Raw genomic sequence first — 105,483 nt, forward strand, 5'->3', positions numbered from 1 at the left:
CTTCATGAAATTGTATGACATTTCCTCATTTAGGGTCATGAACTTGTTCATAAAATTTGGACATACTGATGTGCAGTGGAATGTCTGTTCAGAGTTTGTATACAAAGATGATGTTGCGGGTCATTTTGACCCGGAGACTTTCAACACCCATTTAGAACCAGGTGTGTGTGTGTGTGCGTGAGCTTTCTCGCGCTTGTCCTCTTCTCTGTTGTAATGTCATCTCTTTGACACGCACACTACAAAATGAGCTCCAAAAGGTTTGCAACTGAAGAAGTTTTAGCACAGATTTTTGATGGTAATTAGTGATGTAGAGGAAGATGTTTCAGAGTCAGAGGATCTTTCAGAGACCGAGAACAATGCTATTGACGATCCGGATTGTGAATTTTCCTATGATGGAGAGGATTCAGGGGACTAGTCTGGTGTAGTCTCTACATTAGCTGAAAACAATGGACAGCAATCATCCTCAACATGGACAGCTAAAGATGGTAACATAAAATGGTCAACAACCACACAGACTGACTGACTGTCATCAAAATGACTCCAAGCCCCACAAGATTTTCTGCCACACTAGTTGATGATATTCAATCACCATTTCATCTCTTCATATCCCAACCAACAGATAGGATTATAGTGGACATTACCAACTTATAGGGGAGGTGTGTATTTCAAGAGAAATGGAAGCCACTGGATCAGATTGACTTGCATGCATACATTGAAATTCTAGTCCTGCTGCGTCTGCAGCATCCACCCATGCTCTGCAGCGCCACGTTACATCCCGCAACACCCTGCTGTGATGTTCATACGCACAGAGTAGTCAGGATCCGGTATTGGAGACTGCACTACTCAGTACGACACGATGTGCCCTGCTATGACATGAACTTCCATGACTACCTCGAAGTCACTGTTCCATTATCTCTAATGTGACTGTTATTTGCCACTGTTCATCACATCAACAACCGGCCCCGTCAGACACCGCCTACCAAGAGTCTGGGTCTGCCGAGGTTTCTTCCAAAAGGGAGTTTTTCCTCGCCACTGTCGCAACAGCCACTGATAATGCTTGCTCTTGGGGGAATTACTGTAATTGTTGGGGTTTTGGAATTTATAGAGTGTGGTCTAGACCTACTCTATCTGTAAAGTGTCTCGAGATAACTCTTGTTATGATTTGAAACTATAAATCAAATTGAACTGAATTAAATTGAATAGTATTAGCTGGAGTGTACAAGTCAAAGGGAGAAGCAACTGCCAGTCTGTGGAATGACGAAAGTGGAAGGCCAATCTTTCTAACAACAATGTCTTTGGAGTCAATTCATACAAAAGCTTGGGTGTTCCACAACACTAGAGCTGGTCGACGTGAAAGAGACAAACTAGCTGAGATCAGAGATGTATGGAATAAATGGGTCAAAATTTTACCTGTCTTGTACAATCCTGATCCCCATGTCACTGTAGATGAACACCTTGTTCCATTCAGGGGTGTGTCCCTTCTGACAGTACATGCCCAACAAGCCTGCCAAGTATGGCATCAAAATATGGGCATCCTAGGATGCCAAATCTAGCTATGCATGGAATATGCAAGTGTATACCGGAAATATGTTCACTAAATAATTGGTAAAAACAGTTTCGGGGGAAAAATGTTTGTGATGAGGAAAAAAAGTTTGTTTTGAGTGTATTTACACTGTACGGGTCATTTTGACCCGTAACATCATCGATGTAATTTTTTTTCAACATAATACAAGGGTTAAATAGTGCTCCAGATGACCCTTTGCTGCATGCTCTGCAGCAAGAGCCCATTGATGCAGACAATGCAACAGAGGTTCAAGTCCAAGTCAAGACAGAATCCAAATGAGAGACAAGAGTCAACAGACCTTTTTCACAGCAGACATGTTGACTTGTCATAGTAGGAAAAGCACAGCTGAAATTGATTAACTTACCTTAACGATGGCTCAGTTCCATCCAGTGTCCCAGTAAGCTGTTTCAGTGAGTCAGCATGCACAATACCAGGACCTCTCCTAAGTGGAACGCAGCCATCATTAATGGTTTGGAATACACCTGTGCTTTTTCTACTATGTCATGTCAACATGTCTGCCGTGAAAAAGGTCTATACCGAGAAGGAAAAAAAAGAATCCTGTTCAAGACCACTTACTTACCTGTTCATAATTTAAGTTATGTGAGAGACAGGATATCTTCTATTTTAAGATAATAATAATAATAATAATAATAATAATAATAATAATAATACTAACAACGTGCTTTGACAGACAAACAAGGCAACAGAGGTCAGTAAAATGACAGACAGCTAAACAGTGCGGCCAAAAAGCACAAAACAAGATAATGAGAAGACAAAATAAGCACAAACAGTATATATAAAATAGAGATCAATAGCAATAACAGATACTGATCAAAAGGAACATTACAAGGAGACAATAAAAAGGGAATAAAAGGAGAGTAAAATAAAAGCAAGTCTATAAAAATTAGTTTTGAGAAGTGATTTAAAAGAGTCCACCAAGCCTTATGTTATCTTATTAACATAATAAGATAAGTGCAGAGTACAACACAGTAGGATCAAATTAAGTCATACTATTTACTTTAAGTATAACAATTTCACTTAAGTCACATAAATCTGAATTGCAACTTTACATTTGGGATGTTGAGTCTTTTTATTCTGGTGTAGTCTCAAATTGCCAGTCCTTCCTCCACACCCCTCGGAAGAGGGTCTGGCTAGTCCGCACAGATAGGAGAAAAATGTGCTCTGGTTTATTGGCATTTCTTAGCCTCGTGAAGGAAGTTGTTTTGGTGGAATGTGTACGTTCAAAAGTTGTTTAGTCGTGCAAGAGAATACTCAGATTGGACAGACAGTCTAGCTAGCTGTCTGGATTTACCCTGCAGAGATCTGAGGAACAGTTAACCATAGTCCTCATAAATCGACCGGAGTTTAGAATGCCAACACAAAGAAAGCGGAAGGTGAGGGACATCCAGCCGAATATCAGCCGGAGCAATCCCCTAAATTAATCGTCGACGATATAGACTTATTCTGGTGTAACAAGGACATTCTGGAATGCAGATGGAAAATGTAACAGATAAAAAGCAACACAGGTGTCACTAAAAAACTGAATTACTTGTTCTGAAGAATCCATAGTACAAAGTGCTCGCTGAGATTGTGTCTGTGGCCAAAATGAAAAAGATGCCTGATGATTGAGGTATATGACGCAGCCAAGCATATATCAGGCGACCAATGTGCGACCAATGTTAATGGCCATTTCAGATGGATTTTGAATTAATACTAATAGCTTTCTGAACAAGCGCACTTCATCAATGGTTTTGTTTTGAGGGAGGAAGTTACTTTAGAAAAAAAACATATAGTGCTAGACTTGGTCGAGACCAACTACAAATTTTTGGTAAGTCCAATGGCCGAGTCCGAAATACCAACGAGTCCAATACTAGTCAGAGACAATAGAAAAACGTCTCAAGTCCGGACTCAAGTACTACAGCCCTGCTTAAATATACAAACTATGCAAGTAAGTCAGTATGGAGCAGAGCTATTATGGTCTTCTAGTGTAACAGGTAAAAGCATGTTAGCACAGCTAGATTTTAGTCTCGTTTTGAACAGTTGTTTTCGTGAAGGATTCCAAGCTTTTGCCGATGCAGAACAGACTTAGATCTTAGAGTGCAATAATGTTTGTGTGAAATCTGGGTGTTCACAAAGCTACAATTCAAACTTCCCCTCACAAAATATTTTTGCCCGACATTAGCTTGTCTATTATGTTGTTTTAAGCTCTTAAGGAATCAGATGGCACAGTAGGAAATGTAAATGCACACAGAAGATTTCTCCCTGTCTGACTTGGATTGTATTTTATTCATCGTACTTCTTATTCATATGTCATAACATATAAATGTTAGACTCCGTAGATTTTTTTGAAAAGCACTGTAGCTGAGGCGACTTTTCATTATTCTAACCCAACAAGTTTAAGGCAATAATACATTTCAAGGGCAATATTTGGAAATCACAAGATGAGGCTGGGGAGAGCAGAATTATAGTTTAATTTCTATTTTGTTCAAATGAGCCAAAAGTGTGTGAAGGTAATACATTCAATTAAATTATTACATTCAGTGCAGCAAATCTATGGCACTTGTTGTTATACAGAGAATAGTTAATAGTACTCCATTTCCATGTATTCTTTAATTTCTGTTTTGATGTGTACCAAGTAGATCTTTCTTTGGTTCCAAATTCAAAAGCACAACATTAAGCTGGGGGCACATAGGCCTGCGCTCTTCTATTTGCGCTTACCCATTGCTAATACCAGCTTGGCTCGGCTTGACTCGGCTCGGCTTGACTTGGCTGCGGTGCCCTGTCCTCCTTTTTCCATTGCAGATTTAGTACCGCCTCATGCGTGAGGCGAGTGTGGCTGGTCGTCATAGCGATGCCGCAGGAAACTGCCGTGACCTAACGCAACACACACAGAACGTCGAAGGTGTGTTGTTTTTGACTCTCAGCATGTGGCTGTTGCCACAGCCAGAAGACAAATTTTGTTTCAAAAGAAACTGGAGGCAGCAAAAAAAAAACACTGCTGGCTAACTATTTAAAAATGGCGGGTTTGTTCAGGACACCCCCGTCTATCGCTAGCAATGATGACGCAGTGATTAGTGACGATTCTCTCTGACCAATCAGTATTTTTTCAATTCAGTTCAATTTTATTTATAGTATCAAGTCATAACAAGACTTATCTCAAGACACTTTACAGATAGAGTAGGTCTAGACCACACTCTATAATTTACAAAGAATCAACAATTCCAGTAATTCCCCCAAGAGCGAGCATTAAGTCTGCAGGTTTTCATGTCACATTTTGGTATCGCCTCAGCTCGCTTGGAACCTCAATGGAGGTGATACTAAAAAAAGTACCTGTTGGCAGGTACCAGTGACTTTTTTTCATAATGGAAAACCAAAAGAGGTGAGTAGAGTCGAGGCAAGTTGAGCAGGTACTATGTAAAGGAAAAACGTCACCAGGGGAAAATTTTATTTGCACATCTTTAACAACGTATATAACTTTACACTTTTCTTGGTCTTAATAATGCAAACAATGACTAAAACATTATTTTCTTTGTAGCTGTAGAGAACATAGTCCTATTTGTCCTAAATTAATGTAAGAACTTACAAACATCAGAACTTTCATGGGGTTTCCTTTTTCTGTGCTAATGCACCTTAATGCTCGTTGCTACCACCAATAATGTTTCATTTTTTACAAAATGATACTATAACCTTAAGGCTAGATAGTTTGTGGCAGGTTGCCTCCAATCTTTGGTAGCTAGCAACCCTGAAACCACAGAGCCCTCTCAAATAGGCTAACAAATCCCAATCTATACTGGGAACAAAGCTGGAACTATGCCAAAATATATTGGCCTAACTATAGTAACCCTGCATGTCAAAGTGAGGACACAGGGGTTGTTTGATTGACTGTGCCTCCTAATTAACTGTCTGTTTGACGAACAGCTCAGCATACAAAACTGTGCTTATCCAAGCGAACCACTCCCTTCATGAGATTTCTCATCAATGTCAAGCATGTGTAAAGTAACGAGACTTCACAAACTGGTTGAATCAATTGAACTCAAATCCATCAAATTCAAAACTTGTGTAAAATCCACAATTTTTTGGACTCTGGCTTCGTTCTTTGGTTGAAAACAAACAGCACAGCATTCTACCAGTGAGAACACATCAAATACATTATAGAGTATACTGCCAGTGTTAGAATATGTTAATAAGAAATGGTTACATGTGAGAGGCCAGCTAAGTGTTGACATTTTTTTGTCCTGAATGTCATGAAACTGTCTCACCCACCTCCCATTCTCATCTGCTCAGACATCCACAGTAATTGTCCCATTTGGCTTTTCACTGCCCTCTCCTAAATGTGCCCCAAATCTGTAAATTGATTTGGAACCTTTTGGTTAGTAGCTGCTTTTTATTATCAGCCTCAGCGGTTCACACTGCAAAGAGAAGCTGGCACATTATCTAAGCAAGTACCCACTCTTAACGTCTCCCCCACCCCTCTACTGATCTGCTTATCAGCCACTGATAGCATGAGCTTGAATGGGCACCACTAATGGCAGTGCCTCCAATAATGCTCTTTTTCGAACAGTAACATTCAGGAATATGTTGCACTAAACGAAGCATGTATGCATCTGCCTTAAGGATTCAGATTTCAAATTTCATTCATTTTCCTTGATTTCATTTGTATGCTGGGCCATAAACAACAGCAATAAGTCAGTGTTGTCGGTATTGGGCCAGTGTAATAAACCTGGCCCTTTTTTTGTTGCAAAGTAGATTTAATTTGATCAGTGGGAGGCAAAAGCAGAGAATGGCAAATATCAATATGTGGATTGTCACTCTTCCTTGTGTCAGTGTGCTCGTAACTGATACTGAACCAGCAGCAAGGAATATTACTTGAACATCACAGCCCTAAATAGACCTCTCTCATTATTATGCTTATTACACTGTACAACAACATTGTTCTGTGACAGCGTGGTGATTTGGGGATCCATGATGCGTTAAATTGAAGACTAGTTAAGGAGAATGTGATTTGATCAGTTATACTTATATAATGGTTATGCACTTGTATAATATCTGAAGCTTTCTTACCTGAGATAAAATACTTTCTATTGAGGCCACAAATCTTTCTTGGGGGCTGCATACAGTACATCTGATAGAACTGTCAGTGTCTCTAATTGTAGCTGAGCAAACAAAATTATGCTGCTTCCATCTAAACACAGTACACCATATGGCAAGCATGACAGTCAACTCCAAGCCAACAGTCAGTAAGTGTTAAGTTTTAACCACATAGACAGTGTTGACTAACTGTGTTGTCAAAGATGTATTAAGTGTCCTGAAATATAACAGACAGACAGCATCATCAGTATGGGTACAGTAAATGTAAAATTCTATATTTTTCATATTGTCAATAAATTCCACGAATAGAAACCTACTTTGAATTGATCCTTACAAGTAATTTCTGTGTATGCAAATTTTGATATATTATTTATCTGTGCGATAGACCTCCATTGCTGTCCAAAAACTATTTTTATAGTCTATGTTCAAAACATTATCAATTAGCCACACTGTTGCACTGACTGACATGTTTCTACCTTATGCTGAGCAAGGACACCGTCCTGTTACCGTACATTCAAAATGTTTATTAAGCCACTGCTGAAAATAGTCCCCAATAAATAACTTTTTACTCCTGTTTGAGTAAAGTGAGTAACGAATGATTAGCTAACCATTCGTTACTCATTCATTTAACAGTAGCTACCAAGCTGTTTACCAGTAACTAATCATTAGTGCTTGAATCAGTCAATCAGTAACTAATCATTAGCTAACCATTCATTACACATTCCTCATTTGTTCCTCATTTGGTCCTAAGTAACTACCTACATTTTTGTGTACCTTATTGTAAAGTGTTACACTTATATTTTCTGGGTATGAAATAAATACTATAAATAACGTATCACAGTCTGGCTCCTATGTTAGATAGGACTCATTAGATGGGGATCAACCAGCTTATTCCCCTTCATTTGATTTACAATGGCCTATCTCTGTTTGTGGAATTACATGATAGTGCTGTCAGATATAACCAAGATAAAGTGTTGGTGCTGTGTCGGGCATATCTAGGGATTCACTCTGTGTAATTATGGCTAAATCTTGTTTCCTCATATACCCAGCCACTGGTTTTATCCCCCTGTATCTTCTCTCTCTGGGTACATACCAAAATTTGGATTGGATGAGGAACTAATGAGAGATATGAGAAAAGCTAAAACACATGAATCATTTATTCAAGTCTAGGATGACTTCACTTCCTCTGTGATCTCTGTGACTGTATTTTTCTTTTTATTGCTTGCTATTTTGAGAGCTGCTCTCTCACAGTTTCTAATTCCTGCTCGTTACCTGAATTTTGTGTATCTGCCTACTCCCTGCCTGTTATTGTTTACTGTTTTTGGACTGATAACTTGTGTATGACCTACTGCTCTTCAGTAAAGAAAAACTGTCCTTGTGTCCTGTGTCCCTCTCTGCGCATTTCCACTGGATGCGTAACGGCTGCGGACTGGCACTGCTGCGTGTCTGCTGCGTGCTCCGCCGTCCGTCAATACCCACCGCGTCCGGATGTGTTGCGGAACGCCTGCAGCCGTGACTGACAGCTGTATTCACGTAGAATAGAACCACAAAACCAACCACAGTTTGTTTCCATCCAGAGGAGTAGAGGGGAAACAACTCTGTGCTGTGTTTTCAAGGTGTAGTGCAGGTAGAGTTTAGATTCTCTGCCCGAACCCGACCCGCCACTATCCTCGGGCCGGGCTGGGCCGGATCCTTGATCAAGCATTTGTGTTTTTTTTAATCATTACTTTAGCCTAATTGGGTGGGGAGAAAGCTAGGCCTATGCCATAATCAGAACTATTATCTATTTTGGCCAAAGTAACAAATGTGTCCAAAAAGTTACACAAGTTGGACTACAGTTACAAAATGCAACATGTGTCATGCGCGGAGTCTCCTCCTCTCGCACGCATCACACCGTGACTGCGGGCTGTATTGTGGAGCTTAAGTGCAACATGGAGCTTGAGGATGTAAAGAAAAAAAAAAAAACGGGAGAATTACCTTTGAGCAAGTTTGGAGGAAAGTCGGAGGTATGGAGCCATTTTAAACAAGTCGTGGGAAGTAACAACATGTGTCGGCTTTGTTGAGTGCATTAAGTGCGGCCGCTGTTCGCCTATGACAGCAAATAAAACGGGGACGTGGATGATGAACAGACACATGAAGCAGGCTCGCCAAGGCAGAAAAGATGATAGTCAGCCTTCAACGTCCTCTTTTGTTACTTCTCCAAGCGTAGGCTCCCCCCGAGGGCGAGGCAAGCGGGCAAGCCCTCACAGAGAAATACGTTGAGTTTTTTACGTTTCTTCATTCAGATCCATTTGCGATCCGTTCCATTCTGAATAAACAAACAGCGCAGTTTACATGCTTCGCTCCTGTTGCATTATTCATTAAGATCATTTTAAACAGATTTCTGCAGTTCAAACAACTGAATTGTAGTTGAGAACGTCAGTTATGACGGCCCACGGATTAAAAAAGTTTCGGGTTGGGCTCAGGCTCATAATTCCAGTTAATGTGTCGGGCCGGGCCGGGCTCGGACACAACGTGCACGGGCTCGGGCTGGGTCGGGCTTGATTTTTTTTGGGCCCGATCTAAGCTCTAAGTGCAGGGAAATATGATCCGCCGTGAGCACGGTGTATTTTATTTTGAAAATTAACCGGATATTTATTTTGTTTCTGCCGTGTGCTGATTTGCTGCGGAGCTCTCCGTCGTCCGTCAAAAATAGAAGCTCTGCGTATCTGCTGCGGAGGGCTGCGGACTGACGGAACTGGGACGGAGTAGGGACGCAGACGTTCTGCAGTCTGTGGAAATACACAGATTGACTTTAATGGAAACCTAATGACTCCGTCGACGTTCCGGAGACGTTCCGCAGACGTTCCGCATCCAGTTTGTACTTGAACCATTACAGAAACAGCAAACAAACAGCGGTCTCCACAGTCATAGATTTGTTTTGACCCAACCATCCATCCATCCATCTCCCCCCTCTGTATACTCCATCATAATTCCTATGGCTGCTTGAGGGATTTGTCACTTGAAAATAAACATATGTCATTTTGAGGCACTTGCTTAGGACTGGGAAGACAGTTGAAATCTTGGAAGTGATGAAGCTCAAGGTCATTCTTGACTCATTCCACTTAATGGGGAGGAGTGTACTCTAAGTGCTACTTGAAATGCAAAAATTAAAGCAAAAAATGAATAGTAAAACATAGATTACATAGAAGGTCCCATAGCATGACAATTTCACTTTTTGAGATTTTTTAACATTAATATGAGTTCCCCCAGCCTGCGTATGATCCCCCAGTGGCTAGAAATGGTGATAGGTGTAAACCGAGCCCTGGGTATCCTGCTCTGCCTTTGAGAAAATGAAAGCTCAGATGGGTCAATCTGGAATCTTGCTCCTTATGAGGTCTTAAGGAGCAAGGTTACCTCCCTTTTCTCTGCTTTGCCCGTCCAGAGAATTTGGCCCACCCATGAGAGAGAGACATCATGGCTTTCAAACGAGCAAAGTGGCAGTTGGTCAAGGCCACACCCCCACCCTCCACCTTGCCCCCCCCCCCCTCCTCAATCGCTACAGACACAGAAATGGCACATACTAAGGAAAGCTCATTGTGGGACTGGCTCTAGTGGCTGTAATTCTGCACTAAGGTTGAATTTCGGGAAAGAGACTTCAGATACAGTATTAGGGGACCACCAAGGTCTATATAAAAGCATCCAAAGAGCACCACGTCATGGGACCTTTAATTTTTCCTGACTGCAGTTTCACAACTGCAGTGTGGATGTCTTGTGATGTGCACATAGGCTCTTGTGCATTTGTAAGTGCTTGTTATTGAACTGATGAGTGTGTTTTTAATATTATGCCACTGTATTGAAGAGTAACCAACCTGCAAACCCAAATCTGTAGTGACCTCACTTGGCACCAAGATCAGCCAATAAATAGATAGACCATTATCTAACTGCTGTCAGAAGTAGATACCAGGGTTTTCACAGGTTTGGGTTTGATGGTTATATATAACATTAACTCCTTGTCTGTGTATCTGGATGTCTGCATGGTTTACACTAAATCTAATTAGTATAGAGGAAATTTCACAATGTTGATAAAATATACTACAAGGTTTAAATGCCATTCCTAAATTAAAATGAGCAAAAATGCGGTGTAGACCTGCAAGAATCTAAACTTGATAAAGAATAACACACTCCTCTGCTATGTGTTCAGTTATACTGATGAACATCAAAAAGGAGCCTCACATATTAGCATTGGATTGAAAACTGCTTAGTGTCAAGATTGTTATCATGTTTAAATATTCCCAAAACTCTGAAAGTCTGGGCCTGATATGTCAGAGGTGAAAAATTGACATGCCAATCCACCACTCTGACCTCCACAACTTTACTTACTCTGCTGCATTATATCAACATCACAGCACACCCTGCACTACATAGTATGTACTGCAGGATCATCCAGTATTACCATTGTGGGGAGACTAGACTAATAATATGTGTTTTAGTTTTTACTAGCTGTTAACTTTCATTGCTTCCTGAAAAAGACAGAAGCACTGACAGGAGTGATGGAGGTTATGTGTTTACCGGCACCAAGCTGCAGCTAGAGTGACACTTTCATTAGATTAACAGGAGGTTGTCTTAAATGGAGTGTCACATCAGTATTTTGTGTGTGTGTGTGTGTGTGTGTGTGTTTGTGTGTGTGTGTGTGTGTGTGTGTGTGTGTGTGTGTGTGTGTGTGTGTGTGCGTGCGTGCATGCGTGCGTGCGTGCGTGCGTGTGTGCGTGCGTGTGTGTGTGTGCCAGGGATGAGCTGGTATCAGCAGCTGTTTATGTAATAATACTGCGAGGTAATAATTTCAACTTTCTTTTATGCGACTTTGGGCACAAAAGAAATGTTATTTCTCGCTCAGGTTATCATTTTGACAATGTAATCCTTTTTAAATTGCATTTCAAACTTGCAGCTCTTCAGTTAGTCATTAGCTCTTTGTTTCTTTGGAGTTCAGAGGCTACAAGTCCATGATTGAAAGCTCAGGTTAACAGAACACAACACAATACTATGTTTTTATCATTTTGCTCCCTAAATGCACATGAAGTATTTAAATTTTAAACACCAGTAATCCAGATCTCTCCGTTGGTGCACAGTAAGGTTTCAAAATACTAAACTCAATTAAACCAGAACCATGGAGCGTTACTCTGTCACCCCACCTTATGAAATGTCACATGTGGTTAAAACATAGTGAGTGGTGCGTTTAAAACAGCAATCATGCAGCGAAGTTCAATATTTACTTAAGAACATTAAGATGGAGGTTCTGCTTTCACATTAGCATTGGATTCAAAAGATGTTTTTCTTTGTGATATTTTAAGTGTATTTAAGCTGTGTCTAAAAACATGTCTAAATACACACAAATCAACTAATTACCACAAACTGCACGTTCCATCAGCCAAATAAATAATTAGCCAACGGGTAAACAGCCATGGTGTTCATCCATCCATAAATGTCGAGGTTTATCTACAAATGAGAGTGTCCTCACCTCTCTTACAATTTCATTTAAATTGAAGCTGGCTGGAAGCTGATTAAAATCAGAAAACCTTACAGTATGTGAGCGGCAAGATGCCTTTTCACAGGAGATGCAGTTGAAAGTCAGTCTCTTGGATGAAGCTATTAGCATACCTGCTTCCTCTCTTGCTCTGCATCATACTCCCATCTCATCTTACCAGTAATGGGCATGCAGTAAGAAATTTGTGTGTGCAGGGAGCGAATCTTTCCCTTTGTAAATTAAAGGAGACAGCCTTTCACTACACTACGCTTAAAAATGTCCATCTCTCCACATTGCACTTCAAATTTAAATGACTTTAGAAAGCGTTTATTCCTAGACTTATTTTTGCACTTTCTCATAGAGACAGCATGCAAGGCTGACAGAGTTTGACCAGATTTTAAGAAGTGCATTTTGCTCATAAAAGAACTACACGTTCACAGACTATTAATCTTGAGAGGTGTCTGGCGAGACGGTCAGAGTGTTTTCTTTTTCTGCTACACTGTTAACACCTCAGTCACTTTTGATTGAATATGTAGGAAATTGCTGCACTAGCCTCTTGAGCATTCAACAAAGAGGAAAATGCAAAGGGAATAGGAGAATATATGACCCCAACTCTTAATAGGTCCAATTTAAAATTGGAAATACTCAGCTAATGCATGACCTCTGCCATTTTGGGACTTTATTGGCTTTGATATATCAAGTGTTTGATTTGAAGGCCATTATTCCTGCTGATCTAAGTCCTCTGCTGGCATACAGCAGCGTGTTGGGAATTGTAGCATAATTTTATTTTCACTGTACACCTGCACACCTGACAGTCAATAAGCCCGGATAGACACATGACTACTGCTGATAAGCTACAACAGCTCCCCGACATCACCTATGCTACAAAAACGATTTGTGAAATAGATTTTATAATTGTCATTCTGCTATGAGCAACCCGTGACTTTGTGATGCATGCTGGTGTGCCGAAGTTGATTCTGTCAACCTTAGTATTCATGGAAACACAGAGAAAAGTCACTGTCAAGACTGCAGCTATAATTTTATGTATTCTATTGTTGTTTTATTCTTTATTTTTATTTTTTTGCTGCTTTTAAATGTCTTATCTATCCCTGTATGGTGTCCTTGAGTGCCGAGAAAGGTGCCTTTAAATAAAATGTATTATTATTATTATTATTATTATTATTATTATTATTATTATTATTATTATTATTTTGTAATAGATATTGAGGCAATTGCAAGGCAATCTCATAAACCGAATGTGTAATGACTCCATTATTTGATAGTGTGTCGCAAAGTGAATTAAGAATACGGGTTTTAGATCCTGGTAATTAATAAACAGTGTACAGAGTACACCATTGTTATGTGACAAAAATGATATTAAATGCAACTTATGTTACGACACAAGCCACATGTGTCTGTGTCACCAGTATAGACATTTTCATTATAAAATATTATATTATGATTATAAACCCTGCGCCATTCATTACACATCAGATTGCCTCGTTCAAATGCTATTTTTATTAATATATACATTATTATGAGATCTCCCACTCCCGCTGCTATATCTAACACTCATGTTAAAGTGATTCCACACTGTTAGGCCTGGGAGCTTATCCAAGCTATTAAAAGTGGGATTTAGCATGAAATGCACCATTGGTAATATTTAACTGTCATGTGTCCATAAAATTAAGAATAAAATTAAATCCCTCTGTGTTGGTCTGATGTGGCTTATCTTTGAAACTTGGTTATTATAATCCAGATGACTGAAGTTATCCTCTCTATAAGGCTTAAAATAAACTAAAAGGCAAACACATCAACTCCCTCACATCCTGGGAAAAATACACAAGGCCTTGCTTATTTTACTGACATGAGAGTGCCACCTGCTGATCTGAAGCATATCCAGCAGCCATGTGACATCTATACTATATAATGGCTCCTGTGTGTCAAAATAAAAACTCAGTCAATCTTTTAATAGGTAAACAGCAGCTTCAGCTGGTTTTAAAACAATGTATTATGCTAATGCTCACTGTTTATTTTAAAGCTCTTTAATCATCTGGGGAAGCGTAAGTGAGATATTACAGGCGAAAGGCACTGTTTGCACCAAGTGTGTGACTGCAAGTGTCTTTCATGCAGCCTGTTGATGAGGAAGGAGCTGCGGAGATGTTCCATTTTTATAAGGAAAAGTGTTACAGGAGACATGAATGTAGGGTTAGCCGCAGCCATGAATAAACTCAGAAAAACACCTGAAAAAGAAATGGCCTTTTTTTCACACACATACACTATCAAAATGTTGCTTTTCAAGAAGAAACAAAGGATTTTTCCCATTAGAGACCCAGTTGTTTCTTTTCAATGTTTATGTGTAAATACTGGACATATTTCACACAACGGGCAAAAGGAAACAAAATCTTGTTAACTTCACAAAAAAATAAACTTTCTTAATGTCTGTATCCTCCTTTTATGTGCATTTTTTTATGTGCAGCTAATTGCATACATGCAGTTGTGTGTACTGTCTATCCCTGTGCCTGCTATTGTCTACTCCTGCTGGTAATATAAAAGATACAGTCTTTTATTTTCATTGGGAGAAGAGGGCTGGTTGCTTGGCAACACAGCATTCCTATATAGTTAAACAAAACATAATAATAATAATAATAATAATAATAATAATAATAATAATAATAATAATAATAATAATAAAAACTTTTTCATCAAATTCAGTGATTTATCATAGTATTTCTTATGCATTATAAAATGTGCCGCCACATACAGAAATTGGATATACATATATTCTGTATACATACACATATACACATATATACATATATATAAGTAATGCTGCTTATTTTATATCAGCTGTCAAATTACACCTTTCACTGCAACTTGAAAAATGAGTATGGTATATTGATTTATGCTTCAAAGCAAAAATCACAATAGCTGATGAACCAGATACTCCCATTTATTAAAGTGACACTTAGCTGGGATTGTTCCTCCCGGGCTTGTATTAATGTGGGCTTTGGTTTATGATCTAATGGCTTGCCACTGAAATAGAAAAGGTCATTAATAATGTTATAGTATTTGCATTTTGCTTTGCTGTCATTTTGATATTGCCCCTCTGGTTATTCACTCTGTTGATGATACTAAGGAGCCCACCTCGGTCAATGGTTTGCTTAGTTTGCTCTAATATGATTAGAAATCATGACACAAGGGTGAAGAGCTCTCTTTTCACTGGTGATGTGTTACATTGTTTGCCATCAGTGAGTGCATTTTCTTCTACCTCCATCTGTTTCTCATGAAGCTATATTGAATGTAAGACAGAAACTTAGGTAACACTCACTTTGGGTCAAATACCAGACATAGTGTCAAACACGACTGTGCATATATCTACTGATCAGCCTAGCAACATTTTGTCGTGCAACAAAAACATTATAAAGTAATGCTGCAACACTTTAACCAATCATGAAGCCGGTAACCAATTTAGATCTGTGTAGGAGGCTGAGAGCTGGAGCGGCAGTATGTGAGGCTGGATGTGAATGGGTATATTGGTTTAGTTACTTTTTTTTGTTTCATATAAGAGTTGCAATAATTAACTTCAGTGACATTTGTACCAGCCATTTGGTTTTCTAGATTAATTACAGTACAAACATCTGAACATCTGAGAATAGCCATTTTGGACTGTCCAGCTCCTGTTCCCTTAAAGGTCAGTACTGTCAAGAGGTCAAGACGGTTTGCTATTGGTCACCAGCGCAAATTTGCGGGTTAAAGTATAAAACGAATTGTGCATATTTACTTTGCCCCTGCCATAATTTAATTAATTAATTTGGCTCTGAAATCCCACTGTTTTAATTGCTGGTGTAAAATGCCTGTATATGAAAATATCTATACTATACAGTAGTGCCCTCTGGTTGCCTGGCAACCTCACAATGATGACTCCAGGAAGTTACTGGGCCGGTCAGGAAATAACACCCCGTAAAACCCCACCATGACATTTTTACATTTTTGTATGTGCTCATATTATGCTTTTTGGCTTTGTCCCTTTCCTTTATAGTGTTATATGTCTTTTTGTGCATGTAATAGGTTTACAAAGTGAAAAAGCCCAAAGTCCACCCCAAAGGGACTTACCATCTCCAACAGAAAACACTGTTCACAAACTGCTGCAAACAGCTCTATTGTAGTCCAGCCTTTACTTCTGTGATGAACATGCTTCAATTTGTAACACACGTTATAATGCTCACCTAGCTGCTAGCGTTGCACGCCCTCATACTCTGCTTCTGACTGGATAGTAGTCCTTACCTAGCTACTGCGCATGTGCGACTCCCAACAAAGATAGAACAGAAGTGTGATGCCTCACTCTGTAGCTAAAACAGAGAGCTTAACACACAAAAGAGGAGCTGCAGCAATGTGCAGTACAACAAAAACATGGTTATTTTTTTTATTAAACCATGTAAACCTATTTTGATATAACCTCTAAATACAATTATGAACCTAAAAATTAGCATAATATGAGCACTTTACACAAATAAGATATAACGTGGTAATTAATGAGATGTGAAAGGTGCTGGCATATGCACTTTATTACCTTTGGACAGAGCCGGGCTAGCTGTTTCTTACTGTTTCCAGTCTTTGTGTTAAGCTAAGCTTACCAGCTCCTGGTGGTAGATTCATATATATGTACACAATCTTCTAAACTAACTGTATGTGAGAAGGCCAACAAGCATATTTCCCAAAATGAAAATAATTGCATCGCATTAATTTCAAATGACTTGTTTACATTATTGTACATGAGAATTTCTTGAATTCCATTTCTTGAATTGACTGTACTGGAAGTGAATGTACTGTAGCGTGAACATTCTTCAGCATCTTGTTTTGGCATGAATGGAGCAAGGCAGTTTCATGTGTAAACTGATTTAGGTGGCAGCGAGTGTTAGTGTATAACAGTGATGCAATGTAGGCTACAGGAGAGGATGCTCAGGCTCCTCTTATGCACCTAATAGCTGCCAAGTGACTTAAAGGGAGGCACTAATTCAAGGGATTCATCACATGATGGATGGGAGCTGATGTGTTAAGAGACCTAGGAGGGCCCCAGACAGCAGTCATAAATCTTGGTTCATGCATGAAACCACAAACATATTTGCATCTCTCATTTCACCACATGAAATTAGCTGTAAAATCTGACGGAACAGACCAAAGCCCATTCCACGGATCACTTGAGGAGGGACAGCCATTTTCAACCAAATTTCTGCAATCTAATTTGAGCACTGCCTTGGACTCTGAAGTGGAGCGGTGATATTGAAGCATTACTCACACGGAAATGCACAGTCACATCAGTCTGATGGTGTCTTGGGCTGCATGTACAGAAACATGATGAGTAAATTACAGATATGGATGACACATTTTTTCATTTCAGAGAGACTCAAATGTGTGCTTAATATTGATATTTGTGTGTGTGTGTGTGTGTGTGTGTGTGTGTGTGTGTGTGTGTGTGTGTGTGTGTGTGCAAATGACCCTTTGCTAAGCCCCGCCTTCCATAGTTACTGTTGCTATGCCCAAGGAGATAATTAGTCATTTTTGGCGAACAGGTGAAATGTCTGAGAGCAAGACAAAAGGGACTGCAGTATGCATTCGAGGGATATATCCACGACATAATATGCAACCCATTAGAGAATAATTTCATAAAAATTGAAGCTAAAGCCATAGGTCATGCCATAATGTGAGCTGCCTCATATGCTGGCCATTCAAATGGGAACAGCTATGTTCGTGCACAGCAGAGTAAGTGAAATTCGAAAATAATCTAATAATTATAAATCAAACAATTTATCCATAAATCTTGTGGAATAAACACAATACATTAGCCTGAAAACTTTGCAATCATAACATTTTTGAGCTTATATTTTTAGCGATTAACAAAATGCTGAAATATATTTTAAAGTATGTCAGTGAGCCTCCGTCTTGCCTTTAATCATCTTAAGGACAATTCCGGCGCAAAACGAACCTTTATAACAGATCTATACCCACTCGCTCTATCTCTAGGACATGTTTTCAGGCTAATCAAATGTGTTTGTAGCTTGAAGCTAGCGCAGACCGCTGATTAGCTTACAACGCTAGTATTTGGTGCACAGGGAAAGTAAAAACAAATCGCTATTTATACCACTAAAAAGGCTCAAATATCACCACACTTCAACGGTAGTATAATTAGGGTCTCTAAAATGTTAACCGAAGCATTGAGAACATTACTACGAAAGCAACACAACTCTTACATTTTTTTTCGATTGCTAAACGACAGTGGGCACAACTGGAGTCACATGTGCAAAACGCTAACTACAGTCTGCACAGCAGCATTTCATGTGGACCAAACTCTAGTTCGTTTTTCATTGCTTGAACACAGTTTTCAAAACTCTACACACTTATCCCATGACTTTAACCACAACGTGCACAACACTGTAGATTTACAGCACTTTGTTCAAATGCTAACACACTGCTGTCAAAACTGTTAACCACACATTCAAAACAGAATAGATTTCAGTCTAGTGTCTATCAAACACTGCTGATTGCAATTTTAGCTGAAAGCCTAAGAAGGTGTCTTATTTTAGACTAGTTAGTGAACATATACGGTATTTATACAGAGAAAGATCAAAACATATTGGTATCTTTGCTCTTTTACCTGTTTCTCTCAAACGGTACAGTGTAAAAAGGCTTTCTCTATATAAATACCATATATGTTCATTAACTAGTCTAAAATAAGCCACTCGCTTAGGCTTTCAACTAAAATTGCAATCAGCAGTGTTTGATAGGCACCAGACTGAAATCTATTCTGTTTTGAATGTGTGGTTAACAGTTTTGACAGCAGTGTGTTAGCATTTGAACAAAGTGCTGTAAATCTACAGTGTTGTGCACGTTGTGGTTAAAGTCATGGGATAAGTGTGTAGAGTTTTGAAAACTGTGTTCAAGCAATGAAAAACGAACTAGAGTTTGGTCCACATGAACTGCTGCTGTGCAGACTGTAGTTAGAGTTGTGCACATGTGACTCCAGTTGTGCCCACTGTCGTTTAGCAATTGAAAAAAAACTGTAACAGCACATAGGCTGAAAATACATACGCTGAATATTGGGCTCACATTAAGATAAATGTGCTATTTCAAATTTCACATGTTATCCCTGGCTTTTGAAGGCGTATGTAATTGACACGGTAGGTGCACATGGAAAGCAGCAGGGTAATGGGAAATAATTGTATGTCTCACTCATGTATATTTACCCTACATCTCACTATAACACTCCATGAATATTTATGTTCCTCACTTTACAGTCCTCTCATTACTGTATGCTCCACCCAACAGCTTTTTTATTCTCCTTATCCATCACTTATCTTTGTATAAGTGTTGAGTATTCTGTTAAATAGCATGTCAACAAAACACGCCCTGTTCATTTGTCTTGATTATAGGCAAACTCATAAAACACTACAGAAAATAAACACCTGGCTGGTAAACTGTTAGATAATGAATGTTACACCTGCTTTTCATTTTTCATGCTGTTGTTTAAGTCTACAGATGTTAATTACTTTGGCCTTCATCAGGATTCGCCTCACTGTAGCATGCTGCTTTGGGCATATGAGGGGCAGATTTGAGAAACTATGCAATTATGTTAGCATAACGTTTTGCAAGTACTCACTGTAGTTAACTGAGGGCATAGAGAGTGTGGTGGAATGCTATAAGCCAGATCATTGGAGATTTGTATAAATAAAATGTACTCGACCATTTATTTTTGTTTATCTTATTGCTGGTGTTCCCAAAGTTTCATTATGATTCATTATATAACTGACAGCATGAAGCGGGCTGAGAAGTGATCTGGTTTCTATATTTGGAAACGTATCCAAAATGAGTGTTATTTATTCAAAAACATCCCAGAGTGTGTTAGAGCATCTCAAGTTGTCTATGTTTGAGAAGATGAGTCACTCAAAAAATGACAAGAAAGACATAGAAAAAAGCCCACACTGGGCTACAATAAAGGGCGTCAACTCTTTAATAACCATTGCCACAGCAACCATTCTGGTACAGGACAGACCTAAAACATCAAACAGCTTTACTAGCATTAATAATTATACTAGCCTTTATGATAAGCATCAATTATTATAACCATCATATAGTGGATCAAATTAACTGCAGCACACACAACAGAGTGTTAAAAACAAAACATTTGTATTCAATAAATGAAAAATCCTCATTTACATTGCTACAGATATAATTTGACATATTTATTTGTCAATGAAGCTACATTATAAATATTTTTATATTAGGCTCCTCTCCGGGAACCATCACCTTATAGTGGTGGAGAGGTTTGTGTGTCCCTATGAACCTGAGGGCTGTGTTGTCTGAAGCTGTGTGCTCCTGGTAGGGTCTCCCAAGGCAAAGTGGTCTCAGGTGAGGGGCCAGACAAAGAATGGTTAAAAAACCCTATGAGCCAACAATGAAGAGGTGAAGTTACCCTGCCCGGAGGAAGCCCGGGGCCCCCGTCTGAAGCCAGGCCCAGATGGCGGGCTCGTCAGCGAGCGCCCGGTGGCCGGGTTTGCCATGGAGCCCGGTCGGGCACAGCCCGAAGAAGCAACGTGGCAACTCCTTCTCCATCCCATGGGCCCATCACCTGTGGGAGGAACCGCTGGGGTCGGATGCACTGCTACACGGGTGGCAGTGAAGGTCAGGGGCCTCGACGGACCAGACCCGGGCAGCAGACGCTGGCTCTGGGGACGTGGAATGTCACCTCTCTGTGGGGGAAGGAGCCGGAGCTTGTGCGGGAGGTGGAGCGCTACCGGTTAGATCTGGTGGGGCTTACCTCTACACACAGTCTCGGTTCTGGAACCATACTCATGGATAGGGGTTGAACTCTTTTCTTCTCCGGAGTTGCCCAGGGTGTGAGGCGCCGGGCGGGAGTGGGGATACTCACAAGCCCCCGGCTGAGCGCCGCTATGTTGGAGTTTACCCCGGTGGACGAGAGGGTCGCCTCCCTACGCCTGCGGGTTGTGTGGGGGGGAAAACTCTGACTGTTGTTTGTGCATATGCACCAAACAAGAGTTCGGAGTATTCGGCTTTCTTGTAGACCTTGAGTGGAGTCCTGTATGGGGCTCCAGTGGGGGACTCCATAGTTCTGCTGGGGGACTTCAACGCACACGTGGGCAATGATGGAGACACCTGGAGAGGCGTGATTGGGAGGAACGGCCTCCCTGATCTAAACCAGAGTGGTTGTTTGTTGTTGGACTTCTGTGCTAGTCATGGATTGTCTATAACGAACACCATGTTCGAACATAGGGATGCTCATAAGTGTACTTGGTACCAGAGCGCCCTAGGATCCCCTAGTCAATGATCAATTTTATAATCGTTTCATCTGATCTGAGGCTGTGTGTTTTGGACACTCGGGTGAAGAGAGGGGCGGAGCTGTCAACTGATCACCATCTGGTGGTGAGTTGGGTCAGGGGGTGGGGGAAGACTCTGGACAGAACTGGTAAGCCCAAACGGGTAGTGCGGGTAAATTGGGAACGTCTGGAGGAGGCCCCTGTCCGACAGACTTTCAACTCACACCTCCGGCGGAGCTTTTCGTGCATCCCTGTGGAAGCGGGGGCATTGAACCCGAGTGGACAATGTTCAAAGTTTCCATTGCTGAAGCCGCGGTTAGGAGCTGTGGTCTTAGGGTCTTAGGTGCCTCAAGGGGCGGTAACCCACGAACACCGTGGTGGACACCGGTGGTCAGGGAAGCTGTCCGACTGAAGAAGGAGTCTTTTCGGGATATTGTATCCCAGAGGACTCCGGAGGCAGTTGCAAGGTACCGAGGGGCCCGAAGGGCTGCAGCCTCTGCCGTGAAAGAGGCAAAGCAGCGGGTGTGGGAGAAGTTCGGAGAAGACATGGAGAAGAACTTTCGGTCGGCACCAAGGTGCTTCTGGAAAACCGTTCGCCACCTCAGGAGGGGGAAGCGGGGAACCATCCAAGCTGTGTACAGTAAGGATGGGACGATGTTGACCTCAACTGAGGAGGTAATAGGGCGGTGGAAGGAGCACTTTGAGGAACTCCTAAATCCGACTAATATGCCTTCTATGGTAGAGGCAGAGCTGGAGGATGATGGGGGATTGTCGTCAATTTCCCTGGTGGAAGTTGCTGAGGTAGTTAAACAACTCCACAGTGGCAAAGCCCCAGGGATTGATGAGATCCGTCCAGAAATGCTTAAGGCTCTGGGTGTGGAGGGGTTGTCTTGGTTGACACGCCTATTCAACATTGCGTGGAAGTCTGGGATGGTGCCTAAGGAGTGGCAGACCGGGGTGGTGGTTCCCCTTTTCAAAAAGGGGGACCAGAGGGTGTGTGCCAATTACAGGGGTATCACACTTCTCAGCCTCCCCGGTAAAGTCTACTCCAAGGTGCTGGAAAGGAGGGTTCGGTCGATAGTCGAACCTCGGGTTGAGGAGGAACAATGCGGATTCCGTCCTGGTCGTGGAACAACGGACCAGATCTTTACTCTCGCAAGGGCCCTGGAGGGCGCCTGGGAGCATGCCCAACCAGTCTACATGTGTTTTGTGGATCTGGAGAAGGCGTATGACCGGGTCCCCCGGGAGATACTGTGGGAGGTGCTGCGGGAGTATGGGGTGAGGGGGTCCCTTCTCAGGGCAATCCAATCTCTGTACAACCAAAGCGAGAGCTGTGTCCGGGTTCTCAGCAGTAAGTCGGACTCGTTTCAGGTGAGGGTTGGCCTCCACCAGGGCTGCACTTTGTCACCAATCCTGTTTGTAATATTTATGGACAGGATATTGAGGCGTAGTCGGGGTGGATAGGGGTTGCAGTTCGGTGGGCTGGGGATTTCATCGCTGCTTTTTGCAGATGATGTGGTCCTGATGGCATCATCGGCCTGTGACCTTCAGCACTCACTGGATCGGTTCGCAGCCGAGTGTGAAGCGGTTGGGATGAGGATCAGCACCTCTAAATAGGAGGCCATGGTTCTCAGCAGGAAACCGATGGAGTGCCTTCTCCAGGTAGGGAATGAGTCCTTTTGCATAGGATTTTGTCCCCAATCTGTTCCATTATATCTGCTTTAAGAAGGGCTCTTTTCATTGTTAGTATGGACAAGAAGAACAACTACAGTGACTCTTGAAATGTGAATGGGCATGCATGAGTATGCCTATTGTTTGACTTGAAAAAATGTGAACCTATGCTTTAATTACAAATTGTTTTATTCAATATCATTCATACGTGGTTCCAACTATGGAGATAGTTATACAACATAATTGAATTAGATTAGATTAGACCATAGATAGACAGTCTACGGATTATTAGACCAATACTTTTTAAGAGGATTTTTGAGCTTTCGTGCTTTTATTTTGAAGGTCCTCAGTCGATGAAAACAAGGAACTGTAGCTAGCTAAAAAAAAAAAGTGTTCCGTCATTGACGTATATAAAAGGTTCCGTCTGTTCTGGGTATTTCACTTAGCATGTAACCAACTGGAATGATTTTGTCTGACAGAGTTTTTCAGCTTTTTGTTAACGTGGGTTGTATTGTAGTAATGGCATTTACTCTGTGTGTTGTCTTTATACTTGTAGCTTCTATTCACGACTGTGGTGAGTAACCGTCTGCCAAAATGTTTGTCAGCATAATTTATCATATAAATTATAACGTTAACGTTATATTGTGTGTGTGTAGATGGCGACCTGCGCTTTGCTTCCTACTATGGAGATCACATGGTGCTGCAGAAGTCTCCAGAGAGAGCTGTGCTGTGGGGCTACGGCCCTGAAGGCGCACTGGTGACCCTCTACTTGTCAGGACCAATCAAACAGAAAATCTCACCAGTTACTGTGACAAAAGGTGAGTGTGCAACAAACGGCTTCCAGTGCACAATTTCTGTCAAGTGAGAAGTTTATGCTGACAACCACAGGCTACTAAATAGGTCAAACTGAGTGATCCTGACAGGGACAGATGGCAGAGACTGCATTTTTGAATCACAGCTTTTGTTGTGTAACCACTGTTAAGACAGTTAGGGTTTGGCATGAATAAAGTTGAAGTTACGTAATTAATTCCTCAACCACTTTTACAGATGTGTCATGATTCCTGGTTGTTCCTGTTGTTGGTGAAGACCACAGAACATGTAACCATTTTAATTCTATAATCAGGATTGCTCTCTTTATGCTGACTTGAATGTCTCAGGTGTCTAAAGGATATGCATGTTTCTTTGTGTTGTCTCTGTGTACAGCCCTGGACGTAAAATGAATGTCAAGTCGGGTACATTTTAGTCATCAAGTTGAATCACAGTCTGTACACCCTTCTGTCCTTAGACCCTCAAAAAAAGCGTCAATGGGTTACATCCTGCACTTATTCATTTGGTTACTGTCACAAAAAGGGAGGGGGTCCACACAAGGTTTTTAATTAGAAACAAACATTTATTTAATTAAAGTTAACACAAAACAAGCAATGGAGTGGGTGGATCAGCCATGTGAGCAGTGCATGGATTTGTGTCATGTGTGCTGTGGAGGTGTCGAAGGTGCAAAAGCATGTGATGCAGGGTGAATGTCAGCTGTGAGAAGGGATAGAGAGAATGCATAAGAACCACTATTTACAGCAAAGGCCCAGGTGTGCCTAATCCACGATCTTAAAATGATAAGGCCATGATCAAGTCAGACAGGTTACAGCCGTTTCCAGCAGCCTTCAGTCTAAACAGGAAGTCCCAGAAACACTCTCATCCTGTTAGGTCTGGTTTCGATTTACTAAAATATTTTCAGACCCATATATCAGCTTGTACACAGTGTCCAGTTGTGACTTTACAGACAGAGTAGCTGTTAACATGCTCTACCTGCGATCTTTTGCTGATGTTCATGAACAACAGACTGTAGATGATCCGTAATCTGAACGGATTTAGTCTTCTAAACTTCTAAACATCCCTATCAGCCACACAACATGTGTTCTGTGCATAATAAGCCTTTAAATCAGACAAATAGCAATTCAAATCCCTCCAATCAAAAGCAATAAAAAGTTTATGGTAAAATGTCATCATGTTATGTTGATTCTGAACCAATCAGCTGAGAGCCAGGCGTATCCCAGCATGCCTTGGGTCCACCTTTGGTCTTGCAGTCGGTGGAAAGCAACTGCGCTGCCTGTGTCTCAAGCCTGCAGCCACCTTTATCTCGTGAGGTTATCGTAGCCCAACTGTGCACGACGTCCGAGCAAGTCGCGATCAAGTCGGACACAAATCTATCCGATACTTGTAAAAGTATGCAAATATAAAAATAAAAACCACAAATCTATCCTGCATGCATTGGGCGGCGATCAATGGTGATCGATCCTGCGCAGTCCTGGTTCATCTCGAACGAGCCGAATGTATTTATTTTTTTAGGAATTGATGGCACTGAGATCCATTTCCGGGTCACACGCAGGTGGAGAGAGCAAACAAGGAGGCACAATAAAGAAATGAGAAGAGCCAATTGACTGTTTTTACAGGTATGTGGCGAGTCACTCTTGACCCTGTCAAAGCGGGTGGGCCCTACAATGTGACAGCAGCCATTCACAGCAGCACAGCCACTCTGACAGATGTGCTGTTTGGAGATATTTGGCTGTGCGGAGGGCAGAGCAACATGGAGTTTCCAACATCTGAGGTAGGCCTGTAAGACCTGTCTTGTCTTTCTCATGAGCCCATTTGCGGTCATATAAATGTGCTGTAGAAGCCTTTTTGTAGGGCTGAATTTAGAAACCAAACCCTTTCACTTACAGTATGTTACACACAAAATATAGGAAGTGTCAATTAAATTGGCTTTATTTCTTGTTTGGTGCAACAGAATTGCTGTAATAGTCTGAACGGTTGTACAAATACATGAGTGACATGAAGCATTCAAGAACTTTTAATTTTATATGTATTTATGCATTTACCGTATTCATATTTTATTGTTTAATGAACTTTCTTTTATTTATTCATTCTCCCAATAGATTTTCAATGCTTCAGAGGAGTTGGACCTCGCAGCGAAGTTTCCCCATGTAAGGACTTTTATGGCATCCTTGAAAATGAGTGAAACTGAGCTGATTGATTTAATTGAAGTGGAACTTCCCTGGTCTGTGCCGCCAGCAAGTAAGTCGAGGATTTATTTATTCACAGAATTGTTTAAAGATGTGTTTGCAGCTAAAGGTTTAGGTTTGCAACGGTGAACAGCAACTGAGCCAGTTCTAAATGCTGTGTAATAGAAACATGCATTATATTGTATATGTTCCTAAATCCAAGCTAGCGTTTTGTTATGGTTACAGCACAGGGGCAGTATAGTACTGTATAATGTAGTCCCATTTGATGAAATATGTTTATGTGCGTGCGTAGTACTACCTACTTGCCTTCTGCGAGTTAACGGTCCGATTAACAGGCAGGTGTATTTACAGATTTGACAAAGTTCTCTGCAGTGTGCTGGCTTTTTGGACGTTACTTGTATAAGACGCTGCAGTACCCAATAGGACTGGTGGAGTCCTGTTGGGGAGGCACACCTGTCGAAGTCTGGTCATCTTCAAGAGCACTGCAGCAGTGTGGACTAAAGCAAACTAACAAAAGGTAAAAATAAAGAGAAAAAACAATTAATTTAACCTGCCACATGCTATGTATGGTAACTGATAAAGGACGCTTATCTAATTTTACCAGTTGACACATGGTTCTCACGCAAGTGTACTTTTTCTCCTGCTCTCAATAGTTCTATGTAATGACGAAGAAAAGTCAGCTTGCGTTAATTGCACCCTTGCTACTTTTTCACATTAAATCGCTCAGTCCCAAAGATAATTCTGTCCTGTGGAATGCAATGATCCATCCGCTGCTCAACATGACCATCAAAGGTGCCATCTGGTACCAAGGTAAGACGATCTCCACAGGTATGAGATGTTCAGTACAGCCACATGTATAGCATGCATCGATAAGCCTTGTCACTTTCAGGTGAGGCTAATACAGTCTATCATCAAGAGAAGTACAGCTGTTCTTTCCCTGCTATGATTGATGACTGGAGGATGGCGTTTCACCAGGGCTCAGGGGGGCAGACTGCTCACGACTTCCCCTTTGGATTTGTCCAGGTATGTTTTATTAGTTTTTAATTTGCACAATAGAAAAAAAGTGCAGATAACAAGCAATTTGAAAATGTAACGGTCAAAATAACGCAGGTCTCAGAGTGAACTTTTTGAAAACACTTTGTAGAATTAGAAAATGTATGACCATAGAAAGTTTTTTTTCAAACATCATTTGCAGTATTGTAGATCTAATTCAGGATTTCTTTGTACTTGCAGCTGTCCACCAATGAAAAAGGCTCCACTAGTGACGCCTTTCCAAACATCCGCTGGCACCAGACAGCAGACTACGGCTTTGCCCCAAATGCCCGGATGCCGAAAACCTTCATGGCCGTGGCTTTGGATCTACCAGATGCATTCTCACCTTTTGGCACGTAAGGATTGTTTATATTTACTCATACCATATGAAATCTGCACAACACCAAGGAGCATTACAGTGTGCTTATACAGCTATTTGTTACAGTTTTTTTGGGTTGCTTAAGCACGCTTTTCAAAACAGGGCCTGTGTTTTCAAAACACTACACACAATTAGCACAACACCTTTGCACCTTTGCAAAATGAAACACTCTTGCAAAAACTATACACTAATTTATAAAAAACATATTTTGTTACCATATGAAACGCACATCTTTCATTTGACTTAATTAAGTTTTAACCAGATACACACTGCTGTTGCTAACCTAAAACACTTTTAGCAATTCTACTTCTCAGGTATTAGAGTACTGTAAATGAATTACACAGAAAAATGTACAATAAGTTCACCAAACACTACACAAGACCAATGCTGCAGACTGAGGAAAATATAATTTATTTCTCTCCATATACCCAAATCAGTCAACATGGAGAATCAACAACAAAACCTGTCTCAGTTTTCATTCTACGACAGTAGTGTGCATAACACTGTTAGCTCCACAAACAACAAACCTAAAATATTCTATCCAGTACAGGTTACAATCACAGAAAAAAAAAAAAAAAAAAGATCTGAAAAAGTACAGAAAATACTAGACATTATCTCTTCGCCTAGCTGGATCCGGCCAAGAGAATTTCATTAACATCACAGGCAATATACTCATTGGCAAGACAACGTGGGAAGAACAGTCTTGAATGTCGAATCCACACTTGCACAGCTGCAGCATAGATTTGGTCCCAGGCGTCCTCCATGGCCTGAATGAGGGGTCCCTGAGCCTGGGGCCAGAGATCGTAAACCCTTGCGTGAATATGGCCCCCCTTCCTCCTTGTCGTTCTCGACCCTCAATCATCATGTCACAGGGAGGGGTATCAAAAGTGCTGATATGGTGCATACAATGAGCAGCTGATTACTGTAACTGTAGACAGATTTTCTTTTACCTGTTTCCTTGTCAAAATGTCCTTATGACCGATGCCACTGTATATCTACTAAGATTTGGCTGACCCTTAGTCCAGTCTCCCTCAGCATCAATCCCTGGTTCACAACATGGGCCACTAGTGTGCCTCTACCTCTGGCTGGGACTCTTCCTCTTCCTCTACCTCCTTTTCCTCCTCTGTGGACTGTCACTCTCATTCTTCTTCTGCCTCCTTCCATTTTGGTTGAAGGCAGGTGAACTTACCTGCTGCATTTTATATAGTGCTTAAACCTGATTGGTGTGTCTACAATTTAGCAGTCATGTGTTTGCGTACCTGGTGGCTGTGTTTAACCAGTTGGTTCATGTGTTCATTTGAAAGCCTTTGCTTGGAAATTGCAAGGAAGTGACCTCATGTTAAATTTCTGTGTCAAATGCATACAAGTGTGTTTAGTGTTTTGCAATCACTGTGTGTAATGTTTTACAAAAAGTGTGAAGCTGACAATGTGCTTACAGTTGTGCAAATCTAGGCTAGTGTTTTGCTCCTTGAGTCTAAGGTTTTGCTAACTGTGGGAAAGTTTTAATTTAAGTGTGTAAGCAATTGTAAACTGTAATACTTATGTTTGATTAACAAATGGTGCCACATCAGGAACTGTGCAAATCCTTTGAATAGATTATATCAATAATTCTTACATAAACAATCCTTACAGAATTCCATGTAAGACTAACTTTGAATTTGATAGATGTGTTGCCAAAAGTCAGTGCTTTAACAACAACAACAACAACAGGTTTGACCTTTTGGACTATATTTCTCAAACAAATGCTGCGGCAGGGTTTTAATTGGGGCAAAGAGCTCAAATTCCACCTGTTCAAATATGTCAGCTCTGGCTTCCATTTAGTGTTAGGGTTAACACAGTACATTAATTTTCTTGGAAACTAGTCGCTTGCTAGCTTGAAGTTTGTTTTTGTTTCCCAAAGAGATCGGCGTTATGTTCCGGCGATTAACCTGGAAATGAACTGTCCTTGAGCCAGACTACAAATGATGTGACTTGCCATTGTATTTATCCAGTGATGAGTGCTGTATTGACTTTCAACCTGCATAACTGGTCTTACCAACTGGTTCATCCATGCTGTTTGTTAAAATGATGAAGTGATATTTTTTGTTTGTTTCAGGATCCATCCTCGAGACAAACAGGATGTAGCCTACAGACTGACATTGGGAGCAAGGGCAGTGGCTTATAATGAGAAGGACGTGTCCTTTCTTGGACCTTTCCCCAACAAAATCCTGGTCACTAAAACGTATGTCAATGTTACTTACGACCAGAAAGTCTCTGTCACACCATCTAAGGACACCTTTGAGGTAAGGCTGGCAGCAGTGCAGTCAGTGTGAGTTATGTCACATATTCACCTGTCTACTTCTTTACCAACACAAACACAAAATCACTATCAAATAACCATCAGATATAGTTGTTTGATTTGATCATTTCTTGAACAAACTGTTTCTTGCAAATAAACTCCAGTGATTTTACTCTTTGTTTTTTCTTTTATCAAGATCTGTTGCTCAGAGACTCACGATCCATGTGGGCCTAAATCTCGCTGGGTTCCAGCTCCCATCATACAGCAGGGTCCGACCACAGTCCAGTTATCTGCTAATTTGTGTGCACTTACTGATGAAGTAGCTGCCCTCCGATATGCATGGAGAGACTGGCCCTGTGACTTTAAAGCCTGTCCAATCTACAGCAGCAGTGGGATTTTACCTGCGCCTCCTTTTAATATCAACCGCTATCCAGCCAAAGGAAACCAGGAACTGTACGAAGACAACGTGATGAAAAAAAGTGCCTTGTTTCTTTAGCTCAAAATGAGCTGATTGGACAGATATGTAGCCAGATTTACCAGATTGTTCAATGAAGTTTAACAAGATAATTGATGACTGGAAAAGTGATGACCGTAGATTGTTACTGAGAGAGACAAATTTAGCTAATAGTTTTTACAGATATCATCATATAATGCATTTGAGATGATTGTTTGTTTTGATTTCTTCCTTGTTTTGATTGGTTTAAGAATAGACAATCATCGCCTCAAAGTGGGACAGGTCTCACAATTTGCGACACAAAAAGTACTGATTGCAAGCTTATCTTAAAGGTCCCATGACTTGGTGCTCTTTGGATGCTTTTATATAGGCCTTAGTGGTCCCCTAATACTGTACTGTTTAAGTCTTTCCCAAAATTCAGCCTTGGTGCAGAACTACAGCCACTAGAGCCAGTCCCACAATGAGCTTTCCTTAGTCTGTGCCATTTCTGTGTCTGTAGCTATTGAGGAGGAGCGAGAGGGGGGCAAGGTGGAGGGTGGGGCCTTGACCAACTGCCACTTTGCTTGTTTGAAAGCGCTCTCTCTCTCACTCTCACTCTCACTCTCATATTCATATTCATATTCATATATGGGTGGGCCAAATTCTAAGGAGCAAGGGAGGTAACCTTGCTCCTTATGACCTCATAAAAGGAGGAGATTCTTAAAGGCAGAGCAGGATACCCAAGACTCAGTTTACACCTATCGCCATTTCCAGCCACTGGGGGACCATAGGCAGGCTGGGATAACGCATATTAATGTTATAAAAAACCTCAAAGTGAAATTTTCATGCCATGGCACCTTTAACATTTATCTAACCTCCTTTTTACTAGAGTGGTCAGTTTCCCGACAGCCAAACTTGAGTGTCTCGCCAGAATAGACTAATTAAGTAACTACTTAATAAAGTAACTAAGTAATTTTTGGAAAGTTTGACCATTCTACCAGCGGGTATTGATTTCTGTTTTTAAATGGAGATTATCAGTTGTTCTTGTAAAACACTTAAGGTGTCTGAAAAGATATGCTGGTACAGCCACTGCTAACAATTGCTCGACTGACAATGAAATTGTGTTTACAACACAAATGAGGCTTTATAACGGCATAATTTGCACAAATAAATGACAAATCAATGACTAAGTTTGTGTGTTGTGTGGAAAAATGTTGACTGCAACTTTAAGTAGGGTACCAAGTGAAATATAGCATGTTTATATACATACACAAATGTAATTGTCAATACAGAGGTGTTGGGGATTTATGTTGCTATTGTCAAGTTAAGCACAAAGCTAACTCACCAGCCACATCCAGTAGATTAGCATCAACTATGCTAGGACATATCCCCAGTAAAGCTGCCTGGGACTTGCTAGAAGACGACATGCAATAAATAACATAGGCTTAACTTATGCAAGTAACTGTATGCCTCCGTTTACTGAATTATTGAACCAGGAAGGAAAAGAGTGAAACGCATTGTAGGCTTTGTAAATAAGAATGAAAGTTTGCAAGGATTGTTGGACCATGCACTTTCAGAATCAGGAGCTGAAATATTTGGTAGTGGGCTTCATGGTGGGGGAGGTCAGGTGGTGCTGATGAGAGGAGCTAGGGGACTGCAGATCCTGCCCTGCGGAAAGACAGAAGAGTCCCTGTCAATGCTCAGCAATCCTATCCGCATTAGAAAATACAAGAGATGACAAAATTAGAAGGACTGTGATATTTTTGGCATTACTGCTTGTCCTGTAAATGTAACCGGCATAACCAAAAATTAGGTAATCTACAGCCAAGGTACAAATATCTGCAATTTAGAAAACCGAAATTTAAGTAACCTGTTATGTGCTCCGTCTTGATGTTCTCATCATAGCCCTGGTGTCTCTGGTAAGCCTCAAAGTTGACTGAGGCATCGTCCTCTGATAGGCTGTGAGGAACCTGGCCATCACCAGGGCGACACACGTCAAAACGTATCCATCGGTAGCTAAATACACAGTTAAAAAAAAAAAAAAAAAAAAAAAAAAAAGACATCAAACATGAAAACTAATCTCATTCCTTTCTGATATTCTGAATGTTGAAAAAGTGCATGTTGTGTATTGAATTTACTTGCTGCATTTGCGTGCTCCAGGACAACTCTGGATGAGATTCTGGATGGTGGGGTGTGAGAAGCCAAAGAAGTCAGCTCCTGATGGCACGATGGGCACCACAGACTTGGAACTAAGAACCCGACATGTTGAAATAGTTCATAATTATATCAAAAACATTTTAAAATAAAGTTTGCTTCGCTTTCTGGAGATATTTGTCTTTGATGTATGGTGGACTTTTTCTAGATTTAACACCAATCAACCACAATCACAACTCAGGCCTTTGTTGTGAACTCTGGTACCTGACAGACGCGATGACCTTCAGTAGATTGGAGTGGCACGTCAGGGCCGAGGAGGCCACGATGGCATTCTGAGGATCTTCTTCAGGCACAATCTCAAACTGTGAAAATATTGTATTGCATGTGTCAATAACATATTTTACTATATATATATATATATTTTACTATTTCAAACTGAACCAACCAAACATGACTTATTGAATGAGGTAGTATGCTCTAAAGACAGAAAATAATGTATTTGTCCTTTTTTGTATTACATATTTTAATACAATTTTCTTTAAATACTGTTTACATCTAAAAACAAGGGTCAAAACAATGATGGACATTTGGCAAACCTGACTTCAATAACAACTCTGTGTGTGTGTGTGTGTGTGTGTGTGTGTGTGTGTGTGTACCAGTGTTGGGAGTAACGGCGTTTAAGTATAACGGCGTTACTAACGGCGTTATTTTTTCAGTAACGGAGTAATCTAATTAATTACTTTTCCCATCGTTGCAACGGCGTTATCGTTACTGAGAATGTAAAGTGGCGCGTTACTACAATTTGGTTGAATGAAGCGAGGTATCGGAGGTAGGCTTTGGCTGCACACCAGCTGCCTGGAGAGAGCAGGGGGCGGGGGGGGGGATGATGACACCGTTGCGAATGCGATGAAGATTGGCTGGGTGGGCGGTGCCCTGCTCACACTGTCTCACTCTCACTGCGCGCTCTGACTACCACTAAACAGTAAACACAAGACAACGACTATGGCGACGAGCCAGGGAAATTCAAAGGTAGCGTTCTGCACATGGAAGTACCGGCCCTACTTCTCGCTCATTGAAATTAAAGGCAAGAATGTTTATGTGACACACGCTATGCCCAGGAAAAAATACTTTATCCACGTCTGCCTCAAGCAACTCCAATCTTATGAAGTCCCTCACATCAACACATGGTAACAGGACACTTGTTGCTGCTGCTAACCTAACCCCAAGCCCAAATGCAGCTAGGATGAGCTCCAGCGAAGGAGACGGAGCCACTCCCAATGAGCCCCTCTGGTAAAACAAGCAACACTCGATTTTTTGTTTCAGTAACATCTTTGAAGTTAAAGATGTCATAGAACGTAATAGCGTTATAGAACATAAAAAATAACGTCACAGTTACTTTGCTGAGCTAATTACTTTTACAATGTGGTAACTGAGTTACTAACTCAGTTACTTTTAGGGAGAAGTAATTTGTAACTGTAACTAATTAGTTTTTTAAAGTAAGATGACCAACACTGGTGTGTACCTGTGGACCTGCTCCCATATCCTTGATTTGGCAGGTGTAGAGGCACTGCTGGTCAGGGTTTTTCATGCTGGCAAAGACTCGGGTGCTGCAGAAGCCCACCGGGTAGATGGCACACTCATCATGGAACAACATTCTGTCTGTGATTATCTGGAGAGCAGGCAAAAGTTTGCATTGGGAGTGGTTCGTGTCAGATTTCACGTGTTCGTGTCAGAAAGGTTGTTATAGACTTAATATTTAGCGCTCCAAGCCCGAGGGTGCTCGGATCAGCGCATGCAAAGCAGCGTGGATCCCAGTATTTGAAACCGCTCAGGTTTTTATTATTATAAAAAACTTTCGTCAATAAAAGTGTTACTGCAGCCTACACCGTACAAGTGATGCAAGTGAAAATTTCAGGGGTGGACTGGTCCACGTACCTCAGACACTAAAAATGACACACATCCACCAACAGATGGCGCTATAATTAAAGTTAAAGTGTTTTGGCCAGTAACTGCCATACCATACATTGCACATTCAAAATTCTTGCATCACTGCGTTCCTTGAATTTAGCTGAATCTTGTTATATAGGCCACACCCATTTCCACCTACTTTTGCGAACTCTTCCTGGGCTGTGAGTCTGATCTGCACGGTAATTTGTGTGTAGACTCGGTGAACCCTTATGACCAAAAGTTATTAAAATAATTTTGATAATACAAAAAATGTCCCAGTTATAGAGCAGCAACTTCCTGTAGGTTGCTGTCAAAACCGGAAGTCATGCCTATCTTGGCAACAACTACTCCGATTAACACGAAACTCGACATAGTTGTTCCCCATGCTCTACTGAGGCTGTGTACAAAATTTGATGTCAATCCACCGCTAGGTGGAACTATTTCACAGGACGTGTTGCATATCTTGGCAATAATTACTCCTATTAAAGCAACACTAAGTAACTCTTCCCGCTACAGTCCCCCTACAGGTTGGAAGCGGAATTGTCCATTACATTACATTATGCAAGTTTGCCAGATCGGGTAGCGGATCTGTAGTTTGAATGAACTGGACAATGTAATGTAATGGACAATTCTGCTTCCAACCTGTAGGGGGACCGAAGCAGGAAAAGTTCTCTAGTGTTGCTTTAACACGAAACTCGGCTCAGTAGCTCCACATGTTGCACTGAGTCCTTACGATCGGCCACCATGTGGTGCTGTTTCTCAAACATTTTGAGGAGGCAATAGGTGTTGCTTTTGTTGCAAAATCAGAAAATATGTGAGTAGAGCCAGACACTAGTCTATGTCCTTTGCATTCCACTTCCAGGATTACTCTGGTGCTTCAGGAAATTCCGCCAGATGCATGTATTTTCCACTTTCTTTGTGTTGGAATTTAAAATTCTGTGGATTTATGAGGACTATTGTTGACTGCTCCTCAGATCTCTGCAGGGTAAACAGAGACAGCTAGCTAGACTTTCTGTCCGATCTGAGTTTTCTCTTGCAAGACAGCAGCTCTGTGCGGAATTTAGCACCGCGCATGACGATTCTGATTGGTTTAAAGAAATGCCATTAAACCGGAGCATTTTTTACTCCCATCCCCGAATGCTATGTGGAGTAGCCAGACTCTCCGTCAGCTCGCGTTGGAGGAGGGTCTGGCAAAGCGAGACTAGCCAGACACTGACCTCTCCCAGGCTGTAGACTGTTAGACCTCCCAGTACGATGGGAAAAACGGGACGACCAGATGAGTCCAAAGGGATGGGCTGCACCAGTTTCCGAGACCCATCTGCTAGCTTTCTCTTCTTAGACATCTTCTTTGGAACTGAAGAAACATAAGAGAAGAAAATAATAAGCCAACTGTCTTGAAAGGTGATTGTAAACCATTCAAATCACATTAATGCACGCATTAACACTTGACCACAGCACTCACGTTCCTCCTTTCCATTTTCCCTGCCTCGCTCTTTCCTTTCCTTCTTGGGTTTTTTAAGAAGTCCCTCTTCTCCTGTTGACACCACTGATGCCAGGTTATGCCCCCCAGACAGGTCTAAAGCCCCTGCAGGACCTGAGCTTAATGCTGCAGGCGGCACAGGTGGGTGGGAGCTTGAGCTGGGTGTTGACAGTATGTCCCCCTCTGACAAAGACTGGTACTGCAACATTGACTTCAGTAAAAACCTGGAAATGAAAATGAAAACAAATGTGACTTAATGCTTTGCTTTTCAAAGGTGACATGATGTGAAAAATTTGAAAAAAATAGCACTTTTATGCAAAACCACACTTTTTACAATCACAACAGCACATCCACCATGTACAAGAGAAAAAAACTGGATAAAGTGAGACGAATAAGAAGGTCTTTGCTGAACACCAACAGTTTTAGAACATTATGGGAAGCATAAGCATAGCTGAAATGTGACCACTCACCTCCGCTCCTCCTTTGCTCTCAGAAACTTCTCTTCTAAGTGGGCAACTTCATCACAGAGAGCTGCATTCTCCTGTGGGTAAAACAGTAGAACAACAAGAATTAAAGAGCTGTGCATCTAAACTGGTCCTGAGAGGAATTTACTGTAAATTCTATAAAAAAAGAAAAAATGTTTAAAACGATTTAAAAATTCTAATAATATCATACCAAAAGATGCATGATGTGAGAGAAAACGTTACATTCTAGCTTTTCAAGAGTCAATATATTACTCACAAATATCATGGCGCTGGCAGCTTTGCGCAGTCTAAGGTACTTGAGTCGGTACTTTTCATTCTGCTTTTTTCGTGGACCTCTCTTCATCTTGGTCCTATGCTCTGAGGAGCTGGTGGGGGATGGGAAGGTGGGCGCCGAGGCAACTGAGCCAGAATTGGAGATGGTGTTCTGCTGCGGAGAGCCGAGGAAAGACTGGGCAGTGAAAGCCTGAAGGGCCTGCTGCCTCTCCTCATCAGTCTACGAGGAAAGAGAGAGAAGGAAGAAGATAGAGATCTGTTCATGTGCAACAGGAGTACCTGAGGCTAATGCTTGTGTGGCCTTCAGGGTGAGGGATGAAAATACAGAAAAAAATGTTAACGAAAATAACACTGATGGAAGCTTACACATAGACTGCTGTATGACAAACAATGAAATTTACTGAAAACAAAATGTGCACGAGATCTTCAAAACTAATTAAACTTAAATAAAGATATTAGTTCTACTCTCAGAGCTCCTATGGGAGGATTTACACTGAAAAACAGTTGCCAGGTGTGGGTTAGTCCAACAGAGTTGTCCAGCATGGCCCCAAGATCCTGCTGCTGACCAACATTTAACACAGGTCTGACACAGCTCACCTTTGGGGCTCAGCTTCTATGGTGTAAGCATTTGTCCTATGGTAGTTAAAGAATTATTAAGGGCTTATTAGTACTGTAGGTATAATTCAAAATTAGGAGTGACTTCTAGCCATCTCTACTTTAAAATTCTTCTCTCCTGGATCATGCAGATGAACAAACATTTCCCCTCATGTATAACGTTAACTAAGAAGATAAATAGCACATAAGATATCCTACATGACACTTGCTTATCAGATTGCCAGATAGCATTAAATCTCCACTGCAAAAGCCCTGTATGTACCCATGTTATTTCCAATATAAATACATTTTGTCTATATGATATGTGATATATGAATTATACCAGGCCGTGATTGTGTATCAAACTACAGTTCAAGTCCAAGATCTTCAACGCCTCAGTATTTCTCCATGACCAAGAGTCTGGCATAAAAGGTCAAATGCATTTTCAGTATCCCAATATATATTTGGGTTTTGTGTGAAATTGGCATTAGTGTCCCATTTAACTCACCAGCAGTGCAAAGACTCCGTTTCTGTTCTCAATCCTCTTGAATCTCCTGCTGCCTTTTTGTGTCTGAAACATAATGTGAGACTGAGGCCAATGCACGGGGGCGGAAAAGCCAAATTTGATTCCCAAAAGCTGGGGGGTCATTGTAGATGAATTCCACCATTATTAGATACAGCAGGTATGTCAAGGCTTCTGCATCTGAGCACAGAGTGTCCTTTGTTCTGATAACAGCGCAGAAATGTCTGCCCCTTTTTAAAGTTGTAAAATAAGGCCAAAAAAGCAGGATGGAAAAACATGGACAAAGAAAAATGTGAAAAAGGAAAAATTGTAACAGAAATACAGATGATGCAGGTACTGTATCAACTGACACAACTGTTAAATGGAGGTGCAAGTTATTATACTCAACAGCAGAGGTTGCTGTCAGACTGCGTCTTAAACATCCTCCTTACCTCTCGGTACATGACAGCCTCCAGACTTGATTTTGCACTGCCAAGGAGAGAACAACAGCATAAGCAGAAGCTAAATGTAGACCCAGGAACAAGTTTGCGGTCTACTCAAGAAATTAATGATTCATGGTTTGGCTTAACATGTGAGAACATGGGCAATAACATGTGTAGTAAATTGAGAGGCTTGCTGTACTTGGATTGAACAAGTCCCCTGTCGATGATTCTCTGTTTAATCTCCTTTATGTGCATAGGACGTCCAGCTTCTTCCAAGACAATCTACATGAGAGAATAGGGGACCCAAAAAAAAAAAACACTTACCAAAAAATTTCACACCAGTTGATTGTGGTAAATGTTATTAAACACCAAACTGAAATATGATGAATAAATACACATAGGCAGATACCTGTGCAGCATCGAGCCATGTGAGGTTTGGCTTCTCTGCAATTTCACTGGGTTGTTCGCTACAAGTAGAAAAAGTTTAGTTTCATCCAGTGTAACATTATTTCATTTATTGGCACATCGAAAATCATTACTTATGAAGTAATATCATTTTAGAGCACATATTCATCCATATTTTAGTAAATTATGAAACTGCACCACTGAACTTAGCATGTGGGCAACTACAAATTGCCCACCCGTGGGAGGTACTGTGTATATAATTTGAACTCAACATGCATCATAGGATTGCTAGTTATCAAATGTGAAAAAAGAAAACTAAAATGACAGTCCAGAATCGCAAAGCACTGCTAAGAAAGGGGACATTTGGTTTTAAATCATAGCATCTGATTTGTATTATGATTTAATTCCCTATGAGCACAAACCTACACGGATGGGATGCTCTTCTCCTCTCTGTAGCTATCCCACTCTGCTATCTAAATGTATTCTTGCACAGTATAAGCAGCGAGTCTACACTGGACATTTCTAAAGTATGACGCCGTAATGACAGGTTTTAAAAATCACATTCTTTTCCAACAACCTCTCCAGAGTCTCAGCGGTCCCAGATAGACTTGCAATGCTGTCCAGAGCAGGAAACAGAGAGTAGTTCCCCTGTTCATCAGCTTCCATCTCAGATTCAAAAGTGTTGAGAGAATCCATAGGAGACGGGGACCTGTAGACAGAAGGAATATTAACACACACACACACACACACACACACACACACACACACACACACACACACACACACACACACACACACACACACACACACACACACACACACACACACACAAAACCTCAATATTCTGTGATAGTATAGCTAAGAGTTGCTTGCAGCTGCCAATGCCATCATAGACAAGAGTAAATAACGGTTTGATAGAAGCAAACACACACACCTCAGTGAAACTGCAGCAAACCCACTTCTTTCAGTTCGTGCTTCGGTTTGTTTGTCCCCGTGTGTCAACCGGAACCTCCAGTCGTCTTCATCGCGTTGTTTACTTACAGAGTGGCTAAACACTAAGGTTAGTCTTTTAACAGCACCCTCTGTCGTAATAAAACTACACTATGGAGCTGTTTACAGAAAAACATATCAGTAATGTGGTTCAAAACGCGAGAAAAAAAATATGCACATAGATAGACTGACCATAGATATATCTATGAGACTGACTAAAGCCTAAAGCCAGTGGCTGACATCGGGCCTTATTCCGTGGAGCATTTCTACCGGATATCCGGTTTCGTTTGTTTTGGAGCTTTAAAAATAAAAGAACGTTACATACAGTGATAAAATACAGTCGATTTTTTGTTTGTGAATTGATGTTCAGATTAAATTATTTCAAAGTCTGTGGTTGTCTAACCTTTTTTGTGGAAAAAAAAATGTCAAGTTTTACGCTAGGTGTTGGAAAAGAAAAGACTTAAAAGTATGCCTCACACACACCGTGGAAACTTTGAGTGAGAGTGGGGCGTTTTCTGCTTTTAATCACACAAAGTTTACAAAAGTAGATGCTCTTTCTCACTGTTATCTCACTGTTGGTAGTTATTATTATTATTATTATTATTATTATTATTATTATTATTATTATTATTATTATTATTATTATTATCCATATAGGTTTTGGTGTTTTTGTAGTAGGTAGGGTCATGTGACCTCCATAGACAATACACATCAATAGTTACATGATAGGACACTGACAGGTTCTGCTCCAGGCAGCAACTGTGTGATCTAAGCTAAAGACCTATCTTTTTGATGTTGCTTTTCTTTAAATAATCTATTTTATTAACTTTAATTTCTTATACTGCACTGTAACTTTTATTCTTATACTGCACTATCAATTTTATTCTTGTCTTTTAATGTTTTTAATTTGTTTATTATTGTTTTTTAATTGTTTTCTAACTGCTCTTTAATGTTTTATGTAAAGCACTTTGAATTGCCCTGTTGCTGAAATGTGCTATATAAATAAAGCTGCCTTGCCTTGCCTTGCCTTGAAAAACTCTCTTTATGGTCAAGATAATTTCAAAACACATTTGATTTTCAGTGTTTCCTCCTTCTGGTACCTTCAATGTTTTCAAATAATATCTTCCGTCATCCTTCCTCATTGCGAAATGACCTCCAGTAGGCTATATGGTACACACCTAAATGTTTGTGTGGTTGTTTAATGCAGAGAACAAAACACAGATTACAGGGACATCTCACAGAGCATAAATATGCCACACACCTAAAACCATGGACTAAACAGTTTAAAAGTTCAAATTAATGGGTGACTGTCAGAAATGAGGACAAACAATTCAATTTAGTTGAGAGTGTCAAATCTTAACAGAAGTTATCTAAGGACACTTTACATATAGAATCTGTGAATCTATAAACTGAGCTCATTTGTTGTGTACTGAGAAATCAACATCTCCAAACAAAATTACAGTAGAATTATTGCATATTTTCATTCTGGCATGTTATCAGGCAATAAAACGGTTAGCTTTCCCTTAAAATTGATTTAAACAGTTACTTCATATCCTTCTTTTCATATTAAGACCACCAAAAATGTATGATGTATGGTTAACCCAAATTACAGAAAACCATTCACTTACCACCTGTGGTAAATATAGCCATGTAGATATGTGGATTTTATCTGCTGAGGTTTTGAGATATGGTTCTAAGATTGATGCCTCCTGCCCCGTACAGTGGAGATGTAATTTACCATGTTGTGCTCACAGAATTGTAAAATTAAATTACATCAATTTTTTTTTTTATTTTCCAGAACCAATGTTATAATCCACTGACCTACCTCTTAACAGTTTTCATTGGAACTGCTTTCTACTGAGGTGATTGCCCAAATGTTTCTTATCTGGAGCATGATGACACATTATGTCTGGAAATAGATATTGCTATAATAGGGCTGTGGATATGACATAAAATTCCATTCACTCCACTGTATTGGGTACCGTGGAAGCAGTTTACTGATAACATTGTAAAATGAATCCAAAACAATCTTCATGTCTGGATACCATAAGACAGGGCTCTTCAACAGGGGGTCCGGGGCCCCTAGGGGGTCCTCAGAGTTTTTTTCAAAAAGTCATAACATGAATCTAACATATTATATGAATCCCCACTGATGATAGGCATACTGGCCTATAGTAACGTAGCCACTAAGGCCATCCACAGACACAGTTCATCCTAAGGATTCACTGTGCCACATGTATGTTTTAACATTAAAACATGATTTATAAAATCATGCAAACAATTATTAGGCTATTTTATTAGTATTCTGTGTAAAAAAATGTTCTGTGTAAAGGCTTTAGGTTGCCCTACATGTTATTGTAGGCCCAGTTTAATATGCAACTCAATGTACACAATATTCTGTATGTAGTAGGGGGTCCCTGATGGGTCTCTCTTTAAGTTGAGGGTCCTTGGCTTAAAAAAACGTTGAAGAGACCTGCCATAAGAGGTAAGGCAGAAAATACATTTTATATTTGTATTTGTATTTTTTGTTTGTATTTTGGTGAACCAACCCCTTTAAAGCTTCCCTATTCTTGCTGATTCTGCATATGATCACTTCCTTGGTTTGTTTTGTGCCTCAACCAGGATCTTAAGACTAAAAAATCTTTAATGCATCTGTGTTCATGAAAACAGTAATGACTCAGCTCTCTTATATTGGCTCTCCTCTCATGTGGCTACATTTGCAATAAACAAGGCCTGTGGTCCTAATTCTAAAATTGCAGCATCCATGCAAAACACAGGAGTATTTCACAACATACCAGTTTAGACATGATCAAAAACAAATAATGGCCTAAATTGTTTGCTAATTGCCCAAGTGTATCCAAATATGAAGACAAGTTGGGTCCTGTTCTGGCCAAAGGGGACAGTGAACTTACAGGGAGCTCTTTATTTGCAACCCTGGGATGTGTTCAGAGCACAACTTTTCATCCCTTATTTTACAACCAAAAGTGTGCAATTTAGCATCACTGAAATTAGTAAAGATCTCTAAGAAAATACATTCACCATCAGTACATTCCTTTGCAATTTCCAGACAGAAAATTAAACAGAAACATTTTACAGCAGGTCAAAGATGATTTACATAATTGATTGAATGATAATCACTCACTGACCTTTGCCTTAGTTTGATCCTGTTATTTTCTATACGTCAACAGCCAAACAGTAGTTACACTGTCACACTTTGGAGGAGGGTCTGGGAAAGCGAGACTACTGTGTACTGTTCCCCACATCATAAAAATATATAATAGGCTACAATTATTCACATTAACAATTTTTGCATGACATGCTAACTGCAGTCACATCTTGGACATAGACACTTGAGTTGCTGTGTCTGTGAGTTCTCAGTAACAGTTGAGCCAGCCATAGTTGAGCAGTACACGCATCACTCTCTTGTATGGCAGATAGTATTCACTCTGTCTGGGGCCATCTGAGAAATATAGATATCCTGTGGGTGGAAAGATTCCGTTGATATGCAAGTATTCATAACATGTAAGTTAGTCAGTTTCCTATAGCAGATACAGAGTAATATTAGCATTTACTTGGAGTCGTGTTTCTTGGCACCTGATGAATAAAAGTCCATTATTTACTCTTCTTTTAGCTCTTTAGTTTTTGTCTTCACCAACTCCTGAGAAAAATATCTGGCTCTTTCGCTGCTAAATGCTCCAGTTTGTTCATAGCCAATCGCTAACTGTGTCTGTTTTTTTGTCTGTTTGTCTTGTTTGGTGCTGGACATAGCTTAGTTCATCAGAGCTGGAAACTCAGTTATTCGCGGTGAGAGTGAACTAAAACTGTAAAGTTGTTCTAAGTTGATCTAAAATACACTAAAACACTCCATCGAACACTCTACTAAGAAATAGTCTACCACATAGCAAAGCTAACCTAACACAACCTAAATCATCCCCTGGCAAAAGCTTCCTACCGTGTAATGGACAAACATGAGATAATGGAAACAATGTTCTCATCTAACTCTCAGCAAGAAAGCAAATAAGCGAAACAGAATTATGCAAAATTATGCAAATATTTATGCAGAATATATCCTGCATTACTGCACCAGGTCATTGTCCTCTGGTGAAAGTGTTGGAGCAATTGTAGGTGCTACATGACACAGGGCTAAACAGCCCAGCAGCAGTATACAAAAATTAGCAAGAGTCATCTTGTTGAAATGTTTAAAATGCCTTTTCCCCCTCCACTCTCCTCACCTCAGCCTTGCCAGCCTGAGGTGCGTATTGTTCTGATATAAGCTGAATAAGAATAAGCAGTGTCCCCTTGTGCATTCCAGTAAGTGTTAAGACAAGCCCCTGTTCCAGAGGGGGGAGGGAGTAAATAATGGCCCCCTGATAACACAGTGGGAGGAGATGACATGATCAATTTAACTCCACTCATGAAATATCTGTGAAGCAGTTTAATTGTCTTTTTTTCTGTCAGCTCAGTGTTTTCTTTTGATGAGATGCTTTCATGCACCTCTTAAACCGTGTCATCCCATCTTAATGATTTACCCTCTGATTGTATTTTTTGTCACATGCGCACAGTGCTGTAAACTAGGCAAGAGTTTTTGACTCCCGGCCGTCCATGTTTTATCCTCCATCAAAGTGCGTGTCTCCTCCCATCCCCTCTCCTGGCTGAAACGCATTAGCCAGCACACCCATCAAAGGGAAAGAAATCTCCATGAGCTGCAACAGAAAAGACACTACAATGAATTAGACAGGACTTAAACATGCAATAACCTGTGTTTCTATTTCTTTTGTGGCATTATTATTAAACATAATTGGTAACTCTGTTTTGACTGCTTAACCAACATAATTATTCTTCAGAAGTGATTTTCAGATATACTTCTGCGGGAGTGTGAGAAGACTATTTCAGCTTTGCCATGGTTGACTTTGATGAACCTCAGTGGTACTGCATCACACCACATCCTCAGGGCTGAACAACAGGACTTTGCCACATCCTCTCTCTTCATGCCAGCAGTGTATTTGGCAATCCTGCAGTGCCAAAGAAGGACACACACACATGAGACAGTGGGAGCGACAAGTTCCGCAGCTGTAGCTCCCGTAACATGTCATAAAAATAAAACAATCTACAAGAAAATGCCCCTTGTACAATATTACAGTAATCAGTAAAAACTAAACATCTCAGATGTATGTGATGGTGTGGTTCTTCCATTTAGGCTTTTCGGGGTAAAAGCTGAAGTTTTCCACACCGGGGCTCCCTCATGACATCCAGGGTAGTAGGGTCCAGGTGACCTATATCTCTCGGACCAAAGAAGTTTTGCATTTCTCTGATCTTCTCCTCCATGGCTGACGCAGACCGGATCCTTCTCCCCGACTCTCTGCCTCTGTTAAAGGTGGCTTTTTTTCAGATGCACATATGAAGACAAAAAAACTCTAAATTGTGTTGCCATCGGAGCAAATTTCTCAGCAATGTTATGTTTTCAATTTGGTAGTTCATTTCATGAAGGACACAGACGAGGTGAATCCTGGTAAAAGTAAGGATTATCCCTCATTTACCTTACTAACAGTCTATCAATTGCAAAGAGGGAGATATGGGATTTTGAGATAAAGAAGGGATGAGCAAAAGCTGCAATTTAGAGCCAGAAGTATGCCTCATATTTTATTTTTTCTCTGTCCATCACTTAGCGTTGAGATTTTATACAGCCTATATGTTATGTATAACAGAACAAAGCAAATGAAATACCCACAATATTACTTTTTGAAATAAAAGCACACTAACAAAACATTGCTTGTTCCAGTTTGCAATAGTTTTTCATAAAAGTTTCTAAACCAAGTCACAGTCACTATGTTTCAGGCAGTCGTCCACCCACACACCTCAGCCAGCTCCACATCCTCAGGCCTTGGCCACTGTTCCTGATCGACAGGTAGAGTCCACAAGACTGCCGCAAACATCAGAGAACCTAAAACATGTATCCACAGCCAGAACAACTCCATGTTTAAAATGCACATTTCCACCAGGCTTCACATTTTTATATATATATTTTTTTATTTAACTTTTATTTCACCAGGTTAGTCTCATAGATATATACAATCTCTTTTTTAATAGAGACCTGGCCAAGATAGCAGAACAAGTTAGTTACATATAAAAACAATTTACAATCACAAAACAAACACAGAAGAGGCAAAGACAACTCAAGTGCATTTCAATTAAATAAAAGTGCCATTAGTTAAAACATTTGCACGTGTGGATGAACTAATGTTCTATGGTTTTAACATAACCTTTAAAATCATTTAAGGAAATTAGACACTGTAGTTTGAATGTTTTCTGTAGGTCATTCCAAGTAGAAGGTGCAGCAAACATGAAAGCCTTTTTAAACAACTCTGTCCGGGCTTGAGGTACATTCAACGAGATAGTGTTCTGGGACCGTAAACCACTGTGTGTAAAAGAAAGAAATTCAGTTATGTAACATGGGAGCCTGCCTAAAATGCCTTTGTATATGAACATATAAAGGTGAGTAAGCCAGCGATTTGACAGAGAGGGCAAATTCACTGTGGAGTAAAGTGTACAGTGATGAGTGAGGGGTCTGCAATTTGAAATGAACCTTAAAGCTCCATGATACACAGCATCCAACATCTGAAGACACAGTACAACATGTTCAACAGATCACCATAATCAATAATAGAGAGAAATGTGGCATCGACTAGCCTTTTTCTGGCAGAAAAAGTAAAACAAGATTTGTTCCTAAAGAAAAAAACTAGTTTCAGTTCAAACTTTTTTACTAGGTTCTGTATATGAAGCTTAAAAGAAAGGTGATCATCAATTAAAAATCCTAAATATTTATAAGATGAAACTACCTCAATTGTTTTACCCTGATCAGTAACAATATTCAGGTCTAACTCTTTTTTCCTTGAGTTTGAAAAGACCATTACTTGGTCTTCTCAGCATTAAGCACAAGCTTTAATTGATAAAGCTGTGCTTGCACTCTGTCGAACGCAGTTTGCAAGCATTCATACACCTTCTTAATGGTAGCTGCACAACAATAAATAACAGTGTCATCTGCATAAAAATGGAGATATGGGAGTATTCTCTGGGATGTTGGGCAATCACATTTCACAAAAGCACATAATTGGAGCTGGGTCTACCGGCCGCAATTTTCTGGAGATCTTTGTGGTTAAAATCTTCCAATGAGACGTCTATATAATGTCTGAACTTTCTATCTGTTATAAGGGAAAGACATGTGTGTACTGTGTGTTTTGTCGTACTGAAACCAGAAGCCGAGAGTGTAATTTGTGACTTCTGTAGATTTTACTCAGTCATGTCAAAACCTTCAGGCATTAGTGAGGCAAACCTAAATTACATTCATGATATCTGTATATCAGTCTCGACCACAGTGACATGCAGATTTGATAAAAAAAGATTTTTACACTAAACAAACCATAAAACTGATGCTGGGAGCGTTTTACTGTGAGATACAAATAAAAAGAAAAACACACATGTATTATCAGGTTTGAACTGTAATTATTTTATTTTGAAAAAAATGAATCAATAATAAAAATTCACTCAAAATTGAAGAAGCACAGTGTTTTTCTTTTACTCGTTTTAATTTAATCAAGGTTTTCAAGTAATTTCCTTGCTACATGTTCATGGATTTACAGTATTTTAACATCCAAGCCAGGAATTAGCTTTCTCAACTCCGACAACATGTTTCTGGGTGTAGTCGTATTTGTAGACTTGTGGTCCGATAAAGAAGTAGATGAAACCTGAGATGAGAAAAAACAAACAGATGTTAAAGATGCAAATACAGTGATTCACATAAAAAAACATTCCAGACAACACAGCATATTAGAGGTTAACCTCTAATATGCTGTGTTGTCTGAAATGTTTTTGCTGTTTTTTGTTGATGATGATGATGATGATGATGAGCTTTGTGAACTTAAATATCCACTTTTGCTCACAATCGAAAGGGCAGTATATCAAATCAAGGCATTTAAAGTAGTAAAGTGGGCAAAGTCTACGGTTTAAATCATAGAAGGGAACCACATGCTCCGTAAAAAGGTCACTACACTCAGCTGATGTTTCATGTAAATTAGCATTCCTATGCTACTAATAACAATACACATTGCAAAAGCCGCCTGAAACTACAGACAGAAGTATACTACCTCCTAACTCTATACACTTTTCTTTCAGATCATCACCCTGTTTGCCTATACTGTTCAGTCTTGTATAAAGTACTTGAAAGCAATACTTGAGTATTTTTTACCAGAAAATGACTTTGGTAGAAGTTAAAGTCTCTTTTTAGAATATTGCTTGAGTAAAAGTCTTAAATTATCTGATATTTACTGTACTGAAAGCTTTAGTGCGTAACTTTTTGATATTAATAAATGTCCGTTACATTCAAGCCATTGCCAAATGAGTTGCTACAAAGCTAATTAAGACTATCAGCTCCGCACAACTCTCTATGTATTTCTCATGCCAAAGGTGTTCATCACCACTATCGTCGGGGTGGTCATCGTCTGTTTCCATGGCGGCAGAGCCTGCACCAGGTGCTTTCATGACACTATCAGTCATTATACTACCTCCTCTTCTTCTTTAGTTTTGGCCTATGTTGTTGTTTATTTGCCGCTTGGCAACAAACAGGCATTAGGTCACCAACTGGAACTTGGCAATTTAGGAGCAATGATTCACCAAACCTGCTTTTTTACAGTGTAAGAAGTTTCTTCTGATTTTATTTTGTAGTAATGAGTAACTAAGATGCTTAGGGAAATGTAGTGGAGTAAAAGTATACATTTTATTTAGGAAATGTAGTGAAGTAAAAGTTAAAGATTCCGGAAATATAAATAACAAAGTAAAGTACAGATACGTGAAAATTTTACTTAAGTACAGTATTAAAGTATTTGTACTTTGTTACATTACAACACTGATACTGTTCATGTGTATATTAGGCTTGTTGCGGAACACTTTTAGATTTGACGGAACAAACATTTCAAACATACAGTTCAGTGGGTAATAATAATTACACTGGCTTACCCTCTTTATGAACAGCTGCATTTATTGTTGTGTTGACTCCAGGAAAGTCCTCGCTGATGTACTTTGGGTAACCAAAATCCATAACCCTTCGGTTTTCATTGTAACTGAAACAGACACGATATAAACATCAGAAGTCATGACTCATGGTCATCTGTTTCCCTTTCAAAGCTGAGACAAACATTTGTCCATGACTGCTATTGGTATGGTCACATCATCAAAGTCCAAATTGAGCCCTTTGCTCTCTGTGTGAGGTCCAAATGACAAACGGAATCTTTCAGTCAGAGTCAATGTTTTTAATGTCCCTACCTACCGGTGCTTTGTGATTTGTCTCGATTATGCCACTACACTTTCATTAAATATATGCAATTTTTAAGTATTAAGTATTATATTTAGGGTAAAAAAAGTACAGTATAATTGTATTTAATTCAATCTGAATTCAATACATGAATTTCTTATGTGGCTTTTGCTAATGCATGATATTGGAGTCAAATTTTCTGTCCTCATGATGAAAACTAAAATCTACAGAGCAAAACATTTAGTATTGTTCTAACTGCAGTGCACGACTTAACTGTTCAAATAAGCTCAAACGATCAAAAGAAGCAAAGTAAAAAGTTCTTTGGGTAAGAAAATGAATGACCTTTAAGTAAGTGCAATTGCTATTATGGCTGATTCCAATTTGAGTCAAAAGTCTATAATTGCCATGATTGATCCAGTTATTGGATTCATGTTGTTCATTTGTCGCTTTACCTCCAGTAAAGGTCATGCGTAAAGAAAAGGGTGCGTCCCGTTTTCACTATGTGCACTGCCGCATCAACGTCCTGGACCCAGGCTGGAAATCCAAAGTGGCTGAGTAGTCGAGGCTTGCTCCTTACAACAGAGCCTTTCACTGTCCAGAACATGGATTCTGTTGAAACAAAGGGAAAAAAATCTGTGTTTGTCTTTTTCTTTTCTTTTTTATGTCAGAGGGCTTTCACTAATTTGGTGATTGTCAAAATGGTAACATATTTTAATCTATTATGAATGTTGAATGTTTGTGAATGTAGAGTTCTGGGATGATTAATAGTTGGATTGTGTATAGAAATTGGGATTAGATTTAATTATAAGGAGGCAGTGAGACCAAGGAACATTATGTTGCAGTTTGCAGCACTGAATTAAGATAGTTACCATGAATGATGTAAGCAGTGGATCTGCGAGGCACCCAGAAGGCCGCATCAATGCTGGTCTCAATCTTGGGCATAAAGTTGGTTATGGGACCTTCTTTGATGTCATATTGCTCATTATGTTTAATCCAGAGGTATCTTTTGGGAAAAACATTGTCGGTTAGGTCAAAACATTCATGATTATGATGAAAAGAAAAGAAATGATATATCCATCATGCAAAACCTTATACATGTATCAATTCAATTACATCGCAAGAAGAATATTACATTCAGTTTGCATTGAATGGTAAATGCTAACACTTTTACATGTTCAACCATCAGATCCTAAAATCTACTATATGAGACTCATTTAGACATACAAACGATGGATGACCTTTGACCTTTTAGCTTTTTCTGAAGAGGAAATATATCTTAATATGAATAAGTGTTTTAAATTAAAGAATAAAAGAACGAAAAATCATCAACATACCTTTCTTTAAAAAAAAAGGTGGCATCCCCAAGCATGGACACAGCATCAAAGGTCAAGTCTGAAGCACATTTGTTCTGCATGAGCAGAGGGAACAGCGACCCTGACAGCCAGGGGTTGTTCTGAGAGCTCCAGCTGAACCTCGAAAAGAAATTTGGACCTCTGACTGGACCTAACACACATAAGCACACACTTAAAGATCAGGTTCCACTTCAATAATAACAATAAAAACACTCAAATTGAACTATATTCCAACAAAGTTACTGTACTTCCATCACAATAAATTCTGTATTTTAAGTAAATAGAAATTGTTTACTGTAAAGTGCGTTGATGTTTGCTACATCTTCTATGGATAACAGGTTGGCTGAACTGGAGGATTTGTAGGTTGGGTACATCAGTGACTCTCGGTTTCTAGAGTGCTTTAGGCCCAAAGCATGGCCAAATTCATGTGCAGCTACAACAAACAGATTGAAACCTGCAATAACACAAATAATATGCATCCAAATGATAATATTTGATTTGTTGGCTTTCTATTAAATCCCTTCAGCATCATTGTGAGGTGCCAGTGTGATTTCAGTTCTGCACCTGTCCCTCCTGCTGTCCAGTATTCATCGTCATCAAAGTGCGTGTCGCCTCCAACGCCCAGCCCTGGACCAAAAGCATGAGCCAGTGTGCCTCTGGGTCCATCAAATGGATAAAAGTCACCATGTTCTTCATAATGTAATCCAGGCCAAACATGAAATAGAAACCATAGAGAACACAATTTTATTTCATGCCAGAAGAAAATTACAGGCCTCTGTTCACATCGTCTAGATGAGTCTGTTAAATTCAGCAACAGTCAGTGCATGATGACGCTGCCTTGCTTATTGCTTATGCTTGTGTGAAGCAAAAAGACCAACCCACCTTTGGTCACAAATTCCACCATGATGTCAGCGTTGCGGGTGTGTGACCTGACAAACGTCAGACTGCTGGCTCTGGCCCAAACGCTGAACGCTGACTCAACCAGAGAGTCCACAGTGTTGCGAGGCAAATCTCTGGTGTACCTGCCAATGCTGCAACATGATGAACATGATGATAAAAACAGTGTCCCCTAGAAACACATCTTATTAATATGATTAAAAATGATTGATAGCAATGTTATCCCAACTTGTGATACTTTTTAAAGAATAATAGCTAAGTTCATAGATGACATGTACTCTAAATGTGGTAATACAGCGTTTGACGATAGCTGCCTGTCTTAGTTTCTCTTTATTTTTGCATCTATTCTGTATGTAATCCAGCAGGCCCGACCCAAACAGAAATAGCAAAGAAATGGATTAGGACGTACCAGACAGTGTTACATACGTAAGTTCAAGTATATATAGTGAACTTGGCACTTGTACGAGCCCACAATAACTCTCAGAGGCAGGACTTCCAAACCCAAAAATGTGTTAACCACAATGATTTGTGACAGTTCCCTATTGCTGCCAAAGGTTTTATTGCCTGCTGCATTAAAATGTTTCCCACGTATTGGCGAGGTTTACATTTTTAGGGACAACCACACTGTTATATTTTTGACAAGTTCAGTCAGGGTCCGACATGTCTATATCTTTCATCTACAGATGTATCTTTCAGACTGCAATTCTACTCCACTTTAAAAGTAAAAAAGATTGGTAGCATCTTGATCATTAAACATCATTAAAGACCACTTAGATACCTGTAGGTGATGACATTCTTGTTCCATCGTGTCCCCTGGATGTGGCTGTACTCTTCCACATCTGGCACGCCACATCGAGGGCTCCTCATCACCTCCAGGGTGACTGAGTCCAGCATGCCTGTTGCATTGAGCCCAAAGAATATCTGCATATCTTTCACCTTGGAGGTAAAGGAGGGGCCGCTCCGCCTTATGCGCGCCATAGGGTCGTTTTGCAGATTGTAGTACCGCTGGAGGTATTCCTATAAGAAGATTTGATGCCCAAATCAGATATTATGTTGCAGTGAAGAGCCAGGGAATTAAATAATCAAATAATCAAATATCAATTAGACCATCTATAATTACAATTACAACTACAAATAAATACAATTCAAATCATTCAAAAGTGAATAAAGACTTTGCAAGCAACATTGGTAACTAATTTCCATGCAGAATGTCTTTCCCAACAATTCTTTCCACAGAAAGACAAGAATACATTTATGAAAGGAAATTAGGGAGAGAGAAAAAAAGAAGATGTAAGACAAACCGCTACAAGAACTCAGAGGGCAGTGCAGTTACTTACCTCCGCTCCCCACCCACACAAAAACAAAAGAAATAAAAAACATGATCTCAACATCCAACACACAAGTGAGAATGGATCCTTGCAATTTCTTTCCTTCAAAAGAAATACCTTCAAATTGGCATGTTTTTGGCATTGTACAAGATAATAAGTCCCATCCAGTCTAATATCATGCAGCTCATGTAATTATGCACTTACTGTGGCCAGCTTCAAGTTAACCTGTGGTTCTGTAGGAGGAGAGCTCTCTCTCTCCGGCATAAGTGTGGGCGCCATAAGACACGGACCAGGCATAAGTAAGACTAAGATACAGCATGAAAGCAGCATGACATGCATTTAACAGACTTTACGCTACCTGGATTTTAGTGGCCTAGTTTAAAAACATGGAGAATGAAGTTCTGGTTAATGAGAAAGCCTTTTAAATGGTTATTGTGACTCATACCACTTGCAAATCCAAGGGAAGCCTCAGACAGTACTATGGAATTAGGGAGGGGTTTGCAGAAAGCCAAGGACAGTAAAACGAGAAAAGAAAGAAATGACATTTGAATAGTTTTGGTCACGTGAGATGTTTGCTCCAATCATGATCTAAATGGCTAACGTATTCAATGTTTGGTTTCAATTTCAACATCTTATTCAAATCCGATGCAAATTCAGGCTAAAATTGTTTCAATAGTAATTCAAGTGATATGAATAAGTTAAAGACACAAAACATACATTGGGAGTTTTAGAGTGCAGGGTGCTGACTCACAGATACCAATCAATCCCAAACAAGTGATGAGGCAACACACAGCACAGACAAGGATTTTTTTCTGCAGTCATACCTTTAACTATGAGTATGTTTGGCATAAACATGTTGATATTTCCACCATCAAAATCAAGCAGCTCTGATATTGAGAAAAGTATTTCCTCAGTGGATCTCCTGTAGGGCAACCTCAACTAAACTCCCTCCAGACCCGACTGATGCAACACAATGAGCTGGGTGGCACTACTCAGTCCTACGCAATACTGCAAGAACTCCCGAAATAGCCCCATCAAAGTGCATTCTTTACCCGTTTTAGCAGCAAATACATGTAACCTTTCAATGAGAGAGTCCGCTGAAGGGGAGCTGAAATTGCAGGGGTGGATGTAAGGCCTTCGGAAAAAAAGAAAATGGCCGCCAGCCAGGCCGCCTATAGACTGGCAAGGGTGGTGCCGTGGTACATTCAGGGTACAATTATGGTTGATTGGTCATTGTGGAGCTTTATGGGAACAACAGCATTCCTCTGCAGGGCAACATGACTTTTCCAGAGTACACCACGCTCTTTCGCAAAAAGACTTAAGGAATTTGTGTTGCTTTGGTTTTATGGTCCGAGTACAGGCGAGGTAATGAAGTCATTTTAAGCTGGAGTGATGACTGAGAGTGTAGTTTGGAGCTGCAAGGTTACAAGCTGGGGGAGACCGCTGTGGTAATTAAAGCAGTCGAAACATCTTTCTTTTGCCCCAAACATTCCCTTTCACACTGACAAGGGGCCAGAGATGTTACACAGAAGCTGATATGTTTAATATTTGTCTTGGAAAGCATCTGTTTTGGTCTGTAATAATTAGTAGCTACTACTTTATGCAGTATTAAAGACACTGTATATCATCATAGTACATAAAGGACTAAACCCCAGAGGTATACTGTAGGCTACTTTTTGTTAGATCTCACAGGTGCTTTATTCTAACATTCTAAATGATCATGACTGTCATTCAGTATGTTCCTAATGACTTCATATCATAGTTTTAATTTGTTTTTGTTTAAATACCAATGTATTGGGGTCTGGGGGATTTCCTGTCAAAAGCACATAATGCAGTCCAGATGCAGCTTAATAGATGGAACTATTTATTGAGTAAATGTTTGTCATGGGTCCTAATTTAAAGTATCACACACTATCAACCTTTAAAGCAAAAAATAAGACTAGATAGCAAATCAAAAATGTTTTTACAGGCTCTTTTGATGATGGAGCAAATCTGACATCAAAGTTATTTGTGCTGTATTTATTAAAATTTTGCATTTCAGCATTACATTGTGGGGCATGATAAGAGGTGGCATGGGACCAGCTCCCACTCCAAAAGAGTCTCTGCTGCCCTCCTGTGGTATTCAGCACATGTAGTTTCTAAATTTTGCTGAGTGGGCCTGAACTTACACCACAGCAGTCACTGTGGTTTGAATCTTTGCAGCTGCTCTGCAATTGCAGTTGCTCAGCATTTTAATTGAGTCTAGTTTACTGTGTTTTGCGGACTTGCAATGTGCAAAGATAAAATTATAGTTTCAATAGTGTACTGTATCATTCGTGATACATCTTTGCATCATCATCTGCGTAATCAAAATCCTCTCTTTACTGTAAGCTGTAGCTGATTCATATTGTGGCTCACTGACCATGCTCTGTCATTATATTATGTTGCATTTATTTGCCAGACGGTTTTCTCCAAAGAGACTTACAATAAATTTTCCATACTTTTGCTAGCAATAATGCTATCGTGGTTATGTAATTGTGTGATACATTCAAGTGACAATGTCTGTATAATAAACTTAAATTATTTTTCCTCAGTCTGTTGCCAATGAGTGTATTGATACAGTATTATAATATGTTTATTATGGTTTTAAAGGTCTATTCTGCATATTCTGCCTCATTTGGGGATGGCAGTAGCTGGAGAGGTGCCAGTTCACCTCCTAGGCTCTGCCAAGGTGCTCTTGAGCAAGGCACCGAACCCCCAACTGCTCGGGGCGCCTGTCCATTGACAGCTGCAGCCCCCTCACTCTGACATCTCTTCATTAGTGCATGAATAGGTACTGAGCATGTGTGTATTTCAGACCTGTGTGTAATGTGTATTCTAACAACAGAGTGAAAACATTGTGGGGCAACCTCTAGCTCACCCAGTAAGAGCGTGCGCCCCATGTAGGCTGGGTCCTTTGCAGCGCCTGTGTTCGGATCCAACCTGCAGCCCTTTGTTGTGTGTCATCCCCCATCTCTCTCTCTCCCCACTTTCCTGTCTATCCACTGTCACTGTCGATTAAAGGGAAAAGCCCCAAAAAATTATCTTAAAAAAACATTGTAATTTTGCTTGCGGGAATAATAAAGTATAAATTATTACTATATTATTATTACTATTATTATTATTATTATTATTATTATTATTATTATTATTACAGGAAACATTGAGCCACATTGTACAGAGTCTTCAAGTTAACATTCTAAATTAAAGGCTAACGTGTGAGAAAACCAATTAACCAACAAATATTACCTACGTATTCAGGAGAAATGCATACAATTCTTACAATGGAGGCAGCCTTTATAGTTATGTCCAAACTTTCTGACCATAAAACAGTTGAATGTTTTAGTATAGGCTACTGCTGCTTTTTTGCCAGAGAAAAGGGCCTAGTATTAAAGCCTACCTCTGAATCAACTGAATGTGTTACTCGTTCAAGTAACCTCATTGAACTGGTTCACAAAATTAAAATTGTCAAAAGAAAAAACTAAAAATACACATACACATCCTTAAAGTGATTCTCTTGTAGGACTCTTATTGTAAAACGTCATTTGAAGCACCTACAGGCACAAAACAAACATTCAGTTAGTCAATTGCATTGCCAGACCTATCTCCACAGCGCTGTAGAGTAAGCAAAATGTAAATGCAGCTTCCGGTTGGTTCTGACTCATTTTCTAAACAAAGTTGAGGCAACTGATTCATACGTCATATGGGCAAGGACATGCTGTAAAAACTGTGTTCTCTCATATTTTCTAACACATCAAGACTGAAATACAAAATTATTAGTAGTGTTATTATATATTTTTAACTGCATTTGAAGCAGCATCGGGTGCATACCCTGCTGAAAAAAGGGTTAGGGTTAGGGTTAGGTTAGGTTTGTCCATTGGAGAACATGCATCAGCTTTCCTCTAACACAGCAGGGAAGTGGTTGATTTCATTACACCTCACGTCATCCCTGTAGGCCACAATCCTTTTGCATCTTCCATGCCAAAATATTATGACCAAGTAGAAAACACTGACATTTAAAAGGTTGATTTCACAAACATGAGGAGGGCCACCCCTGCTCAGTTGCAAAAGCAGAGGGCTAGTCCATCCCACTAATTCCAGGTATAAGTTGAAGAATGTGGAGGTTGATATATGTGTAGCTAAGAGTAGGAGAGTCCAATCCAATCCAATCCAACTTTATTTGTTAAGTGCTTTAAAACAACCAAAGTTGACCAAAGTGCTGTACAGAAGAATAAATAAGACATCATTAATACATACATCATAAATACATAACAATATAACATGAATACAAAATAATAGCTGCGCAATGAAAAACAATCAATCTAAATAATTAAAAGAAGTACAAAAAGTCAACATCTTACTAGGTGTCAAAGGCCACAGAGAAGAGATGGGTTTTAAGACAGGATTTAAAAACAGACCAAGAAGAGGCCTGTTTAACGTGCAGAAGCAAATCACTCCATAATTTAGGAGCCGCCACAGCAAAGGCACGGTCTCCTCTGAGCTTCTGGTTAGTTTTAGGCACACTCAGGAGCAGCTGATCTTCTGACCTGAGAGAGCGAGTGGGGATAAAAGGGCGTAGAAGCTCCGAGAGGTAGGGCGGGGCAAGACCATTCAGGGCTTTAAAAGCAAATAAAAGAATTTTAAAATGGATCCTAAATTGAATAGGCAACCAGTGGAGTCAGGCTAAGATGGGGGAAATGTGCTCATGTTTACGTGTGCCAGTTAAAAGACGTGCAGCAGCATTCTGTACCATCTGTAGACGGGCGATGGAGGACCCACTTACCCCCACATAAAGTGCATTACAGTAATACCACTTGTTATATAGAGGATAAACAACATGGGGTTTCCTCTGGCGCCACCATCAGGCAATATGGTTCCAAAAATTTAAAATTGAGATTTATTTTGCCTGTAAGTGGTAAATTATAATTTTAGGAAATAATTTTCAGATTTCGGTAACAGTAATATAATTCAGTGCACCATAGAGTGTGTCGTTTGTGGCTCACAGGTGTGAGTCTTCAGACCAGCCATTACAATATAGGTCATACAACACCATATTTCTCTTTTAAATACAGACAGTGGTCCACAACACAGTAGTGAATATATGTTTCCATATTTTTGTGTGCGTGTTTGTCGGTGAGTTTTAAAATAACAGCAAAAATCCCCCTAGCTGCTAACTTCCCCTGGCATGAGTCAGGAGCACTCTGTTAACCACCTTCTCAGCAATGATGTTACTCCAAAAATATACATATGTCTCCACAGGATGCGGAAGTGTTTGGACACAATGTTTGTTACGCATTACACATGATATCACTAATTGGATGAAGATGAGCATTTCACCAATGACCAATCGCCATGCCACCACCTGTTTGTAATCTGTACTTCTTAATGCAGTGGGTTTGGGTTTTCTCTGGCAAGGCAACAGCTTCATACCTACCTTGACTGCAACACTTGACGTACAGTCTCATACTTAGCAAAGCATTGTCATTACCAGACATTTTCCAAAAATATGTTGATAATTACTACAATTGTAACACATGCAGTCACATTCTTCTGTTTGACGTCTCCTTATTGTTGTCAGTGCAGCAATTTAAGTTAAGTCTACAAAAGAGCGCTTTTGTATCCAAATATGAATTGATCACACAGTAAACAATGTCGATTTTATTTAGTAGAATATAAACATTTTCAAAATGTACAATTCTAGTGGTCATTACCAGCTTTTTCTGTTAAAGTTAAGGAATTCCACTGTTGTGGCAGGGGCAAATAATTACCTTTGTTGTCTCACACAGACACTGATGTAGTAGACATAGTAATAGACAACATGTATTTACCTGCCTTGACTCCAGAGACCTGCAGGTATCTATTGTCTGGAACAATACTCTCAAGGTCTTTTATAGCCCAGAATCAGTTTGAACATCATCGCTACTGCAATGCCAAACAGAAGAATGACTTAAACTTTTCATTAACTGAATTATTGTAATATTCAAAAAAAAAAAAAAAAAATTCTGTGAGAAGCATTGTCGTTTTCTATACAATCAATTCAGAATGCTATAATTCCTCTCTTTATCTCCTTCAATCTACCTAATGAGCTGTCTTCTACCCTCCCCAGTGTTACCAGTCTAAATCTACAGCCATGCCAACTGTACTTAGGCACAGCACTGCTTTGAGCTAAATGCTTGCTGCATGCTAACACGCTCACATACTAACATTATGTTCACCATGTTCGCCATCTTAGCTGTGCATGTTAGCATGCTAACATTTGCTACTTAGCACTAGACACAAAGTAGCGCTGAGGCTGATGGAAATTAGTTTTGCAGGTATCTTGTCATAGATAACAATTTTCAACATGATGATGGCGCCAAATGAGAAGTTAGGGGTTCACCAAAGTCATTAGGATTCATCCTCTGGGCACCATGAACGCACAAACGTTCATGACAGTCCTTCTGATAGTTGAGATATTTCAGTCTGGACCAAAGTGGTGGACATTGCCATCCCTAGAGCCACTACTACGGCTAAAGATTACAAAAATTGAAATGTTCTATTTTTGATCAAATAGCTTTCTTATCTTCTATTTTGTACTTTGTGCTTCTATTTCTTTGTGTGTTGTAACAAGCGATTGTTCCGGATTTTATATTACATTGTGTTTGTTGTAGATCACTAAGGTTTCTATGCTGTGATCAAACCTATTGCAGTACATTTCCCATGAATGAGAAAACTAGGATCATTACGTATTCATTCATTCTTTGTAATTCATGCTCTGCGTAATCCCGGTGACTGTGAATCACTAAAGGGCAACATGGGAAACACCTAGAGCTCATGTCAATTATTACCAGACAAACACATGCAGAACATGCACTTTTAATTACATGCAAAACATGTGTTTGTCTCATGTTTTGTCAATATGATAGAGCTAACATTATGTTGAATGCATTTATGTAAAACATAATATATCATAAGGGACATATATATATATATATATATATATATATATATATATATATATATATATATATATATATATATATATATATATATAAATGTCATGCTTTCATCATCTATTTCTTTATTTTTACGTGTTAGTCACATATCCTAAAATGTCTTTACCTAAAATAACAAGACACAGAATGACTATCATGAGACCAGCAGCAGCATGAAAGAATTCCCAAAATTCCCTACTTTTTCATAGTAGGACATTTATTTATTTATGTATTTAAAACGTAAAGGAATTAACTACTGATATGACATCCCTATTAAGGGAAAGTCTCAGAGTATATCTACCAAAAAGGGTTATCCCTTTGAAATCTAAGGCCATGTTATGCTTGTTTTTAGAAATAATAAAAAATGCATAATTTTTGCCTCATTGACATTTTCAGAGGATCTATTGGCAAACGTCTTAAGTCACTGCAATTTGGGAAATGGGAAATGCTTGATGAAAGCCTTTTAGGTGGGTTCAAAGGAGTACACTCAAACCACAGTGACTGCAGTTTTACAGATACAAGCACATTCCTATTAAAGGAGGAAGTCAGTGGCTAGGTGCTTTTACATGAATCACTAGGGACCCTTTGAAAAAACAGTGGACCCAAAACACTATAAATACCCTTCAGAGCTTCTTGACCCCAATGACTGTTTTGGACAACACAGAGACAGCAACAATGATAGCTTTGCTGCTGCTGGCGCTGGTCGCTCACTCCTTTGCTCTGCCTCTGGCGTCTGGGGACAAAGACAACCAGCTTTTAGCAGAGGTAAGATCTGATCTCTCTAATTTGGTCTTGTATTCTGGTTTCAAGTGGCTTTTTTTGTCATAATCAAAGAAAAAAAGACTCCACACAGTCTTGAGTGGAGTAATCCATGCCTATTTGTTCATACCATTATGAATGATATTCGGCATGTGTTCTCTTTCAACAAACAGAAGTACCTCCGTCAGTTCTATGGGCTTCCAACTGGTCTCCAAGGGAGACAGAGATCATCGAGTGACTTTCAGACCAAGATCAAGGCGATGCAGAACTTCTTCAAACTCGAGGTGACAAGATCTGGAAAGTAGGCTAGTTATTGATCTTGTACTCTAAATGAGCAGCATTTGATGTCTTAATTTGGGTAGGTTTTATTCGTAGTTAAACAAATAATGATTCAAAAATGAAATTAGCATATTATTGGTGGTCCACCTTCATGTGTGTCACCTCATTGGTTGGTTGGTTGGTTTTCATGGTGCTGCTCTTGTGCAACAGGGAGTGTAGATAATATTTTGGTTTACAATAAAACTGTTATTTTTTGTGGGAAAAAAGTTGTATTGGGTTGAGGTGAGTTACCTTTATTGCCATTACAACAACCTTTGTTAGGGACTCGCCTTGTTGAGCTCATGGTGCAAGACAGAGGGGACAGCATTCAACACAGCATACACATGAAACTATATTGTATAAATACAGGTCACAGTTTTACAATGTAAGCCTTGAATAGCCTAAATATTATTAAAATAAACTAAAAACCACTAATAATTTCCAAAGAAATCCATGTGGTACAAACAAAATGTACCTTAAACAGTTTTAAAATGATACATTCTAGAGTAATTTGGCAACACATATTTTCTTTCCACCTCTCCCGCCTCTGAAGGTGACTGGGAATCTGGACGACAACACTTTGGAGGTGATGAAGCAGGCCAGATGTGGCGTCCCTGACATCGGGGAGTACAATCACTTCCCTCGTCACCTCAAATGGCAAAACAACAATGTCACATTCAGGTATGCACTAAAATGATATGACTATGACTATAAGAGAACTATGACTATGATATAACTATTCAGAAAGTGAATACCAGTATTCACAAATTGTCATTGTTGTCTATCCCATGATGTTCCAGGATAGTGAATTATACACCAGATCTGAAGAAGTCTGATGTAGACAGAGCCATCCGCAATGCGCTGAACGTTTGGTCTGATGTCACCCCTCTGATCTTTAAGAAGCTGCACAAAGGCATTGCTGACATTATGATCAGTTTTGGAGCAAAAGGTCATTCTGACATACTGTATATCCTCTGAATACAAAAATACATGATTTTCTACACTGCACTTGCTAATTGAATGTTCTAAAGAATAGACATTATATTAGTGCGCATTCTGCTCAACATGTTTAAAATTTCTCTATTCTGTAGAGCATGGAGATTACAACCCTTTTGATGGGCCTAATGGATTGCTGGCTCATGCCTACCCACCCGGCCAAGGTCTCGGAGGAGACACTCACTTTGATGAGGATGAAAATTGGACAAAAGATTCATCAGGTAAGATTTATGCACAAATGTACAACATAAGCCCCTAAACTGTATCCTATAATGACTAATGCTAAGTATCTTTTCTTTTCAGCTTACAACCTGTTTATAGTGGCGGCCCATGAGTTGGGCCACGCCCTCGGTATGTCCCACTCGTCAGACGCCGGCGCCCTGATGTACCCCGTCTACTCATACACTACAGGCTACCCACTGGCTGAGGATGACATTGAAGGCATTCAAGCTCTCTACGGTGGGGAAATACATGATCTGTGTTTGGATTCAAAGCTGATTCTAAACTCAACAATCTAAATTCAAGTCAAATCATAATTGATAGCGTGCTTTTTATAGCATTAGACTTATTTTTGCATGGAAATATGTGAACTATGTTTTGATGCCAGATGTTCGATCACAGGCCCAAACCCAAACCAAAGAAAAGTGAAGCCAAAGCCTGATGCACCAAACAAATGTGACCCCATGTTAAGTTTTGATGCTGTTACCGAGCTCAGAGGGGAAACCATCATCTTCAAAGACAGGTACAGTAGGAGATGCTAATACAGTACATACACTCTAGATCATCATGGACTAATAGACTTATAACCTATAACCACTAGCATGCGTGTAAAAAAGAGTTGATTACTCCGTGACCCAAACAATTACTCTACATTAAGATTTGCATATTGTCGCTCAATTTATTGCTATATTTTTTAAACACGACACAATCTGTTGCAGATTCTACTGGCGTCTTCATCCTCAGATGCCGGAGCCTGAGCAAACACTAATCAAGTCCACATGGCCCACCATCCCCAACAAGGTGGATGCAGCATACGAGAATCCAGAGAAGGATCTTGTCATCATATTTAGTGGTGGGTTATACATACTTATTTATTGCTATTATATTTGTTTTAATTAGATAATAGATACGATATGTAACTCTATGTTTCAACAGGGATCCGGATGTGGGCTTTGAATGGATATAACCTTGTGAATGGTTACCCAAAGTACATACACAAACTTGGTCTTCCCAAGAAAATAAGAAAAATAGATGCAGCTGTGCACATTGGAGACACTGGGAAAACTCTGCTCTTTACTGATGAGGACTATTGGAGGTATGCGGTGATGAGTATCACATGTCCAAGTTGTAGTAAAGTTTAAAGTATTTAAATCTGCACAGCACAATTTTTCTGTCATTCTTGAAACATGTAATTCTGTATTTCATCAACACTTTTTTTTACATTTATTTCGTCACCTACAGCTATGATGAAGCAGCAGGCACCATGGACAGTGGCTACCCACGATCCATTGAGGAAGATTTTCCTGGGATGGATGACGAGTTCGACGCAGCTACTTATCACTATGGTATTATGACGCTCAATTATCAAATTTTTAATATAGTTAAAGCATGCAAAATTATAATTTTTTTACCACTACACTGCTTTTCCTAAATGATATCCCACTTTGTTTTCTTTCAGGATTCTTGTATTTCTTCCATGAACACATGCAGTATGAGTACAGTTACACCTCAAGGAAGGTCATTCGCATCATGAGGACCAACTCCATTCTCAACTGCTGATGAGGTGGTCTGCAAACGACAGTGATGGCATCAAAAATATATGTTGCTGCATCATGGCACACAACACATCTCTGCAATAAACAAAATACACAAATGTTAAAAATGGAACATTGAATGAGCAGGGAAATGGAGACATGCAGGGTTGACCTGTTACAGTTAAAGTTTATTTTTTACTAGTGCTGGACACCTGTAGGTTATAAAGTATAATGTGTCAGAAATAGAATGCTGGAAAATTCCTCAGAGATACATTTCCTCAGATTATTGCTATTTATTTTACATCTTTATATTTATACTACAAGTGTCTCTATGGACAGCAAGATCCTTAGCAGGTTAAGTTTACTGTCAGTGACGGTTTAGCTGCTTTGTGAGCTCATTGTTTGACTACGTGTTTAACTAACATAGTATTTCAACAGAGGGCGCAGCAATTTAATATTTTCTTGTTGTTTTTAGATTTTTGTAAATTGTGTGAATTACAATAAAAGCAGAGAAATTAAAGCTATGTCTCTTATGTTGAACTGTTGAAGAGCTGAACGTAAAGTAATGTTTTCCTATTTAGTGACATTTTGAGGGAGTTCCAACATACAAGATTGTATGAAAAGTAATATCCTCAACACTGCATATTGAGTATGCCAAAGATAAGGTTTAACACTTGACATAGATGGGAATGTGGCTGAAAGAGCCACTTACTTAACCCACATTTCTTTTGCATTTTAGCACTGACTGGCATATGTGAATTTCCTTGTCAGTATTTTCAAAACCTTTTGAAATGGTTGAAATGTGTTAAATAAAATATAAGTAAACTAAGGCAATTAGTGTGGTCTTTGATGAGGACAAATTAAACTGTCTGTGTACCGTACAACATATTTTGCACAAATATATTTTAATCCAAACCTCATTATACTTTTTTTACAAGTCATTTGTTTGTGTGGGAAGTCAGATGGGACGCATAATCTTAAAGCAGCTGGACTCTTTTCTGTCACTCAAAGGCTGCATGGTTGCATATAATAAACTTCAGTCAGACTGAAGACTTCCTACATGGAGCCCTCATGCAAACTATCAGATAGTATATCCTTGCAGGGTGTTAGTGGCTTGAAAAAAAAATGAAAAATACATATTACAGACCAGCAATGTACTGATCACATTGAAAATTGTAGGTATGATTATATATTTAAGGTATCAATATTCAACAAACTCCTCACACAAGAGTTTCATTCATAGCTTTGCAACAAAAACATACATCAACTCAGTGAGACACTGAATGTACTAGTATGGGAATTACATACGGTAATGCCACCACCTAGTTCCTCCCTTTCAGGGAAGCTCCACTTTCTGCCTCTGTCTGGGCATTCTGTAGCACCCAGGTAACCCCCCTGTATGTCTGGCTCCTGTAAAGGATGATTTTTTTTTTTGCCTCTTTTCTTTTCTTTCTAGCATCATTTTATAATTTTGTGGGGAACTTATGGCAATATTTAATTATTTGGTGGATTTAAACGCCCCCACCACTTGCCTTGGTTACACTACCATGACATAATGGGCAATAAGTCCTCCAAACCATATGATGATATAGGTTGTTTATTCCTACCGTCTAAGTCTCACTCTGTCATGCACATGTAGTTCCCCATCTTTTCCACTAGAGAGCACTCCTATCAACAGCTCTAGTGCATAAAGGTCCTTCCATAACCAGAGTCGGGACAGTTTTGGGACGGGTTAAGTGAGATACAGAAAAAAAAAAGTAATATCCAAGATATATGCACCATTATGACAATATTCCACAGCTGAGTTGTCAGGTTTTCTCAATCCATTCCTGAGTTTGGAGAAAACAGAATTAGTGTATGCTTCATTAGGGCAACAAATGTTGGGAAAAATCTTTGGCTCTGGCCATATTAGATCTGAGCATACCTTGATTCAAACAGACTAAGCACTAATCCTATTAATAAAGGCCCATTACACACAGTATCTTCATCCTCCAGCATACTATAACCTAAAGCCAATTATCTGAACAGAAGGTTTAGAAACATGTGAGATGTTTTATGAAAATTAAGAATTTGTGTACTGTGAGCAGCCCAGTTTTGAAAAGTGCAGTATCTCTAGCTAAAGTTTCAGAAACAATGAAGCTTGAGCCAGCATTATCCACATGCCCAATCATGTGGATGTAATTACAGTGCAGTGAAGCAATCACTTCATTTGCTCATTTCCTAAGTATTGCGTGGTGTAGACTGGGTCACCGCTTCACAAATTCTATGTTCATCACCGATGTTGGCTTTGAGAGTCTATAAGATGGTTTATCTGAAAGTAATGCATCTTTTACATAAGGCTTTTTTTAAATCAAATTATAGATTATCATGTCATTTGCATTTATCTGAAATGATACTTCCCCTTCAGCTTGTCACTTAAGTGTTCATGTGTTTTGAATAGAAATTGTCATTTTGCAGTGGGCAATGCAAAACGAGGGGAGAAACACGACAAAGGAAACATTTAAACAAGAGAACTCATTGTGCTTGACAAACAGCATGGACTGAGGGAGGCTCAGTAACCAGCTGACTCCAGGCCTGTACTGAAAATGGCCCAAAATCCTCCCTTTTACTGCAACTTTACCTTGATGTTTATGATGTTTAGAGATGCATATTTGTGGCCAGGGAGAAAGCAGATCCAGTTTAGATAGAAGAAGCACTGACAGTGTAAGATTTAAAAGCTTTCACTAATGTATGTTTATTTTAGTGAGAGGATCACTTAGTCTCCTATACTTGGATGTGTTTTCACTCCTCTGGGAAAGTTAACAAGACAAACTCTTATCTCTAAATATTTACTACTGACATGCTCTCGCTCCTTGGTGGTTTGCAGAAATTGAGCAACTTTTGGTATTGACTTAACTTCGGGCATTTATAAGTGGAACTGAGAAACATCAAGAACTTAAGTCACTTTTAGCCCCATGTGGATTTAAAGGTCATGTAAGTGTCCTTTTTTCCTCACCTCATTCCAGTCATAGTTGGGCACCTCTCCCTGTTCCTGCCCCATGTCAAAAGTAATTACCCTATCCGACTCGTTCAACTAGTTCAAGATGCAGCGTTGAGGATTTGATCTGGAGCTAAATGAAAAGATCATGAACTCTGAATTTTAATATCTTTCCATTGGTTATACATTAGGAGGTGAAGTGATGCTGGGTTTACTGATGTTCAAAGTACAGCCATTCAATGCCCTGTGAGCGGTAGATTTAGATCCTGCAGCCCTATTGATCGGACAAGGTGGGTGCAGTTCACCCATCAGTGCTCCTAGACTAGAATAAGCTCTCTGAAGCTAGAAATATTCTCATCCCATTTTTATTTTCCCAAATGTTTCCTTCAATTTTATGGGGACATTTCATGTTACTTATTTATTTGGATCTGTTTAAAGGAACATGCCGACTTATTGGGAATTTAGCTTATTCACCATAACCCCCAGAGTAAGACAAGTCCATACATACCCTTCTCATCTCCGTGCGTGCTGTAACGCTGTCTGACGCTTCCAGCATTAGCTTAGCCCAGCACAGATCCTGCAGGTAACTGGTTCCAACTAGCCTACTGCTCCGAATTGTGACAAAAGGGACAAAATAACGCCAACATGTTCTTATTTACATGTTGTGATTTGTAAAGTCACAGCGTGTACAAAAAACAACGTAACATGAGACACAGCCATCTTCTAAAAGTAAACAAACTGGGAACTATATTCTCAGACAAGCTTGCTGCGAGCATATCACTCCGCCCAAGTACTATATTCTTCCGCCTGAGAATATAGTTCCCGGTTTGTTTACAGTTAGAAGACGGCTGTGTCTCATGTTACGTTGTTTTTGTACACGCGCCAGACTTCTATAAATCACAACATGTAAATAGGAACATGTTGGTGTTATTTTGTCACTTATTCAGAGCACTAGGTTGCTGGAACCATTCCATTCACCTGCATGTTCTGTGCTGGCCTGATGCCGCTGGAGCCGTCAGACAGCATTACAGCACACACAGAGATGAGAAGGGTATGTATCGACTTGTCTAACTCTGGGGGTTACGGTGAATAAGCTAAATTCCCAATAAGTCGGCGTGTTCCTTTAAGGACTATAGCACTTTAGAGTTAATACAAATGTAGAGCAAGGATAGAGACAGTTGGAAGAGGTCAATGAAAACGGCATTGGCCAAGAGGGAAAAAAAAAAGAATAATAAAAAAAAGGTGGTGTCCTTTGAGGAAACCTTCACACAGTCCAGCCCAGCAGCTCCTGATGGAAACCAGATGGAAGAGAATGACGGAGAGGGCAGCAGCCTCAGGATATATCCCTTTTCCTCCTCACACCAACAATAGGAGAAGTGTGATGCAATCCTGCTACTCCCACACTGAGCTGATTATTCCGAGGTTGAGCAAGCCTTATGGTTTAAGGGACTTATGAAATGTCAAAGAAAGCTTTTTTTATTAGTACAACTTTTATTCAAACCGATGAATTGACAAACTAACATAGATATACACATTTTACAACATGCATGTCAGGACAGGGTGTTATTGTTCAGCTTTATTTGAACAGTGCTGATGACACAAGGCAAATATTATCCTTCTGGTGGCATCTGTTTATTTTCTGTTGCCTTCTGTGTACTGTTGGCATTCTTGTCTTGTCGGCCTGTTGTTATTCTTCCTTTTCCATGAATAGAAAAGTGTTTGAAAAGCAGCCAGTGCTTTACTGAAAGGGACGCAGTCTATGTTTCTTCCTCTTACGTAGATGCCGGAATACGTAGAAAGTCGGGCTCTGCACTGTGTTGACCCATAAGTATATGCAGCTGACCAGATATGACCCAGCAGCAGATATAGCTGGGTCGTAAAAGTGACCAGTAAATCCAGAACAAGAGTTCATGTCTTTGACGTGACAGCAGACCTTGCAGCACGCTTTTATGATTAATGGCTGTAATGTTAAAATAACATGCAACATTAGATTAAAACCAATATTGGTGTTTTGGGAAGACGTTAAGTCTCTATATTGTATAAACATGAATAATGTACAATATTTTAAGTTAAGTTCTATTTTTTTTTTGCTGAACTCTATATAAAAAAGTTTGAAATAGTAGTAGTAGTAGTTGGTCAACATACTTTGTGGTTAAATATTTCTAATTTTATAGTGCAAAAGGCAAAAGCTGTTGCACTTGGTAAGGGGTCCAGCCACACTGTACAGTATATCAGTTTTAAAAATTGCAACTGAAATGCTTAAAACCTTTGTATTCACAATTGTATCAATGAGGATGTTAAATAAAACTGCTTACTAACAATACTTTAACCAGGAGCACATAGAGTGTTTCCATGTCCAACTATCATTTTGTATGACTGAGCTTCTTTTCTTTACTATGTGAAAGAAAACACAGTGGAAGCCAAGTCGTCAGTGAGAGAAACACGATCAAGGATTTGTCAAGCAAGTCATGCTTTTCTCACATACCTAATGTTACACGCCGTAGATATATAACAGATATCCTAAGACTTCCTTTTAGGAACAAGGTGCAGTTTGTGTTGTTTGTGGTGGTATGACACCAGAGCTGTATGAAGGGAAATAATGCACCACCTTCGTTTGCAACATAAACCTGTTCCATGGGCTATTAACATGTGGACACACTGTCTCTGATATTTAGGAGAGATTATTTTTAACAGTCTGGCTGAGTAAGATTCACATGGGCATTTTGATGCGTGGCCTACATCAGCCACATTTTAGAATTGCTTGATCTTGAGTGAATTTGCCACCATCTTTTGTGCAAAAATACATAATATCTAAATACAAAATAGAAATACAAAAATATCTGAACTTAAGTTAGGCTCAAGATAAAATCCATAATACTTTTGTAATGTGAATATACTAGAAAACAATTGTTCTTTCCCCTATACTTTACAAAACATGACCTCAGTTTCCAGTGAGGGAACAGATGTTGAACGCAGACTTGTGAACAGCTGATGGAACTGTTATAATATCTGTGCGAGGACCTCTGTTTGCAGACTAGAAGAATCAGCATTATACAATGTCCACTATAGAGCACTCCGGACCATGAGCTAGTCCTCCACATGCTGAGTCATGTTACAGTCTTTAAAATGGATGGGTCAGTCTAATGAGATCTTTATTCTTCCTGAAAAGTGTTACTTTTTTGCTAATATTAGGTTTTTAAGCCACATCAGCATTTTTGGAAATCAATGTTTTTTTATCTTTTTTTGATCACAACCCTAAAACAAAGCAGTGTTTGTTGTCATCCTGTTGTGATGAATAGAGAGACAAAACGTTATTTGTTTGAGTGATTCTGTTTGCATTTAGAGGTGCTGTAGGTAGGATTGTGAAGATCCAGGCTTTAGCCAAAGAATTTGAACATCGACAACTTCTCAGTCCCTCCCCCCCTTTCCGCTAAAGCCCAAAACGGTCTCCTAAGCCCCTCCCCCCACAAGGGAGAATGGATGCGTGTGCATGAGCAGTGATTGACATGCAGTTAGACACCCCTCCTGGCCCTGATTGGTGCATCTGAACAGGGAGCTGTGGATTTTTGCAAATCTCACTATTGGAGGTGGTGCAAGAGGAGCCAGATTTTATTTATTTTTAATTAACTGCTTCATGTAGTTCTACTCAAACATAGGGTCGGTTTCAGCAAATATGACAGAAAATTAGTCTTACCTACTGCACCTTTAAGGAAGCATAGGGTAAAGTCTAAAAGAAAAGTATAGCAGAACTTATTCTTTCTCTGCTTTCCTTATCATTGTGCACCCTAGGAGGGTCCCAAAACCCCTAGGTTTGTTTGGCATCGTGTTTATTACACAGACATCAAATTCAATAATGTGCATGGACCCTTGCAAATGTCGAGGATCAATTCATATGTTGCGTTTTCATTATTTAGGTCAAATTAATTGTCTAGGATTTACTAAATGCATATGAATGTCATACAGTGGTACAAACTTCAACAGATTTAGTGGCTCTTTAGAAAAGCACACACATCTTTGTGGTCTGTGACAAGTTCAGCTGATCTTTTGTTTGTCTGAAAAACAAAACCTCTGTGCTGAGCTGCAGTACGCTGACACAGTGCCTTGGTGCCTATTGTCACGGCAGCACGACAAGCCAGAGGGCATTTGGAGCATTAATACGTCAATATCACTGTTGTCAGATGAAAAATGTGCTACAACCCCTCTGGAAATCCATAAGTTAAGAAAACACTTATACGCTCTTACATTTACTCCAGAAACCTTCATGTAAAAAAAACAAAAAAGAAAAAAAAAGAAAAAGAAAAAAGAGCAGTACGGGCTTATTGTTGAAGCAAAGTGAATTAGCTGCTTGGATAGCTTGATCCTCCAGAGGATCCATCTGGGGAAGGTCAAATTACATTTGTTTGATAGTTGTTCAAGCAAGATCAGAGCACTTAGTAAAGACACCCTGGTTCTGCTTGCCTGAAATAATTATACACAGTTCAAAGCTTCCCTCTACCTTGAAGTAATTACATCTCAGAGCAGGACCACTGCAGAGAAGTGAGTGATTACCTTTGGATATCTTTCGCTCACATGTCCCACACTGCCATTATGCAAACAGCATGCATAAATTAAATCCTCTTTCCGCTATTGGTGTGCTTTGAAAAACAACACAAGAAAAGTAAGTAGCTAATGTCACTTTTTATTCAGTAAAAGTTGAGGCAAGAATCAAATCTTGTTTAAGCTTGTTCAAACTTGCACAAATGTGAGCTGCTGTTTGTTTGGTAGCGATTACACCACATGTGCAAATACTGTTTTTTTCAGATTTCAGATGACTGAAAACATGGCTCCCTCACTCAAGGCCTCTATTGACCCAGTGTCAACTTTATCCACCTGAAAAGGGTCTCTTGTTCTCCTGATTACTGCCCCTCTTCCTATGACTGTACTGTATTTATGTGATGACATTACTTCAAACAACAAGATGTCATGAGGAGATCAAACACATAGTTTCTACAGTCATTGCTCTGTGGGTGTATTTGAACACGTCTGTTGTTTTACTTTCATGAGAAATGAACGTCCTGCCAGAGTACAGTCAACAGTTAGACGAGCACATTACAACTTCATGTCATTGCAGGGGTTTTCAGTGTCTGACAAAAAACTGTCAAGAACTCTATTGATTCCAGCTCTGAGAGAAACTTGTTCATCTCCACTAGCTGTAAAAGATCATTAGAGGTACTCTTACAAATCGTCTTTCATGATGTTGTGGTGTTTTCTCCAAACAGAGCAGTAGACACACCATTGTTGTCACCTAGCTAGTCTGTAATATACTGTGCCGTTTGCATGTGAACACATTTGCACTGCATTTCCAACACACCTTTGCATGTCCCAGACTAGACAGAGAGACATTGTTAGGTGAAAACTAAGTAGACATGGAAGTAAATAGACATGTGAGCTGGTCTGATTCAGCGTAGCTTTCCGATTGAGTTCTCGTCTACTGAAATTTCATAATTCAAAACCGGCAATCTATGTTCAGACATGAAAAGCTACAATTGTTGGACCAAAGTGGGAAAGAAATCGCCCACTTTTGATCTGTAACCCGATTTATTGTGCTGTTGCATTCCCTGAATGTCTTTGCAATTTTACTGCAGTTGTTGTAGTGAGCCTTTATTTCAGCGCTACAGAATGCTGCTGGGACAGTTTTTGATGGATAGCTGGTGCCTTGGGTGTCATGCCAGCGCTTCAGGGGATGGACAACAACGCACACACATCTGGAAATGTTTTCTGCAATTGTCTGTTAAGGGCTTTCAGGCAGCCTCCAACAAACTTGCATTCAAAACACACAGAAGCATAAATAGACAACTGGATAGATTTTGGCTACTAAAGATCCTCTATATTCTTAAGCTCAATGTTCAGGATGTAACATGTACAGCTGCGGTGCAAGCTGTGAAAACCCCTTGGCTTAGTCAGCATTTGGCTTTTTCTGGTTCTTTGAGTATAAAAGATGTGTCACAGAAAGAAGGGAATAATGTGTTCTCTGTCTCACCGGACTAAACCACAGGAGATCTGTAAGCTACCATACCCTGGCATGTCTGCCCACTTTAGTGTTTTTTAAGGACCATTCAAGACCACAAGTGTGTGTCTGTGTATCCAGACACTTTTAAGTAAATAAAGCAAGAACGTTTTATACACAACATGTTGCTGAGCTGTAAAAAGTGATCTTGTACGGAGCGACACGCCCTTCTATGAGTCAGTCCCCTGCATAGAGACAAATCACACACTGCCTTGAAAAACAGCATCTCTCAAAAAAATGTTCAATACTGTGTCAACACTAATACTGTAAATACTCGCATGAGTTTGTACTCCTTCGCTGACACACCTAAGAATTGTTTTTGCCGTTTTTACGTCACACAGGACAAACAGCAGTCATCAAACGAGTGTGAGAGGAGTCAATTAATTACCCATATGATTTATATAAAGTTATATATAATTTAGTTACATACATACAAATATAAACTTCTACACCAAGACCGGGCTCATCTGAATTTCAATTAACCAACTTTAAATTCTCAAAAGCAAAACACTAAAAGGCCCAAAGCCTTCGTAACAAATGCCAGTTCAACTGATTTAGCCTGATACACTGGATCGGAAATTGACACAACTCTACTGCACAATTGCTTAAACTGACCGTGTGGGGTCACAATTTCAGCCAAATGGAGAATTGGAGAAGGTAATTTTTGATTGGCTGGCAGAAAACATTCAAAAACCCTAATGTGCAGTCTTGAGGCTGATCATCCTCTTAGGTCCACAGAAATACCACGGGAATGCCAAGGTGACTTCATTGCCTTGTATATGAAAGTTGTCATGTTTTAGTGTCTTGTTCGCCTGGACATTGATTTAACAGCAGGTCAAAATAAACCCCCGGTCAACATGGTCACGGCTTGTTTACTTGTTTGGTAATCTCAAAAACTCACAGATCATTGAGCACCATGTCAAAGGGTGAATTGACCTCATTTGCAAAAGCTGTACACCAAACTTGTGTCATTTTGAAGGTACATTTCCCAAACATAATGGCTGGTGGTCAATGACACAACAACTCAAGTAATTAAATGGTCATTTTGTGGGTGTTACAAGAGATCTTTGTCCTCAACAGTTACACACGTTACTGGTTACTGTAAGTTTCCCACCAAGACCCTGCTGAATAAAAGAATTCAGGTTTTGGGAGACACATATAACAACATGTCTGTATGGTAAAGCTACAGCCTGTAACTTAGTTTAGCATTAAGACTGGAAACCATTGTTTTTACACACATATTATAGATGCATGAATGAATGAATTAAACAAACCAGATACAAGTTAATTAGAGGTTTGGACAGAGCCAGGCTAGCTGTTTCCCTGTTTCCAGTCTTTGTGCTAAGCTTAGCTAAGCTAACCAAATTTAAGCTAAGCTAAGCTAACCAAATTTAAGCTAAGTTAAGCTAACCAAATTTCCCTTTGGGGACAATAAAGTATATCATATCATATCATATCATATCATATCATATAACCAGCTGCTGGCTGTAGCTTCACATTTAACAAACAAACATGACCATCTTCTTCTCTAACTCTCAGTTAGAAAACAAATAAGTACATTACCCAAAATGTCCAACTATCCCTTTAATAGTTTCAATAAAGCATCACATTCAAAGTCAAATAAAACATCTTAGTGGTCAACAGTTCTAAAATATTCTTCAGTGTGGATATTATGAGCAATGCACATAAGGTGTATTATACTGGATGCAATTTAGGCCATGTTTCAAGTGCATTATTTAAAAAAAAGAAACTGGAATAAGTCCAAATAGCTCTTACTATGGTCCCATTGTAGATGAAGTACATAACGTATGAATATTACTTAAAGTTTTGGTTTGATTCAGTAATGGTTCTCTACCAGTTGCGGCTTCATGTTAAGATGTAAAATAAATGTATATGTACTATGTAGAATGCTGTACATTTTGTCATAGTTTTTCTAAAAGGTACAGCATTTATGATATTTCTGTGCTCAGAGCATATGAAGGACACTTTAAACCTTTAAGACATATTCCAAAGGCTCACCTGGGAACAGAGGTAATTGGGTGAAAGGAAGACAAAAAGAAAAAGAGTTTTGCATTATCGAAGCAGATAAGGCACAGCTCTGGCATCAGGATTGTAAGGGCCAGGGTATGGTCTATCAGAACTTGGTTGTGCGATGGTTATTTGGCCATGCTGGAAATCAAAAGTGTTAATAGTGATATTCAACGTAGGTGTGGGGAGAGGGGATTTCGGGAGCCATTCAACCATCCGACAAGCACTTCTGATGGAGTAGACTGGCTCCTTAAGGAGTGGTCCATTTCTACAGTGACTGTTTCACAGCACTATGCCCTCCACATTACAGTTCAGCACCTCGTTGTGTTGGACCTGACCAAGCTGCCGGTGAAACTGACCCTGTTTCTGGCTCCTCCAGCAGTGAATGCTTTGTCCCAGTGTAATACTCTTAATACTGGGCAGGTGGGTCAGCATGTTATTTGGCAAGGACGCTACACCAGAGCCAGACAAATTCAGCTCTTGCAGGGAGTCGAGTCCGCTGAAAACCACAGGGCTCAGAGTCTTGAGCTTGGGGTTGTTTGAGAGATCCAGAACTTGCAGGTTCTGGAGGCCCTTAAAGCTGTTCGGCTCGATCTCCTGAAGCTCATGGAGGCCACTGATGGATAAATAACCCAGATCTTTCAGCTGAGCAAAAGCTCCCTCCTTGATCTGTGTGATGGGGTTACCATCCAGATTGAGGTACCTCAGAGGAAGTCCAGCCAGTCTCGGTATGCTCAACAACCGGTTTGCGGACAGATTTAAGCTTTGAATGTGTAACACTCTGCCGTTCAAAGTTGTGGAGACTAACACAAGCTTGTTATGAGACAGATCCACGCTGACAGGTTGACCATTAATTTTAGGGGCGAACACATCCATGTCGAACTCTTGGAAGCTGTTGTGGCTGAGGTCAACTTCAGCCAGAGGGAGGCTGGAGAAGCAGCTCGGGGAGAGGCTCTCCAGGTTGTTGTGGCTCAGATCCAGAGACTCCAGGTAACGCAGCTTGGACAAAGCATTGGGTGTTACCTGAAAATGTGAAGGCAGGAAAAGATGAACGGACAGAAAAATAAGAAAACATTTAAAAAATTAAGCAGTGTGAAGGGAATATTTTGTTTAGTTGAAGATAGGTTGAAATCAAAATATACAATGACATTTGATTTTTAAATATCTACGTATAAAAAACACCTCACTTCTCTGCCCTCTGAGAACTTTTAAATATTTCTAATGACTCGTCTTGCACTACAATTAGAGCTGGGCAATATATCGATATTATATCGATATTGTGATATGAGACTAGATATCGTCTTAGATTTGGGATATCCTAATATCGTAATATGGCATAAGTGTTGTCTTTTCCTGGATTTAAAGGCTGCATTACGGTAAAGTTATGTCATTTTCTGAACTTACCAGACTGTTGTAACTGTTCTATTATATTTGCTTATCAAAAATCTCATTGTGTTAATATTTTGTGAAAGCACGAATAGTCAACACTACAATATCGTGTATCGATATCGAGGTATTTGGTCAAAAATATTGTGATATTTGATTTTGTCCATATTGCCCAGCACTAACTACAATATAAACAAACGTATCCAATCAAACGTGATTTGGGGTGACAAGCCAACCTTTTACTGTATATTATCAAAGAAATTTCACTTGACCGCAATATCATAGCCCTGAGCTGCGTATGTTCAAATATGAGTTAGCAGCCTTTGTTTACATTTACAAAATTGCGCAGTTATGGTCTCATTTATTAACTTTTCATGATAAATTTATTTTATTGTTTATCTGTAAAATGCTAAAACATGAACATAACAAGTAGAGAAGACTCCTTCACCCGCAATAGCTGCTTCTTTTTTTTACCATTGTAAACATTACGACAAGGTATTACCACCTTATAAAGCTGATATTAGGAGTGTCACAATTCTCCAAATCCTCGATTCGATTACATTTTCGATTCAAAAGGTCACGGTTCGATTCTCGATTTTTTCTTTTTTCTTTAAAAAGCACTATTTTTAGACAATATTGTATGACTTTTATGCAATATACTATCTGACCTTTGTTCGCCATGTACCACAGTGACACTATATTGTCAAATTTAAAACATTTATTAACAAATAATTTAACAATAACTTATATTTATAACCTGCCATCTAGTTTCTCTTTTGTAACTGCAGTCTTCTTCACAGAAGATGACATTCAAGTTCACAACAAAATAAACAAAAAACAATAAAACAGCCACGTCCATAGTCTTCTCTGAACAATTAAGTGTCTTTACAAACTATTTCCGAACAGGTGAACATACCACACAGATTAACGGCCATGTTAGTCGTGCTGCCAGTGGAAGAATATGGTACACGGACATAGTAGAGCTTGCAAACTGTGGCTTTTTTGTCGACAACGCAAATGTTGTCAATATTAAGTCACAATCTGACACCTTTAGCTGATATGGCAACCTATAACACATCCAGCAGTACAGAAACAACATTATCGTTAATTTTGAGTTAACAAATGTAACAAACTCTGTTTTGGTCTCCACCAACTCCTGAGAAAAACACCTGGTTTTAGGTGCTAAGTCCTCCACTATGGAGGTGCTAGCTGTGTCTGTTTGCCATTTGGTGCTGGTTAATTATATTCAGTTGGGTTTTACACTTTCTTTTCCCTGAAAACAGCCAATGTTACACTTTTGATTAGCCAACATTAGCCACAAGTTGTGACCAAATATGTAACACTGTAGCACCAAAACCCCATGTGAATGTGTTGAATTATGGATGGACATATTGTATTGTTTATACATTTTAATTTGTATGAATAAGAATGTGTAACTTTTTTTCATTCAAAAGGTTACATGACCTTATTATAGACCAAAAGGTCTACACTTGAGCTCCTCTAACGACTGACCTTTGTTATAAGGTTGCTGCTGAGGTCCAAGCTTACGAGCGTGGTGTAGCCCGGACCAGCTAACATGGTGTCACTGAGCGGGCCCATGGCGTTGGAGGACAGGTCTAGGTGGGCGGTGTCCAGTGGGATGGGGATGGGCATGGTAGTGGCGGGTCCCAACCCTCGGCAGTCCACCCTGGTCAGGCTGAAGCTGTCAAACAGGCCAAAGCTTTCCACCTCACAGCGACAACCATTGTGGCAGTTCTTGACAGCGTTGGACTGGACTGAGGTCAGCAGCGACAGGCCAAGCCACAGAAGGAGTGCCATTATGCTCTGGAAAAGAGTAAAAACTAATATTGACATTTGAAACACTTTTAACATGCAACTCCTATTGAGGTCAGAAAGGTTTTCTATTCAAAGTGTTCCATTCAACAATGATTAAATCAGCCTTGAAGCGATCACTGTCTGAGAAAAATGCACAACCTCAATCACCAGATTAGATCAGTACATCTTTTCCAAACTCCTTCACAGAATACCTTGTTTGCGGTTTTAGAAATTAGAGAAGCTGTCCCTGCTCAAATGACATCTTCAAGGTATTTGTTAAGTTTTGTGAAAAGACTTTAAGCTTTTATTTGGCGCAACTTGAGTAGCCCCAATTTCCCTCCCTCTTGGCTTCCCAACGGATGTGACCTAATTTCTTTGATCAAAGAGTTTATTTGCACTTTCTTAGTTTACTCACTAGAATGAGTATGCATGGTTGTAAAATGAATGGCTGTAAATCAAGGCCCTTAAAATATCTCTGACCTATCTTAAAATAAGGAAAAATGAGCACTGAGGGCATCCTCTGAGCCTCAGAGCATTAAGAGAAAAAAAAAAAAAAAAAAAAACTTCTCATTCTGATACTTATACTGCCATATAGTCTTATACTGTAATCACACTATAGATAATTATAAGATTAATTTAAAAACATCAGAAGTGAGTAAAATGCACATATATAATAGGTGCATAAAAATGTCCGTAAAATCCACTACAAAGATATTATTTCAAACCAGACTATAACCTATCATACCTTTTTTTCATGCGTTCCCGTAGCTGTTGCTGTTGTCCGCCTATGTGTAAATGAGAGCTGAATAGAGCTCACCCCGTTCAACTTAAGCTACATGTACTGCACGCACAACACTGAAATAAGTGTGAAAATTGGACAGAGGTTAAGTGTTGTGTAAGAGGTAAAAATGAACAGTCATGGTCTAGTGGCCCGGGCATGAAACAGCAAAGCATGTGTTAAAGATACAATCCAGAGTTGTACAGCGTATGTTTCTGAATGCAGTAAACAGGACATGACTGAGCACTTTTGTTCAAAGTTCACCAAAAATGCTCAAAACTTAAGGAAAGGGAGGGTAACTATTTTTTCATGAGCAAACCCAGCCTCTCTAAGAAATACATGTCGGCATGTTCTTGCAAGAAAAAGTAAAATAATAATACTCTCTAATCCTTAAACTGACATTAGTTTTAAATTCTGACTCTTTTTGGGGTAGGGAGTGAAAATCAACTAAGGGACTAATGTTACGGCTGTTATTGGGTATATCTAACAGGGGTTACATTTATTTATCTTGGCTTATGTAAGGGGATGAGGTTACTGTACAGTACATAGCTGCATAGTACTTGTGGGTCAGCATAGGCTGATTACCATGGCTCAAATTCTATTTAGACAGAGCTGATAACCTCTGTGCAGTGTTTCTTTTGTTTTGACCCCTGAACTCCCTGACTACTACTGGCTGCTTGTAACGCTGAGTTCATAATGTTACTGAATAATTTTTGTCTAGTGATTCACATACTCAGTGACTTGCATTTGAAGACCTGAGTCCTTCCAGCTGCAAGTTTTGACCAAACAGGAATGGGCAAGTTTTATGACTATTAAACTGAGCACACAGAGTACACAAATTTCTGGTTGAGCTTTTTACAAGGTAAATAATCCACCGATGGAACAACAAGCCAGAAGTTAAAGGACAGAGGTGAAAACATGATTCATGAATTCTCTATATTTCAATGCAAGATGTGGCATGCATTGTTTTTTGGAAATGTACACTTACAGTTTCTATAGCAACTGCTAAACTCTTATTTTGTGTGTGTGTATCACATTATTAGCTGCCATAAAAAAAAAAAAGATAATACGGTCCTTCTCCGCCCTCTCTGTAAATATAAGTTTTTTCACCTCAAGCAAACTACAGGCCTCAAAGAGATCAGCCACAAAGAAGCCATATGCAGACTAAACATGGGGGAACTGCCATTAAAACCAAGTGCTTAGACATGTTTTCTACCACACTGGTCTTCAGCTGCTCGCCACCTCTTGTGTGGTTTTGTAGCCACTTTCATCGGTCCCTCCTTCCTTTCCTGCATCCTTTGCTCCATCTGTTGCTTCAGCAACAGGTGTTCCCCTCCACCTCTCACCAATAAATCTCAACTAACAGCAAACTGCTGCCTGCCCTGCCTTCAAATCAGACACATTCTAACTACTGCAATTACTCAAAGGCAACGGCAGTTAGAGTTGTGAACCCCCTGAGTGGACAATTGGCAAAGGCCTGTGAAATTACACCTCAACACCTTCTCACTTTCAGAAGTCTATTCACACCTTTTTTATCCTGTTTATCTTGCTCTCTGGTAATCAAAAACTACACATTTAAAGCTAAAGACAGAGTGAACATACCAAACATGATATATGTTCTCACATTCAACAGATTTATTTGCATCTATGTCAAACATCATTAATTTGTTCAACATCATCCAGTGCTATGATGTATGATTCATGTCACTGAGACTGCTCTGTTCTAACTGACTCTTTATGTTGAAAGCTGAAAACTGTAATTAAAATATGGATGCCACACTTATCTCTTTTAAGCCAAATTAATGCACAGTGAGGAGGACAAAGTGAGTTTAAATTCAATTGATGGTACTCAAGTGCTTTAAAACAATTAGGCAGCACTGGGACGCCTACGGTTACATTAATAAACACATTCACAAGCAAGGAGACTGCCAAATTCATCAACGTAACTTACCAGAGGAGGACAAAATGGCTCAAAACTTCCAGTCTATGTTTACTCAAGTACTCTTTTGAGGTAATACTTTTTTAATTTATCTGATGGCTTTAGTTAGAAGGTTTTTTTGTAGATTAATAGTTTACATAAACAATCTATGATAACAAATATGATGGATTGTAAACTACCCAAGAGTAGTGAAAGTGAATTTCCCCATTGTGGGATGAATAAAGTATTATCTAATCTAACACTACACTACAACATGACAGATAACAATCCATCAGTAATAATAATTCAATAATATAACATATAATAATATGCAGATATATAACACAGACAGGGGCCACTCTACTGCATATAAACTTTTGAAAGTTAAAGCTGTAATCTCAAAGATTTTAATTTAAATAAATGCCTGTTAAATCACTATCCATCCCTTGCGGAGGTAACACAATGGAAATTGAGCCTATCTGGTCCACTGATGAAAGTATATTACAATATTTGCAGTGTTATGAACTGGGTTTGTGGCATAACATCTCCCAGAAATAATGCAGTTTCTTGCATTGTATACACACACAAAATACTAAAACAAAATTCGAAAACTTGAAACTCATGTTGATGTATCAACAAAACTCCAGACCACAGAAATAATATGAGATTCATTTTGTTTTTCTACTGCTATTTCTAGACTGCTTAACTCTGAGCACAATTCCATTGTTTTCACTCAAACATACATTCACCAATAAACCAGGACTGAAATTTTGCCGCTTTACCTACATGTTGCTGTTCGTATTTATATTTTGATAAATATTTCATATATTTTATTTTTTCCCATTGCAGTATTTACTTCAGTAAAATACTTATTCAACCAACATTTTTAACTGGCCTGTGCCAGTTTTTCATTTTCATCACGGTTTCCAGCAGCTTTTCCCCTCTGCATTAGGCTACCACAGTGAACCACTTCCATGCCCAGGGAAGTTAACATAGGCGGGTATACACTCACTGGATGGGCACCTCCGCAGATCAAATTTCTTGCAGTCGTACGTGGCAAACAACGGAGAGAGCTGAGGACTCCACCGCAGCTTTTTCGGATAAAATACCAAAACAAATATCACAGGTGTAACGTTATCTCCAATTGTAGGCTACCACCTCTAACGTCAACCCCGCCCATTTAAGCTGTCAATCAAAGTTTCACATGTCACCTCTGCGGGCATCATTCACATAAGTTTGCACACTCCATCAAGTTTTTTTCTCCGTCTTAATAAAATGTGGTAACGACACACGAGAGTCTGGTTAGTTCAGACGGGACACCAGGGGCGGTTTCTTAAACACAGAGGCAAACGTGAAATCCGATCTGACCACAGCGGTCCGCTGGTCTGCTGCCTTTCTGTGTCGGAAACTATTTGCTGATTGACGAAGGTTTAACAGACACTTTCTGACGAACAGAAACGGAGTAACTTTAGAAGAATAGAAAACGGTCTTACTTTCGGAACTTCTCGCCAGCCGATGTCCCGAGTAAATTACTTTGGTGCCTTTCATCCAGACAGTCAGCTTTTTGGCCGTTTTTCACTTCACCGCTCCCATTTTCCAGACCCCCGCAGCGCAGCGCTCCCGTGTCCTGGTGGTTAGTCTGCCTGCTGGTCTACATGAGCTCTGCGGATCCTTCTGCGTGTCTGCTCCGCCACAATAAACTGTCAGTAGCTGGAAACACTGGGTCACACTGGTCTGTTCTCATCCCATAAAGTCTTGCCTTGCCTTGCATGTCGGGCTTCGGCTCGTTTTACCAACGTCAAGCCGTCCAGCGTACAAAATAAGAGCATTTCCTGTCAATACTTTCCAAAACAAAATGTTTGAAATGCAACTTGGTTATGGTTATACTCTTTGTTTTGGCGAATGTTTGCGATGAATAGTCTATATCCTTTTGCTATAGCGATAAATGTTGTGATTTAGGTCAGTTAACTAGGGTTTTCATTGTTTGCTACTGTTGTCATGGTGCTTTTAATGCAGGTCAGGATGTGGAATGAATCACTCGAGCTGCTAGCTAGCTAAGTAGCTAACGTTAACGTTAGCCTAGCTAAAATATCCTACAGCTTTACATCACGTGTAAGTTGAATATTCATATTTTAATTTTAGGCACTCACATACAAACAGAAACTGTCTCAACAAATATTGTTTCACATGAAGGCAATATTTCTGTACGCTTTTATTTTTTAAGGCCAACACGTGTAACTTCCGATCTCGGACTACTGTTTTAGGTAGTTTTGACGGTGCTTGTCGGCGCTCTCTCTAGTGGAGACGCGACAAACAAACCCACATGAAAAGGAAAGCTTAAACAGCGTTGCGCAACAAGGCGGCGGTTTGTTTCATTTGGCCCGAAGTTCACATTTTGATGAAACTGATTAAAAAGATGTGAGAGGAAACCCAGGCTTTTCCTGTTCCTGCCTACTCAGCATAGCATAGGCCTATCTGTCCTGGTTCTCCAGCCTACAAAAGTGAGCATATGCTATGTAGCCTAGTAGCAAACCTTTCAAAGACTCCAGGTTTATGTAAAGTAATTTGATAGTATATTCATATAGTTTCATTAAGTAACAGGTCATTATAAAGAGTAAAAATAGTTTGAAATTCAGAAAATCATTTCCAAACTCTATTCTAGGCAGGACTATCTGGAGAGTCAAACACAACCTATAACAGGACAATGTATGCATAATGCATTTATTGTCACAGGCCAGCAAATCCGTGGAGACATTCGGCTACACCCTGTTACATATTGTAACAAGTTCTAAAGGGCCAGAAACACAGAGGTCAAGTATGAGGAATTATGGTGAACATCTGTTGCTGCTCACGCAACACTGAGGGGCCTCTGCTTTTCATCTGCACCCTCAGCCACATCTTTCCTCATGAGAGCATGACAGGACACACCCAGTGCAGTATTACATAGGCCTACAAATAAACTCAAACTTGCCCTCATAGTTTTGCCAAAATATAAAAGAAAGAAATGATTGCGACATGATTGTGTTCTCTCAAAAAAATATACATGTCATAAGCTGTGATGGAAAGGGGAACCCATTTTAACTATATAATTTGGTGTTACACATGTAGCTACTTGTATACACACATAAACACACACCTCTTGCATGTTGTAGTGTCTTGGATTCTTCAAGACTATAAAGATAAGATAGAGGTGCAGGCAGACAGAATGCAGGGGCACATTATCAGTAAAAGAAAAGAACAAAAGAATTCCTCAGAACCTGTGAAAGAAAAACATAATAAATGATGTTGAATATCTTAATATCCTAAATATCAATGACCAAATTAAACATGTCTTATCATATAGTATACAGACATTAGCATATCACTTCCATTCACTTAATTTTTTTATTTTATTGTTTTCATTGTTGCTTTAGTCACAGCACACTGATCCCATCATGTGTTGATTAAGCTAAAGTGAAATGAGAGTGTTAATAGTGAAGTACTGTTTTGCAGCAAGTTAATTTTTTAAATAACGACCATATACTGTAATAGATGGTTTCTTGTGTTGACTTCGGGTGACATTGACCTGTTTTCAATTTTTGTTTTTATATTAGAAAATATGGGAAGTAGAAATAAGCGCTGAAAATGTGTAGAAGAAACATTTAACAATTTAAAACGTTGGAAAAAGTAAAAACAAACTGTGAGAAAAGGCGTCAAAAACATAAAAAAAAAACAGTGTTTTTTTCAAGGTTGACGGGAAGACAACACAAGGGTTAAGAAAGTTACAAAAAATGTCATCTCAACTCTTCTTAACTTATTTGTGCTCCTGTGTTAAGGAAGAGTGTTATGGGCAATATCCCTATTTCATCTACGTTAAAAGGAGGGGTTATTCCATTTTTAGTCAATTTTAAGATTAGATATGTAGAGATCCACTACCTTCATCCCACTGCAAAATAAGCTACAGTAAGACCTTTCCACTAGATGGAGCCAGAACTAAATACATCCTCAAATAGATGTCTGCAGTTGCACAGTGAAAGCCTATAAAGCAATTGAGATAAACTAACTCACTTTTAAACACATGAGAGCTTTCGTTAAAAGTAGCAGAAGATAAAAACTGTTGGCAGACACAAGAGGTTAGCGCAGGTGCCATATTATCTTAGTTAATAGCATCACAGCATTCAGTATAATTTATGACTTGCACAGTAGTTGTGAGCACCAAGTATTTTAGTTAGCTCTTCACAAACCTTTATGTAAATTATATTCAGGATAGGCCTGAGATACAGGTCTACTGATCATCAAATCATTTTGATGTTGTCTCAAAAGTAACCAATGTCATTTAAAGTCTATCTGAGCCATAATTACTTGTATTCACATTTTTGTTGAAAACTGCCTTGATAAGCATAATAGTCACTTAATTAATTAAAGAATCAATTTTTATCTTATTTTGTTAGTAAAAGGATGGATCCCATATACCTCTTATTACTGGTTAAACTTTCTCATTATTTAGTTTAGCATGAGGAACATTTAAGATTGGACTATTAAGGGGACTTCAATTTAATATGAATATATGCAAAGTGTGAGCGACTTCAAAATATTAATATAAAGCCCTTTTGTTCCCTGGAGTCTTTATTTACCTTTAACTTGAGTTTTTCCCCCTCATATCCTCATTTACACTATATCAGTCCAAGGACATGGTAAATCATCTATCTCTTTTTTTTACCCACACTGCGTTTCCCATCATCCTTGTTCCACACATAGACTGTTAATATATTTACAGTCTATGGTTCCACACTGTATAGTGAGAGAGTTGTGTCTTATAGTATTTGTTATAATTACCTTTCTATTTAACTTTTTGAATTATATGATAAGATAACAATTTACTGTCTGTAGGCACGGAAATTTGTATTGCAATACAAGCTCCAACAATTATTATTGAATTTATTTATTAATACTTTTTTTTTGCTTGTGTAGACAAGTGTTTCCTTCCACGGTGTTTAATACAAAGCACAGAGCTGGTCTCAGGAGCAGCATTAGATGTGTTGTGTTCACTGCTCACTGGGTGGACGGAGCGCTGAGTCGTCATTTCTGTCCCCTATTGCTGGATGCAGGATAGCGGTGTCAAGGTGTTACGTTTAAGAGGCTAATCAGCTTATGTGGGATATAGGTCAACAAAGGTGAAATCACTTTCCAGCTCAATGTGCACAATATAATGTGCAGTAATATTCCTGCAACATGTCTATATGTTTATTCACTGGCTTGTTGTCTTTAGTAGTCAGAATTCACTTCTGAAGGGAATGTCATGTCCTTCAAATACACACACATACTGTTAGAGAATGAGACAGGCAGAAGGGGGAAGGAGACAGAAGGGTAGGATGTATCTCTTTCTCACACACACACACACACACACACACACACACACACACACACACACACACACACACACTAAAAAGGGAGGGAGGCACCTAAACTCAATTTATCCTCAGGCATATTGTTTCTGGGACACCGCATAATAATGATATGCTAAGGATCTGATGAATTACATTAAAGTATTTTTCCCCTAAATGATTACTTTTCTATAATAAACAACACTTACTCATTACCACTGCATAGTATGTGGTTCTGTTAATTCATCCATCCAACCCATATTTTGACTTTAACACTGCCATCCGGGGTTGATGTTGTGGCGACCAGCTTTGACTCATTTGCCAGGCAAGGCTGCTTCACCTAGTGAAGTCTAAAAAGATTGACGCAGGCAAAACAAGCAGCAGGACTCAGGGAACCCACAGGGAGAGCCCTTCGTTATCTTTAATTACCACCACTCCACCAGGGTTCAAATTAATTTACTGTGGAACCTGCTGTACTGCTGGCATATTAGGCCAATTAAAGCACGGTTGAGATGTCTTCGTGCAATATGGCTGAGGTGTCTCCATGGCAAGACCCCACTCTGCACATCAGGAAATTAATTAAAAAATGAATTTCTATATTTATGTGGAGGTCTTGGCAATGGGAGCAATTTTGTAATTTTATGATAATAATTAAATATATATATATCATCATAATTATTGATTTGTGACTTCCAGAGGAGAGGCCTTGTTGTCTCACCAGCCTGCATGATAACAAGGCTTTTAGAGTAGACTAAGGCCTGTTTTCAATCCTCTTATTTTGTGCCGCACTGAAAAAGGATTAGAGGGTAACACTTACGTTTTGGCCCCGGGTCACTTTGGAGGGATTTGATTGAATGTGCCTGTAGCGGACACTGGCATCCTATATTAATACATCAAACACTCTTCCAATTTTAAATATCACATTTTTGGCAAAGGGTGCTCATTGTTGCAGCAGATTTTATTTTGAATTTTAAATATGTGATCTATTTAGTTTTTTTGAAGATACATAAGGAAGAAAGGAACCCCAGGGGCAGAGGGGATTTTTTGTCCTTCTTCACATATGCTTCCTGTGAACAGAAGTGTTTGTGGAAAACGCACAGGAGCCTTCAGAGGCGCTCACTGCGGGACGTAAGTAGCTCTCCAGGGTGCTGAAGTTGTCTCCAAACACGACAGACGCAGCGTTCATTCTCTGCCTGTCACTTTCAGCCCATAATCCGAACACAATGACTTGGCTGTGTCTTCACCGGCGCGACACCGTGGATCCTCGGGTGTCTAAGTAAGGTTTTGGGATGGTTAGGTGACAGTTTGTGTGGACCTGTAAGATTGTCTCGTTGGACCCTGAAGCTGTCCTAATGGCTCCAAATAAATGGTAAGTCATTTGTTTACATTCAGCCATCTATGACTTACAATAGCCATTTAAAATGAGAAATTATCAATACTTTTATATTTGCACGTTTACAGGTGTCACTGGTCTAATTGATAATGCATTAGTGAACACAAATATTCACTATCTTTGACACCCTGGAAGGACAATGAAACATATTCATCAAACTTTCAGAGGGGCGCTATGGGAGTCTAACCATCCATGTATGCCAATAATTAAAAGCAGACCAACTTTAACGACACTGCCCTTTTATAACTTTCTGTTATGGGTCCTCCTCGGAGTGTTGACGTTCCCTTGTTGTGTCCACTGTTTAATATTCAAAGTGGGGGTTCTGGGGCCTTGGAATTGCGACCCTGTACCCTACAGGGCCCTACCTGCTGTGGCCGCCAGGCTCGCTGTAAACAGGATAAACGGAGACCTAAATCTGGATCTGGGACTGAAAATGGACTTTATCATCCTCCAGGAGCCTTGCGAAACGTCCAGAGCCCTCACTGCGTTTATTTACTATGAGCAGATGGCGGATGCGTTCGTGGGCCCATCCAACCCGGGATACTGTACTGCAGCTTCTCTGCTGGCCAAGAATTGGGACAAAGCCATCTTCTCTTACAGCTGTGTTAACTATGAGCTGGACCAGCTCATAGAATACCCGACTTTTGCCAGGACAGTGCCGGTTCCCACAGAGGTGTTGTTCACCGTGTTTAAACACTTCAGGTGGGCCAGTATTGTAGTGGTCTCATCCAATGAGGACATTTGGAAGGATACTGCTGTGAGAGTTGCTACTGCTCTCAGAGAGAAGGGGCTTCCTGTTGGCCTGGTTACATCTATTGGTATAAATGAGACGGAGGTGGAGAGCACCCTGAGGAAGATCCAGGCTGCAGGAAACATCCATGGTGAGTCTGTGCTGCTGACATACACAAGCTAGCTACATTACAGTGATTACATGTACGATTATTATATGTCCTGCATTAAAGTGATACCAGAAGAGATAATCACAAAGTACAATAATATCATAATTAATCTATTATTATAGTGGATTTAAAGATGATATAACGCCTGGAATATAAAAACATGGGGAGCAGATAAGGCTGTATGCATCACAGGTGAACAACTTGCAGAACTGCAAAATATCAAACCATCAGCTGTCCTGATTTGCTCGAACAGGATTTCCTCTTATCACTGCACCATCTGACCAGGAAGCCATTTTGACATTGCATATTTCACCTTGTGGTTAAGTTGAACTAAGGCAGCAATGTAACTTGTTTGTTTTAAACATAATCAATTCTATTTTTTACTAGAGCATAGAGGGGAAAGGGAGAACAATTAAATTACAGGGCACATCAATTTCTCATTTTTGACTACTTCATAATCAATTTAGTTTCAGACAGCTATAGCTGGCATACTCTTGAACTGAATAAGATTATAGAAATATGACCACATGATGGACGGTAATGCTTTGTCACTTCAGAAGCATCTGTCAATTTGGAGTAAAGTTAAAGCATTATTTTTTAAGTTTTAATAATTGTTTTGTACATAGTTTTTAATCATTTGTGTTTATTTTTCTTTTAGTCTATTTACTTTCATTCATCACATTTTATTGTTTTGCTGTTTGTAATTTTTAGATTTGCAAACTTTTATTTATTGTTTGTTTATTTAATTTTTTAATTTTTCACTTTGTTGTTTCAATTCTGCTATGTGAAGCACTGTGGCCTGTGTGTTTGTATTAAAGGTGCTATATAAATAAAGATGAGTTGAGTTGTCCAAGGGTCAAAGTACTGAGTTCAGTCATGTTATCACTCTAAATATTTGAGCAAAACCTCACTGTGTTTTTCCTTGTCTGCATCAGTCATCATCATGTGCATGCACTCAATCCTGGTTGGAGGGGAGAAGCAGGCCACTTTTCTTCTCAAAGCACAGAAAATGGGCCTGACTTCGGGGAAGTATGTGTTCGTGCCCTATGACACCCTCCACTACAGCGTGCCCTACACCAATGTCTCCTACTTCCCGCTGCAAAACAACAGCAGGCTGAGGGAGGCCTATGATGCTGTGCTCACTATCACTATGGCCTCTGAGCCTTTGTCGTTCAACGAGGCGTTCGCTGCCGCCCAGAGGGGTGAGGAAATGACGCTAGATGTGCAGCCAGAACAGGTAGAAACCAAGTCTGTCTTAAAACTCACATGTTCATATGTACATTGAAAATGTTATTGGCTGCTGTAATTGTCCATACTGACCGCGAAGTGATCACACATCGTGTCTTTTCTTGTGCCCCTTGTAGGTTAACCCACTATTTGGGACCATCTATGACAGCATCTACCTGCTGGCTAAGTCTATCCACAATGCCAGGAGAGGAGGCATGCAACTGTCAGGCTCAAACCTGGCGTACTTCACAAAGAACACAACCTTCACTGGCTTCAACCACAAGGTCAAGGTGGACACTAGTGGGAATGTTAAGACCAATTACATCATCCTGGACTCTGACAACAGGGGGAGCCAGCTGTACCAGACCCATTTAGTGGATCTAATGTCCGGAGTGCTTAGTTTTGCTGGGAGGTCCATTAATTTTCCAGGAGGATCTCCTCCACCGTCTGATTCCAGCTGCTGGTTTGACAAGAATGCCATCTGCACCGGAGGTAAGAGGCTTAGCTTTGGCAGTGGTGGAATGTCACTTAGTACATTTACTCAAGTACTGCACTTTAGTACAAATTTGAGGTACTTGTACTTTACTTGAGTCTTTTCTTTTCATGCCACTTTCTACTTTTATTCCACTACATTTTAGTGAGAAATATTGTACTTTTTACTCTACTACTACATCAATCTGACAGCTTTAGTTACTAGTTACTTTACAATTTTTTTTGCACACAAAACACATTGTAGTTTATAAAATACAATATCTTATTATAAATTAAACAGCCTACAAGTACACCTGAAATGGTTAGGCAATTAAACACTTGACAGAACTGTTTCAATCGTTTCCAATTTCTAAAATGTGATAATTTTTCTGCATTGAGAACTTTTACTTTTAATACTTTAAGTACATTTCCCTGATGATACTTACATACGTTTACTTAAGTAACATTTTCAATGCAGGACTTTTAACTTGTAAGAGAGTATTTTTCCAGTGTGGTATTAGTACTTGTAATTAAGTAAAAGATCTGAATACTTCTTCCATCACTTAGTTTTGGCATGTGTGAATATTCCTATTCATGTATTTTGTGTGAATATATCGGTGCACATGGATATGTATGGATGTGTTGACTCAAGTCCTCATAGTCTTATGGCATGTTCTCCATACATTTTCCCATTCCCATGACATCGTTACCTTTTGTCATCCTTAGGTGTGGAGGTCACCTACATCATAGTGGTGTTTGCTGTCATCTTCATTCTGGCTATAGGAGGGCTCATTATAAGTCTTTGTATCAGGTACAGCCTGTAATTACAAACAGATTATATTCTCTATCAAACAAATTAACCCTTGTGTTTCTGTCCTGTACTTTCCCTCTCTGTCTTTCCCACCAATTTTAAGTAGAAGGATTTTTGTATCAGAGAAGGTGCATTCACACACATGGTGTGATGTGCTCAATAATGGATGTTCTGTGTAAATGCTTGAGAATGAGAAAGGACGATTGAGGAAAAAGTCCCTCAAAGCATGAGTCAGCACACTCTCTGGAGTAAAGAGAATCATATTTAAACAAAAGAAAGCAATAAGTCAAAGTAACCTTTACTTTAAGGCACTTTAAGCCAGCACGTTAAACAATACTATTGAAATCATATGAATGCATTTTCCAAAAGTAGATACTTGATTACTGATATCAAAAATCCTGACCCTTATTTCATATTTTCCCATCTACATTATGTTAACAGGAGACTAGAAGTTGTTCTCATAAAAGGACAAGCTTTTCTTGGTTATCATCTTACTTTGCTCCAAAGATGATCTTCGACATAGTTTTAGGAAACCCACTGCCATTGGTGGAACTGATTTTCTTATTTTTTTCTAAATCTCATTGGCAGGAGGAGACTCCAAAAAATCCAGCTGGTCAAAGGTCCCAATCGAATCCTCCTGACTTTAGAGGATCTCACTTTTATCAATCCTCAGCTTAGCAAAAAGGTAAGCAGCATTACAGTCTTTCAGTCATCAACATGAAAAAACAAATGGAATTTTAGTTCAGAATATGAGAAATTGTGAAAATGGACTAAATGAAATGTTTTCGAATGAAACTCATTTCAATCAAATCTTCCCCTGGTGTTTGATGTCCCAAAGAAAATTACTTTAGAAGATCTCAGTGAATCCAAGAGCGCTCTAGAGGAGAAATCTGCAAACGGCTCGCACTCTGTGAACAGCATGCAGGCTGCAACTCATGAGACCACCAATGTAGCTGTGTACGAGGTAGGGAACACTGTAAGAGTCATTTCACCTTCTGCTTCAGCCTGTATGTGTTCACAGTATTTCAAAAAGCAGTAAGTATATAAGTGAGGAAGGGAGGGAAGGGTGTCCTTGTCTGTGCCCTCAACTCTGATGGTACATATTCAACATAAACAACACATTTTCGTGTCATATCTTCCACAAAGTGGTAACCTATTTTTTCACAATATTGGTTTGAACGTGTAATTTCCATAAACTGTATGTACTGTAACAACATGGCCTCTCTTCCAGGGTGACTGGGTGTGGTTAAAGAAATTTGAGGAGGGACAGTTCAAAGAAGTGAAGCAGAGCACCACCAAGATTTTCACAAAGGTAGAGCAACATGACTTGACCTGTAAAAAGACACTGTTAAAAGCTAAAAACTGTAGTTTCAATAATAACAACTACTGTAGATTAAAATGGTGGTATAATATGGTATCAATGTGTCTATCTACTTTCTCAGATGAAAGACCTGAGAAACGAGAACGTGAACCCGTTTCTTGGCTTCTTTTTGGACTGCTCCATGTTTGCGGTGGTGATGGAGCACTGCTCACGGGGCAGTCTACAAGACCTGCTGAGGAACGAGGACGTCAAATTAGACTGGATGTTCAAGTCCTCGCTTGTGCTCGACCTCATCAAGGTAAACGCTGATGTACTAAATATGCACAATATTACCTGAATTAACCAGTGGGTGTTACCAACATCCCTGTTGGCCTGTATAATTAACTACACTGTTGAACATATTGTGCTTCCAGGGTATGAAATACCTTCACCATAGAGAATTCCCCCACGGCAGACTAAAATCTTGTAACTGTGTGGTAGACGGGCGTTTTGTCCTCAAGATAACTGACTATGGCTTCAATGAGCTGCTGGAGTCTCAGAAAGCGCCTACAGAAGAACCTCCACCTGAAGGTACCTTCTGCTCTGGAAAAAAAAAATTTGCTTTCTGTGGTGTTAAGATGAGACTATAGGGTTTTAACTTGTGCACAGTATTGTGCGCACGCACACACACACACACACACACACACACACAAACACACACAAAGTCAGACATGCATTACAGTTGTTAATGAATTGTATCATGTTGCCAACCAATCTTTTCTCTTTTTCACTCAGATTTATTTTGGACAGCTCCAGAGTTCTTAAGGGACCTTGCGAACTCACGTAAAGGCACCTACAAGGGAGACGTGTATAGCTTTGCCATCATTCTTCAAGAGGTAGTGGTCAGAGGGCCACCCTACTGCATGCTGGGTCTACCGCCCAAGGGTGCGTATGTGTCGATCAGGGAAGAGGAGTTGTAGATAAAGAGAAGCACATACATTTCATAGGGATTTATTTTTAAAGTTTGAGACAACTAATATGTCGATTTCAGGAACCAATATTCACTACATTTTGATTAAAAACTCCTCCGTCTCCTTACCAGAGATCATCCGTAAGGTGAAAAAGCCTCCTCCGATGTGCCGCCCCAATGTGGCCCCGGACCAGGCTCCTCTGGAGTGTATCCAGTTGATGAAGCAGTGCTGGTGCGAAATGCCTGAACGCAGACCAACATTTGAAGAAATCTTTGACAGGGTACATTTTTGGAGACACCAATGTGTCCTTATTGTTTCCAACCTTACAGTTGTTAACCCACTCAAATAAACCACTTTAAAGAACATTATACATATCGTTTTAACGTGAATCTGTGTTTTTCTTTTTTTTTTATGATCAGTTTAAGATAATCAACAAGGGTAAGAAGACTAACATCATTGACTCCATGCTGAGGATGCTGGAGCAGTACAGCTCCAACCTGGAGGACCTCATCAGAGAGAGAACAGAGGAGCTGGAGTTGGAAAAACAGAGAACAGAAAAACTATTGGCAGAGATGCTACCACCGTGAGTTACACACACACACACACACACACACACACACACACACACACACACACACACACACACACACACACACACACAAAACATTTAGTTAAAAAAGAATGCCTGACCATCTGGTTCTGTAACGTTTAAGTTCTGTAGCTGAGGCCCTGAAGACCGGTGCCACAGTGCAGCCAGAGTACTTTGACCAGGTGACAATCTACTTCAGTGACATTGTAGGTTTCACTACCATCTCCTCGCTCAGTGATCCCATCGAGGTGGTCGACCTTCTCAATGACCTCTACTCTCTGTTTGACGCCGTGCTCAGTAACCACGATGTGTACAAGGTCAGAGAACATGCTCAATGTCGAGAGGTGTCATCAATAATGCAAGATGCCACTGAATTATAACATGTTATTTAACAGCATGTGGCTTACACACACAGTACACAGCGACACACACTGATGTGCCCATATCCAAACAAATATGTTGACATTATTTAGGTGGAGACCATTGGTGATGCTTACATGGTGGCATCGGGTCTGCCAAAGAGAAACGGCAACAAGCACGCGGCTGAGATCGCCAACATGTCTCTGAACATTCTCAGCTCAGTAGGAACCTTCCATATGCGGCACATGCCAGACGTGCCCGTCAGGATACGCATAGGAATCCACTCAGGTGAGACAGTACAAAGTCTCCTTTACACTGTTTACATTATTAACTTTCTGCTCCAGTTGAGCAGGTACTCAGCTCTTTGCAGATTGAAATATATGTTCCCGCTACAGTGAATATGAGGGTGACTGTGGAGCTTATCGCGACTGCAAGTTTTGTCTGCATTATTTACATCTATTGTCTAATAATGGTCCAGCACGGATGAGACATTCTCATATATCAGCTCTACTGACAAACACAACAAAGACAGTGTTTTTGCAGTTTTTAGGCTGCACCAGCTGTCTTCAACAGGTGATCAAACCTATCTTTCCTGTATCAGTGATTTTCTTTTAGCATTTGTATGAAAAGTTGTAATTTTACTGCCAGTGACAGCGCTGATGCATGCTGGCAAACATTGTGGTTACTAAGCTTTGTGACAGCGCTTAGTAAATTGTACAACAGGAATCAATATAACAAACAAAACAACACAGTTATAGGCGTAGATTTGGTATTAAATTGGACTTTAAAATGTTCTTTGTCTCACTTCATGTTGTCGAATCCACCTCTAACTGGACAAATTGTTCACCACTGCAGACAACGGGTCAATTACTGTCTCTGATGCAGTCCCATACATCGGATCTATTCATCATTCTTTTTGTTGTATTTTCAGGGCCCTGTGTTGCTGGGGTGGTAGGTCTGACTATGCCTCGGTACTGCCTTTTTGGAGACACAGTCAACACTGCCTCTCGTATGGAATCCACTGGGCTGCGTGAGTTTCCTGTACACATACCCGCCATATTTTGTCGTGTTGTTTTGATGTTTTGTTTGGGTCTAATGCATTCTTCTCTGCTCTTTGTCCCTCAGCTTATAGAATCCATGTAAATATGAGCACTGTGAAGATCCTCCATTCTCTTAATGAAGGTTATAAAATAGATGTCAGAGGCAAGACAGAGCTGAAGGTAACATAACAGTCTACAGTCATTTTATCTCATTATTTGGTAATGAGACAAATATTTTAGAGGAGTCTCAGGTTCTATGAATCCATGCCTTTGTTTTGTTTTTTCAGGGTAAAGGTATTGAAGAGACATACTGGCTTGTAGGGAAAACAAACTTTACAAAGCCTTTGCCAAAACCGCCAGAGATCAAACCAGGGTAAGAGCTTCAAACTGCTGTTACTCCTTGTACCTTTTGTATGGCTGAATCCTAAAAACTAAATGTGTACAAATTCTTTATTATATTATGTGAGTTGGACCAGAAATAATCCCCTGTTCTCATAGTACAGTTTGCATATATGTTTTAAGGAATACATTACATACACACTACACTATACTACATTTACAAATTACATTTCATTGGTGTTATCACAACATATTCTGTAACTGTCTCCTGCTGTGATGCACTTGCAACTTACTCGCGCAAATCTGTCTGAATGTTACTTTAGGGAATGTTATCACGGGCTAAACCCTGAGGATATAGCTGCGTACAGGAGAAAGAAAGCTGAAAAAAAGGCTTGACCTTCTTTGACCAAATACAGGAGGTAGAGACCTGCATGCCAGCTGGTGTTGTGTTGTGGATTTGTTACTGTGGCTGTCAGTTCGATGTCTATGGATGTGACCAAATGCGTGTGTGACCTCTCTCATTGATTCCTGAAATGTGATCTACTAGTCTCATTAATCTCTTGATCTTATCACCTTCTACATCTTAAGCAGATTGGGGAAAGCCCTCTTTTATGGTGGCTGGCTGGGCACATTTTCATAATTAATTTGTTTACTTTACTATGTTTTAGGCAGCATTTGTTGTGCTTTTTGTCTGCTTTGTGGCATGCTTTAATGGTGTCTCCATGTCTTTGAATCCCAGAGCTCTACTTAAAAAACAAATGTCTCTGTAAAATACTCCACCCTCTTTTTCCACTAGGGACAACTGGCAGGAGATGGTGACAGAAGAGATCAAGACGCTTTTTCGCAAGGCCAACAGGCAGGTGGACAAGAAGATCTGAATGAGAGGAAGAGAAGGAAATATGTGAAAGGAACAATACCATAGGAGAAGAAAAGAGGAGGACACATCCAGAGGAAGACAGAGAGCACCACCCAGCTTCTCACTTTGGCTTAATGCAGACTAGTTTAAGAGGATTGTCCATCGACTGCAGCCAGCGCAGCAGTACACCACGGTGCTAATATAATGAGAGTTGTTGCATTACCTGCCTACATACCTGCTGCCAGCAGCGCAGGGAAGGTGAACCGCGCCTCAATAAAGGAGGCACTCACCGGCCACTACGTGGTCACCTATTTCAAGGCAACCAGAGGTTCACCCATCAGAAGATTCAAAGCCCCAAATGCCTATTTCAAAATGAAATGTTTTTTAGTTATTTTTTCTGGTGATGATGTCTTATTTAGTTTGCCATGAAAGCTCATGATAGAGTTGAGAGTAAGGATGTTACTTAGCTATGGCTGAATATTATATGTCATTAGCCCTCTGAAGTCAGAGGCAAAGGCTGCTATTGTGTATAATTATCAAAAGAGAGAAAGAGACATTTGCCACTTTAATTTATATTCTAGAATGACTAGGAAGAGTCTGTCAGGTCCACCCATTTGCCACAAATTTTTTTTTTTTGAGATGTCACCTTTTCTTCTTACTAATGAAAGAGTGGCAGCACTTGGAAAGTCAATACAATGCAACCAAAAAATATTTTCCTTACCTGTTATAGTTAAAAAAGTTTTAAGGTCTTTTATTGAAACGTGTTACTGTTTCCGAAGTGCTCAGTGATGCATTAATTCCACTATTTATCATGAAAATGATTTGTGAGGCAATCTTTTCTACATTTCAGCATTTTAAAATTGTGTTTCTTTTCCGTCATCACAAGTTTACAACCTGTCTTTAGCGTGGCAATTTGAGAACACAATCTCTGCGTTGATGCTCATACGGAAATTGCATTTATTTCACAAACCAATTAACTTTGTGATGTCAAAATACACAAATCCATAAAAGTTTATTTCTGAGATCAGGAGAGCAAACTGTGTGTACAATGTTAAACTCATCTGGTAGTGTTAAAGCTGGTTTCCCCAACAGCTTACTAACCAACAAGTCCTCCATGCATGATGCATCTGAGAGCTGTGCAGCCGCTGAAGAGCCCCATCCAGTGTTCAAATATATTATATTATATTTTCTGAGGAGCATTGAATGAATTTTATTCATCAACAGAGAATTAAAAAAAAAAGCATGTAGGCATTAGGGAATACCTGAGGGCACACACTAAATATAATATTAAACTAAATAGATAATAATATTGAAATATGTTATGTGATAGAAATGTGTTTGTAAAAGTATTGTTTTGACCTAAACCCCAAATATGACATCTCCAATCCTCTGCATCTTATTATCTGAATGTTGACTATAGGAGCATCTTAATTCATGCTAGGTTTGCAAAAAAAAACAGCAGAGTCAGTCAGAAACATGTATATTGTGTTCTATATATATGTTCTATATTATTGCTGCAATGCAAAATATAAGGTGTATGTAAATAATTAAGTAATTAAATAATTAATTTGTAACACCTTCATTGTTTGGCGTTCCTTACAGTGTAAGCAGTCCTTTTCCTCTTTGCAACCAGAGGGTGGCGATACAGCTCTTACAGAGAAATCCTTAAGGCATTTATTTCTCACAAATGCAATTGCATCATTTTGTAAGAGAGAAGTATTTAACATAAGCTTATTTATATTTATGTGATGAGATTGTGACAATACGTGAAAACAAAAGTCTTAAGATAATGCTTAGGCTGTATGAAGTTCACCTCTAAAACTACAGATTTAGATTGTTTTGTCAATCTGTTGCATTGCAACTACACCTTTGTATTTGCTGTGCTGGAATTGCAGAAGATTCCCAATCACCATGAGAACCCTGCACTCCAGTTTTTGCACTGCAAGTCTGCTTGTCCTCTGTTTGGGGTCCCAACAAAGATCCTACTGACATTATTGTTTACGCCAGTGGTGGTAAGGGAAATGAACCACAACGTTCTCTGGATAGTTGTCTATGGCAGATTAGCAATAACTCCTACATTCCAGACCTGTGATGATTGTTTGACCTCCAGCCGACTGGAAAGATTATTTTTCTATCTTTTCGAGATGTTAACTCTAGCGAGCTCACATTCCTATATGCAACACTCCAAAAGACTGTATCAACTGTGCTTGGATGGTATTCAGACATGATTTGCCAAAAAAAAAAAAACACACGCAAAGATCCTCTTTGTTATTTTTATTGAAAAATCAACACATCATTACATAATCACACAATTCCAACAGCTTCTTTGTGGGAACTACCTACAGCAACAAAATGGCACAGTATGGTTGGCAAATGAATTAGGCACCAAACTTCCTCCACCTTTCCTCTGCACATTCAGCTCAAGCAGGGGAACAATTCAGTGCGGACTGGAGGCAAAATTTAAAAACACAGAGAGCATGGAGGAAAGAAGTGAGACAGAGCTGTAAAACAAACGTGCAAAGATCTTTTTTACTTTAAACATTAAAGATGATGCAAGAAAATGCACACGGATCTTCGAAAAACAATGTGTAAAGCAAACGTACTTAATATAAGCATGTTGTCTGCCGTTTGTTTATCTCAAAGAAGAAAATGATTCAATGCAAAATGGCTAAAGGGTGAGACCAAACACGTTTATAGAATGTTCCCTGGGAATGTGTAGTGTACCTATATGGTAATAGTAAGCTTAGGTACTCAGTCCACAGTTTGCCTATTGGAATGTGCTCATGAGGTAACAGTCAGAGCCATCCACCACAATTCACAACATTAACATTATAGCTCATCACGCATCTTGTCTCCTTTGGGTCTAACTACTCTGCCGATGTACAGGATGGAGTTGGTCTTGTTGTCCTTCACTAAGAAAATGAAGGGGTGATCTGCGTAGAAAAGTGTGGGGTTCCTCAGCTTGTCGGTGCCATAGATGCTGGTGTCGAACGGGTTTCCAGCCGTGTCCAGCTCCAAGGCTGACGCATGGAAGACATTGGACAGGTAGAGGTCCTTCTTTCCAGAGATGTTGGACAAGTCAGCCTTGGCTTTGTCAACAGCCTCGGTCAGGCCGAGCTCAGCCAGATGTTTCTAGAAAAAACAGAGAATTGCTCAATTCAGAGAGTTGTTGATTGATTTTTAGAGGTCTATAAGTTAACTTTATTGTTATAATTGGCCCATCAATTTGCCACCATTTACCTGCAGGTTGTGGCTGGCTTCCAATTCGATTTTGGGGAGGGCAATGGCCACGGCCTTTTTCTCCAGCTTGCTGATCCAGGTGTCCACCTGCTTCCTGGTCAGAAGTTTCTCCAGGCGTTCCAGGGGTTCCAGGTGGTAGGGCATGATAAGGATCATAGAAGCCTGCTTCTGGCCCAGAGGCATGTCCAGCACAAATAATTTGTTTTCTTTGTCCTCGTAGAAGTCATACAGACCTGCGAAGAGCAGACATTGGGTATCTTGCTTGCAGCTTTGAAAACATAATATGAAAAAGTCAGAAGTAGAGGCAATGGAGAAACTCACCTGTACGATGCATCATGGAAATTCCAATGGTGAACGAGCGGCTTACCAGGAAAGTACGCATGTCCACCATTTCAGCACTGAATTTCTCATCCCAGTGAGCTGTGGGACAAAACACATTGGACTCGGTTGCACGTGTGCCCAATCCTTTGACATCTCCGTGTGTTATTACAATGAGAAATGAAAAAAAATAAAATAAAAGACACTATTTTATACTCACGCTTGAAAAACATAGCGTTGACAATCATGGCTCCATCTGGGTTCTGCACATCCTTGGTAACCTCAGGCAGCTTGCCATCTGTGGACTTGGATGCCCACTCGTTGATGGAGTTGACTGCACTCCTCTTGTCTCTGAAGTTTATTTTTGAATGGTCGTAGTTGTAGTGCTTCTTGCTGTTTTTCACAAAATCTTCAGCAAAGGAGACTGAGCTGGGGCCGTAGAGGCGGTTGTTGATCTTCCAAGTAGTGTTGCGTGTCTTGGCGTCGCTCAGCTGGGAAAGAGCAACATATAAACGGTGACAAATGCGCAATAAGTACTGAGGGTCAAGTCTGACTTTGGTCCACCTCTAATTATAAGATACCATATACAGTATTTTATGTGGTTGTACTTACCTCAGAGAGCAGCTCCGACAGGCCTGCATGCAGATGCTCATCCCTCAGTTTTTCAGCACTGAGGACGGTTTTGACCTGCGAGGCAGTGGAGGCCTTGCCACCAAGAGCCACCATGCCCAGAGAGGAAGCCACCACCACAGGAGAGATGAGGATGTTTTCAGTGTCTTTCTCTTTCGCCATGTTGTGGTAGAGGCTGAATCACAATCACAAGAAAAAATTATTTGCTTGTGTTTCGAGCTAGAAAAATGTAATGTAAATGTAGTGCTTATGGAAAACCAAGTGCACCATTATACACTTCAATATGATTGCAGTAATATATAGATGTCAGACCTGAAGGCCAGATTTGCGCTGTTATCAGCCAGCGTGGTGGCATGGCTGCTCAGCTTTTTGTCCTCTGCGGAGGCCACGAGGGCCAGCAGACAAAGAGCTACAACGTTAGTCATCCGCATCCTGTCTGTCTCGAAAAGCAGCTGTCACAGCCTGTGCAAAAGGAAAAAAAAAAGACAAAGATAGGGTTAACATCTCTTAATCTGGGTTGGTTTCCTTAATTATTAAAGTGTATTGAGTTTGAGAAGGAAGACACACGTCTCCTCAGAGTGAGTTTATGGAGAAAAAAAATTAAGATTCACAAGTGTTTTGATTTGATACAGTTATATATCTCAGAAACAAAATGCCAGGACACAGACTATATGATTCAGATGTGGAGCTTTTAGTGGCAGGGCAGGGTTGGCTCAGCCCACACAGAAGCTTGGGAACGCCTCCAGATTCTCGCCACGTCAGCAGCAACTGAGGCTTAGCTGTACAGCTAGAGCTGCAGTCCACCCAGAGTGAAGCTCTGTGCTGACTTGACACTGAAATAGGAAGCCTCTCTGTTCTCTACGTGTATTGTGATCAATGCAAACTGTTGCACATCTGCACTTTGATGACTTTAGTGACTCCTTTTTACCCAGAAGAAGTCAGGATCAGAAATCAGTGCCTTTCACTGTATAGACCTGCAGTGCAGTCTTACTTTTACATGCTCTCTGTAGCAGCGCTCTGAGCCATCTTTTGTCTCGGAGAAAGGGCGTGTGCCTGCAGGCTATGTCTAATTCATCCCATCCCTTGTTCAAACAAAGATCCAAATGCAAACGGCTGTAATTAACCCACAGCAGCGGCAATTTTTTAATCCACTTCCACATTCTGAGTGCAGATATATGTTGTCTACATCTCTGGTATTTGCATTTTTTGTGATACAGCAGAAATGACTTCGCATCATGGTCGGATACCTTGAGATGTTTTCATGTCTGCCATTTTCATTCTGAAAGACAAGAGGTGTATGTAGTAATCTATATAGAGCAGACAGTAAAACAGCATTCAGGCTCTGGTGGAGACATTCTGTGTTTTTTTTATTCATTTAATATCCTAGTTTCCAACCTTTTATACTAAAACATTTAAGTTAAAGTTATGTTATTATACAAGTTAGTCATCACCTCCCCTCAATCAGACACATAAATGTTTTCCATTGTCTCTATTTGACCCAGATAATCATTTTCATCCAGTCAGCTGTGCCACAAACCAGCAGCCCCTACAGTATTTCTCAAGGACAGATTTGAACCTCTTTTCATCAAATAGTGATGGATTTTAGTTTTAAAAAAAAGACAGATTGGGTGCATACACAGTACTTTCCTTCATTTTATTGCACCTAATGCATTTAGATAGACTGCAACAAAGTGCATGCAAGACACAAACAGCTTTAGTAACATCATGCTGGGATAAGTTGTGAAACATTTAAGCTATGCCAAAGATTAATTTACTTCTTTACAAAAGATAAACTATAATATTCTGTGTGCAGTTCAAACAGCCAGAGAGGGAGATGAGATTTAGAGAGTATGGGTTAAAATGGGTTAAAATGGGAAAAATGTTGATGCACTGTATCTTTAAACCATAAATAACAGAGCACCACATTCTCACTATGCATTCCTCCCTGAAAGCAAAGATGGTTATCTTCTAATCCTTACCTTGCGCAGGATTTGCAGGGTTTCTCCTCTCGGTTGTGTCCTGTGGAAAGTGTAACTGTGACAAACTCTCCTGCTCTTTATAGCATTCTAGAGAGAACTTTCTAGAAGGGGGAATGGGATATTCAGATGAGGGTGTATTGTTCCTCAGGAAGCTGGGAACTGGGACGTCCCCCTTGAAGCCACAGGCTGGAATGAAAGGAGTTGGATAAAGTTACCTCCTCAACACTGGTCAGGGCTCAGCTTTGAAACTTTTCCTCCTGTGGCCGCAGACAGAAACCCAGAGAAAATCTGATTCTGGGTCAGACTTAGCTGCTTGTGAACAGAAATAGTCCTCAGCCTCTAGGGTCTAACGCTGCTTGCTGACTCAATCTCTAACACTAGTTTCATCACATGTAAAAGATTGTGTTTTAATATGAACTGAATTATTCTTATGCATTAAAATATGTGGCATGTAAACACTGTTTTTGCAGTTGTTGTAAATTTGAGTGTGTGAGCCTCTATGGGGCACCACTCTTCTGCAATCTCAACAGGCAAGACAAGACAGTGAACGGGCACATTCTTTGCAAATGCTCACAGAAGAAAAGCAGTCATTTCATGTATTTTAACTTTGTTACAAAGACGTCTAATTCCATATGGAAATTTCCAAACTTTAAAAGCTTTCCTCAGCAGTATTCATTCTTAACAGAAGATCTCCAGCCCTTCCCCCACCATCACAGTGCCACGTCTATCCACCACAGCTGCTGATTGTAGGGTGCTGGGAGGATTTGGGTGTTGAGGAGGAGCACTCGTCGTAAAATCTGCCGTGTCCTGACCAGAACAAACTAAACAGAATAAGTAACTTGTGTAAAGGGTCGTACATACTTTCCACTTTCTGTGTAAAGCTGTTCAGTCTAGTATGTCTGAGCATGTTCGTAGAAAGCATTCTCCAATCTCATAATGTAGCCCACTAAGTGGTCGGTGTGTGGCAGCACGGCCAGACAGATCACAGGCTTATCACTGCCTTATCATATCAACGTTAAACATTTCCATTTCTGTAAAATCCAATACAGAAGGACAGAGACATTTGATAGATAAATGATCACTCTGCATCACATACAGTAGCCTATAAGTATTGCTCGTGCTGTCTGACACAAACTATTTTCCAACCAGAGGAATTCCATCCATCTTTATCCCCCAATTCTCCCAAATCCCACTCTTTTGCATCCTTCTGCAAACTGTCCTCACACTCCAACTGATGAGTGGCTTGTATTCTTTTAGTGACATGTTGGGACAGGCATCCAGAAAGTTCTATGAGAGTTTGAGGAAGGAAAAAAAATGTCCTCCTCAAATCCTCACTCACACAACCCTCTTGTCTAATTTCAAATATTACATTATTCACATTTTGGGGACAGTGAACCCACCTAACAATTTCTACTTAAAATAATTGACACAAGAGTAGGACTGCAGCCCCTTTCCTCCCCTCGGAGGATGTTTGTCATTCGGAAGAAGCCCTGGAGTTAACAGTTTACACTGAAATTCCTCAGCATGAGCAGAGTGAGGATAACTTCTAGGTTTTTCTATACAAACAAAAGGGGTGTTGAAGGGCTCATCCAGGATGGAGGGTGAGTGTTACCTCTTAATGTTGTTCCACTCACAGTACCTCTTTTATAATGCCTAAATATATACTGCATATGAGTCTGTGTGAGCATAAAGAAGCCTTCAGTACTTTTCCAAAGCATCACCACATGGAACATATGGAAAGGAAATGATTTAAAAGCTATAGGCACAACACTAAATTATGCAATGTTTCACCGCCAACCAAGATAGTCAGAAGGTTCCTTTGAATGACAATACGTAAAGTGCAGACATGTTTCCGATTTCTTTTTCGACAGACAAAATCTGATGCAAGAGCAGTAATAACAGACCTCAGAGGGTCGAGCGACTCTCACATAACTGCAGCCCATTCAACATCTGGACGTCATGACACTAACCTCAGCACCAATCATGGTCAGTTGCATCATCACTTGTGTCTCTCTTAGTATTGCTAAAAGAGCAATCAGTAAGGTTTTTGCTTGCAGGTTATCAGTTCATTTTCAGTCCATACATTTGGATTTCAATCATAAATCATGTCTATGTTGACAGAATACCATCATTTGCACAAACAGGATCATCAATATTTAAGAAGTAGAATTGGGGAAGGTTAGGTAATCATGTAAGTCTTAGCTTATTATCAAGTTATACATGCATGCATACATGTTGATCATGCAGTTGCATTGTAGTTAAAGTTGGGGGTTGTGAACAAACAAAGGAGTCACTCTCCTGTTTTACCATCTGTTTTAGTCCTTTAAACAAAAAGACTAACAGGATTTTAGTAAACAGTTGCAACTGTTTAGGGGGTTTCTAAGCGGCTCTCTTTCTGTTTATCTCTTCCAGACGGATCAGTGTTTGTTTTCCTCTCTAATAAACTTTCCAGATGGGGTATTGTTATTTCCTGATTCCAATGCTACACTCTCCCAAGGTGTATTGGAGATAGTTTGTATTAAGTAAGTATTCTCTTAGACAAACTAAATGTATTTACCTTAAGGGACAAACAAGTTTTTGTTAATTACTAAAAAGTTTTCAAAAGTTTTATAGATGATATGCATCTATCAGCATTGGTTGTAGTCATGTCATACTGGCACACTGAGGAAATTACCCACGTCACAGAAGGAAGCGGAGCAAAGCCGCCAAGAGGACCATGACGCAAGACCTGAGAAATGTTTCAGCTTTGCTGAATGATGTAACTTTCTGAGGTTTAGTGTGTATGAGTGCAGCGAGCTGCTGGATCATATACAGTTTGTAGTGCACTGTCAATCTAAACCAGACTCACATTAGATGGCAGTAAAGACGCTTATTGGAATGCAATGTTTGATATGTTGAGATATTCTTAATGCTTTTTTGTTATGAACTGGAGAGTTAAGACCACTTGCTCTTTCAACAAAACACACCGACTCCAGTAGTCAAAATGAAAGTCACGGATTTGAAGACATGGACTTTGTAGTAACTGCATAACAAACCTGTTACTTTTTCAAGGAGTATTTCCTTTTCAATTTTAACAATATTGCACACTAATATACAGTACAGGCCAAAAGTTTGGACACACCTTCTCATTCAATGCGTTTCCTTTTTATTTTCATGACTATTTACATTGTAGATTCTCCCTGAAGGCATCAACACTATGAATGAACACATATGGAATTATGTACTTAACAAAAAAAGTGTGAAATAACTGAAAACATGTCTTATATTTTAGATTCTTTAGAGTAGCCACCGTTTGCTTTTTTATTAATAAGGGAAAAAATGTCACTAATTAACCCTGACAAGGCACACCTGTGAAGTGAAAACCATTTCAGGTGACTACCTCATGAAGCTCATTGAGAGAACACCAAGGGTTTGCAGAGTTATCAAAAAAAGCAAAGGGTGGCTACTTTGAAGAATCTAAAATATAAGACATGTTTTCAGTT

The 105,483-nt window shown here is 39.7% G+C and overlaps 7 protein-coding genes across 12 annotated transcripts; 3 read left to right on the forward strand and 4 right to left on the reverse strand.

Annotated features, from left to right (window-relative positions):
• The first annotated feature begins 23,521 nt into the window (after positions 1-23,521).
• On the forward strand, positions 23,522-30,713 carry siae (sialic acid acetylesterase). Its single transcript, XM_028574592.1, has 10 exons — positions 23,522-23,732; positions 23,815-23,976; positions 25,603-25,757; positions 26,086-26,224; positions 26,524-26,689; positions 26,900-26,982; positions 27,062-27,195; positions 27,406-27,560; positions 29,679-29,865; positions 30,058-30,713. The coding sequence occupies exons 1-10, from the start codon at positions 23,621-23,623 to the stop codon at positions 30,355-30,357; spliced, it is 1,593 nt and encodes a 530-aa protein (XP_028430393.1). The 5' UTR covers positions 23,522-23,620; the 3' UTR covers positions 30,358-30,713.
• An 812-nt stretch (positions 30,714-31,525) lies between these two features.
• Positions 31,526-39,841, reverse strand: tbrg1 (transforming growth factor beta regulator 1). 4 transcript variants are annotated; one of them, XM_028573218.1, is made up of 15 exons: positions 39,512-39,841; positions 39,155-39,286; positions 38,582-38,639; positions 38,372-38,454; positions 38,182-38,218; positions 37,736-37,798; positions 36,617-36,853; positions 36,346-36,416; positions 35,858-36,099; positions 35,613-35,749; positions 33,971-34,117; positions 32,713-32,810; positions 32,433-32,543; positions 32,165-32,310; positions 31,526-31,957 (listed from the first exon to the last, which is right to left on the reverse strand). In XM_028573218.1, exons 2-15 carry the CDS (start codon positions 39,271-39,273, stop codon positions 31,941-31,943), a joined length of 1,566 nt encoding a protein of 521 aa, XP_028429019.1. In that variant the 5' UTR covers positions 39,274-39,286; positions 39,512-39,841; the 3' UTR covers positions 31,526-31,940. The 4 variants fall into 4 exon arrangements, with proteins under 4 accessions (XP_028429019.1, XP_028429018.1, XP_028429021.1 ...); XM_028573217.1 differs by having other exon boundaries at positions 31,526-31,962; XM_028573220.1 differs by having other exon boundaries at positions 31,871-31,957; positions 32,165-32,264.
• Positions 39,842-47,206: 7,365 nt separating this feature from the next.
• Positions 47,207-52,098, reverse strand: mmp20b (matrix metallopeptidase 20b (enamelysin)). The gene is made up of 9 exons (XM_028573992.1): positions 51,899-52,098; positions 51,106-51,254; positions 50,788-50,913; positions 50,519-50,677; positions 50,206-50,374; positions 49,741-49,874; positions 49,324-49,480; positions 48,577-48,680; positions 47,207-47,309 (listed from the first exon to the last, which is right to left on the reverse strand). The coding sequence occupies exons 1-9, from the start codon at positions 52,096-52,098 to the stop codon at positions 47,209-47,211; spliced, it is 1,299 nt and encodes a 432-aa protein (XP_028429793.1). The 3' UTR covers positions 47,207-47,208.
• Positions 52,099-60,104: 8,006 nt separating this feature from the next.
• mmp13b (matrix metallopeptidase 13b) lies at positions 60,105-64,097 on the forward strand. Its single transcript, XM_028573418.1, has 11 exons — positions 60,105-60,205; positions 60,373-60,483; positions 61,071-61,198; positions 61,318-61,466; positions 61,609-61,734; positions 61,817-61,972; positions 62,135-62,255; positions 62,452-62,585; positions 62,669-62,828; positions 62,975-63,078; positions 63,192-64,097. The coding sequence occupies exons 1-11, from the start codon at positions 60,116-60,118 to the stop codon at positions 63,290-63,292; spliced, it is 1,380 nt and encodes a 459-aa protein (XP_028429219.1). The 5' UTR covers positions 60,105-60,115; the 3' UTR covers positions 63,293-64,097.
• A 9,762-nt stretch (positions 64,098-73,859) lies between these two features.
• On the reverse strand, positions 73,860-82,204 carry tsku (tsukushi small leucine rich proteoglycan homolog (Xenopus laevis)). 2 transcript variants are annotated; one of them, XM_028573408.1, is made up of 3 exons: positions 81,709-82,204; positions 77,217-77,528; positions 73,860-75,341 (listed from the first exon to the last, which is right to left on the reverse strand). In XM_028573408.1, exons 2-3 carry the CDS (start codon positions 77,520-77,522, stop codon positions 74,601-74,603), a joined length of 1,047 nt encoding a protein of 348 aa, XP_028429209.1. In that variant the 5' UTR covers positions 77,523-77,528; positions 81,709-82,204; the 3' UTR covers positions 73,860-74,600. The 2 variants fall into 2 exon arrangements, with proteins under 2 accessions (XP_028429209.1, XP_028429210.1); XM_028573409.1 differs by lacking the exon at positions 81,709-82,204 and adding an exon at positions 81,228-81,516.
• A 4,906-nt stretch (positions 82,205-87,110) lies between these two features.
• On the forward strand, positions 87,111-95,856 carry gucy2f (guanylate cyclase 2F, retinal). Its single transcript, XM_028573407.1, has 18 exons — positions 87,111-87,852; positions 88,806-89,107; positions 89,235-89,589; positions 90,295-90,379; positions 90,968-91,064; positions 91,218-91,343; positions 91,611-91,691; positions 91,822-91,998; positions 92,114-92,270; positions 92,475-92,624; positions 92,782-92,930; positions 93,070-93,233; positions 93,364-93,556; positions 93,713-93,887; positions 94,531-94,629; positions 94,725-94,819; positions 94,927-95,012; positions 95,775-95,856. Exons 1-18 carry the CDS (start codon positions 87,111-87,113, stop codon positions 95,854-95,856), a joined length of 3,315 nt encoding a protein of 1,104 aa, XP_028429208.1.
• A 2,237-nt stretch (positions 95,857-98,093) lies between these two features.
• On the reverse strand, positions 98,094-102,102 carry serpinh1b (serpin peptidase inhibitor, clade H (heat shock protein 47), member 1b). Of its 2 annotated transcripts, XM_028572192.1 has the most exons (8): positions 102,002-102,102; positions 101,270-101,301; positions 100,335-100,484; positions 100,005-100,197; positions 99,613-99,883; positions 99,396-99,494; positions 99,075-99,307; positions 98,094-98,966 (listed from the first exon to the last, which is right to left on the reverse strand). In XM_028572192.1, the coding sequence occupies exons 3-8, from the start codon at positions 100,451-100,453 to the stop codon at positions 98,664-98,666; spliced, it is 1,218 nt and encodes a 405-aa protein (XP_028427993.1). In that variant the 5' UTR covers positions 100,454-100,484; positions 101,270-101,301; positions 102,002-102,102; the 3' UTR covers positions 98,094-98,663. The 2 variants fall into 2 exon arrangements, with proteins under 2 accessions (XP_028427993.1, XP_028428000.1); XM_028572199.1 differs by lacking the exon at positions 101,270-101,301.
• Between the last annotated feature and the right edge of the window lie 3,381 nt (positions 102,103-105,483).

Source organism: Perca flavescens, chromosome 3, assembly GCF_004354835.1.
Source record: "Perca flavescens isolate YP-PL-M2 chromosome 3, PFLA_1.0, whole genome shotgun sequence".
NCBI classification, from domain to species: domain Eukaryota; kingdom Metazoa; phylum Chordata; class Actinopteri; order Perciformes; family Percidae; genus Perca; species Perca flavescens.

Coding starts and splice junctions, on each gene's coding strand:
- siae (XM_028574592.1), top strand. CDS start 23,621: ATGATTTTGTCTGACAGAGTTTTTCAGCTTTTTGTTAACGTGGGTTGT. Junction 26,225..26,523: donor CTGGTCTGTGCCGCCAGCAA/GTAAGTCGAGGA, acceptor GTGTATTTACAG/ATTTGACAAAGTTCTCTGCA. Junction 26,690..26,899: donor CTAAAGCAAACTAACAAAAG/GTAAAAATAAAG, acceptor TAAATCGCTCAG/TCCCAAAGATAATTCTGTCC.
- tbrg1 (XM_028573217.1), bottom strand. CDS start 39,273: ATGGATTCTCTCAACACTTTTGAATCTGAGATGGAAGCTGATGAACAG. Junction 38,219..38,371: donor AGGGGACTTGTTCAATCCAA/GTACAGCAAGCC, acceptor TCTCCTTGGCAG/TGCAAAATCAAGTCTGGAGG. Junction 37,799..38,181: donor AGGCTGTCATGTACCGAGAG/GTAAGGAGGATG, acceptor ATTATGTTTCAG/ACACAAAAAGGCAGCAGGAG.
- mmp20b (XM_028573992.1), bottom strand. CDS start 52,098: ATGGCGCGCATAAGGCGGAGCGGCCCCTCCTTTACCTCCAAGGTGAAA. Junction 50,914..51,105: donor GGTGGAATTTGTGACCAAAG/GTGGGTTGGTCT, acceptor TACATTATGAAG/AACATGGTGACTTTTATCCA. Junction 49,875..50,205: donor ACCTTTTTTTTTAAAGAAAG/GTATGTTGATGA, acceptor TTTTCCCAAAAG/ATACCTCTGGATTAAACATA.
- mmp13b (XM_028573418.1), top strand. CDS start 60,116: ATGATAGCTTTGCTGCTGCTGGCGCTGGTCGCTCACTCCTTTGCTCTG. Junction 60,206..60,372: donor ACAACCAGCTTTTAGCAGAG/GTAAGATCTGAT, acceptor TTCAACAAACAG/AAGTACCTCCGTCAGTTCTA. Junction 61,973..62,134: donor AGGCATTCAAGCTCTCTACG/GTGGGGAAATAC, acceptor GTTCGATCACAG/GCCCAAACCCAAACCAAAGA.
- tsku (XM_028573408.1), bottom strand. CDS start 77,522: ATGGCACTCCTTCTGTGGCTTGGCCTGTCGCTGCTGACCTCAGTCCAG. Junction 75,342..77,216: donor GCAGCAACCTTATAACAAAG/GTCAGTCGTTAG, acceptor TCACATTTTCAG/GTAACACCCAATGCTTTGTC.
- gucy2f (XM_028573407.1), top strand. CDS start 87,111: ATGAAACATATTCATCAAACTTTCAGAGGGGCGCTATGGGAGTCTAAC. Junction 90,380..90,967: donor ATTATAAGTCTTTGTATCAG/GTACAGCCTGTA, acceptor TCTCATTGGCAG/GAGGAGACTCCAAAAAATCC. Junction 92,931..93,069: donor TTGAAGAAATCTTTGACAGG/GTACATTTTTGG, acceptor TTTTATGATCAG/TTTAAGATAATCAACAAGGG.
- serpinh1b (XM_028572199.1), bottom strand. CDS start 100,453: ATGCGGATGACTAACGTTGTAGCTCTTTGTCTGCTGGCCCTCGTGGCC. Junction 99,884..100,004: donor TGTCGGAGCTGCTCTCTGAG/GTAAGTACAACC, acceptor GCTCTTTCCCAG/CTGAGCGACGCCAAGACACG. Junction 99,308..99,395: donor TTCCATGATGCATCGTACAG/GTGAGTTTCTCC, acceptor TGCTCTTCGCAG/GTCTGTATGACTTCTACGAG.